We start from the raw sequence: 144,179 nt of genomic DNA, 5'->3' as shown, positions 1-144,179 counted from the left end.
ATAATATGGCCGCAAACACATTATTTTAATCATGATTTTCGACCACGGTTCAAACAGGACACAATATATAATATACAAAGTAAACAAAGCAATTACAGATTGATTAAAAATATTATACTTAAGTAATCTGTAAAAATAATTGCATCATCTGCTAGAAATACAAGTAAAGAAAGGGAACCCTTGAAAGCTTCTCTAATTTTAAAATCTTCGTTTCATGAAGAAATGTAAAGAAAAACCAGTGATTAAGTTTCAACATATTGTACAATTTAATAATAAAATAACTAACAATAAATCGTAGGATGTTTATGCACAACACAAAAAAATACCATACATGATAACGCTTATTAGAAACCGAGCTTACTTCGGTCACCCTATCTTACTCCAAAACATGGGAATATTCACAAATGCGGAAATTCGTTACATCACTTCAAGGAGGTCATGCCAAACGCCGCAAGGAGGCGGCAACTATCAGGAAAGGGAAACTTAGAATTTATCATATTTTAATGACCTAAATTCTCACATGCCACCAAATACAAGGGAAGTTATGGGGCACTTTGTAAACTACACATCTAGCTATAAAGATCAAAGGTCAATATTATTAATTAAAATTACTCTGAATACAAACACAAAAACAACATATTATTTTTTGGTGGAGGAAGATATTAAACTAGGTGGAAACTACTGAAAAAATATTTCAAGAAATGTAAATTTACCGCCAGTCATCTACATTTAACTATATGTTATTCTTCTTTCAATAATGCAGTTGTATTAAGATGCCATTCTTAATCTATACAATCACGAATCTAGATAGATTCAATAATTGGAAGAATTATTGCGTTTTATTAAAGATGCAATCTAAGAATAAAAATTACCTTTGCTATTCGCATTGCGGTGACCCATCTCTCAAGCGTGCGCTGATCATCAGCGCAAAGGAACTTAATGAATTTTACACTCTTTGGTTGCTGCAGCCTCGGATGCTTTATCGCAAAGCAATAGTCAGTTGGTGATTTGTACTTTTTCTTCCAATTCAAACCTATGTACACTTCATTCGTGTCGAACGTCGCCAGGCAGACGAGTTCCTTCAATGTTTTCACCTTGTCTTTGGGTGAGTAGTATAGTCCTATTTAAGTGACAAAGTGATTAAGATTTTAAAGCTGATATAACATTTAAAAACTGATAAAATTCGCCTTAGCTATTTCGCTTAGCTAATATAAAACTAGAATAATGTGGCCACACATCGCGTAGCTAAATTTATGTTACTAACCAGACGGACGCAGAACACAATAAATTTTCTTCCATCCTTTTTTGGCATCATTCTTTAGATATAGTGGTCCTTCCATGGGGGGAACCTGGTGCCCCGACACAGATGGCGCTGCGTTCGTGGAGTCGTTGCTTTGACCGAAAAATTCCTCAATGATCACTTGTCTTGAATGTTCGTCTTGTTCACTGGACCACCCTGTGAATTTGAAATATTTACAAACATCCAATCCACATTATACCAAATTACAAATCGAATCATTAAAATTAAGTAGACAACTTTGATTTACCTCTGTCATCTTCGGTCAGTAGGAATTTTTCCGGTGTTTGGAAGAGAGAGATTTTATCCGGTCTCTCGGCAAATAAGATTTTGTTTTTTGACTCTCGCGTCCATAACATTAAATTATCAACAAGCATTTCGTGATCTTCGTATACCCGCTCTGTAAATTATTAAATCGATAAGACTCGATTGTTTCAGGCATAGGTGAAAGTTATTAAGTTATGTATGATTACGTATAGTTTATAACTTTTAAATAATATTTTAATTGTTGTAATAGGCGTTCGAAGCAATTATACTTAACTTAAACACTTACCCATGTGTAGATCAGGCAAATGTTCAACAATAGCCCATTTTGGTTCCATGGTGACGTGGTTTTTGTCGGCTAGAAGCCTCGTAACGTATCCACACGTCATTTTTTCGTCTACCAACAAGCTTTTGGAAGACCCATCCATAGAAAAGGCTTTAATAAATAATTTTTTGACATTCGCCTCGCGCATTCGTTCTAAGGCTAATTTTATTTTGTCCGCCTTCTGTTGGAAACTCGCATCCTGTAAAGTTGATTAAAATGAATTGATTTACTTATGTAATTAAAATAAACATATAATTAAGAACATGCAACATTGTATCTGAAAATATAATATTACCTTTTGATTTTGATGTAAACTTAGTTTTAAAGCTTTGCATTTTGAACTTGTACTGCTCGATGCGGACGATTCACTTGAAAGCATGGATACCTAAAATAGATAATGAATATTATATAAAATACTTATATAAATCCAAAAGTTACAAATCCTGATAATCATTCTGAACATTATGATGTTTCATCACACCACATCTCTTTAACTACAACTGATATCAATTCCTTAAATGTTAGTTAACAGCAATAGTACATTTTAATAGTTTGTATTGAGCATTTTATTTAGGGTTATATCTGTGTTCATCTTTTCATTTGATCCGATTTTAGTAGAAATATATGATAAGTAAAGTTTATAGTTTTAGAACATTCTTCCCTTGAAAATATATAAATGAACATGTATCCCACCGTGTCGCTAAATGCGGAGTCATTGTCGGGAGAGTCAGTCCGTGTGATGGATGAAACGCCGTCACTGCATTCTTTTTCTTGTCTTGACGGTCGTCCTTCGCCTGGACCCTCTTTTTCCTTAATGTTTGATGTAAAGCCTAGAAATATACAATTTTGGTCAGGCACAGGTTTAAAGATAATATTTTTTATACGAACACAGCAGTAAATCCACAGTCTCTGACGGTAAAACGTAGCATTCAGTATCAATTGACGAGAAATGATTAACTCGCGCCAGTCGATACCAATTCTATACTATGCAAAATGACTTAAAGGGGCTGTATTAGTAAAATTTCGCTTACTTGTTGACACTCTAGATATTTCTTCATCGTATTCGGAGTCCAGGGCGCAAAGTTCTCCCAGAATTGCGTCCAAATCCGCATCCTGAATCTCTTCCAGATTAGCCATCGAGAACCGGTAAGTATCAATACGGGGTGCGACTATTTCTAACGGTTTAAGTGCCGATGATGCATCATTCGACGAGTTAAGGCCCTGCAAGTAAAACAAAATGCTCTTACAGTCATACTCAGTTTTTATTTAAGGTCAGGTACGTGCAACAATAAAGCAATAACATTTCACGACTTGTTTTGTAATAATAAATACCCCGAAACTTCACTAAGCCCAGAAAACTAATCCTCGCCATAATAAATATAACTGTAGGGTGCTATGAATACAAAGCAGTCCCAATGAATTGGAGAATTAGTTAGTCAGACGTAAAGGTACTATCCCAAAACATTGTTGGGAATGTATTGTCTTTAAAACAATGAGCATAAGTATTATTAGTCGACAATTGTTACGTGTTGAACTTATAAAAACATTTATTACTTTAAAATAGTGACCACACGGATGTAGGGATATTTAATTATAGTTCACCTATTTATTATTATGCGCTCGATAGATCGTATCTTATCAACTATTTACTACATATTTGTGTTATCAAAGTTGCCTATATCTAGGAATTCCGAGACACTTTCATTCATGACATTTTGATTTTTAATAAATATTTGTGTGTCTTCTGTATTCTTTTAGCTGGCATGCCATTGACAGTTTCATTGTAAATATAATATATTATTTGTAAATTAAATAAAATGGAATCACATGTTTATATTTAAATACTTCCAGTATAAGTCAGGGAGGTATATACCTAAAAGTTTTTTTGTAAATATAACGTTTCGTAGTTAGTTAGTAGACTTGTATTACTTATTTATCACGTATTTTTTGTATTTACCTAAGTATATTTTTTTTTAAGTTTAACTACTAACTATTTGTAAGCTACAATGCGATAGTATGTTTTGTGTACACAGTAGGTACGTACCGCAAAATCCATTGCTTGTATGTTTTTATTATCTGTGAGGGAACTGTGAACACTCCTAGACTTGCCGCTAGCCAACCGAAAGCTCCTGTTTAGCGTGAAGAGGAAACCTCCGCGCTGCCACTTGCTAGGCTCGTTCACATTCATCATTTCCCTCGCATCGCAACGTGCAGCGTGCTATGACTCATAAACACCACTTCTCACTATTAGCAATTTATGCCAAAAGGCCGGCGTCCCGCGCCTTTTCAACCTCTTGTCATCTTTAAATTGACACAACAAAACAATAAAATGGAAGACGCACGTCAAATGAGTGTTTGTGTTTTCATAAAAGGAAAATATCCAGAATGGAGTTGCACTCTTAATAGGTAAACGAGTTTGTTATTTCCACCGCGTTCGGAGTCTGCGCGGGACTACGCCACGACCGCACCGCAGCACACTTAGATATATTGTGCACAAACCACTGACCTCGCCCATTCACTTGATCTAAAACTTAGTTTTCAATCACAACCTTTGCATTGCACTTATTTATTATATAAAAGAACAAAGAACGCTACTCGTATTCATACGAAGTCACTAGACGCGCACAGCGCGCGATGTCACGACGACAACTAGTTTGAGTAGAGCAGAGTGAAGTGAGTAGTATTACAAAACGAGCCATGAACGCGGAGTCACCCGCTCGGTATTCGCCCGCAGAGGCAGGCAACAGTGCAGGGGGGAGGCGTCACGCGTATGCCACCAAACGGGCGCGTTCGTATTTAGTGGGCTGCGCGGTGCGCACGTGTGCGCGTCCTGCGACGATACGCCGTTTGTAAGGCAGTGGCGTAGCGGTGTGTGCGTGCGAGCCCCCTCGCTCAAAATCCCCTGCACAGTCCGCGGCCCGGCCCGGCCGGCGCTGTTCCCGGCGAGCAGGCCGCGCGCCGTACGCACTGCCGCCCCCGCGCCGCCACCGCGCCGCCCCCGCGCCTGCTGCCTGCCTGCTGTCCCATGCACACGCACACGCACACTTCCATACCACCACGGTGCTTACTCGCGATTCGCATATACCTGACAACTGTCAGGACGTTAACTATATTTGTGACTTCACGCCACTCGAGATAAAATCGCGCAAATAACGCAATCGTGTTAAAAATACTTTCCATGTGTTCAAGTATGATATTTCATATTCAAATACTTTAAGTAATGGTCCTTATGATATTACCAATTATTCATAATTATCGTAATATTAAAATTAATTTAACTTCACGCTTTATAATACAATATTATTGTCTATAGTTATTGTCTATAGATATATGTAGAGCAACATAGAGTCTTTAATAATATAAAGACTATGCTGCTCTACATATATCTATAAAAACGTAATTAAGAATATAAATACAGTCATTTAGCTACATAGATGTACAAAATTATAAAAAACTTTAATTTATTAAAAATAATACACGGTTACATGACGCTTGCACTTTTTCAGGTTGGCTTATGTAATTATTGGAACATTTAAAATAACCAGGGTAACCATTACATGTTCAATCTAATATTCTTTCAATCCGTGATCTTGATACAAATATTGATCGTGTAATGGTGGATAGACGGCGTAATACTGAGGATCAAAAAGCTAAATTCAAAGTTGAGTTTAAGCCTACGCTAGGTTGAACGAATAAGTAATGATCCGCAATAATTCAGTTCATTTGCTTTAGTTTTGTGGTTTTGTTATGTAAAGTTAAGTAGGTAATCCTTACATAAAATCGCGAGCAACACAAAAGTTCAAAATAAAATAAAATCTACACACGTGCACTGGTTTTTAACACTTTATTATAAATATCGATGTTTTATAAAATAATTTTAAAAATACCATTTACAGATAATAAATAAGATGCAGAGTAGAGTAAATATAACAACGCAAGTCGCGCCGCGCCGTGACCTACGTTTTACGTCTGCACTCCGCACACATACACTTCCCGGGCTGTCGCACGAGATTTTTTTTTAAGAAAAATGCGTTTTTGTGAAATACTGTTACAAATCGCCTACGAAATCTAGTTCGTGCACATAATATCACGGAATTGTATAAAATAAGCTTTTAAATGTTGTAACTACCTTTTCAATCTTTATCAGTTATCACGTTTTTAACGTAACATTTTAAATTTTCTATATTTATATTCCTAGTTAAGATGTAATATACTATCAGACATAAAATAAATTAGAAGTCATCAGTCAGGTACCAGGTCACTAATCCGTAGCTATAATAGCAATTCCATATATCTAAAGTTCGGGGAATCCACGCGGTTTGTCACAGATAATTATCGCCCTGAGACAATGGCATTGAAATAACGTAGTATTATTGTTCAATATGGATTATTTTAAGGAAATTAAATATTGAAATATAACAGTTTTTTATTACCGAATAAATACGCCATCGGCAATGTCGTTTCGATAAAACTTTTGTAGGCAAGACTTTGCCATTAAGATTGTGTATGAAACAAGATCTTATAAAAAGTAGGAAACAGGTGGTGGTTGTAAACACCTGCGTGTGCAAACGAGTCCACCCGACGGATGTACGAGAGAAAAAGCTTTTAATCGATCTCCGAACTGGCACAACACGTACCAATAATAATACGTTTTTAAAGATATTGTTTGTATGTCACATTTCTCGATACATTATCCCTTAAGTGTCGAGAGTATTATACGATACTTTTCTATAATGATGCAAAAACTATGTTGGAGAGAAACATGTAGAGTCAGATCGTACATTGACTTGGGACAATCTTTATATTAGCCCACGTGCCACAAATAACAGAAATGACGTTAATTAAGTTCAAGTATGAGTATTATATTTTACAGACTATTTTTAGTGTGAATACATACAGATGTTTTTGGCTCTACTGGTACATGTTAAATACCACGTGGAACTATGTACTTACTTGAAGAGGCTATTTTTTTTTAAATTTTATGTGTGGTATATAACTATTCCATTAATATAATATTGTATTATATGCTCTAAGTACATATGAATCTTGATTCCTGTGTACTGTGAATATTAATTAACCTGTTAAAGCGGAGATATATTATAGTAGGAATACGTAGGGAGTATAGCTTATACGCTTAGCGTTAGAATAAAGATTAAATAATGTTATATCTAATATCTTACAGTTCCATATTTTGACTCTACCATGGTATTTATATAAAATCATGTTATAACTTGTCATTGAATTGAATTAAGGTAAGATAGCTGGCAGATGTTGTGTAATAAAAGTATAATAAAAAAAAAATCACGTGGACCTTTTCAAGAGTTACAAGTTATAATACCATATGTTATAATCTATATACCCATAAGTATAGAATTGGAGTATGGTTTATTTAAATTTAATTACTTCTACAATACGAGATAAATATATACGATACGATAAAACCTTTGAGCCAACTGGAAAATTGTAATAAGGCTGGTTTTACAATATTTTGTTTACTACATTTAAAAAAAATTGATATTGAATGCATGTGTGGTTGCACCTGTCTGCCGCCCGCGTCCGACGAGCCAGCCGGCCTGCCAGCTGCCTGCTACTTACACGTGTCCCATTTATGACCCAGCATCTATCATCTTCGCATTTTAATTTTTTCCTTTATTCCTTTATTTATTTAAAGTGCACATTGCATCATTCTGTGGCCATTTGTAACCTTATAAAAGGTAAGTTAAGTCCACAGTATGTTATTGAGATTGTACCTAATTATAGGAACAGAAACTTCCTTATGCATTATGATTTTGAGAAAAAGGGACGTAGGGTCTTGTGCCTTCGCTTAAAAACCAAAGGAATAAAATATACGTTTATGCTTGAAGAACGCCTAGATATGATTTGCCCCAGCAAGCTTTACCCTCATCTCTTAGATAGAGGTCTTCCTACTTTTAGCATTTACCTATTATCGTATGTTATCTTTATATGGTAAAGTAAATAATTGTAGAACTTAATTATCAGATTTACCGACAAACCGAAACGTTTTTTAAGACTACCTTCCCAAAATATGAACGAAATAATTTGTAACAATATATTCAAATTCCGGAATCAATAAATTATTAATACACTTAAAATTTATAAATTTGAAGAACCCATACGGGCTTCATAAACATGGGCGAAACCGAAGGAAAATAAATGCTTGTATGTGACGAAATACCGTTAGGTAATTAGTTGTACAATATGCACAGGTGCAATGTTAATTTATTCAGCGATTGCTACATAAGATATTCAATTTCAAATGACGCTGTATACATTCATTTAGGAAGAATTTATGCTCAGACCTTACAAGATGTATATTATAATTATTTGAATACACTATACAGGCTAATGGAGAACCATCTCCATTATAGAGAAGTAAATTAAAAACAACTAACTTTAAAAAATAAGATTTACAAATAGAAAAATTTGCGTTTATCATATTGTTCTATAATCTCTTATCTTTAAAAAAGTAGAACTGATTTCAACACCACATACTATTTTTACAAGCTGGTCCACGAAAATGGGCATTAGCTTCAATAATACAGATACTAAGATTAAAACATGAAAAAAAAAAATATACTAAAATGATACACAATCTGTCTTCAGCTCCATCCTTCATAATCATTACATAATTGGTTTGATGGGTAATTTCTAAAAATCATTTAAAAAATATTGGTCCATAGATTGAACTAATGACACATAGAACGCCTAGGACGCACCTAAGAGTCCGTAATTTTCAAAAACACCTTAAGGTCAGTAATATGGGAGACGCCATCGCAACTGCGATCAACGTTGATCAAACGTCGAGCCAGGATAAAAAAGCTAATTGTAATGATACTAACCGCAGTGAGGACCGTGAGCTCTCCGAGCCACTCGTTGAGCAAGGCTTCAGGGTCGTCAGTGGCGGCGCCCGCGCCTATTTCTTCTACCAACGCCATCTGAAAATCATACAAAATAATGTGATTTCGAAAATTTCAAGATAGAAGCCAATAAAGGTTATTTAACAAAATGCATAATATGATTGTTATACTAAAAACTGATAACACGCTGGTAATTATTATGCTAATTCACTATTTCACAAATATGTAAACACGCCTTTAATAAATGATGTATATTGAATAACCGGCCAATTTATTAATTATCTATTGTAACACCAAAGAGGTTATAGAGAATTTCCCGCCCTCACACCCACCATTACAACTCCTGTAAGCCAGGATCAATAGTGTGCTGAAGGGAAGCAGTGAAGCTCGGCTCTAGACCAAAGAGGATCTGCAGTAGATCCCCAAAACGGTCAAACGAAAACGTGTTTTTTTTTGTATCTCATTTTGAGACGACAATATCCCTCGGTCATACTGTTCCAAGTGCATTAAAAGCAATATGTTACGAAGGTGACAGATACGGGCGTGGGTGGAAATTTCGAAACAGCTGCTTGCAGGACCCTTATTATATCCTATTCATCGCTTTATTTTTGTTGGATGGCACGCGTTTACAAAAATCTCTTTGAGTTTGCTATTCTGCTATATTTTGAAGGCTACGTGAACGAAGCAATATCGTAAATGAAATTTTAATAATTTCGACTTTATGATCTAATTGAATACTAAGTAGTATTAGAGAGGTTAAAAATTATTCAATTATATTATTACTATACACAATTACCTATTTTTATATAAACAGACAAGCAAGTTAAATTCTGTATGTGTTGATTGCTAACAAAAAATTATAAATTAACGGTCCATTTGTGAAGAGTATCCCGGAAATGGAGAAGTTCGGGCACATGGCATCTGGTAACAATAACGTCATTTACTATGGACGTGTTATCCAGCGCTTGAAGCAAAAAATACAATACAAAATGTACCCTTTACGAACTATTTAAAGTGTTTTTTGTCTTTTAACCCCGATTCTAGTCGGTCCATTAGCTATTCGCATATTGATCACTATCGCAGCTGTTATTTTGTAAAGTAATGCAGCGTCGTATCTATTTTAAACCTAAGTCCTATAAATTTATGTCATATGGTAATAAAAACAGAATACGACGGACTTAGTTTATACTTTACTTTTAAAATATTTTCATAGTGATATAGTGCTCAGGCGTTTTTAACTTGTTTTTAAGCCATATAGTTTGGAAAACTGCATTCATTCACAGCCGCAGTGCGGCTGCATTGCCGCTGCCCAGGTTTTATAATTTGTATTGATTTATAAACCAGAACGGCAACTGTCACAAAATTTTCTCGAAAATTCCGTCAAAATAACTTGAAGAAGCTTAAAAATTCCTAGATATAAACAATATTATGCCAATGTGGCATAAAGAATATTGCCTACGTATTTTGATTTACGACATAATCTTCTCCAATACAAGTAAACTTTGCCTTCAGTCCGAGAACTGCAAGTTCTTAAGTTAATAGAATAATGCTAGGGATTGACCATGTCATAGGATTCGGCTGTTATTTTAATGTAAAGGTTTCTACAGGTAATATAACTAATACATGACAGTCAAACTTAACACACAAATAACGAATTCATTCGATTTAAAATTTCACTCGGTGTCTATTGGCCCCTGTCTATTGGTTTCCGTTTAAAGAAATGATTCCAAAGGTCTCAAAGGAGCGCGTTAGAGGTATGAAACGTCACGAATTAGCGTACAGAAACGCTTTTACAGTTCCCAATCGCGGGCCGATCGCCCCGGAGTATCGATGCGCAGATGTCCAAACCAGAGGAACAAAGGTATTCATTCAGCTCAGTCGGGTGCTACGCTGATTTATCGGTTTGCAGAACTAAAGCCTGACATTCACAATTCGCATTGTTTAAACGGCCAGGCAATCAGCTTTGACTGTATTTACGACAGCGCATCTCTCATCTTAGCTAGATAGTTGTATAACTTTATTAGAAAACTCTAAATGTCTGCATTCATTCATGATGTTCCCCATCCCACTATCCACCCACTATATATTTAAACATAATATTTAATCCTGGCATGGCAGTAATTGATATCACAAACCCACACTGACCTACAGTTATCCCACAGAATCGTTTTGACAGATGTCAACTGTAAAACTGAACGGTGGACCCTTAGGGTAGATCGGTTTTGCTTAATGCCAGCACGACGTTGAACTTAATAAAAGGAGGTGAAAATGCTGTATTTATATCACCTATGTTAGGGAATATATTTTGGAATCAATTATCGATTTATAAATGTAGATATTAATGCGTATTTATTTCAAAACAATAACACATAAAATAAATGTCTCTATCCTGAACAAGTAGTGTATGCGCAATGTTGCCAAAAGTACTGGCTTCGATACCCGGATCAGATACTAGAGCTATAAACACAAAAGAACGACTAAGTGCAAATATAAATTAGTTTTATATTTAGCCACACGCAACCATGTAGGATGTCGACTCTCTCGAATTAGGGGTGTGAATATGAAGGGCACAAGAAAATCGATGCAAAATTTTACACGAACATTTAATTATATTAATGTTTCATAAATATTAATGACTTAGATGTCAAATAGTGAATACTGGCATGGAGCCCTTTACGAAGCCATATTTATCATTCCATCTCGAACCGATATGAAATTTTGATCAATGTTATTATTTCTACAAGAATAAACTATATAAATAATACATAAAATATATTTTGTAGCTAGACTGCTGTATTGAAGGTCTAGACGTAGTTACCGATTAGATAGAACAACGGCATTATCAAAAGAACGTAATGAAATGTAATAGACAACCTATTACATCACCATTTTGTCGAAATAAGTGAGTTGCTTAACAGCAGTCGAATGTTTTGATACAAGATTATTCATAACATCCTGTATTATTCAATTTGGTGAAGTATGGGAAAGTAAAACTCTATTGATTCCCATTATACATCTTTAGTTGTTAAATTCATTTTACCATGTCAGATAATGTTGTTGCAAATTTTTTATTTGTTTCATTATTGCTTTATAGTTATAAAATTCATAATATCTTTGTGATTTTGTCCTAATATGAACAAATGTAGCCCACCATAGAGGAACAAATATAAAATTCTTATATTCTACGTACAATTCGACGATAATAACAATCAAACAGAATGGAGTCAATGGCAAAAACTTCAAAATCTATCACCAGTGTCGACATCACTGATATCGATATAATTAAAATTACAATCAATGACGATATCGACAACATTAATTTATGAACTAAACACATCTAAACCTTAGATCTAAAACGACATTTATGTAACCAATGTTGCCAACGTTAGCATCAACTATAACATCGGTATAAAAGAAAGATGGTGGTATATTCATATCGAAAAAATCGATACAAATATTGTCATAACTGGTATTCAATATTTAATTATATCGATATAACCAACATCGACATGTTCGATTCTTTGATGGTAATATCCACCCCAGCTTTAATTATTATTCTGAGGTGTCCATGACGATATTTTTGGTATTGATGACGTTAACATGAATGTTGATATCAATGAGAACGGCTTGATTAATTTAATTTCGACATAACACTTTATCGTTATCGATAGTGGATGTTGACATCGCAAAACTAGATGATGCCACGTAAGACAAAGACTAGGAGTAGAGTATGAAAAATGTTCTAATTTTATTATTCAGTTTAAATAAATGGTGGCGTAAGGTTTATGTGACTTTGTGATATTTAATTTTACAATTTGTACTTAACTTTAAAATTACACATTGGGTAGACTAATGTTATTCATTAATAGGGTCCCATGCCTCAAAAGGAACCCTAATAGGATAACTTTGTGTGTCTGTGTGTCAAGACCTTTTTCTCAAGAAAGCGTAAAGATATCAAGTTAGAATATCAAATTCTCGAATCTACGGTCTCTTTTCGCTATAAAAACATTTAATTTTAAATCAATGCAATCAAAAGAGATGACCATTTATTTCGCATATTTAGTGATTTTACAGGGGAATCATTAAATTTGGTAACAAGCAATGTCTTAAAATAGGTGTAAATTACTTAGATTACTTAGATACCTCACCTGCAGGTTCATACTTTACACGGTACTCTCTGTACGCGAGTTGAACTCACACTTGTCCGGATTTTATTATAAGATACAAACACATTAACAAATTAAATTTTACGCATAATTACATACATAATAGAAATTTTGTTACTGTAAATAGCATTCTTATCTGATTTCTCCTACAAATTCATAGTAAAATAGTAAAAATAGACTAATGTCGGGCCTTCATTCATTACGTATTATTTAATTGTTATATCAACTCATTGGATATTAAAGCTTTCACAGAATCATATTGCTCCGTTTAGTTAGGGGAAAGTGAAGTGCAGCAGTAGATATAAATTAACAATATAAATTTAATGTCGGCCATGAGTGAACATGCGGGTCGGGACTCTTGCAGGCTATTGTACGAAACAATAACACTAACAGAATTATATTTACTTACGAAATATAAAAGTATTTATTGTATGTATATATATGTATAAGACGTGAACATAATATTGTATTATATACGTGTATGTTTTTATACGTTAGTTACGTTCATAATGGATGCAGTCGTTGCCCTGACTGACGGAATTGCCTCTAATATTGACAACCAAGTCAAGACACTAGCAATCTTCTTAGATCTAACTAAGGCATTCGACACTGTGTCTGTCCCCATCTTACACAATAAGCTTGAGGAGATTGGCATTAGAGGCATTGCTCTTGATCTCTTTAAAAGTTATCTCTGTGACCGCTCCCAGCAGGTCAAAATCGACAATTTTATCAGCAAAGAGCAAACTGTCTCCTTTGGTGTACCACAAGGTAGTGTCTTAGGACCTACATTATTCCTTATTTATGTTAACGACCTCTGTAATATTTCTATTCCTTACTGTAAAATATTGGCATACGCTGATGATACTGCTCTCTTAATTGAGGGCACTACGTGGAGCGAAGCTAAATATAATGCCGAATGTGCGCTGATCACCATAATGAATTGGTTAAAACTAATTTACTTACCCTTAACCTAGACAAAACTAAATTTATTGCTTTCGGAGCCAGAAAATCCTCCCTTCCTCCTCTTTCGTTTACCATCAAAGCTCATAAATACCAACAAGTCTGCGGTTCTGGCCACTTATGCAGTTGTCCTGATATGACACGAACAGACAATATCAAATATTTAGGAGTGGTTATTGATAGTACCTTTACTTGGAATTACCACATTGACCTCGTTGTATCTCGACTTCGAAAACTGATTTATGTTTTCAAGAAGCTTAGTAAAAGTGCGGACTTCCATACATAAAAACTGTTTATTACGCCTTGGTTCAGTCTATTCTGTGTTATTGTATTACTGTGTGGGGTAGTGCTACTAAAACATCTCTCCTCCGTGCTGAGATAGCCCAAAGAGGTTTATTAAAGATCATGTCTAGCAAACCCATTCGCTTTCCTACATATGACTTGTACTCTTTGTGTGAAGTTCTTACTGTCAGACAGCTCTTTATATATCATGTGGTTCTTCGAAAACATAAAAATCTCTTATTTGATCCTGCCCTTAATAAAATTAAGCGTAGACCCACTTATGTTTGTCCTACAAATCCAAGTAGATTCGTCATTACTTCACGCCAATTCCACTTCATAAGTTCCATGCTATACAATAGGATAAATAAAGAATTAACTATTTACCCTCTTACATTCTACAAATGTAAAGCCCGCATCTTTGAATGGCTTAGAACCCTTACCTATGACGACACCGAAAAATTTATACTCCACAACCAAAATCTTTTTTAAAATAAATAAATTCGTCCCATACAACCCTATAAACACACACATACGTTTAAGATTTCTGAGTTTCCCAAAATTGTAATTCCACTTAATGACTCATTGTTTGTTTTTATCTATTTATGTATTTATATTTATTTATTTAAGTATTTATTCTTATTTCTCTTTTGGCTATTTTGTCAACTGAACTGTGTACAATTAAATTTATTTTTATAACTCAGTCTTGAGGTGGGCCTAATAACTGCGACACAGTTTATACTAATGCAGTTATTATGGTTACTATAGTCCAATATTGTATACTTGTTACTGTTCTAAATAAATTATTTTTATTTATTTTTATTTATAATATTCCATAGTTTATAAAAAGAATAACTTTTGTAGACTTATTTGTTAAATATTAATTGACTATTAATTTAGTTACATACATTAATATCATCACGCCTTTTTATCTTTCCAGGGATAGGCCTCTACCTCGTTAACATTATGCAATTAACACGCCTATTCCACAGCTTTATTATCTCCCATTTAATAGATCGCAAGTTATTTACCGGGCACATTTCCAAACTCCAAACTGATACTTAGCAGAAAATCCCAATAGCACCTTGCCTGACCCAGGATTTGAACCCGTGATCTTAGCGCGATAGTCGTTCTGCATACAACTACTTAACTGATACATTAATTACTAATTTAATTTGTTTGCGGGTATGAAAAATATAGATGTCTTGAAAAATGTCACTATGCATAATATTTATTAGAAAAGTACTAAAAATATAAGACGAAATAAGACCCCGTAGTAAGCTGATATTTATAATATGTTTTATAATATTGATCTTTCAACTGTATTAAAACGCGTTCAAAATATCGCGTCAGTTTATTTAATGGAAAGTGAAAGCGCATGACTTTTATGAACCTGCAATCAACTGGAAACACTGAACCATCTTGCAAATATGTTTAATTAAAAACCAATAACTACCAACTGTAGCAATTTTTTTTTCGCGGAGAAAAAACCTTTCATTAAACTTTGGGAGTTCCTACCCCTGTATATTATGCTCTACACCAGTATACCAATAAAATACTAGAAAATATCGATATTGAGATACTTATGGCAATTCCTGTACCTGACATCATTCATATGTCAAATTACTCCGTCGAATTAATGCGTTTTTCTCGATTAAGTTTACTGCGTCATCATAAGTCAAGGCTGATTTTTTAAACACATCGAAAATATTGTTAGTATATTTAAATATTTTTCCACAATATTCTGCAATCACATACCGAATATACAATTAATTCGTAACAATGCACATTACGTTGTTATAGTCTAATAGGTACCGTCGACTAGACTCACCGAATCGAATCGGATCGCATCGCATCGGATATACAATATAAACGCAATTCGCTTCGACACACCTCCACTCAGCTCTAGTAGACACCAGCTATAAACGCTCCACTCACCACACTTGACACTTCACACGTACACGTTAACAATCCAAGTAGCATGGCGTCAATAGAAATTATATCCCATTACCAGCCTCGCGCCTTAATGAATGAACACGACGAATGACCGCTGTACCGCAAAAAACTATGATTAAACCACTAGTGCTATAAAATGTATAAAAAAACGAATAATGCGTTACGTCATCACTATCGCTAAGTAGTGTACACAGATCGAAATTTCACGGATGCTTCTCATAAGTCGAGGTCACATCCTTACCTGATTTTGTGAATTCCAACAATACTCCAGATAATAATATCTACATCAGCAATCTGATTGATGTAGGTCGTTCAACCCTCTTTCAGCCCCATGCTCCCTCCATAATCTAATCTTGGCTCCTTAGGCATTTGTTTTCCATTCTTCGAAAATCACTTTTCTCGAAACATATCACAATTTTTTTTCACTATTTATATCACAAATTAAAATGTCACACGCGATCAGAATTTGCCAGTTTGTCTACTTATGGTTTATCTAAAAGTAATCGCTTTAACTGGCGGCGTGTGTAATGTGTTTGAGGAACGCGGCCAAATTGATGACTTATGCTTCCTCCAAACGTTGTCTCATTATTTGAATCATTATGCTATCATGACTGTTTGCAGAGCAATATTCAGAGTACTCAATGATAACAAATTTTTCTTATGATAAGTTTACGAAATGAGTGACCGGACAATAAAGTTTCGATATGGTAAGTTAAATTGAACACTAGGTGTTTCCCGTGGCTCCGCCCGCTAGGACATAATCTTTCTAAGTGCCTTTGATCCTACACCTTTCGGCGATTGCTCATCCACAAATTTCGCATTTCTTAGTAATATAAGTTAGTATTTTACTTCCAGTCCCACCAAGTGAACAGAACAAATAAACTGTTTATCTTTGAATGTAGTCGTAGTCCATATTGGTACAAAGGTTACAACAACACGGCGCGGCGGAATATAATGCTATTATAAACATTGTATCAATGATACAATACTTTGATGATGTACTGATTCATAATAATATGTTGGCTTAGCTCGTCTAAAAGCCTCGGGGAAAAATATATCAACCAAGATATACGTATCTTCCTCGTAGTGAGACAATTTTCAGAAACAGAGGCTGGCGCTTTTAAACAAACAAGGAAACAATGAGTTCAAGATTTAATCTTTAGATTAATTCAAACTTCACAAAAATACAAGAAAATGCTAGTATATTGGTTGATTCTGATAAAATTATTGCTTACTAGTACTTATTCCTCGCGGATTCGCCCGACGCCAGCCTGGGACGCCCTCCTCCCTATAAAAGTCCCTAGAATCCAGATCATTGTCAAACCTAGTGCCATATTACATCCAAATCCGTTTTCCTGTTCCTGATTTCACTACTAACAAACATCCAAACATTTTCACAAAGTTTACATTTATAATATTAGTAAAAAGTAAGACTAGCTTTTGTTCGCGGTACCCCAAGTGTGATTAAACTTTTACCGGTGCAAAATTAATACTATGTAATTTCTGCCATAAAAAGCAACCTCTATCCTTTCTTGTAGTTCAAGCTGACTTCGAACTAAATTACATCAAAATCAGTTCAATAGCTTAGCCATAATAACGTAACAGACATTAAAAGTTTCTTTCCATTTACATTATAGGTATGATTTATAAGTTTAATATAAACATTTATAATTCTCAGTATTTTGCGGTTGATTTGTTGAGACCTACGGTGTTCATGTTATTTAATAGCAGTCATAACAAGTAATATAAAAACTGCACACCAAAAAGCCTTGCATGTTTTTTTAACTAAGTGTGAAATTATTTCGTTTCTGGTACAGCATAAATATCTATACATACGTCTCAAATTGATTCGGCAACGTACTATTAGCGGCCGATTGTGTATCAACAAAAAGTTTGTCACACTATTGTTGTCGACAAAATGGTCACAGTTCCTATAATAGTACAACAAAACAATCGGACTTCCGTAGTCACTTTGGTGATTTTTCTTGAAACTTAATATACGCCTCAACCAAGGTGGCCTAGCAACAACCAAAATAGTTTATTTATACAAACTATTTTTTTATCCCCTTCTGGTAGTTATTACAATATATTACACTATTGGTAAATGCAGAGTAATCAAAAAATATTTAACAATGGCATGCAGTTTAGCACTACTTTAATCATATATATCCTTGAATAAAGTTTAGAACATCCACAAGGCTATTAACTAGATAGCAGCGGCCGTGTTTTCATTACTCTGCCCAAATTTAGATCAAATTCCAGTCTAGGCAGACGACCCCTCTTCTCTTTTAACGTATAACCAGATTAATTTAACGCGTCAGTGCTTCACCTAGGGATAAGACAATAGAAACTTTACATATTTTGATAAGATATTAGATGTCATAACAATACCTTGAAACGGTTATTAATTATCTATTATAAAATAACTAGGTATACTTTTATATTGATTGTTAGAAAGGAATTCTAGAAGTGGTATAAGTTCAGTCGAAAATTGTTTTAATATTTATAACATGACGTAGCATGTACCTATGCTATTTTTAAAAATAATTTGGTCGCTATGTATTTCTTCATGTAAGAAAACATCAGGCGAAACACTTCACAAAACTAAAAACAAAAAGTATTTATGAGTCTATTTTAAAGTTGTTTCAATGACAAATGTCAGGAGTACATGACAACTTTCTCTCCTTATATGTTATCAAATAGCTGTGCCCACAACTCCGTCAGCGGAGACTATCTCAGCCTGTTTTAATAATAATAAGATTTTATTCAGTAACCAACATTTATTGTTATTTAATAATATGTGGTTAAAGCCTTTCGTTAGGTATCAGTACTTAAATCAGAAGACTTCACACCTCTAAAGCTATAATATATTTTGTTTATTAATATTTTATAGTTGCTGCAGGCGGCTCCCAACAATAAGAACTTTTGACCAATGATATTTTAGCGAAAAGTTACAGATACGGCACCATTACTGCACTCGGCTTTCAAAAACAGCGCATTAACGCACACATAGATAACTTAATATAACAAACTACAATATGATACGTGAAAGTAGCACGACATATAATTCTCATTATTATCATATATGATCTTATAAGACATATTTTCATCGAATATTGTACATAGACGACGAACATTAATAGATGCTACGTGATATAAATCCGATTATGCCAATTAGCTCAACTTTGGTGTATCCATCTCAGACTTTTTGTAAAGCATCTACACCATCGATACATATGAATGATCTACACCTTTTGGCACTTATTTATTAGAGAAGGAGAAGCCAAAACCACAGATTTTTAGAGTTTTAAATGTCTTTCTGTAAGTTTGTACACGCATCATCTACAAAATACTGCATGGGATGAAAAGTAGGTTTCATCAATGTATTACTAGAAGTCTAAGGTAAAATATAGACTCCATTTTATCACAGAAAAATATTTTATTCACTCGGCTGCAGCCAGGGATGCTCACTCACCGTCTTGGAAGAATCTCCCTATAGTAGTGGCTCCCGTATTTACAAGGTATTCCGATTTACAATGTATAACCTCAGTTAGAGAGGCAATCTAATACAATTCTATTCTAGATAAATAATTTCACACACTACGTTCCATACAACATAACGACAATAAAGATCTTGACTAAAAACAAGACGATGGCAGATAATTGTCTTTATTGTTTTATATAATTAACAATTTTATTGCACATATGATGATCGTGTGTTGTAAGTGTTACATCGATGTTGTATTACATCACTAAAGGTTATAGCACCGGTCTTGTTAAAACGAACAACGTTGTAAATGACAGTTTCACTTCATATAATATAACCCCTGGCTTATGACGTCATGAAGATATCATAACTCCATAGAAACATCGAATATAAGTTCGAAAATGTTGAAGAGGTCTGGAATGGTTATGACATTGTTATCAATAAGCTCCAACGACTTCCGGCATTTTAAATAAATGATCCCAATTTCCTTATTTGATTTATCTCAAAAGTGAAACAATCAGAACATAGATTTTTTGACATGCTTACAAATGAGTTATTTTGATTGGCTCAATTTCGGAATCGAATTGAAGATTGAAAGTGGGTTCGTTTATTGAAAACTGCTGTAAACCTCTTAAATATATGTCGCGATTATTGTTATTATAAACTGCTTTGCAGATTTTTATTAACAGACAATTATCTTCCCACCCCTGCCTTTATATTATGTAGTATATCTATGCCAGCCCTAATACCAGTCAAACGTGCGATGACATAACACACTTTTCAAGCAAGTTGGAGAAAGGATTCGGTAAAGTTCCCACGATCGGCCGCCTGCCTGAACGCAAACACTTCTATACCCAGTCTTACATAAAAAAAAAAAAAAAACGAAACATTTAAAATATTATGCATTAACTGTAAATGAACTTATAATATGTACATTTTCATATATTCTTTTATTTCGATGACAAACGTCAATCAGACATCTATTTACTTTTTAGTGACCATAGAGTGGCCATGAGCACAACATAAAATAATAAAAAATAACTGATCATTTATTAGCATTAACATAATTAAAATTTAGTAGCTATTCCATATAGTCAAACATAGCCGCTCTATTTCGATTTTAAGCATAGGCCGGGCACCGCTAGGGAATGAGTAATGACACACCAAGCGTGACAACGCATACACCGCGCCAACACCTCCGCCCTTAATGCGACCGACGTAAATATAAAGAGCAATACACACGCCTAGCCTACATATCATATTATTAAAAGACTACCCACCATGGCTATGATATAATAATATGACATACCGGTCTTGCGTGAGACCTTGGCAATGTTGATTTCAGATCAATTTATTGGGATTACAAAATTATAAACACTACGTACTGATGTTAATACTTTATATCTCAAAATATAATCAATAATTAGTCTTAAAAGTACTAGGAATGCATAGTACAGTATTTTTTATTATTATTAAAATGAAGCTTTTTTGTACATTCCGATTGCAGGTTGTATTTTCATCAGGCTTAATTGCCATTTTATTTCGTAGTCAACGTTCTATTCTGTCAATAGTATTTTTTGCCGACGCGAACATAATTATTAGGTTAAAGGGATGCCACTTCGACCTATTAATAGAGCATGGCAAGCCTATTCTTTCCTTTAAAATTGAGATAAGGAATTAAATTATAAAAAAATCTAACCTACATTATGTAAGAAACCCCTGTAAACTAATAATTTCCTAAAACCATCGGTATAAGTTTTGCGTTGTAGAACATTCAGTAGATAATTCGTGGCTCACTTATAATAGTCTTATAGTGATATCGAGCGACAGAGACCTATTCAGCCGAATAAAACAAGATTGAAGGCGCTATAAGAAACCGGCAAGTGCATATCGTTATTGCACCACATACAATCTACACGCACTCTGTTTGACACTTATTGCCTAAAAGTAACCGCTCCATTAGTTTTGTCGTCATATTATACGACAAAAAAATGCGAAAAAATAAAATACTGAAATTGTATTTCTTTGTCTCAGTAGATAAAACAACTTCAGTAAAGTTTCTAAACATATTTTAGCAACACCAAGGAAAATTATAATACTAATAAAAGAGAAAGGATATGATACGTGTATGCTATTAATTCTCATTTTAAGAAAATAAATTCTAATATTTAATTACGTTCATACATATAGGTGAAATTGTGTTGTAACATACTTAATTTAAGGCAAGTTTTAGCGTAACGCACATATTGTAAACGTTCGCGACGTGCACAATGGAGTTGATTTTTTGGATACCACCCTTATGCACCCTCCGTGTTCGGTTTACGTCAATATTCGGTGCATGAGTCATAGTTACAATATTCAAAGTAGGCACGATGAACCGGTATTGATGTCACTCTGTAGAGTTTTATTGTATATTTTGGTTACTTAATTGTTGAAAGTTAAGATTGTAGAATTTTTTTTTAAGTACAACAGCTAGAAATGTTTGACGACTTAAAACTCTTGGACTAATTGAGAAACAATTAATATCGCTACAGTTATTACTCACGATAAGGCGAATTGGGGTCTATTTTTTGTGTTTTTACGTCGATAAAAGAGCTTAGTATCCGCAATTCGTAAATACTTAGATGTAATTATTTGGTTATCTAATTGACTTTAGTGAATATCATTGGTTTTGTGTTTCCACAAAATATATATTAATATTGTATTTATCATGTAATTATCGCTTGCTTCATGTTCGTGGAACAGAGCAGATTTCTACATATAGGTATGATATTTTTCCGAACTGAATATCGTAAGCCAGATATATAAAATCTACCAACGTTTATAAGCCGTTTAAAATAAATTATAAAGAATCGAGACGAAATACCGAAAAACAGTGTGCTTAATGCAATTTTGTTCTGCATAGCGACTAAAACAATCTTATTTTACTTCTTACTAAAGTTTGTGAAAACATTAGTATGTTTGTGAGAAGTAAATGCACCAACAGCTGAACGCATTTAAATGAAAATTGATACACAGTTAGAGCATGTTAATTTGAAATATTTGAATTTTAATCCTTTTTTTTATAGATGACGTCGTTCCGGTGGCGCCATTAATCGCTATAGGGTTTTAGGGTCTTTTGTAGCGGGAAAGACTTTTTACGTGGACAAAGCCGGGAACATAACCTCATTATCACTATGGCAATATATTATAAAATAATATAACGCATTTTCCAATAAGCAATGGCGCACCAACCAAGCCAACAGCTCGGTGCGCGCGGGTTAATTGTGCATCGGCTATTATATTCACAACAGACGTACCCACATGGGCATAAGCATTTCCCGCATCACTAGCCTAGGGGTAATTAAATCAAGCCCAGAATACAGACATACCGTCTGCCAAGCTCCTCAGGGTAAACTGAAATCCGTACTCATGCGATATTAACCTGTCTGTTACGCTAAACAACTAAACTACTAAAGCGATTTTAATGAATTATGGCGTGAAATACTTAAACTTGGACAACATTATAGGTACTTTTTTTAAGATTTTACAAATCGAATTCTACACGGATACTTGATTTAAAAAAAACTGGTCTAAAATACATACAAACACGCACGAGTTTTTTTATTCATAGTACGTTGGTACTTGGTCACACGGACCTAGAGATTACCTAGTCAAAGAGAAAATGCTTGGTATTAATTAGTTGTAAAAGCCACGACGCGACGCCGGGTTTAATTAACGGAAGCCTCAGGAGTATCAAAAAATTCTCTACTTTGAAAATAGTCACAATATCAATAAGTAGTGTCACTAATGATTTTATTACGTGAATATTTTTATTTTATGCATAATGTTAATAAGCAGTGTTTACTCAATTAACATATGTTTTTATCTGCGTGTGCTTGGAATAAAAGCTTCATATTTAATTTTGCAGTTTCCATAAACCGATTGCTGTATAGCCTAAAGATTTTGTTTTGCTACATAATATAATTCTGTTGCCTTGGTAGAAGAATTCTGCCAATGTAGAATACTAAATAATATGAAATTTTATAAGTTAGCGCTGTTAGTTTCATTTCAAGCATCGCACACAACGCACCGAAATTTAATAAGCACAACATTGATATCTATGTCACAATAAATTAAAGATTAATTAACTTAGCAGACATGTTGAATTCACTAACATCAGTATTTAATTAACCTTAAAGAAATTAGCTGATTCTTACATAATATAAAATAGTCCTCGACGCGTCTGTCTGTCTACCTAATTGCGATATACTTAAACAGTAATAAACGGATTTCAATTAAATTTGGTACTTTGAAACTTAGGGAAGAATTAACTTTCATCCCAGAAAAATATATAACGAGAGTTTTATTCCGGAAAAACTGTTTCACACGGGCGACGCCGCGAACAAGGCCTAGTTTTATATAAATACTGAGAAGCCTGTATCTGAACAATTACATTTAGCGTAGACAACCGATTGTATGATAGTGTTTGGCGGTATCCCGGACACTCGACACAGGAACAAGTGTGGTGAGATGAGATTTTGATCGTTTTGCTGGATGTTGTAAGGCGGTCGTGGGTTGGCAGTCGTAGTTGCGAGGGTAGGGCGGGGACGGCCGCGGGGAAGGGGAGGAGCGCGGGGTATTGATCGGCGCGGCCTGCACCACCTGCCGTTGCAACTCTGGAAATTCGCTTTTCTTCTAATAGAGCCAGTTGTGGTTAAGCCCTAGACGTATAAAAGAAAGATGAACTTTACCAGTTTCCCGGTACAAACGGTATGAGTTAATTTGATAGTAAGCAGTTCATATAAGGTTCAAATTAATAATGTCTTTTCTAGTTTGAAAGTTTTGAAAATTCTTTCTTGAAATCGTGATGCGAAATGAAGATGAACCTACCTTAATACAAATGGAGTTTAAATTACCGGTAGAAAATTTAAAATATTTTATAAATTTAAATGCGACGAAAGTTGTACTGGATCAGATCTTCCGAATTTATTCAATTATAGTTCGTAGTTACACTACATATTTGGCGCCATTCATATCAAGCGCGATAGTGTACGAGTAACATTGATTCAATAAATGCCACAATATTGACATCAGTCTGTGCCAGGACGTTCAAGGCACTGTATCTGTATTTATCTATATTTTATTTATAAAATTTTGTTGGCATTAATGTCGTAGAAATTTACGATACAAATGTTGTTCACTATTTCCGTAACTTAGAAAAGAGTATACGTATTATGTATTTAGATTTGTATGAACATTTTGATAAAAACATTTGAAAGCAAAATATCGCAGAGGATATAATACCATTAATTTACATACCGAATAGAAAATGGAATTCAATCCAATCATAGTTGATTTTTATATTACTTTTTAATATTGTATTAAATCCATATTAATTTATTATTTGAATAGAAAGAAGCGAGGGAGAGTAACTACAGAAGTACAAGAAAGATAATATGAGATGTCTGAAGGCTAGAATTGGCGACCGATGGCCAAGACCTTCAACTAACGGTGCTATTAACCTGCGTACAATTTATGTAATGTCATCTGTGCATAATCAAGTGTCGCGAGTGTCGTCACGTTTGGCACCGACGTGTTTCTTCATTAACTCGTGAATGTCATCTGTTGCGACAAGTAATTGCATTGCCTCTTTAAAACTTTGACATTTTTAATATTTCACGGTAGTTTTAAAGCTAATAGCTTCACATCTTGTATACTGACATCAGAATTATGGTGAGGCCGTGTCGATGCAGTTAAACGAATGAAGTCTCGGCTAGGGTCCGTTACAGTAATATTTGCAGAAGGGTTCGGTGTAATTTAATAATCAGTTGGGTTCAAAAGGCACACCCTTCGCGTTCAGAACAATTGACATTCAAAGTGATCCGACAGCAGTAATAATGAGTGACACTTCGCTAGTCGTTGACCAGCCACAGTCGCTCCGACTTCCGTGCATTGTTTAAATTGCTCTGTCCTGGGTATCTATTGAGATGAATCTCCACTTCCCACTTAGGACAAATCGAAGGGACTGCACTTTCGTAAAATAATATCTTCGACAGAGAATAAGACCACGATTATCAATCATGTAGAATGTATGCGCGTAATCTCCGTTGAGTACGTAGTTACGTCGGCTCATCGTAATACTGTGAGAATTCAACTGATTACAGCCGAGTGCATGTACTTAATGGGAGTATGCTGGATGTGCATCTTCCAGTACAATGGTGCAAATTAGTAGTATCATTCCTTCCGGCAATGTGCACAAGGTCTGGGTTCGCCGGGTCGACGGCCTGCGCGACGCCCGCAGCGGCACCGCCGGCCCCGCCACCCCCGCCAGCTGTCTCCGCCCGGTTATATTTAGACCGGATGGCGAGCTCTCACTGAAACAGTTTCTCCCCTCTGTTTGCATAACGTACCAAATTGTTTGACTGAGTGAATCCTTCTCTAGCAATAGGTGATGGCGAAGTGGCCACGTTTGGATTGTGAGAACAATTTTCAGGCGCAAGCACACAAGGGGAACAAGTCTTAAATTGTTCATCGGGAATATAATGAGGCGTCACTGAGTTAGGAATTTGCCGTTGTACATCGCGGTGACTACATATGGAGGTGGACATAAACTGTAGGAAATCAAATGATGGTCTATGAAGTCCAAAAAAGGCTACGCACCGTTAGCGCGGGTGCATCAGATGCAAACACGACACGAATAGGCGATGCCTGTACCTGTGCACATTACCGAAAATATCACTTGGAGGACCAAATCAGTAATATTTTAGGTTTTGGTTAACTCCTATGCCTTATTTAGGCGAACATTATTTAAAAATACCAAGATTATTTGTGATATTTTGCTATAAGCACAGGTTCAGGGAGCCAAGTATTATAATTTGTTAATGTACGATTATTACAAACACGCCAACACTCATGTACTTTTTGCATGAGAAAATGAGCTGGGCAATCATTCCCATCTGCCGGAGTACAGAGGGAAAAATGTAAGAGATGTAATGATCGTGTGCCCTACAGACATAAACGACTGCTGGACGCACAATGCTTTGACCATTTCTACAAATTGATCACTTTTATGATGGTATTCCTCAATTTATTCTCGATGACTGGTTATTTATAACACAGATTAATTTGAACTTAGCAAAGCATGTATTAGAAATATACTTAACCAAGGATTACTAAGTACTTGTACGACTCTCAATGATATCACAGTCATTTCTATTTATACTAAAGGCCAGTTGACATCATGGTTTTGCAAATATTACTTATTGTGATTTTATTGTGTCGTAGAGCAAGGTAAGTGATTACGCACGAATCATTTCTTGCTATTTTGATTTCTAAAGCCTTAGTAAGAAGTTCATTATCGAGTAAGATTTTTTAAGTCACAACTTAAAGATACACATTTTTTATTTCATTAGCTTCATTGTTCGCGTCATGGGGGACACAATCTAGATGTTTAAAATGCTGTCCTTTCAGAGTTAAATAGTGTGAATGGGCATACACCTATGGGTGCCTTTCAAAAACCTCTTTTGACGTGGATTTTCCTCAATGCACATCAATAGGTACATTTTTAGTAGTTATCCACGTGTGTCGTGCGGTATCAACATTCCATAAGCATAGCCTACCAATATTTTTATTTATATGTGATTATTTCTTTAACTCTCAAGTTCTTAACTTAGAGAGTATTTTCTTTTATAATTAAAAATAGTTACTTAAAATAATTATGTTTTTAAGCAGCAATATGTCTTATCAAAATTTATCCGTAAATATTAAAGGACAATAATTTAGTGGACAACTCACCCGCTAAACCGCGTTACTGCCGACGCTGCATTTTAATTTCTACCTGAAATTAAACAAAGATTTATTTATAGGTTATTTTAGGAATAAACGACGTAGAAAACGTGCGCAATAGTGTCTTTGAACGCCGCGCCGCGCCGTGGTACGAAATTATATCGGCCTGCACTTCACTTATGGTAAGACGAGAATGCGTTACCATTCATGGAAGTGGTTGAAACATCCAAAGCGTATGACCAGTACTTTGATCTCGTGCAGGAAACGCCAAGATAAAGTTATAACGCGGAGTAAACAATCTCGCAAACAGAACGGATTACAAACAAATTTTATACCACATTTAAAGACACGTAGATACGTTGCTCCTAAAATAGGACGCTATTCTCGTCATTCTAGTTCCGCTATTCATAAAATCATTACGCATTTAATCATAAAAATGAGTAATTAACATCCTTAAAATAAAACAGAGCAGATATTAAAAACTTTATAACTAAATGAACTATTTGAGTATTTTCATAAGGTTTTCGCTGACAATAATTTAAATTATTTGTGGCCTTGAAATGAAATATGTACTTATTATAAATCTGAATAACGTTTATTATTAACCAGTAAGTCGTTTTATCACATTTATACAATAACCATAAAACCTTTATAAAAACATTTCAACATGTTTACAATCACAACCGATATTATTCACGAGGACAGCGTATAAAAATTAAAGGATTTCCGTTCGAGAGATATGAACAACCGTAACGCTGAAAATAAGCATAGATTTATAAGTTTTAATTGATTGAACCGATTCTGCGTTCACTGCTAGCTTGGTAATTATAAGTTTTTTCATAACTGGTGTTTGCTCGTAGATGCTCTCGAAGGTAGCGCAGTTTCAGAAAAAAGTTGTGCGTTCCCGAAATAAAAAGTAATCTAGCTTACATATCAATCCGAAAATGTGTTTATATGTGTATCAAAAATTCACATGCAGTATTTTGTTTCTTACTTAACTTCCAAACAACCTCACAAACTTCCGGTTTTAAAAGTAACCTTAATTCTTATAAAGATTGATATTAAACACCATACTAACGGAATATTCCTTCCAAGATTCACAATACCTATATATAAGTCGGACGAATGAATTAACAAATCAAAACGGAAATGCCATACCTACACGATCTGCGCCCGCGCCGTATATTTATCTGCGTGTACTAGGTAACCATCTGATTACAGCCGCCTCACATTCGGTACATCTACAGCCAAACATTGGAGTGTAGGTTGAAGTCATGTGACACGAATTGTTCGCTAGGAAGTCACATCCAAACAATTGTTCAATTATTTTTGATCATGCATTTTTTGGACAGTATGGGATTAGAGCGGTTGTAATTGTTATGTTTGGAGCATTGGTTGCCGTATTATTCAAATTACTAGGCTATTGGTGGCCTAGTTTCCCACATACATTGCACTTGAAATATCTGTGACGTGTATCCAAAATTAACACATACACAACTGTCCAAATTTTGTTTCGTTAACACTACAGCTCATAGTCTATCCGCACCTTCTGTTGCGTTCGCCCTGTTACATTCCACCACCGCAGAATCTCTTTCGTCTGCTTTAAATGACATCACGAAAGTAGCTTTTGTGAATACGTCCGGCAAAAAACCTCTATCGGATGACGTCATTGGCTCAATCACATACGAAATCCGCTGAACTCCGGGGGCTGTCTGGTCCAAACCATTGATACATTATAATTTTCATCCTAGCTATAAACATTACGTCATCAATGAAAATAAGTGCCTACATAAATTACTAGGAACTGTATTGTATGTGTCTATTTTGTGCTGCATTCGTTGATAATTTAACACAGCACTAAGTGGCACTGCAATCAACTCTAATATATTCCATGTTATGCATCATAATACCCAGTATTTATCCTGGCTTTAATGTCCTTTAAACATGAATACAACATTGTGGCGGTACGTACCAACGGTTATCGTAAACTACCAACTAGGGATTTACGTCAATTCATTTGATTCAGAATCAAAACACTTTATACACATTATACAATAACGATAAACCTTTAAATAAAAATGATTCTGTTTAGTACGACTCAGTATCGCTGTGGCACCAGGACATAGTATCTCTTCAAACGTGTTGATATCACACGATAAATAAAATATTATGTGTCTATACGACACTCCTCACTAACTTAAGTCAACAATATTACAACTTTGTATTATCAACGCAGTAGACAACGTTGATTCACTAGACTACAGTTTTCATAGTAATATCACGTAGGAAGCCATTTCCGTGCCTTTCTTCATAGATATCATAGATAATATACATATATAACATATATTTTATGGGCACGAACCTCGTAAGCCGTAACGAAGTGACGCGTAGGATACCTGTTACCGCCCACCCTCAGTCGCATCGTTTCTACACATTTTATCACGAGTTTTGTAATAGGGTCAATCGTTTTTATTTTCTTTCTTAAATTTTACAGCCAGTGCTAAGCTTATACCTGTTTTGTTTGCAACATGTTTTGACTACTTACGTTGTAAACAGCGGTCATAAACTACAAAAAAATATTAAGTTTAAACTTAACTAGTAGCAACTTGTTAAATTTATAATAAAACGAGTACGTATTGTAATAATTTGCACGAACAGTTCTATAAGTATTTTTTTTAGTTCATACACAAATTATTGAGTGCCATTGTTCACCAAATAAAATAGGTATGTACGTGCAAATTTTAATTTTTACTGTTAGCGGAATTTTAAATAAGTATACAGCGAATGGACAGGAGTTCCGTTGCTATTTGATTGGATTTTATTGAAACATATGTGTTACGTGCTACATTTATTGGTTCAGGCAGACCATATTTGTAATGTGAATTGGAATGTTTGACAAGCTTTTCTATTTGTATATTTTTTTATCGAAACAGCCATCCATTCCATTTCAAACTATACGAGTTGTTTCACTTGTTAGAGATGTTCAAAATCTGTGTGTGTCTGACGCTTGCGAACATAACAACTCTTGTACATAATAGAGTTAACTGCAAAGTGCAGACTAACAGGTACTTCAATGAATTGCTCTGTAAATAATCAAATCATCCGTTCAAAGCTTTGCTGATATCACTGTACCTGTTTATAGTGTGATACAAAATAGTAACTTCATAAGTATCTACGTAATTAACGCGAGAATAAATCACATAAACTATTGTTAATTTGACAATGCAATTAATTTTCGGCTATTATCTGTGTTACGGATTATTTTGATACATACTTGGATACTAAAATTTTTATTGGTGGTAATTTAGTTTATCGTTTACAATTGAATATTTCTTAATCCATTGAAGTATTTTATGCGAGTATTATGCGATTTCGTAACAGCACAATCCAAAATTTGATAGTTAATGTATGTACACCACTAAAGCAAGACAAATTTGAACTGTACTTCTCTCAGCCCCCTGAGACGGTACATGTTAAGCCTCACAATATCCAGTAAATAAAATCTTCAATTTCTTTAAACCAGAACACAATACAATAGTTCCCCCACGCTGGTGTCCGGCGGCACAAATAAACAGACAAATCAGTTCGATATTCTTCGATATTAATCTTTTGTTAGGTGTAACTACATAATTTTGACTACACTAGGTACTATAAGTAATAACTTCTGGCATCATGCCAAAGTCTTCGTCCGCTCTATAGGCAGATTAGTCACTATGGTTTGAAGGTCATCATAACTTAGCTGCTTTACAAAAGGAATGATTCCTAATCAAAATCCGTTGCTTTATTTGGCACGAATAGTTACAACATGCAGTATATTTATTATTTAATGTATATCCAATTGACTTTGTTTTAACAAGAATTCATTCTAAGCACACTATTTTAATCAATTTAAACTGTGAAATATTGAAATGTTGACCCACTGTCTGACCATTAGTGTCGGGTAAGAAATTTGTTTTGCACGGAACCGTACACAGGGAAAGCTACCTTTAATGCATAATTAATCCAATCATATGCAAAGGCACGCGCTGTGCCTACACGCATCCGACCAGATGTATATGTATAGCACTATCTAGCCGCAATCAATTCTCTAGCGAGTATTAAATGGAAGTGCACGGTGCAATTACACAGTGTTCTGACAAGGCGCAGGCGAACATATGTGTCATGTGGCATTACAGATGCAATTTAAATCAATATGGTATTGATATGTATTTATTGGATACATACGACGTAATATTTAGGGTCACGATAAGTGATAAATATTTTGGTAAAATCACGCTGTCAGAGCATACATACGCTTTCTTTTCAAGTATCAAGATCTGGAAAACAGCTTTTAAAAAATGGGGTAAAGTGCTTATCACCGTGCGTGAAAAATTATTCCTACTATTTTTTGACATATCAACTCTTATTAGTCCTTGAAACGTAGAGCATAATATAAGAACAATTGAGAACATGCTGAGATCCAGCCGGTAGAACACTGAGAGAATGTCTGCATTATTCATACGCCGCACCGCGTGAGTAGCACATCCCTGCTATCGGGCACAAGGCATACGCGTTAGCGGAAATGTACTAAAGATACATCTATTCTATTAACGACCGATTTACCTCAATTTAATATAATATTTCAACGAACAAATCAAATTACGGTTCTGGTTGCCATAAGGTGAAGGTCATGCCTAGCGTTTGTGGTATTTACCAAAACAAAAAATAGTAAGAAAAATTCGTAAACAATTATTATTTCTAAGAATACATTTAAAAAAATTATAGTCTTTTTTTTATTATTTATAACTATTTATTCGGGTTATCATTGGCTCAGGCCATTTGATAGGGCATTTAGGCAGAACTCAAAGCTCCGTGGTTTGGCTTTCTCAAAAACACCTAAATGTAATACTTTCAAACGGTAGAGATAAAACACATAGGAGCTAACAACATAACCAACAATTGTGACGACAAAAAGATTATGGTGAGATTTTATTTTTTTGTAAAGTCGCGTGACATCGCGAACATTTTGTTGCACACTCTATTATGTGGAAGCCCTAACAGATGCAACCGAAAGCGGTCAGAGCACTCCACTCTCACTAATATATCACTTCCCCTAGCCGAGACGCGATACTTGGGGTCAATAACAAGATTATTGGCGTCTTGACTTCTTACGCTGTCCTAGTACACAAGTGGTATTGTTATCGCACACGACTGTAAAGTTTCACCGCAAACATAAATGCAACTTCTTCCAGAAACCAATATGGTTACTTCAGGATAATCCAGTCATGTTATACATCGTCAGTTCAAATGAATTTATCCGCTGTATTTATTGAGGTGTCAGTTTATGATACAAGCAAAGCGTAAAACGTATATAACATACATACCTTCTGCACCAAAATACATTAAGTAGTTTCAGATTTATGAAGACTGGCATACCCAATTACCTTGTTAATAAACGTCCTTTGACTTTGGCCACAGATTGTACATATAATCTGTGACGGCTATAGCTACCAGCCAAGTAACGTGCTCAAGTGCAGCAGACATTATATAACTACGAGGCAAACCGCATAATATTAAGCTAACATTGTATATATGTATGCTATACATTAAGTACGAGATGCATAGACACTCAACTATCATTCGTAGAAGTGATAACTATAATTGTACTGTTTCATAAAGTTGGAAAATTGTTGCGTTATAATACCTGAGTAGTGTAGGTACCACTCAGTTGATGCAACTCAGTTGCACTCTAATGTACGATATCAGATGAAACACTGTCAAATGAATTTCGGCATCTTAAGATAGTCCCTATTTAATAACCCACATTAACGTCAGCTCAAATGAATTTTAGTCATAATACGTGAAGGAATTGACAGGTAAGTTTTGTTTATTCAATAGCGCCGACTCAGCTGAGTAAGAGCTTTTAAATGACAACATATGCTTGGTGTATAAAATAGTTTAATAAATTAAACGTCCTTGAGATTTAGCTCAAAGATGAGATTGATTTGTTGATACGGCGCTAGGTTATGTTATGCGACTTTTTTATTAAACCACCAATTTAAATGTAAGTAATTATCCTACAATAAAAGAGCTTTGCCTCCAGCAGTTGATTGGTTGATGTACTATTGTCTATTTCATAGTAATTAAATGAAATCAAAATTTAGTAGCTGGTGCCACTTTGCATCTTATGTCTAAGGAACAATTGAGAGCGTCTATGCCTATACAAGGATTTAAAGGCATAGTTGTGGTGCGGTCTGGATAACCTTGTTCAAGCAGTGGGTTCATTTTAACGATTATCTATTGATCATTATCATTCAAATTAACATATAAATAATATTCAATTGTTATACACCGTTTTGCTATGAATGGTACAAACCGTAAACAGAAACGAGGAATTTGTAAACACCGATGTTTATATTTACAATACATATGAACAATATCTATTTTGAAATAGTATACCTAACATGAAACCAAAAATGTATGTGTATGTTTTCGCTATTTGAATCATGGAATTCGTAAGAACATCACGTATCCTAACCTGCACCTAGACGAAAACCTAGAAGCTATATGATAATCATCATCATAATCATCATCGTCACCCCCAGGATGTCCACTGCTGAACATGGGCCTCTCCCAAAGATTTCCAGATCGACCTATTGGAAGCAGCCCGCATCCAGCGACCTCCTGCGACTTATATGAGGTGATCTGTCCACCTCGTGGGTGGACGTCCGACTCTGCCCTTGCCAGTTCGCCATTAGTATTAAGCCACATCAACAGCTTAATATCTCTAAAACCCTTAGGCCTCAATACTCCATGATCTCTCAGATAATACATGGAGTAATTACGTTAATTAAAAACTGTCAATATCCTGTTTGGTTAACACGGCTACATTCAATCCATTCCAGCTATTGTTTAACACTAACCTTAATAAAGCCAGTGTAACTAGATGTTCAAGGACTTTACAGCATAAGGTAGAGGATACTATCGCTGTCCGATTTCTGTCGATAAGCAGTTCTGTAAACGTATAAGTATTAAAGCAATATGACTGCACAGTGCACTGATAGTGACAGTTTAGAAAAGTGACAATGTTATTTTTTTTTTGTACGAACACAGAAAAATTACTCCACGAAACCTGATGGTAAGTGAAATGGAGTCCAATAGAGTGTCGACGGACGAGAGTTTACCTCTCAGCAGTCGGTACAATAACGGCCTGTTGGAACCGGATATACACAGGTTGATACCGGAACGCGACACACTTACGTAGGCCTCTATGGCGGGTTTTATCACCTAGTGTATAGTAGTCGCGATCCGGGTGGAGATATAATACGTCCTACCACCAGCAGTTTATTATGATAGGAGTTTATTTTTGATGTACATGTCTTTGGAGTAACCTGCTTAAACTAACAAGGACGTGATGGTTTGCTTCTTTTTCATCCAATATTCATTGATGTGTATAATAAATGATTTTATGAGAGATTCTAAAAATGATTTTTCATTGCGGTTGTTAATTATTACCGAATGATTTATCATAAAATATAATTGCATCACATATTTATATTTAAAAATTAAACAAGATACCGCACCTGATAAAACCTATTTGATCAATGATTGAGGTCTATGACACTACGATTATGCTCGCTAATAAAAAATCCGTTGCACATTTATTACAGCTTTGCAAACATGGATTATTAATCTGCGAAAACTTCAGAGGTATGACGAAAATCGAATCAAAGCATTGAACTCTGAGTACGTAGTACGTACACATTACCTGCAGACTTGCAGTAGATATTGGTGGAAAAATTATCACAATAATCATATTTATTTAAACCATTGACTAATCCGTGAAAGGGAATTGTTTAAAAAACGAGTCGGGTTAATTATTGTACATAACATGACATTACTATTTTTATAAAAGTGGAAAAAAAGTCTATGTTATATAATTGTAAACTGTCACGTGATATAGTTAAAATTGTATCCCTTTTCACGCATTATGGCGCAATCTTATTAGTAGTTTAATATAAGTTAAAAATATGTGTATATTATTATGACTATTCACACCCCACCTGTGTTTTCCTCATTCTTGATATTTGAACAAATTCTATCCATAACATGATAATATTACAGTTGCGTTGGCCGTCCACTTCGCCGATTGACTAAAATGAGGCCTACACGAACAAAATTAAATTTTACGAATAAGAGCATTGTAGACTCGAGCACAGAAATTCCATAAACAATTCCCAGTTAGTAAAACGGCGAATTATGTATGTCAAGAGTAGTTACGCTGAGTAGATAGCTTCAATTACATAAGTACTCTTATTCATTAGACAAGGAATTGTACGTGTTCACTGCGCGCTTCATGTAAAACAGTCGCATAAAGCTCAAGTGTTTTTTTTGGGACGGGGGACTGCCGTGTTTATCACCGGGGGTACCCTGCTAATGGTGTACAAGCGATCTCCTGGCTTAGCAACCACGGCAGTCCCATGATGAGTTGGTGGACCCTACCGCAATCACTGGATGCGCCAGTGGAAGGTTCACTGGCAGCATGCAGCTACTCGGTCTTAGGACCTGGGAGGAAGAAGGGAGGGGATAGAGGGACGGAAGAGAAGAGGAAGGAGTAGGAGTTATTAGGATGGTTGGAAGGGAAAGGAGGGAAAATGTTCACGAACCCTTATAGACCTCACTGTGAACTTAGCAACCATGAGATATACACACGAGCTATGTGCCTAGGGTCGCGGCAAATGGGCGTGCATTTGGTGTGAAGACCAAGCGCACAATAATTTCATCGGGGGGAAAGCCCAAGTGTTAGGTTTTCAAAATATTTCGACAATGTTTTTAAACACCGCAAGAAATATTTAATTATAAAGCTTTATCGGTACCCTAATTTAATTAATATTTATTCGAAAACGCGCTTCAAATTGCATGTGGTTCGACACAATCGAACAAAATGATTACCATACCATTTAAATCAGTCCTGAAATCCAGCTATTTTATTAAATCTGCTCATGCCATTAGTACTATTATTGGGGCTCGCTGATAAACCGTAAAATGCGTGATTAACGTACATACGAGTGGATACAATTATTTTGTATATATAACGACCTTGTAACATATAACTCGGTGAATCAATTGAGTTCGGTCGCCAGCAATTATTAACATAAAACAAAAACAGATGGCGTGATGCGAAGTTGGCGTCGGCGTGCCGCATTCTTCGTGGGAAATATCCTGCAAATAATAACATTGATGGCTACCGTCTATAAAGAAGGGACTGGGCAATTCCCCCAGAACATTGTCCTGTCTATGGAAAGAGACAAGGCGACTGTGCGGCCACTAATAACTTCAATCAAATATCAATTGAAATACTACCAAGTGAACCGGTGGCAGTAACTGTATATAAATTTAAGACAATGAAAATCCTATCAAACATATTATATATTAATCATTTGCAACTACAAAATGAGTATGTTTTAAAGGAAAGTCGACAAAGTCAATGTCACGGAATAATTTAAAAATTTTACCCAGTACATACATAGTTGTCGTTTTTGTAGTAAAAGCCGATGGGACGGTGTTATTATGTGGGTTCCCTGTACAAATGTAAGTAATTAACGACTGGTTTGAGTACGAACCGATGTTAAAACTTATGACGTAGTCTAGGCACGTCTTGCACGGTTGTTAGAAGCCGAAACCGCCGGAAGGATGTCCCACGAGTGCGGGGCGTGGGCTGCATGCATGACGTCAGCGGTATAAATATGATTATAGCCGACTTATTATATTTGAACCTGCTAAACCTTGAGTTTATATTCTTTAAATGCAAACTAACAGGATTGTATGACATCAGTATTGTTTAAATGAACACACGTGCGTTTATTGCGTCATTGTCCTCTCCTTATGTAACTGCTCTAGACGCAGACCGCGAACAATTTGTTGCAAGGTCCTCGTTGCGCACGAAACTTGTTGCAATAGATCGCTGTGAAATGTAATTCTACTGTCAGCAGACAAATAAATATTTTAAAAAAAGTAAGAGAACAAATAAAGATCAGTAATAAAGAAATGTAACCGACAGGACGATCTGGACTACGGCTGTCACTAGACATTATTATGTATTATTATTACATTATATATTTAATTATAGTTTTATATATTTAATTTTATACTACCTCCTGTGGGAATGTGACCACATGGCGTATAATGAGACTCGTATTTGTCGGATGCGGAGTACAAGCCATACGTATTCATCTGGATCATAATAACAGCCGTAAAAGGGAATCGAGGTCGGCCAAATTATAAAAATATATGACGCACGTGATTTACCGCTTGTAAACTATGTACCATCGAGAAAGCGACGTGGACTCTAGATAATTTTATTACAAAATGGTGATCAAACTCATAGCGATATCGTCGAACCTACATACTTTTAGCGATAAATGAACATGAGTTTGTGAATACTTCCTACAATATGTTCCACGTAACTCGATTGATGGAATTATTTATAACACGGCTGAATTTGCATGTTATATTGAATATAACAATTCTGAGGCTTCTCAATTAGTTATAGTAGAATGAGAGTGAACGACGTCCGCATCGTGATAAAGCATGGCGAAGCACTCATAAGCGCCGGTCTATAAATTTGACGTATGTACATTGTACACCCAGATAAAGACGAGTTATGTAAGAACGAGCTGAATGCTTTCAGTAATGAGAGCGTACAAATATAGAAAAATCCTAACTGGCTGACTACTGTATAATTAAAGTTATATGATATTTTAATACAACTCAATTGTCTTCCTTATTTTCTTGAGATTTTAATAATTTTAAGTATGACGATAGTAATTTTTTACACTCTTGCGTATTGAGTTATATAAAAAATGCATTTTGTTACGTATTAATATCAACATAGCCTGTTGCCATCTGTATTAAAATCTCAATTATAAACAAACCATATGTCATACTCATGTATGTAAACGTTTCTAAATAGTCAGAACATGTTACGTACAACAAAGTCAACAAAGATCATAGATTGTATGGAAAGTACAAGAATCGGTGGTTCTCGCCTCCCTGGCGCGAGGATCGGGTCCTCCCACGCTGCACCGACGCCTAGCACTCCCTTTCACTTGCTCTTTCAAAGTCACGCGGGTTTTACGAACCTTGTGCATTATGCTCACGTTGCGCTTTAGATATTATGCATTTATTGTTTATATTTTTAGCCAGAGTTTAGACGAGACATTGCAGAATAAAAGATACAACGACTATACAAACAAATAAGGCTACTATTATGCATTAATTACTCCACTAGTGGCTATAATTTGGTTTTATGGTTTAAATGTTACATAAATACATAATATTATTGTTTTATATGGTAAAGATACGTACTACATAAAGATACTCAACGATATAATGCGATTCAATAATCCAAAATTTTTTAAGTAACAATAAATTATAAAAATTGCAAATAAAACGCTGTGATATTAATAATAAGTGTAACAGGTGATTTAACTTACAAATGATGTAATTAATGAATGAACAACAAAATCACACCTTTATCTTCTAAAGTAAACGGTACTAATAATTGTTCGTGTGCGGTACAATTAATTTAAGAGCACAAAAAACTCAATTCTCATTGCTCAATTGGTATAGTTGCGATATTAATTTCCTTATTCGAGATAATATAATTATGTAGCGGTTGTGTTGTGGTTAATGTTTATTTTTAATTATTGATCGCATAAACAGTGGCTGGTTATGTTGTATTACGTCAGCTGAAATTCTTTGTTTAAGTACATTGTGTTCCGACGGACGTACTTACTTGTTACAGATAATTGGGCACTTAATAAAATAATTAACGTACATTAATTCGCTATTCATACAGTATTATGATTAAGCAGTCAACGAATTAAAGAAAGCACTTGAAAACGAAAACAAGCAATACTTATCAACCGTTTAGAATTATAAAAAGTGGAACTTATGTCATTTTTTAAAATATATCAACGATGTAAATAGCATAAATAATAATAAATAAGCCGGTAAAAGAGGCAGGATTCGATTAGTTGCAATACTTGATTGTCCGGTCTGCATTTCCTGATTATCTTGTAGTGCCTTTATGAAAAATACTTCACATTATCATTTAACCACTATTGCACACCTCACGTAATATATTTATGTATTTGTTATAGCAATGGATAAGGGTCCATATGACACGATTCCTACCGGCTTCCCTTTTTGTTAAAACTAATTATCATTAGAACGATTTGCACACCGAGTTTATGCATATTAGTCCCTACATGTTGTGTCGAATTCCATTTCGGAAAATTTCACCTTTCGCTACTGATTAATGGTATTGTAGTAAAAACACAAATCTAAAATACATAGCTTTTATTACAGCTGCGTTTCCTTATACGTTTTACTTACAAGTATAATGTAGGCATCCAGAGTTATGTACGTTTTGGCCCAAATAATTCTATTCCGAAATTCACACGTTCCCATTCACACATAATGTTATTATAAGAATATGTATGCTCTATTTTCTCAGGAGAGCTGAGTCAGGTACAATTAGGACCACTCTACGACTCTACCTTTAGATTTACTTATCACTTCATACGGGAAAATTCTATATTCGACCCCTTTAACGAGTTAAGAAGGCCAAATGACATCAGCCATAACAAAAAATGATGCGAGTTCTTTAAAAAATATGCATTTTGTTCACATATTCAGAAGGTTGACGCAATGGTCGCTACACAGTATGATGAAATAGCGTTTCAAATGACTGTATATTTTTATATTACCTCGTGAGTATAAGGTGAACAATACATAACTTTAATACTCATGTTATGGTAATTCATCAAAGCCCAAGTAGATTGGAAACTAGCAATCAGTTGTGGAACATGATTAGTTTATAAACACAATGCAAATTATATAAACAGATAATTATTTGTGTACATAACGTAACAAACGCGTATAACAAGATTATTGATAGCAGATAACGATACTTCCGCTATCAGCCGACAGGGATTGCTATTGTGTATACTTCGAAAGTAACCGATATTACTGTTGACTATTAAATAACAATACACTGGCCGAAATACAGACTCACTTACAGTTTTCAAATTAGTAATTTATGATTATATAACAAGCCAGCATTTTGTATTATAAAAATTAAGAAAAGAACATTTAGAGGGTTAATTGGTTGGAAAAGTTAAGATCCGATTTAAGATTATACGTGTAGTCGTTGATTATGCACTGTGTGCTGCATACTACACGGCGCAGCATCATGTCAGCTGGGCCCTTATTCTGTATGATAGTGTAAACGCGTAACGCGGCCGTGTCATGTTATCTTCGAGAAATGTGCGTGGAATGGTATTCTGTAATCCAAATTTCTATAGTCCTAAACATGATGCGTTGTGTTACGTGCTTGTTACACACTGTCAAAATAACGTTTGGCTTACAGAATACCATTCCACGCACATTTTTCGAAGATAACATGACACGGCCGCGTTACGCGTTTACACTACCATACAGAATAAGGGCCCTGCGCTATGTTTTAAACAGAGCGTGGATAGTACTCCTTTGCGCTAGCTTTCACTCTCTGAAATTTATTAATTGGCCACGGCCTAGAGATGTGTCTACCCCTAATGACTATCTCTGAAGTGCCACCGTTACAATGTAAATTACAATACTTATCTTGGGTGTTGCTTGTTTTATGGGAAAAGCTAGAGAGACAGAAAAAAGTTACAACATTAATCTTACTAATATTATAAATGAGAAAGTTTTTAAAAATGTCTGTATGTCTGTTAGAAGTAAAAGCAGATAAACTAAACGGATTTAGATGAAGATGAAATTTAGCACACGGCTAGACGTTCCTGGATTAACACATAGGTCATTTTTATACCAGTAATCTACTCCTATCGGGAATAATGTATTCTTTAATTATTTTTAAATGTATGTTTCAGGCGCTGTTGTAGCGCGAAATGCTTTTCACGCGGGTCTCGCCGCGAGCAGCACTTAGTGAAATTATAGATAACCACAAAAAATCGTAGTGCCTTACATGTTTCGTAATAAAATGTGAATTGTATGTAATGGTATATTATTGCCGAAACACATAATCTATGAGGAAATTTCAATAGCGCAGGTGATAGGACGATTAAGAAAGCGAACTGATAACAGGTGGAAGATGTTAACGGAACATTAGCCACGCGTAGGCGCAGCTTCGAAGCTAGCTAGATGGGTTGATGACCTGTTAAAGTATGTAGGTGTGACTAAGATTAGCTTAACACAATAGGGAATAAGCAAACGAGGCCTACAAAGACCCTAAATTAGTCAATAAGAATAGATTATTCGTCCCGTAATGATTTTACAGTAGGTCAAAAATTAACTAAAACTGTTCTAGCTTTTCGTAGTTATACTACGGTTTAAACACTCTCAATAATAGGAAGGTCTTTTCTTACAGTGGAATATAATATAGTCACATGTAATACAAGGCTACTATAACACTGAAGTCTCAATACACTTATAAAAAAGGAATGACGTAAAAAAACATGTCAGAATAGATGCTGACTCGATCAGAGTATCAAAGTTTGGTTTTCTGTATGCGCATCTTCCACAAAAGTTTCTGTTGGACGCAATCGTGGTTAAAGTTTCGTACACGATCACGATGCATTCAAGCATGTTAAGCGATACAATTTTCACTGTCTATACGCACAGAGGGCTTTGCTTTAACTTACCTTTCCAGTTGGTGTTACGGCAGCAAACTTTTAAACATAAAATAGTAAACATTGCACAAAAATAATTTCGTAACTGTCTTAATTGTGGAATAATATAAGGTCAAATTCGTCTATAATAGGGATAAAAGATAATTTATACAAAAATAGCGAAGCAATAACGATGTTTATTAATTTCTTGCGAGGTTGTGTAATGCTAGTTTATCTTCCACCAGTTCACAGGACTCATTTTAACATAAAAAGCAGATGACAGCATATTTTGGTCCAAAATACCACAATATCCTTTAAATGTGCTTATGCGCATAGGTATGAACATAATATTATGTGCGTGTGTATGCATAAGCATAAGTATTACGATTATAATATTTATATATTATTCCCATATTGTCAGCTTCTGATTATAATTATAATTTAAATAAACTTCTATGAAAATAATGAATTATGCAAAATTTATTCACAGTATTCGTATTTGCACCGCCCATACTTTAAATATACTACTTACCATAATAATACCTTACGCCAATCTAAAAATTAGACCAATTTTTAGGGTGTGTTTCATGATATAATATTGGGATGTCGCTTTATGGTTGTATTGCATTTACTAAGATTTCAAGCACATGCTTAACATAAAAGAGAATTATTATTCAAATGGAGGCAATACTATTTACGATTTGAAGTTATAGCAATAAGGAATCCTGGATAATAATAAAAGCAAATGCATAAATATAACTATAATTTTTAAGTCGACCCCGTGGATATGTGAAAAGTTAGACGCGTTTCCAACTACACTTATTTTGTAAGTATTTTGATCGGGTCTCAGGCTAACGCGCGTGTTGCGAGCACGCGTTTTGCTAATGCGCATCTTACGCGTACAAGGTGTTACGCTAAAAATCAAAAACATAAATGTGAAAAAAGAGCCAAGTTTAATATTATGATATATGTCTTGGCTGTTGACTTCACCGACAAAAGAGGTGAGATGTAAATGGGTGCCAAGTTCAATGGTCAGTCCAGGAATTTATTTATCACAAGTTAAAATATCATTTCTTCTACTTAGGATAATAATATATTGAAGCCTAAGGTCAAATATGTCACAGGGAAGCAAAATACGACAACAAACGATTACATTCTCCCAAATTTGACACTACACGTAATGGTTAACAGTCTAGGTAAATATAGGGCAATATACGGTGTTATCTCAAATGTATCTGGCGAGTCGACCCCGTTCATCGGTCGACGCCCTTGTGCGAGACGCTAGCTAGCTTATCGCTTTGCTTTTACTAATTATATATAATTGTTATAGATTCGCTTATACTTTCATAGTTTATCGCTAGTGCTGCTAAATAGGTCGAACGTAAGCTGGCTGCAACGGTTTTACACAAACCATTAAACTTTTTAATATAAGATAAAGCGATTGTTGACGGTGTTTAGTGTTTGTGCTTTAAATTCTTAAACCTTATATTTGTGAACTTTATTCAAATGTAATGGTATTGAAAATGAAGAAGAAAATATTAATTACTACTCACCAACAGAAGACAAAACGATTTTTATTTCGCTATAATTAATGTGTGTATTATCAATAAAGCAAATCACCTTCTTGACCTTGTGCCGACATACATAAATTATGGCCATAAGTTTTTGGATAAGATTTTTAAATGAAATCTATTTTAGATGAAATTTACGCAATTTACATTGTAACATGTCTAAACTAGCTTCATGATTGTTGTTATTCTTTTTCGAAAGCTTATTGCAGCGCATGTATAAAGACTGACGACCAATACGTCTGCAGTGCATCGGGCGCAGTTTATTCGTCGCAGCGGCTGCGCGGCACAACTCGTAAAACTAAACAGTATTGTAACTGTTTAGAAAATATTTTTAGGACTTGAAATTAGTGGTCTAGAGCCACGACACCACGTTATGTCTAATTATGATAGATACGTAGATATTTTTTAAACGAAAACGTAGAGAACAGTAAAAGGAATACCTACTAATTAATTTGACACTTTTTTGTTTTACTATACACTTAGGTACTTATACGGACCGGGCGGTAAATTACGGTACGTTTAAAAATAACAAAAATTGTAGAATCTATGGTATGACTAAGTTTTATCTTCTCTCGTTTGTTGCGGTGCGGCAGCGGTTTTCATGCCAAATTTGAATCCGAACGGCTGAACGCCGCCCCGTTAGTTAATCGGCTAAAGCAACTTACGCGGAAGGTTTTGTAAAAATTATATATGGAATGTTGTACTAAAACAAGGAAATCGATTCATATGGGATTGTGTTCAACTACAATGCTTGTAAGGTATGTTGCGCCAACACATAAGGCTGTGATAAGCTCTGACGATAATGTCAAAACCAAGGTACTGAGGCGGGTAAACTGAAAAATTACTAGATAAACTATTACCCGGAACTACTTAATAATTTTATAAACGCTCTATATTTTCTAATAAAACGAAAGGCGATATAACAAAAATAGTGGTTCTAATGTTCCTTTTGTAGGTACACATGACGCGTATTAGGAGCGGTCGTTGCTATGCCACTCGACTGTAAATAGATCCAATTAAAAATAGAATCAATCTCCTGGGAAACTCTGTATAACACCGAGAGTTTCGATGAGTACTCGTTCAAACATTTCAAGTGATATACAAGTTTGTTTATACGTTACGAAAATGCAATGAATAAATTTATTACCGAAATCACAAAATCACAATTCACAGGTTTCAATAACGTCGAGCGAAGTCATAATAATTGCATTTGCCACAACCGTGAATTAATGACAGTTTCCTCCAATTTCTCGTTGCCATACATGTATCGAGGATATCCGTTTTCGTAGTTCATTTTGAATATTCGCACAATACAGATGTGTATTGCGTTGTTATAAATCGTTGATTGTTGTTTAATATGTTATTGACATATTTTTCGAATGTCTGCATTTTCGTATTTCATCGTTTTGATTCTTATGAAAATAAAAGGTTTTTATATAATAAAAGGTAATCTTATCAACCATTGCTCGCAATTTAATTTGGCTTATTTTTGCATTCCGGTACTTAATTAATTTTTAAAATTTATTAGACTTGATTATATAACTTCAGGATACGACCTATACAGCATTTTAATATATTGCGACCTGTCGGAAATGGCCATTAACTTGTCAGTCAGCAAAGGATGAAGTCGGCGAAATGGTAAGTGAGATGAAACATACGATGGGCGCGCTAAGCGAGGTTCAGATTAGTAAGTAAACTTTCAGAAATCGACTTTCACAAGCAATTTTACAGGGTAAACAATCACGGCAAGCTGACTTTTGCAAATTTTGATTCGTACAGGTCTTGTGACTAGTCGCATGTCCATAGAAATATTAAAATATTGCCGCAATATTTTGCTGCGAGAATTTATTACTCAAACTTAGCTTTACAATAGATCTACGTTAACAAGTATGCTCTATTTATTTAACAATATACTTCTACTGAAACAATATTAAAGAGACTGACATAATTCTGGCGACAGAGTCTATGGTCGACATTACTCGGATAATAATTATCGGGTCTAATTTATTCACTTTTCGATACCAGTATAAAAATCACCGACCAACATCAGCATCTGGACGCGACTATTGAATTGCGTGCAGTAAATATTGTAGGAAGCTTTCTGTTTAACCAGGCCATGTACCATTAATTCCACTTACTACGAAGTAAATCAAAATGAATAAACACCTAGAAATATCGTGTATGTTTCCGTAATAAAGAAGTTATGTAGAATATTCAATAACGGCCTACAACTTAGACCGTCGGCATAGGTTTGGTCGCTCGGCAAAGTTTGGATTAACTCAATTTGTTATGTTACGGTTGATTTGAATCTTAAGTCGAGGCCATTAAGGCACACGTATGGCGTGGTGATGGCACGTACGTGTAAGTGCGAGTACACGTAGTGTTATCGTCCCCCTGAGCCGTGCCGTACATTCGTTGCCGGAAGCCGCTTCCGCCGACGTGCAAACTTAGCCGACCTACGATATGGTACATTACAAACGATCGTGATCTATTATATTTCTGTATAAGGAAACCTTACTATTTTGCTTTACGCAGTACGGAATGCGAAAACATCCTCCCGCTGTATTTTCTTTGTTCATATTGAACATATTGAAGTTTCGAGCTTTACCGACAAACTTTTTTATCTTTCATTTAATTACTGTTACATGTATATGTAACACCCGATTGATTTGCTGCAATGAAATAATGACAAAAGATAGTAATTTATTTAAAACAGTGGTTAACAATGTTTATTAGTAAGAACATGTCTGTGGCTGCCTTACTAAGTTTCCCACAAGCGCACTATTAGTCGCGATCAGTATTATGATCCGAATACATAATGTCCAAGCCAGGCAGTAATGTTTATTAAGTGTCCAGGGTTCGGTCAACGGTTTATTTTGAAATCACAAAAATCAAGCGCTATGGGAGTCCCACATTTTTAAACAACCCACGCACGCCCACAATAGCCACTTACGTCCTTTCTTTTCAATATTACGTACACCGTTATTATTACAAATTCCCATGTGTATTATTGACATTTCGCACCCCTAAGAGAAAAGGCGTAAGTCGTCTAAATCTCTTATTGTGCTAACGCCTTTTTGTCGAGGTGTTAGAACGCAAACACGTCTCGCGTATTTTTATTTTAAAATAATATTAGTCTAGTGCCCGGCACTCACTAGCATAGCGACATTGGTGGTATGCGGAGATAAAATACATTTTCGTAATCAGTGTTCGTAAACACTAATAAAAGTTTCACGTAACTTCGTACTTTTATCTCGGTCGAACTTAAGAAAAGATTTGGTTTAAATATTACACCGAAGAAGCGGCGATAGCCTAGTTGGGTGTGGAACGGACTGCCGAAACGAATTTCCGCAGGTCCAAACCCCAAAGGCACATACCTCTAATTTTTCTAAAATTATGTGTTTATTATTTGTGACTGCTTTAACGGTGAAGGCAAACATAGTGAAGAAACCAGCATACCTGAGAAGTTCTTTATAGGAATTTTGAGCGTGAGTCTGCCAATCCGCTCTAGGCCAACATGGTGGACTGGTGATAGAGGAGGCCCGTGCCCAACAGTGGGGTTGTATTTAATACAGAGCTGATATTATTATTAGACCGAGCCGCTAGTCTAATGTATCTTCTTATAATAACCAAAATAAAAAAATATTTAACCTATTCTTTTTAGAGATGAAAAAAGCCCTTTTCTAACCATCACCCAAACAATGAATTTCCTCTTTACGCACAAGTTACAAGAAAGCTTGCAGCTCTTCTATATCAAGCCAGTGTTTGAAATGGCTGCAACAGCCAGCTACTACTGCGACCGGTAGGTATGTCGTAACGCAGGGTACACGTCGCTTATCTTTACACAAGCCGCTATATTTACACTGGTTATTTATTTATTTGCATCGGCAACAACGGAAATAAACCGTTTCTCGCTGTATCATGCCCAAGTCATTGATCAGAGTGATCCATCAGGCGTAGTGACGTTAAAACTCTCGTTTAATGGAACATTTCCGGCCGAGTGTGCGCAGACGCATTGCGCCCTATTGTCGACACCCAGGTCAAGGGTTGACCTTTTATTGTTCGGTTATCGATAAGCGAGGCGCCGGCACACACGCCACATCACTTATGTATTTATTTAAATGCGAATGTTGGCCACTAGCCATTTTAAAGTAAAAGGAAACGATATCTTAATAATTTTAACTTACTGTCAACTTTCAGTGTAACGGCATTTAAAATATGTTTTAAATCATTAAAAATAACATTTCCTTGTTTATTAATATGATATATATGTTTCTCAAGAAGTATTATTTGAATAATAAATATTTCATAAATAAAACAATTAAATGATTAATATATTCCTTAAGTGTGTCATTTTCATTTAATAATGAAAGGTGTTTCACATTGGTGTTGTTCAAGCTTGGTTATAGTATGTATCTTTACTGTATATTGGGGGCAAATAACTAACACAAACTAACCAGCTCATACGATCTCTTAAAGCTGTTAGTGTCTGTATGCACCTGTTAATATAATTATAAAATCGCAACGGGCCCGTTCATTTCCATACTTATTATTTATAACTGCCCGGTGGCGTATTTGTGTTGCGTTCAAGATCTAACTATCGTACTAAGGTCTCGGATTCGATTCCCGGACCGCGCAGTAATAATGAGATTCTCTTACCAGTTACAGCCCGGTGTCTGGAAATATGCCCGGTAGTACTAGACCCATTAAATGGGATCAAACATAGATGATGAATGGTGAGTGTGTTACACTTCTGCCTACCCTTGAAAGGGGAAAACTTCTATATCCATATGTTATGTTACACTCTTTGTAGTAATTCAAAATTGCGGTGAAAATAGATGACGCAATTAAAAAAGGCGGATCCAATTTAAATAACACATTGCATAGTCAAAGGAGAAAGCTACAATGTTATTATTCTATAAAAGTAAATTAAAATTCGCAGACAAAGATGTGCAAAGAAAATTGCTTTCAGAAAATCGCCTTTAAAAATACTTATACTTTAAGGACGAAAGGCCCGTCGCCTTTTATTATATTATTAAGTTTCCGTCTGATATTAACGGGAACTATAAGGCGTCCGTCGAGCTTTTAAAGCTAAAAGAAATCTATGTTCAGTCAGGATTAGGGTTCAGTAGATTCTTGACTATATTAATAAGAAAGCTTCAAATCTAGTAAAATTATTTTTGCATAACTTGCCCTTTATATTAAAATCAGTTTGATAGAATACGCCTTTATTGCTAGGAAATAAAATACAAATTTGTACCAAGTATTCATGGCTGTAATGTATGTATTTAAAACAAAGTGGTTGTGAGGTGACGCCGTAATACACGTCTGATAGAATAATATTATTTATTGAATTACTTTATTAAAGCCCAGAACGCAATAATACATTAATTTCAGGTTCTTAATTATTTCAATAACATCAATATAACTAACAATACAGTAATTTTAATCACTTAATGTAGAAACACATTTATTTGCATAAATATTAACTTATACAACTAATACTAATATTATATGTGCGAAAGTTTGTGAAAATGTCTGGATGATTGTTAGAAATTAACGCAGAAACCACAAAACAGATTAATATATGATGAATAACATTTGACACACGGTTGGACCATATCTTGGATTATCACATAGGTTACTCTTTACCCCGGTAATTCGCTTCCATGGCAAATAATACAGTTTTATATTATGATCTCTAAAATAGATGAACTGACATCGTACAGGTAGATGTATTACTACAGTGATTTAGAGACTTTTGTTGTGGGAATAACATATACGCCGCATACCAAAAACCCATCGCGTGGTTCGGAGCTGTATAGCTTCACGGCCCCACCCGGTACAAGAAATAGGCCACAGATAGGTAACTCCCCCTGTTTTAACATATTTTATAGCCGTCCCTCCAAGTATTTCTTTTAAAATTGTTTTCGTAAATGCATTGAATGTTAATGCGGCTTAAATATGCCTTAAACGAATATTCCTACAGCAACACTCTACCACTAAGAAAATAATACAAATGAATGGCCAATATAATAAACGTTTTAATTTTGAAAATCAAACAAGTCCTTTTAAGGCGTCCTGTATGATAACTTTATTCTTTTTTTCTATAATTTACGCTATGGCTGTATAATTTTCAATGCAATTTCAAAACTAATATTATTAATTAATGATTAAATCAAATCAAAATTATAACATATTACACAAAGATCCATCATCAGCGTAATAAACTAAAGCCAATTATATCCAAATCATTTGGTTATGGCGATGGTTTGGTTATTTTCACGAACGATACTGATTGCAAAAGAACGTCATAAATGGTTATCGTGTCCAGTTTATTACTAAATATTATCATGACTTATGTTATAGGTGAGTAAATAATATTATTACCAAACTTATATAATATGGAAGTTCAATATAAATAAATGATGTAAATAATTAAGACACTGGTCCAGTGAGCTATATATTATCTCTCATAAATATTATGTTTACTTAGTAGACTAGGAAATATGTAATTTAAGGTTACTCAAAAATAATTACAGTTATTAAAAATTAATTTATAATTATTAGTTAGTCAAGGAAGATTAAAAAATATGTTTTTCCCTTTGACAAAAGGGTCAACTAATAAACCCATACTATGACGCCATTCGTTGAAAATTTTAAAAGCTAACATAAAGTGCAAAAATTTCAAACCAATTGTAACAAAAATTTATCGATATCGTAAACACAAACACTATTGTCCGAGACGTTTCGATTTATTATTCCATTTCACTGATTCATCTGTATATTCGTCGTATGTTTTTTCCCGACGCCCGCCCCACCCGACATATCTTCCCTGAGGTGAATGAACGTCTTAAGCAGCGGATTTCTATTATGTATATTGGGCACGCTCCTATTAAGTAAATGTAAAATAAACTAAACGTCACCGCCATAAGTCTGACGAAGTATACTTGTGTTATAGTATTAGTATAGGTATACATACTTAAAAAAAAGTTACGTCGATATTTTTAGTAAAATTCCAAACTATATTAAATTTAAGATAATTGGAAAAGACATACATATTTTAATACGTATAGATTGCATACGATACTCATTATATAAAATTGCCAATTTCATTTTCAGATCATTCGTTGCGCCACTTTTCAACGATTTGTAATTTTTTTGTGCGATGACATATATTTTAACTTCCAAAAAAATATAATCTATAAGCTACTAAAATGTCTTGTAAGGGGCCAAAAATGACCATATTGCAACAACCGATTTTCGTCTTGTCTACTCTTTGAAAAATGTAACTTAGCAAAGAAGAGCAGTATTCATGGAAAGTTACATTACCATCTTTATAAGATAATATAATCTTCACATATAATGAAATTGTTATTGGCCAATATCTTAACATTATAAATATTAAATAAAATTTAAAAGAGGTATTTTTTAGAGCAACAGTATCCAAAACTAGTATTTAGTCTTTTATTTCTGTCTGTATGTTTCTACACGCATCTGGCAATAACTACTTCATTGAATTGAATAAAATTTTCCCCGATGTATTACTAGAGGTGTAACTTTAAATATAGGCTTATTCTGAGACAAGTTAAAGCGCGACGTTTATCCCGGAAAAACATTAAACTGTTAAATTATTAATTGTGAATTTGTTTATTCGTTTGTATGGGCTAATCTTTGGAACTACTGAACCGATTTTGAAAATTCTTTCACTAATAGCTACATCACTCCTTAAAGTTATAGCGCACTTTTATCCTTTGAATACATTTATTCCGAAGAAATTTTCATGCCATCAGAGCCCCGGGCAAAAGCTATTTATTATAATAAAGTAAAAAAGTCAATCAGGATTCGTTTGACAGGGGATACAAAAATATTTCATTTTTTCACCAACCAATGAGCGGCGATAGCCTAGTTGGGTGTGGAACGGACTGCCAAGACGAATGTCTGCAGGTTCAAATCCCAAGGGCACACACTTCTGACTTTTCTAAAATCATGTGTGTATTCTTTGTGAATTTATCGTTCGCTTTAACGGTAAAGGTAAAGGTAAAAAAACATCGTGAGGAAACCTGCACATCTGAGAAGTTCTCTATAGGAATTTTGAAGGTGTGTGAAGTCTACCAATCCGCACTAGGCCAGCGTGGTGGACTAAGGCCTAATCCCTCTCAGTAGTAGAGGAGGCCCGTGCTCAGCAGTGGGCAAGTATATAATACAGGGGTGATATTATTTTTTATTATTACTATTTCACTAACCGTATTCTCTCTCTCACCCGTCACTCTATAATGACCCACTTTCCTTTCTAAATTCCATAGTTTAATTAATTTGAGGTAAATGTGCTATTTCCCAATTTCACTTTTGTATTGTATGCTTCCCTACCATCATTAATTATATTATTGTTACGATTCCACTGTTTTTAATTGAACTAATTTAATTTACGATTTTTCTCATCCCATTCTACTAGGAAATTATGGAAACATTACCTTCACAAAATATACTTAGTACATGAGTCGGTCGTGTAAACATCTATGGCCCGCCAGTGATATGGACAGAGAAAAATTATAAGACGCAGTCGCGGTCGCGGTCTGCCTCCAAGATCACGTTGCAGATCTGATATCATGCATATCTTCACGATACGATAACCCGATGTCTAAGTATGTATTGAATTCACAATACATAAATCTATGGCCCGGTCTAATCATGTCATATATTCGTATACTTGGTTCAAATAAAACTATTGCATAAAATTATGCTTAATTTCGTGTCATATGAATTGAATTAGGAAGATTTACCTCAAACTAACAAATTTTATTAAAATAATCTGAAATAGCATAGTGTTTAAAGCTTTTTTTAATTAGCATGTTAATTTTGGTTTTTGTATTCAGTTTATATTAAATAATATGGTTAAGTTCGTCCCTTGCAACATTTGAGAAACATTTCTACTGAAAGATACAATCGCCCTTTAAAATATTTTTAGTACTTTAGCTTAAAGAACTCATAATGGACATTCGCCAAATTATCAATATGTTTACAAAACATAATCCTCAAAATCGGACACTAAAATATTGTACATAGAGTCAATTTCACAATAATATGACGAGACGTTAAGGTCGCTCGAAGGCTGAAGGCACCGCGCCAGACTATAAACATCAGTAACGTCACAGAGGTTTGATTACAAGGTACTTCATGGCACACTGCACTGCGCTCGTCATCCTAAGACACTACATACTGGGTGTCATATGGTCTATTAATTATGGCTTCGACGTCCTTCAAACTGATACACAACGCTTGGCGCAAAATGTTCTGATTTACTTTATGATTACTTATGCGCAGCTTGGATATAACTTTTAATAATACAATGTCTAGAGTTTACACTAATAGCATGATACATCTACATAAACTTCCCTCCCGTCTCCTTGTATTAGAACTACCTAAAAGAGTAAGCCAGTTGTAGCTATACTAACTAAATAGTCTAACCATGAAAAACTCGTAATTATTTCGAACATATACAGAAAGTAGCCTTCTAACTAGGTTGAGGCTTCGACTCCCACACCAAGAAAATATTCTACTTATGATTTGTTAATAAGAGTCTGATCTATGTATTGTGGGATTATAACTGCCACGTTGTTTCTAATGCCTGTTAAACGTAAACCTAACGTCATCACTTAGACTCTTCCTCGAGCAAAGGGCTCGAGCATTCGATCCATACATTTAAAGTTCAAAATTACAGGCGGGAATATATCAGTATTAACAAATAATTATTGCTTTACAATTTACGTATTTATGATTTGTAATACAAGATTGTTTCTCAATCGAAGTATAGTAATATTATTACAGTTGAAAAATTCACGCAACCTCCTACAAAACAGTATCAGTGACACAGGAAATTAAAAAGATTTATAAGAACTCACGAAACATACATAATCCATACTGCATATACTGAATTTGCACACAATACGGTATCTATATTCACTTTTATAACTTTAAAAGCCCCTGCTAGTCGGATCACAATATGTTTATGTGCACAATTGGTGCGCGGGTAACATTCACTTAACAGCACTGGTGGCCTGTGAAGCCCGCCTACACCCGATTCATCCAGAAATCTTAATTACTCAGTCAATTCTGATATATCGGAGTGTTAAATTGAGATTGATTATAAATACATAGGCATGTCTATCGCATCACTTAATGGACGCTATGGCTAGCACCAATTAAAGACTAACCGCAAAGCGTATGCCCATTGTATGGTGTGTCGAGATTCTAGTATATATACTTTAATGTATTAGTAGCCTACGCATCTACCGAGAACCGAAATATCTGCTTTTCCTAATGAGTAAAATCAATTAAGAGTTTTGCATGCACGGTAAATTACTGAGTCTCTATATGATTTGCTTGTACACAATGGCATAAAAGATCAAAATATTCGTATATTCAAGTACATTTCAGTTATATATGCTGGTATGTTATTAAATAATTATATGTATGACATTGGCGATCATTTGTGATAAATAAGAGGCGACCTAGACATAATATCTAGTATTCAGTAATGCGATATTGTATCGTACGTATACCGATCTGTAGCTGTGCCAGTAGTTTAACGTGCTACGTTTTCAATATGAGTTTCCTTGATAGAAAATAACACATTAGCTTTTACCGTTCCGCCCGGGTTAAAACTTTTCCGAGATAAAAGGTCCGCTATATATTTTCCTGAGGTCAAAGGCATATGTACTGTTCCAGACTATATTCACCCCGATGCCGAATTTCATCCAAATCCGTACAGCCGTTCTGACGCGATTCTGTGACATCCGTCCAAACTTGGCATTTATAATTTTATTAAGTATAGACAAGAAGCGTTAAAAACTTACCCCCTTATTCATAGACGTTTTTTATCGAACGACCGAGTAAGGCTGTGATAACAAGTCTGTTTCTCAGTGCTGACGGCATGGCAGTCTTCGCAGTGCGTAGACGTAGGGCCGTTGTGATTGGCTAATATTGAAATACAACAATAATAACCAATCACAACGGCCCTATGTCTATTTCTCAGTGCCGTTGGGCACTGAGAAACAGGCTTGTTATCACAGCTTTACTCCGTCCTTAGATAAAAAACGTTTATGAATACGGGGGTTAATATATAATTGCGAATGGCGAAATACTTAAATGTTTTCAAGTAAACCACTAGAGCGAGGAAATTTTGGAGTCAACCTCATCGTGAAATATCGATCGGGTAGTTCGCGCGCCATCTTTTTGGCACGAAGTCTGAATGTACAATTCATATTGTGATAACATGTATATTTCTAACATTTTCGTTCGCCTTCACTCTTACTTAGCTCACGTGAAATATTGACGTCCGTGTTTATATTGGACTACATTTAATCGCGGTTCCGCCTACATGAGTCTTAAATCATATTTAAATACTTGTCAATATACTCGTGTTCATAAATTCACGTTTAGCGCCTAATTTTAAGAGCTTTTCGTAAAATAACATCTTCGCAGTGATAAGTAAAATAAGTTACTCCTTACAACGTCAGCGACCTGTTAAAGTTCCATCAAAATCGGTCTCATTCAAAACATGAAAAATTGTTTTTAGATGTAAATCCGTGCAAATACTCATAATAAAATTCAGCAAAGAGTTTCTATTTAACAGCGGATGTATATGATAAAATTAATAATGAAATACATACATATTTGTGGTTGCGCATAATCACGTAACTTATCTGCAATTTATGACTGAAACATACCTTCTGTTAAATGTACCTATTATTTTTGCTATTTGCGCTAAGTACTAATAAGCTTAGGTACTTATTAAGACTACCACTTTAACATCCCAACGAAATGGAAATCGAACAAAATACAGTAAACATAAATAAGTATAATAAAGATTATTATACTCACGGAGGTATTAACTTCTGTACACACAATCCGAAGCTAAGATCCGAAGTATATTAGTTAGGTGTCAGAGACATTGTATGTAGAATATTTTCTAACACTGAATTTACTTTGCGAACCTGGAGCAAGTTAGTCCAGTACATCCTGAGCTTTCGGCTATATTAGTAGTCTATCCACATGTGGGTTTAAAAAAACTCATTCATACTATTGGGATTAATGGTTGTCTATTTTAAAACGGACCAGGTCGGCGTTTGACGTGGCTTGTCAATTGGTCATGCAGGCGAAGGACTGCGTACCTATGCTGCCCGTTGCCCGCATAAACCATTGCGCCACCGATGTTATACAGCTGTTTTATTCATAAACAGAAGTGTCTGTTACACTACTATTATGTGAATGTACATACATACTGAAATGTTATTGACCCACAAATAAGTTACAAAAATTTAATATTAAAATCATATTTTGCCGTATAAACCTACAATTATAGGTAGACAGAAGTTTTTGGCTTATAATAGCGCATAGGTACTTGAGTAATAAAAAAAATGGTAGTAAATAGGCACCATTCTATGAACCGCACAAATAACATGTTTCGAGGTCAACCTTTAATTTGTTTTTGTGCTGGTATGATTAATTGATTCGGTACACATACATCTGCATGTAAACTTACAACTAGGTCGATAAAAGTTCGTTACACATGAAACTGTTGCAATATTCTGCACTCAAAATTATTAGGTGCGAGTGTGTAATTTTCAGCGTATCTGGCACAAGCGAATTTTATTTGCAGAATAAATTAAAGTTGGTGCCAATATTAAATAAGTTATTTTATTACACAATTAAATGTAATATTCGGTAAGTCATTTTCTTTACTTCCTTATTATTTGCCAACACAGTATATTATAAGTGCTTAATTCTTATAGGAATAAAAGAAAATACGCAAAATTAATAATATACAACTTAAGAACACAATATAACCTATGCGTTAACGTATGACACATATTTATAAATATTAATTTTTAATATGATTTTAAAGTAAAGAACATACAAAAACAAACATTTGAATGATGTTAAAAATCTCCCTCTCTCTAATCTCTATTGAATGACTTACGAAAGACGCCAGTAAAGACAATCGTAAAAATTAAATACGTTGTGTTCATAAAAACAATTAAAGCCACTTACCTAAAACATGCCGGCTCTAAAGCCCAAATTTATAAAACAACTCTACATTGAAACCCAACAAAATAGTCTTTCACTTTTGGAATGTTCACGAATCAGCGGAACTGTCTTTATGCTTCCGAGAGGCAATACACATTCTGTCAATAAATCTACACACCGAGGAGTTGGTCGGACGCGTACGTCTGTACTCCGACTCCGTTGCCGGTATCACAGTGATACCTAACTGGTATAGCGTGTAGGAGGAAACCAAAGCGCTAATACATTTAAACATGCAGTGCATTTTCATATTTGTTTCAGCGCCATCTCTTGGCTTAGATAGAAAATTTATTGTAAGCATATTGGCTTTGGATTCTTTTAAAGCGACATCTCGTAACCATGTACTGAACTAAAACAAATTTCGAAACAGAATTGAACATCAGGCTACTGTTTGCCTATCTAAGATGTTCAGCGCCCTCTATGTTCGCTGGCAGTCTTTCAATAAAATTAACTAGATGACATTAGTAAATTGTTTATTCTAAACTCAAAAAGATGATCCTATTTGATAAGGGATCCTAAAGACAGATTTATTTTTAAGAGGAAAACGTTCTTAGGAGACTGTCCTCTATTTTAATAAATAAAATAGCAATTTAGCATCTTGAATTGCAATTAAGTATATCGTTAATAATGTTTATTTTTCTGAAACTTTTTAATATTCTGCAAATAAATAAAGAAGTATTAATGAGCCACGCATCCAAGGCTATAATAATTTCGTAGATTCATGATTAAGTATATAAAACAATTTTTTCAGAAAATATTTCAATACTCTTTAAACCTTCAAAATTTAAAAATGGGATAAAAAGAACAGAATATTGGGAAGCTTCTAAATAAATTTCTGGTTAGATGCAAAATATTTTGAAGGAGTACTAGAGAACTGTTAGTAAAAAGTCCTCTAGTTTTAATCTAAGATATTTTTGTTGTAGAAGCTCTGTACCTAATTGTCGATGTATGTACGTACATACTTCTTTGATTAAAGTACGCGTCAATTGTTTGTCACTAACAAAACGGCTCTTGATGAATTTAAATAGACTATTTTTTTAGGATAAGAGTTAGACAACGATTAACTGAGACTTATCACTGTATTTCTTTAAGTTTTGGTAATGTTTTATTACCCATAAAAAATCATTCTAACCAAAAACAATGCATGTAAATAAAACACAATAATCTAACAGTACTTGCACTTTTAATTTTATAATATATGCTCGATGGTTCCTATTAAATATGAACATAAATGAAAATGCTTTACTATTGGCACAAAGAAAGCTCTACCTGAGCCTCATAAAACCTGAATAAGATCTCTAAGTACGTTAATCTAGCACTGTTGTCCAGCAACTAGTTAATACTGCCTTTTTGTGCTACATATCATTGCCACTCTCCATAAGCGAAACCTACGTTTCTAATGGCGAGGTGCATTGGATCCCATAGTTCTCATAGAAAACAAGACGTAATCCTGTTTCGCAAGCCTATGCTTCTAGGATCGTCCCACTCCATGAGCGCAAGGAAATAGAATTAGCTAACTGGTTTCTTGAGGTTGTAACTAAAGAGTTCTAAGATTATATAGAGCCGATATTAGGAAGATTTTCATACAAAAAAATTGCGCTTATGTGACGATTACTAAATTTACCGTGAAATAGCAAATCATCAATGTAAAATATTTAATATTTTTCCATATTATGATTTGCACGGTTTTAAAATATTTTGTGTACTTAAATATGTTATTTTTATATTAATATCAAAGGACGCTGTGACATCTTGTCATAAGAACATTAGGTAGTACATCGCACTCTTAATAAAATAATGACCTATTCCAAAATTGTTAATTTATGGGAATCGTCAAAAAACTAATTTCTGTTTGCGACCCTTTTTTCCTCTTCTTTTTCCCTGTTTATTATTCCTCTTTTTTTCATGCTATAGGTTTCATTTTTGGTCTATAAGTTCTTAATAAGTTCAATATAATAGCATTTTAAAAAAAGATATAAAATAGAAATTTGTTTTTTGACGATTCTCATTAATTAACAATTGTGGAATATATCATTATTTAGTAATAACTTCTGCAGCAAAAATATTGACCTGATGCCCGGTCTATAACTAAGTATATAAGTAGTTCAATGTTTGGTTGTAACTCATTACCGCATATGGGTTTCATAGAGCGTTAATAGAACTTACTCCGCACAATGTTTGGTTAGGTATAGATAGTTCGCATATGCTCAAGTCTATATGAGCGTAGATTGTTATCGGTAACGGAATAAAACCATTTTGATACTTTGCCAATTGATAATAATATTCAATGTAAACAGTTTAAACGATAGGTACATAAGAACATGGTAAAATAGCTCCTACTAAGAGCTTTTCAATTGTTTCTGATAAAATTTAAATACAGTTAAGTACACGCGCAGAATTAATTAGCGAAATTTTATGAAGCAAAATTTTGATCTACCAGAATTATCTCTTTCGCGGAACTCCACAAATATACTTAAAGTAGATTCTAAACTGTTATAATATACTTAATAGAATACGGCAAAATTGTAAAGAGAATATATACGAAACGGCTCGGTTTTATGGCTACAAAATATGTGTATACTACCAATTACATTTTTATTCAAGTAATCCGTGTTTATCCGTTAAGGTCCACTGTTTTAAAAAAAACACCGTGTGATAGCAGATCAGAAGTCACCAGTTCTATTGTCTCCTGTGTTCTCATATCAATCTGAACCGTTTCGGCTGATTCTTAATGGAATGTAACAACGATCATTGATGAAACTTTAACTGTTGGCGTTTGTCCAAAATATATTATGCGTCTTTACCCAACGTTCTCAAGCACGCTCTGCTACCATTGTTGGGAGATATCAAGCAAACGCCTTTCTGTGAGATATAACAGAATTTTATATAACATTATGTACAAAAGAGAAGACAAAATTAGAAAAACATTATTTTGGTATCTGTAAAATAATAATTTTGCGGTAAAAAAATATAATTCCAAAATCAACTTATTTACTTAATGTCGTGAACGTTGTCTTAAGACGAAAAATTCAAATGATGAAAAGATAACTTAAAATAATAAATCTACTATCGATATTATTAAAGAATGTCCCGCACAGAGCCCCGTCCAAGTAGTTTTATTATACATACACAGCGCACAATACGCATTGATCTACATAGAATAGCATTAAAATAATACAAAAATAGTTATTTAATGTTTTCTATCTTTAATTTTGCTTAAAACAATATATCACCTCACTCGACTTCAACATAGGTCTGCCAAAAAATGCCCCAACTACCGATCAAAATGAATTGGAAATATATGAGCATATTATCATTGTGATGCTATATGTACCTTAAAGTACTTATATCATTATATAATAACAAACATATATAGTACATCCTGTATTGTTTAAAACACAATAGTACGTAAGTTATTAGTGTAACGGAGTCGACTTATTATTTAAATCAAAAAGACGAAATCAAATCAAACAAAAAAGACGAGTTTATAATGTAAACAATACATATTTTAAAAGTACGATTCACTAAATAAATAAAAAAAATCATTCATTATTTTGTGCATACAATATTAAATACATAATCTTTTCATAACATAATAAATAGTGGAACTGTAAAAATTTCGAACAACCGTCAGGCATCATTATTGCGTTAACCTTACATACCGCAAAGAAAAATTAAGATATGAAGTCTTGGGGCATCACAGCTGTTCGCGTATTACTCACCGCAGTATAGGTAAAATAAACAATGTTATTACAAAATGGACGTACAAAGGAAAGGAATATCCTGCAAATAGATAACAATATAATGCACAGTTGGCTGTGATTTGCGGAAGTGATGAGTGTACGTTCATTAACATGCAAGAACCATTGTGAACAATGACCTTTACACGAGTTTACTATGCCAGTGGCAACATGGATGGCCATGCCGTGATCACTGCAGGCTCACCGTAAAACAAAAAACACATAACAAGTAGGCTAAATAAAAATATGACGTATTTTTGTTTCGTAAATTTGATATACATTGAGCAGGTTTCTTCGTTTTGATAAATGTGTTAAATATTTTTATTTTCATTCATGAATTGTATGAAGAACTTAAACGTAGTTTTTCTGGATTATCATTAGCTTAAACTGATTAGTAATGTTTACAGTTCAATTTTGGGATAAAAAATATCGTAACGGAGGAGAAACTGCCCACAATGCAGTGGGCAGAGAATTATAGTAAAAGTTATAAGGGAGAAAATATCTGTATTTATAAAAGAGAATTTGCTACCATAAATCGATTTCTTTTCCCTATACTAACCATTCGCACAATAATAAAATGCATATTTGGCAAAATTAATGACGGTTTTATTAAAATTAGTATAATCCCCGGAGGTTTTAGTTTTAATAGTGATTGCCAGATAGGTTTTTTCATGGCACCGGTAAACGTGCACATTGTTCACCTGAAGTTAATTAGTGGCCTGAATGGCCCATAACTGAAGATACATAGGTTTCATATTGGTCTTTAAGGAAAGCAATATATATTGGTATGTGAATAAGAAGCTGTAATTTCAATTGTATCCATACAGCTATTCTATGATCCAAAACACAAATTCTATGACCACCATACTTTTAACTTGGGACGGAATTCCTGATATTCCTTACTTTTTTATGTTGTAGGTTATAGGAGGCAAACAGGCATACGGTTCACTTGTTAGTAAGTATACACCGCCGCCCATCAACATCTGCAATGCCAGTACTTAAATATAATACTTACTTAAATCATGATTGAAAACAGTATGCCTAATGGAGCACGTTAATCCTATTAGTCTGTATATTATGTATCAATATGTTTAGTTCAGCCAGAGTGTAACCGATCCGGCAAAAGGCAATACAACCCCTATTAAATCTTGAGACCGGTAACAGCGAAGTTTGGGTACTTTGGTATAACGCCTCTGCCTACCCCTCGAGGACAAAAGACGCGAATGTGGGTGTATGTAAATTTATTTTTTTTATGTCTCAGCTGAACAAGGTAGATATTCCGACTCACCGTGTGTGGGTTGTGAATCCTGTGACTCTGGGTCGACAACCTCTTCTAACAATTGAAAGAGATGTCTCATCATTGAAATTTTATACACCAACGTGTTATAACTTTACGAAGTAAACAACTGGTCTTTTCCGTTATGTATTTAATAAAACTCGTTATTGTAAGTACATCAAGTCTTATAGAAAAGTTTATATACTTACAATAAAGAATATAAACAAACAGGAAGTACAAATGGCGATCTTATCGAGTAATAAAAGGGATTAGAAATTACTACTTAAGTAGTATAATAGAACACATATAACATCAAATACTTAATATATATAACATTAGAAAATAACTACATATTATAATACAACAAATACACCATTCAAAATACGCGTAATATAATATCGAACTTAATGTCTGAACATAAAGAAAAAGGAGATAGAATATTACATTACGTTATAAATGTCTTCAAAATAAATTTACCATTTTAGTAATTTGTTGTCTTCCGCATTTCGAGAGATAGTGGAAAATAATTTCTTTCTCAACTGCTATTTTTTTAAAAAGTCCACGAGCTTTTATACTCGCTTTCATTAAAATACTTGTTGCTAATCGTGGCTTACAGTTGATAGACGGGATAGACTCATGAAGTAATTAACACTATTATCGCACATAGGATCTTCTTTCCCATTAGCCATATCTATTATATTATACAAGACCGGGATATTTGCAAGTACTTATATTTTTAGTAAAATAAAGAGTTTCCACGTTTATTTAACGCGTTGAATGTGTGTTAAGGTTATACAAACCAGTTGATGGGTACGTTACACATTTCATATTGGAATCGCTATATTAATGCCATAACGGGCAACATTTAGAAATTCAAATCCGGTAATCACAATGTCAAATGACATTAAATAAAGGAAGTTTGTAAAAACCTATAACGGCAGTAGCGGATGGTTCCGCTAACATTTTGCAACATCCGCATTTACTTTGTGTTGTCAATTTGCTACGTTTAGAATATTAAGAGTTTCTTGCTGACAATTTGAACTGTTAGGGATTTAACGCTTTTGACTTCAAAATTATGAATTTACTGCTCGCCCTCATTACACCATATGACGGTATATTCCATCACATGGTGTGATGAACAGTGTTTACTAATTGCCTTTCTACCTATCCCATCAGAAATAAAAGACGTAAGCGTGTATGAATTAAGTAATCTACGCTTTTTAATATTGTCCATTAAACTAATGGCAGTGTATAATGTATATCCCGAGCCGAACAGTTTAATGTGAGCATTCTGTTTATACTTGTGACACCATGATTCGCTCACGATTTATTTTGTCGGCTAACTACAGATTTGCCTATTAAGATTTGCGTAAGCATTTCCATTTCCCTACTTTGTTAGCTTTTATATAATTTAATGCGTGCATTATATTACTCCGCCTTAGTGTTTGTTACCTAACTATTACAGTGTTTATATTATAATAAAAATAAATATGTAAAAGAGTTGAATGCCCTTTGACTACCCAAACATCGGCTGGGTCATAGATGTGACATGAACCTACGTGGTATGTTATTAGACGTAAAACCCTAATATTATAAATGTCAAAATCTGTATGTTAGCTGTAGACGCAGAAACCGATGACCTGATGTAAAAACCTTTCCTTTCCAGTACCACGCGTGCTGGCTTTCGGAAACACCGCTTGGTGGTGTTTTCCATCTTGGCGCGAATCAAAAAGTTTGGAAACTCATCCAGGTGCCGCACAAGGAATCAGGCTGTGGAATGGTTTGCCAGCATTCGTGTTCCCTCCTTCCTATAACTTGGGGTCCTTCAAGCGGAGCGTACAGAAGCAATTATGCAGGGCAGCAAGACTGTGCCGACCGTCAGGGGATGTTTGTATCTTTGGCCGGTCGGCACTTTCTACAGGCTTCACTTCGCTTAACGTCAGGTGCAGAGAAGCCACTCTACCGAGCCACAATAAAAAAAATAAATTTGACACACAAACCTTTATCTTATAGGTTGATTTAATAATGTGTATAATAGGACTTATTTATGGGAGAGATCTTATATGGAGCGGAGCCGCGAGCAAAACCTAGTGTATAATAAGAGTATAATAAATCTTGTCATCCAATTAAATTAACCTTTTTGCGCGGCCATTGTAACATGTTTGTCAACAAAATGCAGCAGTTAAAAATAAAAATAATGCAGCATTAATTAGTGATGGAATAAAAATTGTGCATCAATTAGACTACGACAATTCAATATAAGTAAGTATAATATATTCTATACATACATATAGAATATGTTCCATCTAATCAAGTAAAAACAAAAATAATAATTCCAGAAATAAATAACGAATAAGTTGGATATCAATATGACAGATGATCATTTATATTTACTTATAATTTTACTCATGACTTCACCCATATAGAGTATACATGTGATCTTAAAAGTAGATATAATGTTATAATGAAAGATTATCTAATTAACATTTATGATTTTATATTAGATCGACACATGAAAATAGACCATGGAAACCAATGATGCGAACGCTTTGTATTAATAATAATTACTATAAAAAAGGCTCTCCAAACTAACCTAGATTCTGGCCGAGCAGTTCCAGGTTTGCCGCGCACATCGACGAGACACTCTTGCTTCTGCAAACAATCAGCTAGAAATATTTATTATTCTAACTAAATCACATTCAGAGAAGAACAAGTATTTAATTATGATGAATAGATATAAATTGGTATATCAAATTTCATGTTTAAGAATAGACAATTCTACAGAATCAAATGCGAATAAAATATGTTTACATTGGTTTTCTAGTCGCTGTCCAGATAGTTATAATAATATTTTTTTTTATTGCTTTGAATGACGAGACGAGCTTGCCGTACGCCTGATGGTAAGCGTTACAACCGCCCATAAACAGTAGAAACACCATCCAACGCCTTGAATTACAAAGTATTGTTTGGTATTCCACTGCGCTCGCCATCCTGAGCCATAAGATGTTAAGTCTCATTATGTCCAGTACTTACGCTGGCTACGATGTCCTTCAAACCGGAACACAACCGTGACTACACACTGCTGCTTGGTGGCAGAAATAGACATTGCGGTGGTAACTACCCAAGCGAACTGTCACATATGAGAGACCTACCACCAGTTATCAACTGTTGAACTGGACACAAAACACAATATTGCATTTAAAAATATGGAGCAGTATGAATTATTTTTTCGTCGCTGAGCAGCCGTGTATTGAATAGCCTGTCAATACAAATCTCTGCCACCTATAAAAACTTACTTGAAACTTTGACTTATCGGATGCGCAACACCTAAGTCCGCCCCATTAAGAATGCAAAGTCTTCCAAACGTCGATAGAAAATTATAATATATAAAACCGTGACAAAATTCCGAAATCCAGTTTTATTTCGATGTCTAACGTTCGTGTAAACATAAGTTAAGGTAACTGAATATCACCGACTTTGGGTACTACGTGATTAGCCAAAGAACGAAGACTAATTTTAGCTTCGTAGGTTTTACGAAAATGCGAAAAATATGGAAGTTGTATATATAGAGAATTTCCCGTCCTCACTCCCACCACTACAACTGCTGTAAGCCAGGATCAGCATACAGCAGCAGCACGCGTTTTATAACACCGACCCAAACCAATTTGTCAGTATCCCGCAACGATACTAATCAAACAGAAAGATAGGGAGGAATTGTAAGTATTTACTTATTTACGTTTTAAATAGTATACCATAAAGCGTACACTGCTTTGTTTAGTTTATATAGTATTTACATATATTTGAGCCAATACAGGGAACGAACTGACTATGTCTCGTTACAATGTCAGCTACTTACCCGCTCCACTAGAAATAGTCGTTCAACTATTTCTCATATCATTGAATGTTCATATTATGTGAGACCGTTGTGTCAATATTATTTTACATGTAACGCACCAGTCTGTGTGATTGTTTATTAAAATAATGTATTACAGCTTCTTTTACATGGCCATGTTTAAATAACATCACGCTGTGTCCTTGACTGGGGGGACAGAAAGTGAAACAATTATGTATCTATTTATTGAATGCATACACAACCATGTCGAAAGTGTTACAACAGTATTTCAAATTGGTTCATAAATTGAACGATATAAAAAATTAAGAGGCATGCACGTGGACACTTTATTTATTTATATTCGATCATAATCAAAATCCAATGGTTTGAGGTGTTTTATTAGGTATCGTTACAGGTGAGAATATTATGTAAGTTTTTTATAAACAATGAATAAACGATACAGATGTGACAAAATTTCATTTATAAGTAAGCGTTTTCAGTCACAACGCGACGTTTTTCTATTAGTCGTGTCTTTTTTAACATTACTTGTAGGTGAGCGTTTTAAGCGCTCGCGTCCCTTGCAAAATTAATTCCCCATGCTGAGAGCAACCCACTAACGGGTTACGACCCTCGGCTCAGGACAGCCTCTGGGAGAGGATGAGCCATCAAAGATTAGGGAGACAGCGCGTCTTGCGGAAAGGGATTGTGGCACGTCATTAAACCAACGTCACAACATCGCTTATAGTATACTTTAACTTTTCGATAGAGAATTGTTTCGTTCAAATTAAAAACAAACACACCCAAAACACTCAAATCTTTTTGTATTTTGTCCGGTCGACCATTGTACTGTGTATTCTATAATTAATATAATCGTTCGCCACGTGCCTATTTTATCTTGTTACCACAGCACAATCTGTATTCATTTCAGTGGCATCACAATTCTTATTTATGTCACGGCGAAGTAATAAATTTAACAATTGTTCGTCACAAAATCGTTAGTGATACTAGTTGCATACATCTGTTATTAACGAAAATCATTATGCTGGGGCTGGCGCGGAGCAGCAGAACTTTTGCAACCTGATTGTTGGAATAGAGTAGTAGTATCGTATGATTGATTTTATACATATTTAATTATTACATATAAAAATATGTAATAGAAAATAATAAGAAAAATAAATTATGCTGTGAAATAACCATCAAAAGTCATTGTGAAATAAAGAAGTTATTCGTATTTAAAATATTGTTGTAAACATAAGTGGGTGCGCGGTAAGGTTGTCGCGCTATCTCTCTCAAGCACGCAGCATTATTGCACGCACAGTGATGTCAAAGTTTGCTATTACTGTTGACAGCTACCCGTTCCACCAAATTTTAAGCCCTTATAACTCATGTACATTGCCTGGATTTTGAAAATTCTTTTCATTACATTTTGGATGATTTACATTTTTGATAAATGTGTTTGAAAAAGTCATTTACTAGCCTATTGATTACAATTTCGCAAATTACTGTACTTTGTCAGAGTTGCTTACTACGCATGTTGTTATCGAAGACAGGATCGTAATGGTCACGCTTTTTAAAAATTTCTACGCGCCTTTTCAGAATAGTACCATTTAAAAGTTATTTGGATGGAATTATTCCCCAACAACTAAAGTGTTCCTTTGGTTAACTAAAATGGACTGACATGGTTAAACCCAAATGGCGTTTTAATTCTATAAAATTTAAGTACTTTGCCATTATCCTGATTGTTCGTGGCAATTTTTTTACATACATGTTCCCTAATTATTTACATCATTAATTATAAAGTTATAAATCTGTCGAACAAATATTATGTTATATGTGTACTGGCCATTTAGGGCCTTTATGTTTAATGTTTTGGAACAGCGTGCGTAGTTTCTCTTGAGTTATGTCGAATGACTTACTCAGTCGTTATTCAGCGTAGAAACTCGATACACGCTACACCGCGCAGGGTCACGTCTTTTATATCCCAGTTAAATAAAACTCATAGACAAAAAAAGTTTCCAAAATAATTTTCCAAAGTACCCTGCTTGATGCTTCCAGTAAATTAAATTAGAACCGGTAAAAACATTTTCGCAGAACGCCGGCTCGGCTGCAAGGTCGAGTAAAACGATATCTTTATAATACGTACAGACAACAGGTAAAAAATATATATGCGTAAATAAAATATTATAACTTTTTCCTGTTCAACTTGATACACGACTAAAGTTATGAATTAACATATCGTAAACTGATTTCTCATAATTCGGGCGCATAATAACGCTAAAGGAAAACTTTAAGCAGTTATCCACAATCTATGTGTTTTACAATGTTGCAAAATATCAAAAGAATCTATGAGTCACGGCCATTCAAAACTTAATTTAGCGTATTACCGTTCTCATTTTGTAAACTGTTCATTCAAGCATTCAACAGGCCCCAGCGGTCGACGAGCCAGCTGTGTATCGATAGTCGCGGGTTCGTGCTCAGCACCAAGTATGTTTACCTAATCCCCAAAAAAAATCTTGTACCGTTTCTGGTACATTAGGCACAAAAAGTCGTAGTTCTCTGTACCCATGACGCACGCGTTGTATCTCAACTTAAGGTCATCTCTATCTGTGCCTGTTCGGTGCACATCATATTTTATCACTACCTATTATTTATCAAGTTTATATATTGTCCGTCCAATACGCCTATTATTCAGAAACATTATTTATTTGGCATGTACAATAATTACTTTATTTTGTCACTCTTATTTGATAAGTCGCCATTATCGAGAGCAACTCGATGTTTAATCACTATAACGTGTTAATATTTTGTATACTTACTAATTACTCATATTTTGTCACCATTTTTTAACAAGTGTCAGAATTTTGTGTAATTATAGACACAAATATATTATAATAAGCTATTGTTGTTTTATAATATAATAATACTATTACGCTTAATCTGCAGCAGTGGACAGAGGCGCAACCGGCCTTCATCAAGTGTGCTAACAGTATTTTTGTACTATTATGACATATATAATAAACCTCTCGCCACGTCAGTTGTAAAACTGATATAGGATAGATCAAGTGAGTTAAATATAGGGAAATAAATTATATTTACTTCTACACGTAGTCTAACCAAAAGGTCTAAAGCTAAACTTCACAGACTTCGGGTCACATTTTAAATTTATTTAATTAAATTTCATTATAGTTAAGATACATTAGAACATAAGTAAATAACAGGCAAATTATACTTTTAGACTCTTAAATAAACCAAAACCCTATAAAATATAAATGTTGTCTGACTGCTAGTAAATCATTCGAAACACTGCCAAGTCCACGGGGACTTTCTTGCTAAAGTTATTAAATATTTCCGAGTATCATCCAGAGACGCCACAGCGCCTAAATCTAAGGTTAAAATTACTTGTTTTAAGGGACGCGGCATTAAGCCCAGATTTAAAACGTGTTTTAACCATTAGCTGTGACGCATACAGCGATAAGTGTCACGAAAATGTAATATATTTACTGATACGGGTACGACTACATTAAACGGGGTGAATTGAATCAGCAGGTGAAAATAATGAAAACTTTGATTTAGATTATTGCAAAGATAAACCGACTATATATACAAACACATTTTAGGCTGAATCTAAGTTAAGAATGATAAGAATATCCAATTTTAAAGTGATTGCAGTTCAGTAAATTTATATGCTTAATAATCTGAAAATAAATTGCGATCGTTTACGTCCTGTAGTTTCTATCCACCTCGGTATACAGTACAATTTATTGTAGCCATAAAACATATAGTTACCTGTTAGTAATATAGAAGTTTACAAAGATTAAGCTTAACGAATTTACGATAACGTCGCGCCGTGGAAAATGGAGGATGGGCTAATCCGTTTGTACCTGTCGCGGGTCAATGGTATACAGACTCATGGGTCTTCGACGGAGTAAAGAAAAATGTTGTTAAGCCCTCGCGAGAAGGGGAAATATATAAAAGTGAACGTCGGGTGGGCGCGCGACTCAGTCGCACCGCGGTCACAACGTAGTAGCGGCCGACTTGAGCGACTCGAGTAACAACCACGCCGAGCCACTTAGGTTAGATCCCGTGGTAACGTATCGAAGAGTCGTTGATGAGCAATTGGCAGGTTGCTAATAGGCGGTGGTGATCTGTGGTGGGCTGAGTGCCTACTCGCGTATCGCTCGCAACTCGGAGGGTTAGTCGGCCGCCGACGGGCGCGACTCTTTGCCTGCGTGCCGCTCGCGACGCCCGCGCCCGCGCTCTCTTCGTGCTTGCCGCATGACTCCCGCTTAACTTACAACCGCCTTCGACATCACCACTACAAAAACAAACACCACTTTCAATGAGGTTAGTATTATACTATTATTTATTCCTAAATAACTATTTTGTTCTCTTTCAACTACCTTCATTTGCTTTGCGATATATTTTGTGTTCCTACTTGTATTTTTTATTAAACGGTGTCTAGTAATTGAAACTTTATTTAATAGGTAAAAAATTGTTATGAAACAATTTTCCAATTAGGTTCGTAAGAATACTTAATAATTTTGAGTAAATTAGAAATCATCTTGTTGTTTTGTTAATTCCTACTTTTATAATATCTGGTACATATTATGATAATATTAATGGCTGCTCGCTCGTTCTATTTGTATTCCACATAAGTGTTTTGACAGTTATGATAGCAATAAAAAGCCTATTTGTTTAAATATTGAAGCAACCAGCGATCATTTCAAATGTTTTATACCTAGAAAATTTTAATGGTTCATCAAAATATGTTTACTTAGTAAAATAAGACGCTCTTTGCTCTTGTTTAGTAAAAGGCGTGAAAAAGTAATTTGGTATTGTAATTATTAGTGTCGTTCGTATTAAATTTTCAATATGTGGATAGTTTTATTAAGATAACGTATCCGCTGTCAAGGATAACAAAGTTATTAAACAAACAAATAGCCATTTGTACGTCTATATCAGTGACCATCACGAGTGTTTTACGCATTCTTTACCTAATACCTACGTGCGTTTGTAATGATGTATTATTATAATAAAATATGAAATATTATTATAATATAATAATATATGATTCATATTTATAATAAAAAAAATATTTGTATCGCTAAAATAAAAGACATCAGAAGTCGTGTGGATTTGATGATTTACATTATAAACAAAGCAAAATGGAATTAAAGCGATCGCTCGGCGGTCATCGGACACGGCTGCGCTTCACCTACGAAGCCCATTTCGCTAGTTATTAATTTTCATATTCAAGTCATTAGCAGGGGAGTAACGCCTATCGTTCAGTCGTGTTGATTAGGGATTAATCTCCGGTGGTAAAATTAGAAGCGCTCAGAGCCGGGAAGCACCACGTACTAAACACGCATGCCTATTTTGTGTAAGAAATGCAGGTACAACCCGGCGCCTTGATTTCGACTATAATCGATACACGTTATCATAATATAAAATCTTTGCGCACCATTTCCACTCTGATATTGGATATTGAACTAGTGTTTAGAAAATTAGCTTTGCCCGCGGCTTTGCATGCCTGTATCGTATGAGGTTCGATAATTATTATGATTAATCCCCTTTGTACCTTCTGAAGTGGAATTTTATAAAATCTGCCCTTATCTTAAGCTAAATGCCAATTTCTTGGTTTCTGTAATTTCTTGATTTCGAGACGAATGAATCTGTGATTTGTCGTTAATGTATGAATTGATAAAGATCAGAGAAGAAGGTTATCAATATAAGATAATAATAGTTTTAGATACGCGCGACGTGTAGTTAAATAAGTATTTCTAGTAAAACGCCTTAGAAGCGCGTAATAAAATAAAACTCATGTTTATTTTTTTAAACTGATATCACTTATTATGTAAAAAAGTAGCTGCTATTTCTCATATCAATCCTATCATAACACCAAATTCAGTAGAAGTTTTACTTAAAATTGTATAGTAAGCAAATATTTGACTGCAATTTTTCTTTTATTAAATATGACAGGCGTCTGATATTTCGTGTGCGCCAGAACTTAGCACCTCTACCTGTTTATTGGAGTGGTCATTGTTAACGAGTATTCAATCTCATATTCTTTATCAAACCATGGTATTCTTGAGAACAAAGCGATTAGCAAAATGTGACGGCGCATGGTCCCGGAAGTCCTGTGGTGAGGTTCGAGGTAACTAAATTTCGTAAGACAGTTTTAAAATCTTCGCCTTTCCGGCCACAACACCGTGATAAGTACAAAATATGCAGTATTTTAATATATAGGTACTATAGATACTTAACAAAATATTTTTGCTTACTTTTATGACCATTCCATATTTCCATCCTCAAATTCGTAAATTTAAAAAATAAACCTGTAAATTTTATAAGCACTAATCCGTTAAATACCACGCAAAACCACGTGTAAAATTCCATGACGATACACAATTAATATTGAATTATGGTTATTCAGCAAAAAATGAGTTTCTTAGAAATCGATCAAATCGAATTCTAACCGCATTGACGCATAGAACTGATGTCTCTTAGGGAAAGATGAAGACCAAAATAACAATCTAATTACGAAATTAGCTTTATAAGAGTCTCGTCACGAACTCATTTATTTGTTTGTGTTTCTGAACCAAATCTTACCAATAAATATTACGTAGCGATTTAACTATTCATTATAAATTTTTCACTTTCCTAAGGTCAAATGTTTGGGATTCAACGCAATAAATAATAATGCAATCATCCCTATTCCGTCTACGAGGCCGAATCCGTCTTTTTGCAATCACGGGAATTCTAATCGAAAGAAAGCTTTGATAGCCGTATAGAAAATTGGGGATTTTCTATTATTTTACCTATATGACAATCAAAGCTGCCTTTCAATTAGATCGCCGGTAATTGCAGAAAGGCGGCTATGCCCCATGTAAAGAGAATAGGTCCCCCTGACTTATATTATATCAAAATAATCCTCGTCTTAATGAAACCATACCGTGTAGCCTTACTCCAATTAGAAAGCCCATGCCCTGCAACGGAACAACACTACAAAACACAATACGACTTGAGTAACACAATAATAGTGTTGTACATTGTGTAGATAATGTAACTGAAACTAATATTAAGTATTTGCGGTTCAAAATACAGCCAGGAAGGAATGCAATTGCACGTAGGTCATATTACCTGCTCAATACCTCAAATTGAGTAGACGATCACAATACTAAGTTTTAATTTAGTATTGTGATCGTCGATCGAATTAAATTCCAATATATAAAAAATTTACTTTCCCAATCATTTTCGGGTTCTTTAAAGTTTACGCTTCGAACCACGCGTAACTACACTTAATCAATGGTCATATTATATATAGTTACGACGCGGTGTCACACCATGGAATACAACCTACGTAATTGCACCATCTATATTTTGACTTTGCGTTAGTAAATGAAACCACATACCCGTTTTTACCTCCGCTAAGATGCGCTAAAAATTATCCAGGGAATAACTAATATTTTCCACAAATATCCGAGTTTCAGTTTTTCCATAATTTTCTAGTCAGGCCGAATATGATGTGTGCGCGATTGTATTTCTAATTAAAAGTGTGATGTCTCTGTCTCGAAACTCTTAGAGTAGTAGTATTTTCTGATATTTATTTAGATTTTTGTTTATTTTAAATGTACATTTTGATAAACTTATTGTAAACTGTTACTGCCATGAAAATATGTATGTAAATTGGTTTAGTAAAGTAATTTCAAAATGACCCTGTATAAGTACAACACGAGACATCATTCCTAAGAGGTGTTTACATTTCTGGAAGTACGAATACATTAGATTTAAATGTTCTTTAGCATGAAGTTCATTTGAAACGTGGAGATTATATGCATGGCCAGGGGAACCATTCCACTGCTGGGATATACAAATAAGTTTTCACAAATATAAAATTCATAATAATTGCCATAGAATAAACGTCGAAATTTAGTGGAAAGTGACATGTGGGCTGTTTGGTAGTGTCAATATAGAAACTGACCATTACCTAGTACCAACTATCAACAAGTGTGGCGTCATGTTACCGGAACACGCGAATTAAATTTATCACCTATCGCAAATTTAAGCTTTGCGAAGTCGCCGATATGTGCGTGCGACGTCAAGGTATGTGTCGTTCATTATTGTAACCTGCGAATAAGATTGTATAAGAAATAAAAATACGGTACAAAATATATCATTGCACCTATGTAATTGAAATAAACTAGCCCGATTACTAGGAAGAAAACATGGTAATAAAACTAATTGTAACTTATATAAGTGATCACACACAATATATTACGTTTTACATGTGCCCCGATGTTAACTTCGCATAGAATAGTGATGATGGATCCATCTCAAACCTTTCAACGTACTCTTCAAACAGATATTCCAGATTAACTTAAATCGAAGATTATTTGAAATAACCTTTTCTTCACATATAAATAATTTCTAATAAAAAAAAACTTATATCCTATTGCAGTTAGTAATAGACTATTTGGAAATACAGTTTTACTTTTAGTCCACTACTACCATCTCCTTATAAACAAGGTGGACAATCCGACCACGTTAGAACAAGTGGGTCTAGCTTGCATTCCGGCTCGATTTCTGGTCGGGGCGGAGAGCGCAGATGGTCCACGTCGGCGCAGAAGGATGTTCGCGGCGCCACGAGGGGTGCGCACGCACCGCGGTGTTGCGGCGCCTACCGCCCGCGCCGTCGCACTACTCAACGCTATGCACGCTCAACACGCAGATCTAGACCTTTTTCATGACAAACCCCGCCATATATATAATGTAATTAAGCTGTTCCTAGATAGTTTATAATAAGTGCACATAGTATATGTATAGGTATTAAGTTTTTAATAATTTAATTTTAGTTAAGAAATAATGATATCCTTTGTTTTATAGAGTTTATATTTGTTAAATTTTATGTTTAAAATTTTTGTTAATGAAAATGTAAGTGTTTTGGTGTCAGTACTGTAAACTTACATTAATTTGTGATAAATAAATAAATAAATAAATAAATAAAAAACTTAACAAAACTTTAAAAATAAATTATTGTTTTCTTTGAATGTATTTCGATTGACATGTAGTATTCACCTACCTCACCAATCGTTAAAAACCATTGGAAATATATATTTTTTTTAAGGTACTAAGTACGGATAGTATGCCTTCAGATCTTGGAAATTTGAAAGGGGATACATGTGCTGTTGTTCGTATTAATTAGACAATTCTTCAATGGAATATTTATGTTAGTTATATGAATACTTGTTGATTAACCGTGCAGTTACGTGCGGGGCATGTGGGCGGCTGGCTTAAACAGTATTTTTTGTTTATAGTTTGTTTTGTTAGAAGAAAATAAAATGTGTAGCAAAATTTGTAAGATTCTTTTTTTGAAATTCAACAATATATATTTTAAAAGACTTTTCGTACAAATAATAAACCACTGCGCACTTTTTTTGGTAAAAAAACCTTGCCTATAGCACTTTTAATGCACGAAAAGACATGGTTGGAGTCTAGACTAGTAATATAAATAGTCCATTCAATTATTATATTACATTAAAATAATTGTTAATAGTCGGTTCCGGTGTCACGCGAAGGTTTCCTGCCCCTTTCTCACTGCTTTAACTGAAAATATTCGTTTGCATGCAGCATGCAACATAGCAAATGTACTAATCAAAGGGCAAAACAATTTTATATAAAGAGCTGTCATTTTTGTATTACATATATTCACTCACGGCTTTTATGTCCCAGAGGTAGGCTGACGTAAAGTTAGTTCACTCATATTTCGATATTTTTATTTTGTTGATTGGAGGCGACCCTATCGACATAGATCACACAAAATTCTTAATTCAGGGCTGATACTAAGCAGAAAAATATTGTTCGGGTAATATGACCGAACACCTTAGTTAGCATAAATGGACGCGGCGCATTTACGTAAAAATTGTATTTGGCAATAGCGCTGTAGTTGTAAAACAACCGATTACCGGGGCGGTCGAGTTCAGTCCTCGGTATCTTAACATTAATCTAACATTATCTTAACATTGAACATTAACTTAACATTAAACCTTAACTTTAAGAGTGACGAACATTTGCAAACATTAATTGGTGAGAGACATTAAATAAGTTATCAAAACTCAATGCTCTCTTATTAATTACACATTGCACCTTCGCTATTTACTCGTACAAACATAAAAATGGATAAAATAATGGTTGTCTGCTCCCTGGATCAGGAGGTGGGGATCGAACCACAGACTTTAACACGATAATTGTAATCCAACTGCGTCACCGAAACAGTTTATATTATTTCCAATTACTAATAGATCATAGTCAATATGATATATCATTGTATTCCAAAGTTTTAACAGAGTGAGACGATAACGCTGTTTATAGACGAAAACTAAGCTTAGCTTAGCTTGCCTAGCTAAGAACACAAATACACAGCCTACTTTACATAATTTGCAGTGTACACGAAAAAATCAGCTATGTAAGCTAAGCTTCACACATAGCTATTCACATAGCTTAGCTTTGGGCCTTCAAACCGCATAAAACGCAGATGAATTTTTTAGAAGTCTCGACTACTACATGTTTTATTTCTATTACTCCTAAGTATGAATTTGTTAACAGGGGTGATATGTAATAATTATACAGTTATTTTACGTTGAAACAGAATGCTTAATGTTTCACTTGAAAATTAATTTATTTCTATGTGAATATTACCAGATACGCGGTGACTTTTCTCTAGTACTCGTATTGGAGATTGAATTGAGTGAATATTAGACAAAAAATAATTTAAACAGAGTTTCTTCCTTTGACGCCAGAAGGGATTCTCCAATTATTACAATACATGTAAGACAATTGTAAAAGAAATACCTCAAACCTATTTATTCTTCATATTACATGACCATTAACCGCTAGATGTTCAATATATCGCAAGGTCTTAGAAGATATTTTGTATTAATAGTGAATTTTTATCATTGCATCAATTCACACAATCACGACTAACCAAGATCACGGACTGAAGTTGTATCGAGTACCTTACAAATTACAATAAAGCAGACCACTGCCTCTTCTCCTTATATTGGCAATAACAATATAATAATGATCCCTAAGGACTAGCGATAGCGAAGCGGTAAATACAACTTCCGAACAAAGAACGCAAGTTCAATCCGCAGGGCACTCACCTCTGAATCTACGTATTCATTATATATCACTCGCCTTCAACAATGTAAGGAAATCTGCATACTTTAAAGTTCTCCATAAAAGATTTAAAGGCATGCGACATCGACTAATAAGAATTCGGGAAGGTGGACAAAGCTGTCATTAGTAGAATGGGCCCGTGGGTACCTAATATTGTTAGTAGTATTATTCCGTATTTCATGTAATCTCACAGAAAAATGGTACAATCTCTGATAACTCCACTAACAATGAGTAATTATTTCATTAAGATATTTTATCTAGAAATATGATATGAGCTATTATTATTCCTCCAATACATTTGTATACATACATAATTACTCTTAATAACAAAAATAATTGAATTCTAGCTGTTGTTTATTTCATTTGTAAATGGATATTTAAAAATGAAATAAACAACATGCTAAAGGTGTTTATATAGGTACGCCTTTGCTTGATTATCGGACGTAGTCACAAACTTCCGAAATTTTATTGACATTATTTCAAAATTTACCAGAAAATTTATTGATATCTATTACAATTGGTGTCCTTGTGAATATAATACATCGAAAACAGCTCCTGGATGGACTGCGTCATCACTAATACCTCTATCTTTACGATCATAAAAATGTCTATATTTTCTGAGCGTAATCCATCCCATCATCGTAAAATTGACGCTCGGTAATAAAAGCATCCGTGTTCTATAAAGCATCAACTTCGCAATGCATTACACTCAATGCTGTGTCTATACATTTATAACAATCACAGTCGCAGTGTTCTATCACATAATGTAAGCTTAATTTAAAAATAACATGTTCATAATAATATCGCTATTACATAAGACTATATTACTTTACCCAGGCAATGAAAATATAAAGAATCAGACAGAATACATGGACACCAGCCTTTTAATCTTTATTGTATTCGGTTATGGTACTTAATCGATTCAAACAAGATTTATTGAATACCTACATAATTCATTGTGTACATTTTATATTTTCTTCTAATAATCATGAATACTTTATTTTACACATGCTTTTAATAAACATGTTTACTACCTTCCTACATCAAGAAACAAACGATGCAAATTGTATCTATTTTATAACATTACTTATAAATGCCACATGTCCGTACTGCGTTGATCTAATAAGTTCTAAAATGCGTAAGTCAAACCGGCGGACACGTCATTTGCGCAGAAACTGATTGCATTAAGAGTTGACTACATGAAAATTATACGGCTACTAACTGCAACCATCAAGCATTAGACTTATAACAACGTAGGTGCCTGATTGGGCGAAGTGAAACTAATCGTGATATAACAATAAATATGAACGAAAACATATTTCATAACACAACTTGAGATACTATTCTTATCAGACATAACAACGTAACTAGAAATGCGGCTGTCTGTTTCAATTGAACAATATTTCACGTCTATTGATTCGACTGCAGATTCATCAACTCCAACGTATAAATTTAGTTAACGTTTTCTAATTTAAAATATTCAGTTATAATTTTAAATCGTCAATAACTTGCCGTAGATTCTTATTAAAAAGGCCAACATATGTATAATTGAGTTCAAATTTAAGTAGAATCGTGACGCAGTCAATGTAGAACGCATTTGTTTTAATGCAATAAACGGTGCCAACAATCAGTATTATTAATATTGTAGATACGATGCATTCAAATGATGGATCTCGGCCATTAGGCAATATAATTTGTTACTACATCGTTTCTTGTCTATGTTTCTGATCGTTCTGAATAGGAATCATCTAAAATAGGTACTATTGAATCAATATAGCCATCTGTAGTTTTCCGGCGCAGCGGCCTGTTTTATATGCTTTAACATTATAGTACACTTACAATTTTGTTAAATATACATGTACATTACATTACGTTCTTATTTATTCATATTTTAAATCTACATTAATGCAGAAAAATATTTATTATCATAATTATATTATACTTAATCTTTTTTATCTGAACACAAATATCTTACTAGTTTAAAAAGTTACTAGGCAAAACAAATTGCGTTAAATATAATTTAATAGCGAACTGCGCAATGTTATCTTTTGATAACCAACTAATATTTGAAGTGCTTTTTATTTTCCATAAAATAAATTGAATAGATAAGAAAGTTTAAAAGGAGCATGTTCTACTGATATAGATGAAGAAAAATGTAACTAAACGTGACATTGAAATTATTCAATTTTATGTCTGAAATGTTTACAATATGGTGGCGGTAATGACAGTTTTGTTCTCTCGTGGGTGCTCGCATGCCCCGGTAACCTACTACGTGTTCAGTTCCGTGAAATGTACGCAAGATAACCCTGTGAATTTATAATAAATGCACAAGGTTCTCCTTCAGTTATTCCAACACGAAATCATAATTTAATCAAAGTTTGTGTATACCACTGAATCTATAAACGCGAGCCTATTACATGAAATAAACACGTTCCTTAGTTTTTATCAGCTTAGGGCCGTCTTATTAAAAATTAATCTCATCTTTGAGTAGGATCTCAAGTAGACATTTTATGTTTTGAATTATTTAATAAAGAAAAACTAAGTTGACATTTAAGAATTTGTTCTCAGTTGAGTAGTAGATATTTAATCGACCAAACTTAGTTGTCAAAATCTGTCATATGCCACAGCATATTCAAATATCATTATTAATATGTTTATATCGGTTTATTAAAGAACGACGATCTTAAGATGCTGACTTTAATTTGACAGTGTCTCAGCTAATATCGCACTTCAGAACGAAATTGAGCTGCATTTATTAATTCGGCCCTAATTGTCGCTTGTTGCCCTGGTTTGAGTTAACCGTTGCTCTGGTGGATATTGGTAGCGCCCATCATGTTTGGATCACAGGGATTGCCTATATTTTATGATGCGGTGTTTTTCAGTAATCTTGAACAATATTTTGTTATACGCCAGCAATTGCCACTCAATAAAAAAATATGATCAGTCAATAAAATAATTCCCGCCACATTTGGATACATCATACTGTTGATTGCCGATGGATATATTTCAAAAGAAAAAGAAAATGTTTAATAAAATATAGACTACATGCTATCTAAGATATTATTTCGCCATAAAATCAAAGCTATTTAAGAATGATAAATGGTATAATTTCCCAGATAAACTGCTGTGTGATTGTATCGTAAGTAAATTATTAAGTAGGTAATTATGGCCCGCGGCTACTCAAGCATAAAATCGCACGATGTAGGTGATTCTAATTATATCCCGTCAGCAATTCGTCTCTGCACTCTCGTAGACCCCTATGTGGTGCGTGTCCAAAATCGGCAAACAATTTACACTAAATCTAGGCACCAATTTTTAAAATCTAAGCTAAATTAAATCAGTATATTCGGGCCTAAATATGCTCACACACCCCTACGCACTATTATCTCAATATACTAATATAATTTATCTATAAATCGAAACCCATAAGACTGGCAGCCAGACTTCAAAACACTGTGAGCTCACTTTTTATTTTTTCTAAATATTGTATAAGTTTATTATGTATTATATATATATATATATATATATATATATATATATATATATATATATATATATATATATATATATATATATTTTACTGATTTTTCGGAAGACTCACACCTCAGTCCGCCCGGTGATCACGAAGACTGCAGTCTTCGAAACGTCGGAAGGAAATAAGAAAATATAAAAAACTGCGATAAAATCCTAAAACTAGTTTTATTTCAATGTCTAACATTCGCGTAAACATAAATCATTAGACTACTACATATATCTACATAATATTCGTGCTAGATGTGAAGTTTTGATTTGATGAGATTAATTGTAGATTCACTCGCTTGGTACAAAATGTGTCACGGTTTACTCCACTAACAAAGTTATTCCCAAATTGAGCACATCCTCTTGAGAAATTAATCCGATGACGCCTCAGTTCAAACTAGGCATCTGTTTTGTACGCTTATCTGGCTGTACGTAAACAATAACTATACCTACCGTTTTCGTGTATTATAATTATAAATATTTACTAGTTCTTTATCAATTGACATATAGATATTGTTATGTCCCTACTTTATTATATCACGAGTAGTTAACTCAAGTCTTAAGCTTAGAGTGTCAGCGATCAACCAAAACAAATTGAACCCCGCAGTACAATAATCGAACCAGTGCCCAATGTTGCCATGCTTGAATAATTATGAAATTTACGATTACGTAATAGGTAATCCAAAATTTTGTAATTATTAAAGGATATTATTTCCATTACCAAACAACTGTAGTCCAAGATAAGACAAATGCATTAAAGATTTTATTTCATATCTATCGCAATTCAGTCAAAATACAATATAAATCTGACTCAGGAAATTGTATTCAACATACTTCTGGAGTTTGCAGTGACTAATCGACTCTAAACTCGATTAGTACTCGACGCCGCGCTATGTAGGACCTTCACAGTAATTGTCGTCAGAACTCTGTTAAATTCTTAAGACTTTCTCAAAGTGCCCCTTAAAAGACGACTGTTTCTTTAGTTCGTACATAAGACTACCGTATATATGTATAATATGAATCGTGCGACTCTGGCATTTTGCGACATCCCATAGATGAATAATTATAAGTGATATTCGAAAACTACGCTAGATATTAGCACAACTACCTGTTCATTAAGTGGCATTCTAAAGCGCTTACTAAAGTGTACATCGCCTGTTCAAGATCCGCGAGCGGTGCATTTTGCCATATATAATGCCAGATTATAGCCGCGCCGACACGTCGGACACATCCGATCTGCAAGCACAATGATTATCACGTAACAGGGAAACAAAACCGCATGAAACCTCCATAATCATGGGGACTTAGGGCTAAAGGAAAAAGAATATGAGCCGTACGTCATACTTCGCATATTCCGTAATAATTTATAATATTAAATATACAATAGGTATATCCATATGAAACTTCTTACTAGTTCAAAACATAAACCGGGTAATTTCCTCCAATCAATTTTAAACATTGATAAAACCTTTTAACTGGCTAGAACTAGTTTTAGAAAGTAGACTTTCAAGGAGAAATGCACCTACATAAAACTCGTATCGTGTAATACTGAGTAGCCGATATCAAGCGCAGGGTAATAAGGGCAATCCATTACGGATATCAAAACTGCATAGATGCTAGTGCAGGAATGAGCAAAATGAACCGCGACAACTTTCCAATGCGTTTTTACGTAAAGTGACAGAGCAATCTAGAATATATTTGCATAACTCTCCACAAGCGGCTGACCGGAGCCGACGCAGGGTCTAGCGGTGGTTATGCACCACACCCGTAACCAACTTTACTACTGAACGACCGAGTAGCATTTACTATCACAAACAGTACGATACATAGGTCGTTGCCGACTTCCTTCAGTGCACTCATTGCGCTATGCAGTTTCATTAAACCGACGGCTAATTCGAATATGGTGCTCGTCTATTCGCCCGACAGCAGCAAGAGTTTGTTATTCCGTCGATTGAATAATTTTGTCACATATTTACAGGATAAATGTGTTCCACCATCTGTTGCAAAACAACATTAATAGATTAGTTGTACGAGCGACAGTAGGCCGGCGTTCGGCGCGCGTGTTTAATGAGTCAACCGGTAATGGACAGTATCACTAGGTCCGTCAAATAATTTGAAACTTTATTACTGTAGCCTATAGAAATACACCCGTTTTCGTTTTTATTAAATGAAATAGTTTGAAGTTACAATTATAATTTTAGTTCGTGAAAATGATCTTTCGGTGTTATCCTATAATTTAAAAAGTCGTTTGGTCGCACTTGCAACAAAAAAAAAATTTTAAAGAGGGCGTGCCACATAATTTTTCATATGGCACCAAGTTACCCCAGTTTCTGGTAACTGTGTAATGTAGCAATAAACTCAAATTATGAACCTAATTTAAACACCACGTGCCAAAAAATATTATTTTTAAAAGTAGATGAATATTAAGTTGCATGCGATTATACCAATTAAACATTGTGTTATACCTATTAATTAGTAAGTAAATAATATTGCCTCTTAATTATGTAGTTTAGGGAAAGGTGATTTTAATTATTTTTTTGCCACAAACTTCATAAACAGTTTGGGAATGGAACGCGGACTGAGCGTCTGTAGGAAGATAATAGTCCGGTCAATTTAGACATTGACCCTCGCAAAAATTCCCAGTGAGCTGAAAATTTGCATAGATGTTAGTGACACTATTGTTATGAAATTGTGAAAAGTCCCCATCGATCCCATGTCTGCAAAATTTTTTATTCAAGGTCAAAGGTTGCAAAAATTGGGTTTTTTTTATTTTTCAGCGAAACGGTTAGTTTTATGATAAAATATGTCAAACAAAAATTGTAGATCATACAATTATCTACAAAATTGTCCTTACACATTTTTCCATAACACTAACCATTTTTGAGAAACAACAATTACAAAATTTTCTTATGCTGTATTTGTAACCTTTGACCTTGAATAAAAAATTTTGCAGACATGGGATCGATGGGGACTTTTCACAATTTCATAATAACGGTGTCCCTAACATCTATGTAAATTTTCAGCTTTCTGGGAATTAATGCAAGGTTAACCCTATTTTTGGGCTAAATTGACCGGACTATAATGTCACAGCGCCAGTACCGCGTCGCACTCGTTCTTAAAAAATATCTTTAAAATTATACATGTATACCTTTTTTGTTTTTAAAAGAACGTAATGGCTTAAATAAAAAATTCTTGATTTTCTTCATTGTTTATCCCTAATAATATAATTGGTAGATATAGCATTGTACTTACAAACTACAATGACCGACATACACGTTTCTTTCAAGGATAAACCGTTCGTACTTTCTACTTTAATGGTATTCTGTTTAGACTACACGTTTTGCATTAAACACATTGTTTTCCATATAATTTTGTTACTCGCAAAATATTTAGTAACAAATTATTTACCAGCGCTGAATAACACAAGACAGCTTTAATTTTCACGAAGTAGTGCCAGTAATACAAGTGCATTAAGCAATCCGTTTGGTTTCAGTGGGGACGCCGAGTACATCGCAACTAATTACAACATGAGGAGCAACGTGAAGTAAGTGCATTTTTTCCACTTTATACACCGCATTTTAGACATGATTTCATTATTACAACAATTTTTATTGTTTTGTGAACGCTCGTTAGTAAAAATATTGTGGATAAAGCAAATTATACTTGTATCAAGATACAAGCTCAATAGTAAGCATTTTGGCAGGAGCGGAAGTACCAATAATATTGAAATATGTTAAAATACTAACCGCCTTATTCGTAGAAGTTATTTATCTAAGGACGGAGTATTGCCGCGATACAAGTCTATTTCCCAGTTTTGTTCATCTGACAGCCAACTAGATTAAAGTTGTATCTCAATATTAGCCAATCACAACGGCCCTATATCTACGCACTGCGAAGGCTGCCATGCCGTCAGCACTAAGAAACGAACTTGTTATCACAGCGATACTCCGTCCTTAGATAAAGAACGCCTATAAATAAGGGGGTAAATATTTATTTTGAAAAATCTTTGTAACAATTCATTGTTGCATTTTTAAAAATCTGGAAACGGTTTAATGATTTGTTCAAAATATTGTATTTATACTGCACCTATTATGATATTGTGTTAAATATATGATCAATGTTCCATCAAATCTAATGTATGTCAGCTTGCTTCGAAGTGGTTATTGTTATAAAAGATATAAGTACTAATATAATGATTTTAGTTTAACACGCTATACTGAAATTAGTTTTTGGTGTATAGGGGCTTTTGAATCCGGTTATATTTAAAGTTTTTATTTTTTCTTAGCTATAAAACATTTAATTGGTATCAATACGGAGAGAATTATTGTCATTCTATTTGATTTTTAAGAGTTTCCTTGTACATATTCTAAGTTCAAGGTCAAACAACGATAATATTATTAATAAGTAGAATTTTAAGGCAATACCGAACCCAACATGAAAATAATCATCTAAATCCTATTTAATTTTGAGGAGTTCCTCTCTACATCTTCGTTATCCAAGGTCCAATACCAATGAAATTAAAACGGGACCCTACGCCAAAAAAATAATTATACTATCGCTTAAAAACTATTTTTAAAATGACGACGAATAAAGTAGCGTTATCCTATAAAGTCGGTTCAAAATCCGACCCACGTTACTAATTACGACCTCTACATAACATTAAAATTATAAAAGATCACGAGGACGCGTGTTTATAACAAAATATCGTCCTTATATTGTGTGCTTGTTTTTAAACCAGTATAAAGAATTCTTAGCTATTAATAGGTACAAGTTGTTACCTTTAGATTTTTATTTTCGTTAAAACCAAACTTGAAAACTAAACTTTTCCTTCTTTAATATACTAAAAATGCCCAAAAAACGATATTTATTTATTTATTCTCTAAAACGCTTAATTGATTTTATTGCGAATACGACACTTATCAAATTATCTACGGTAATAACAAATATTATATGAATTTTAACACGTGTGTTGTGGATAGGTATCCTATACAGTTAATTATTGACATAAGCTATGCACAAAAAATCTACACGTAAACAATACAATTAATACTAACGCAACTTCATTAAATTTATTTCAATTATATACAATGCATTGAGAGCGACTTGCACACTAGAAGACTGGCGAAAATCCAACAAAAGCTAAATTGTAATGGCTTAGAAGTTAAAGGTTAGGACACGAGCTAAATAGTTTATTCAAATAATTCTAATAAGAAATTTCACACTATCGATGCCTTATATTTTGTCTATTGGTAAACCTTTAGGATTACCGAGGCTATTTACAACAATTATTTTAAATTGTGTGTATAAATAATTCGATTGCAATTCTTTTTTATAATTATAGACAACCATTTTATAAACTATAATGTTAGAAATAATGGAATAAGCAAAATCATTATATCAATTATACAATAACAAAGTTATAATTACTTCAAAATATGAATTGTAAACGTAATAAGTGATAAATAATAATTAAAAGAGATCTAATACATTATACTTACCATTCATAAATAAAATTGCTGCCAGATAACAGTGTCAAATATGTGGGGTTAAATATTAAAAGTAATTAATGATTACAAGATATATTTGAAGTCAAGGGACAAATCTGCCTCCTAGTGTTTTTTTTTGTGTCCCTCTACTTAATTGCATTGCTTCATGCTTGTGTCTACTTGTATCTTATTTTAATAATTTTATTGCCTTCTACAGTTTGAATAATGCCGGGATTTACTGATGCTAGTATATGTTAATTCAGCATTACCTATTTTGTTTAGTTCAGAATATTGTTTAACAATTCGGTACTTACCTTTTGTTCCATAGTTCTATTTAAATAATCATAGAATAAAACGTTGTAAAATTGAAATTAAACTAATTTTCGGATTCTATCGCGGTTTTAGTATTTTTTTATTTTTTATTTTCTCCAGACGTTTCGAAGACTTTGCAGCCTTCATGGTCACGGGGGGGACTGAGGTGTTGTTCATCCGTAAAGTCAAAGTTACAATATCTACCTACATTTTACAATTATACAACTTTTTTAAAATTTAGCTGTTGGTGGTCCGATCTACGCAGAATGAGCTCACAGTGCCTTGAAGTCTGGCAGCCGGTCTTTTGGGTTCCGATTTAATTAAATGTAGAACTGGATCCCAGGCTTGTGTAAGCTTCCAACCATCTTCCCTATTGAAATAAGGAAGTTTTTTAATTACAATAGCCTCGCGAATCATCCTACGCAGGAATCCAATTCTTTGGCGAGGATTTGTGGCTAGTCTAGTCGCAAATAATAATTGACGTCGGGAGAAAATAAAAAAAATAAAAAAAAATACTATAACCTAACTAAAACCTAAAATAGAATCCGAAAATTAGTTTAATTTCAATGTCTAACATTCGCGTAAACATAAGAAATCGTTGTAAAATTGTTTAATACTACAATAATTTCGTATATAGGTACACCCTTAAACATCTTATTTACTTACAGATCAATCTTCCATTAGCAAAAGAGATTCCACTATCTTCATGTATTTACAAGGTTTTAAGAAATCAAGAAAGACTTTGATATTAATAATCATGTTCACGTTTTTATTCCTTTTTTTGGTATTATATAATGAATCTACGAAAGTATAAATATACTAAGAACTTTACTTTTAAAAAAGGGACAAATACGCATACAATGTTTAGTATTATAGGATCAATACACGATCAATCCGTGTATTTAATTAATGCTTTCTTTGAAATCGTTATGATTGTAGATAAACAGGAGTTACATTCTAGATGTGTATTGAATTCTCTCAATGGTAAAATCAAGTAACCCTTGCAAATAGCACTTCCTTCTACAATAAATCGTCAAGCAGCTTAAATGCAAATTAATTTTAAAAACCTAAAACGATAGCGCGTTCTGTAAAACCATGTCTCCGTTTCTGTACAGATTGTATTAATTGACTGATCTTTGTTACTAATTGACTAAACGATTTTAAATTGCAAAGATATTTTTCCACTTGATTCATTAATTTGTTATTAATTGATTTTATTTTTTTGTGTATCCCGATCAAATACATAAATTAAAGTTTATTACAGATGAGAAATCCTCCAGGTTTATAAACCCGATGCTCGGAAAAACTTGATAAACATGTTAATATATCCTTATTTGATGTTGACATGTATTTGTTAGGTTTCCACCTATGCTCCAGGTTTAAACCCGGTGAATTGCCATCTATATAGGTATACCTTTAAACATCTAATCTTAATATAATATATTTGGAGTATTCAGAAACAGTCAGCGCCTATCCAATTGTGAGACTTTATGATTCTGCAGATGTGTATTGTCTTTGTTGTTTATACTACTACTATAAATAAATATGCTCTATAGGTACATGCGATATTTATTAACGTAGGGTCAATATACGATCAATATGCGCATGTACGATCAATAATATATTATATCTGCATCTTAAATTAAAATTACTGTTGGACAGATTTTTTTTTTTAAATATCTAGTTAGATATTTTAAGAAAATAAAATATCTGTATAACCCCTAGAACCATCTAAATACATGGGGATGACATAGTAACCGATCGTAGTTCCGACGCAATAATACTGAAATCACTTGTCAAAAATGAGATCGACATCGATTTAGTATCTAAGGACTTTACGATGGGTAATTTAGATTGAGTAACGCCCCAGGTCGCCATGAAATTAAGTTAATATCGCAGTTCGCCACCTGTATCACGCACAGAGGCGCAGTATCAACAAGATCTTGAGTTACACAAGCGTCTTTATTGGATATATTAGCGTTTATTGGAAAACCAAACACTATGTTACGTCACGCACCACGTCGAACGTATAGTTTGCTTCGCTTTGTTCATTACGTGTTAACAACTTTAAAAACAACCATCGCATCGTACATTGGTGTCGTCCTTTTATTAAAAATATTCCTAACTCGCAATATATTATGTATTTTGGTACAATAATATTAAACATTTTAAAAATTGAATAAATGCTTCGTTTCTTCTTTAAATAACCTTCAAACGGTGACATGAGTTGTTATATTAAAATTTTAGAATAAACTGGTTATACCTTACTAACAACATCATAAGATAAAGACATACATTTTTAAGTATTTTTTAAATTGAGTACATTAAACAGGTCAATAACTAATATGAAGACTAGGCTAAAATGGTTTTGTAACTGCCAGTGACACAAATGGGGAAGTTCGAGAAGTATTTTCCGGAAAGCACTTCTTTCGAATTTTCCAAAATTGTTTGTACAATCATTATTTTATTAAGAGTAATTATTTTAAAAGTAGTTTGAGATTGTTTTCAAGGATTGTATGTTGTTTCTTATAGTCTGTTGGAGAAGCTATAGAAGTAACCTTCCTACAAAATTTATTAAAAGACAAATAAAAGAATAAACCTTGCTGGTAATTATAAATATATATTTTTCCCACATGTAATACAGCAATAAAATACGTAGCATGCAAGTATTATTTATATTTTTAAGTAAACTGAAATAAATAAACATATACAACTAAAGTAAAGGAAAACAAACAATTACAACTGTCCAAAAATATTTTTATTAGATAAATAATAACGACCATAACAAGATCAAAATATACGGACGCACAAAGCCCCTGGGAATCCGGACTTGCTCATAGATTAGGTAATATTAATGTTCATAAAGTAGGAAGGTCGCTGAGCCGTAAAATTAAGAAAATTACCCTCATCGCGCGAGATACACTGTCTGTTTTCTCGTCGTGTTTGTACGACAAGCGGAGAATATACTTACTGCGCCACCTGTAATGTTTGGTAGAATATTTTTTTATGTGGGCTTGCACGGGGTGCACAAAATTAATGTCTACCGCACAATAGAACAATGGAAAATTAGGATTTTACTGTCTGTTACTATTTTTTACCGCGAGGTAAGTAATTAAAATATTATTGCTACATAATATGTATACAGAGATCTGCTTATATTTTTTTTTTCATATTATGTAGATATATTAGATCTGACACCTACACTAATCGCACAAATAGAAATAACGGAACTAATATATAGCTATGACTGAAATAAATTGAAATCTTAATAATACACGAAATTCTATGCGATCTAAAAATAAAATATTATGTTCCCTCAAAATTCCTACTTGATACTCCGAACAGATTCTGTTGAATCTCCCTTGAAATATAATCAGCTGTTTGAATTGTATGATTCCTTTATTTATTTATTTTTGACGTGCCTTTGAACGCCCATACAATATTGTACTTCCGAGAAAAAAAGGGCGGTGTTATAAATTGATATATTTTGATATCCGTCTGTTGTATCGTAGATGACAAACGAATACACCGATTTTAACGCGTTTATTTATGTGTGAAAACTTATGTCATCGATGTATAATTTTGGAAGATCTACTGAGATATTTGAAGACCATCAGTCCTTTTCCTATTTTCAAAGGTTTGATGGATTTGATAGTGGACATACTATTACTTCAGTTTTTTCATGACATGGCAATCTTGAACTGAATTTTAGTAAAAGGCAAATGATTTTGTTCCATAGTGAACAAAAATGTAATTTAAAAAGATTGAAATAAATTTTTTAATAACCCACGACGCAAAAATCCTCTAAAAAAGAAATAAATAAAATAGTAAGTAACTAGTAATATTTTGACCCTACTGTCGTCGCGTCGGGGGATTATTAGGGAAGTATTTTCATCCCCTCGGCCCGGGTTCGATGCCCCTACAACGTACTAATAATATACTAAAGGCATAAACACATTTTTTTAATGTTTTTAAAATCTTTAATGAAAAAATATAAAGATAAACCATTGGTTAACTTGCAGCATCACTACATAGTTTAAAACGTAACAATAAAAGAACCGCCAAAAAAATTAAGTATGTTTTGTGCTACAACACATAAAATATACCAAAAACGGACTTTATTAATAACCGAGGTTTCTTTGGTCATACTGCCTTACTGTTTAATTTTAGCCTACTAACTATAAAACTAAAAAAAATGTACTCATTTTAGCAAGAATGGATAATATACTGGCAAATTGTAGAGAGACGCTTCTAGGGATTTTAATAACGGAATAAGTCAGGTCTGTTTGATTCGGTTTTGATGTTTTGTTTCTGGTTGCATTTTTTGCTCTGCCGGTGTATTTTATATTAACAAGACGATTTGAATATGATTTTATAGGAGTAAAGTAAAGTAAGTAGGTACAGCGTTTGCTCTACGTAAGTAAGTAACTAATAAATATGGTAATACAAACGTTTCCTTACATCATGGCTCATAATATTCCGATGTCTTCCCTGCTCACAACTCCCTCATTGATGTCCCGAAATGTAATCTTTTGGGACTATTTTTATTAAAAACGGTATTCCCAACCTATTAGATACATTAGGTAATCAAAATCATTAATTAAAAATATTGGATTGAAGTTGAACAGATACGTTGATATGAATTTCGATTTTTTTTCTTAACTAGTACTTAATTCTCTCTGTATCAAGACACAAAAATGACATAAGGCCATAATATGATTTTAATCTTATGTGGCATTGAAGCCCATCATGCGTACCTGGGTGGCTGTACGTACTTATTGTACATTTTATTGGCTAGAAATAATATATTATACATATATAAATGGTATAAATTATTTATTATTTTCATATTAGGTAATAAGATTATTAAAACATAGAATCTACAATATATTCAAATAAAACTCTGTATCTGTAATAAATCAACTTCTTTTGCTTTGGTTCATGTTCATTCTTACGTTATCAGTGTGATAGTCTTCCAAGTTCTTATTTTACCGAGTTACGACCGCGCACCGACAAAATTCTGTAATCATTAAAATGACGCATTAAAAGTCAGGAAAAATCTAAAGCTATTAAAGACGAAGCCTAAAGACGCCTAAGACTTAGAAAATCCGCTGCTTTAGAAACTTCAATATCAGTTTTATAGTAGTATAGTTACTCAGCAACAAGTAGACAGTGACAGCGAGATCGTTTATTAGTGAATTCAATGACGTTTTACAAATAGACGCGTCATACACTAACAAAATTGCACATAAAAACGGCGTACTATTCACTATAGTCACATACCTATACATATAAATTACAAATTGGCTTGAAGAAGGAATACAAAGATTAGGCATACGTTTGATAGAAAAGGATATATATACATCGACAGTTACAGCTCGCATTGAAACGTCCCGAGCGTGGACCGCCGTCGCCACGACAGTCGAATAAAATGCATTTATTAGTTAAAAAATAAGTTAATAGTGTATACTTATTACTAACGTATGAAATAAAACGTTTTTTTCATTCACAGTTAGAGTATAATTTGTACATCGTCTAAAAACACAGGAAGGCATTTTATTTATAAAAATACTAAAAGTTAGTAAGCCGACTAGCCGCGACAGTGGTTGGAGGTTGACTAAGTAAATGTCGGGTAATTACCTTACTTTCTTCTTGCCAAAATTGAGCTCAGACAACGTATCTATGTAATAAAAACATCTAAGAGTGAATTAAGTTATTTAATTGGCGCCACGTACATACTCGTATAACTATTCGTGCATCATCAGCGAACGAAGACTTTCAATTAACTCACCTCATCAGAGTTCTTGTCTAATAATATATATTTTCCTGACATTGACCATGTATCACATAAAATCAAAAAATATTTTTTTTTGACACTGACCATATATCATATAAACTCAGAAAATAATTTTACATGAATTTGTAATCAAAGTTGATTGTATGACTTTAGTAACCTTTATAATTATGAATCGTGCTTGGAGCAGGTATTCTTAATAATTATGCATGTTAACAAAAACATTCATAATACGTAACATGTTTTTTGTATATCGTATAGTAATTTAAGTAAAAAACTAGTAAACGAAATGCGTGTTTTCCGTTGACTTTGATAATGTATTCATTATTATTTTTAATTTATTCTATTATATGGCAAAAATGGTTTAAATTTTTGAAACGTAATAAAGGCGAAAAAGTTATTTCATAAAATAAAGGTGTATCTACAAAAACAGGTCTCGTTCTATTTTAGTCTCGGAATATTAATACTTTTTAAGTAATGGTATAAATATTATGGATATTTAAGAAACTTTTAACGTCCGTAAATAGCTTTTGCCTTAACGTTTGGAACTCAACATAAAAACAACATTTTATTATTCTGACCCATTTAATGCTGATGAATATACAAACAACGTATCACTGAAAATTATCCTAAAATCTTTAAATAATTATTATATTATATTACATAAAAGATTTTTTATTCTACACAATAAGATTTATATCCTATTAATATTATTATGTGAATATTTGTGCAAATTTTCCAATGTTTCAATGTTTTAAGTAAATGCTGAAATGGCTGAGCAGATTTGAATGAAATTTGACACACGGATAGATCACATCCTATAATAACATGTAGTGACGTAAAGATAGTCTTTACTGGGTAAGCACAGAAGGTTTCGTTTCTCTATGGAACTTTTGGCTTCTTTTTATCTTAGTAATTTTCTCCTGTGGGAACTACTTGAATTTTTTATCAGATATTTAAATATATGGCACAAGTTTGGAACAGATAGCGCTGTTACAGTAATTTTGAAAACTTATAGAGAAAAGGCTTTTAACGCGGTCAAATTTACGAGCAACCCCTAGATTATTTTTAACTCAAATGTTAAAAATAAAAGGAAATCTCATAGAAATATATCTAGAATTACCCACATGCTTTGAAAACCTTTTTATGTTAATGCTACATTATACACGTTAACCCTATAAAGAACTTATAGTGGAATATTTAAAGCAGTTTTTATACCTACCAGTGTAAGGTTAGGGTTTACGGTTAAGGTTACCCAGTTAACTTCGACTTGTATACAACCCAAGCCAAGTATATATATGATACATAAAACTCTACTGAAACTGGAAATTTAGTCCTAAAAAATCAAAGGAATGCCCAAATTTGTCAAACTCCGAACTCTCCGATCCAATATTAGTTATAATATTATGATCATTGATCATCGATTCATACATAATATAATTATCATATTTGAACTACGATACAATATAAAATTATTCGGCACGTACTTCCATAGGTGATCATTCTCCTATATAAAGCTTTATGTCGTTCCTCTCTAGATTTAAAATTATTTAACGTTACTAAAAGGTGATAAAGTGACTAATAAAACATTGAAATTTATTCAAACGATCTCACACATACCGGTGACACAAAACTTATAACCAGTTTTCGAACAGAGACAACAACAATGCGAATACATTAGCATAATCATCTCATCAATATTTTATTGTTGGCAATGAAAATTAATCTCGTAGTTCATTCAACTTCTGATCTTATAATGCAATCGCAAGTAACGGTGCGAGCGGGCCTAGCACCACTCCTGCCTGTACCGTTACTCACACCTACCTTTATGGTTATTGGTTTTTGGATTCTTACATCCTTTATGTTGTTGTGGGTCATTGTGTATCGTTTGGAACGTTCCCAACCGTAGTGACTGATTGAGAAAGCGCCGACGGTTTTGAATGTTTAATGTTTCGTACTCAAAATGAACGCAGAAGGCTTGTGTCATGTGTTTCATTGTTCATGTTTAAAACTGATACAGCTCAGTTTAGTAGCAACCGAAAGTAAAAGTGTATCCCTTGAAACCTTGAATCCCAGTTTCATTGCCATTAAGACGGTCGAAAAGGTTTATTGACCTTAATGAAGACAACGAACTTATGTCGAACCGGTTCATGATGGCAGAATAAAAATGTTTACATTATCGGATATGTTGAGATCAGTTGCATAACTAAAGAGTATGGGAACGGAAAACAGGTTGTTAGCTTGGAAACGCGAACCCTGATTACATCCTATAACGTGCCTATCCTTAATTGTATGCCAGTTAGTAGCATTAACCACAACTCGAGCGTTATATTAATCGCTACGTATCAACAAGTACCTTTGTTATATTTAAAACTATATGTATACATAACTTATCTTAAAAAAATATCCTGTAATATTTACTTCTTCAAGTACTCACGTTCTTAAAAGATTTTCCTTTCAAACAATAGGCATTTATGCTGCAATTTAAACGAAACACAATGAATCCGTTGTGACCTTCCCACAATCTGTTTTTTTTTAATCCAACCCGCAAGTAGGAGGTTATAAGCGAGAACGTAATTTTTACCGCCAAGGTGCATAACGAAAGTAATAGAAAAGAAGCTGGCTGTAAAAATACGTCATAACATACTGGTTGTGTAGTTAAGTAATAGAAAATAATAACTGAAATAGGTAACTAACATTCTCTTTATAGTTTGATAGGCACACTACACTTGTTAATGACTTGCGGAGCAAACATGTAATTTAATTTACGTAGCTTGATCAGTGTTGTAATACAATAGGATACGTCTCTATTATCATTGGTGTTTATTATAGCTTAATGGCTGCATATCAACGTCTCCATTTCCTTTGTATCAAAGCCTGTTTCCGATGAAAATAGTGTTAATTATAACACATATACACATTACTTTATCTGGTTTACTAGCATCGTCTTTAAAATCTATTAATGTCGATTATTTGTCGCGCGCTCTAAACGGAAAAATCGCAACCGATCACGGTAACTGGTTAGGAGAGTCGGGACATTGACTCTTGCATCCTTTTGGAAAAGTTCATATACGACTACGACTGGAAACATTGTGTGCGTGTGCTTTGTCCCTCGTAATGTCCGTCAGTCTGATAATCAATGCTGAGGATGTAATTGTGTTGGTAAAATGGTGGGTCGCTGTTGTGCCATATCATATGGAATGATGCAGCGGTGAACCGATTATTAATTTAAATTTATTTTAATTAGATAAACTAAATACTGTCAATATGAGTCCTGTGTTACTCGAATAAATAAATACATAACTGTATTGTACAAGCCAAGACGAACATTTTGTTCTATTCATGTAAGTTTGATTGGTCTTAATAGCCTCTTCCCGGTCCTCATCTATACCAATCCTTGACATTGCGTCGCCTTCGTTCCATCTTGAAGTAAAGTTCAGCACGCAACGTCTAGCGCCGCAGGCCGCGAACACGTCACGACTAAGTAGTATTATCATGCTTTAGTAAAAATAACACCAACCCATTCGCCACAGAACTTTCTGGACGGAATTCATAACAATACCTAACCTCCATCAATACGTAGTTGTATTAACAATTTTCTTACGTATTATCAAACATCCATAGAGAAATTGGTTCACCATCAATGCCGTCAACCAGAACGTTGTATTCTACCAACCTAAGTGGATAAATAAACACATAAAACAATGTTGTATGCTACCAATTAATCGAAGAAACTGGAAGTTTCATAGTAATCGTATGGGAAGGAAATATATACTGCTGAATGCTGTCATTACTTATCATGGTTACACAAGCCTAAAAGCAATCTCACCAGCGCGGTAAAACTTCCTTTTGGAATTTCTATAAATATTTTTTCATAAATCTTTAAAAAGTTAAAATTGAGCTCATCTTAATGTATTTAGGGCATGTTTTTCAATGAAAATAATGACAAACTGCACCATCGTCTGTCGTAAACGCTAATTGGCTTAAAAGACAAACCTTTCACAGCCGCGCTTATGTCGGGGATTAACTGTTTCTAGCGAAAATTTCCAGTTTTATCGAGATTAGATAAAGCTAAAGAAAACCGCTATAAATATAAAAACCACTTCTGTGGCCTTTGACAACACGCCGATACAAATATAGAGTGATAATAAATATAAATTAATCGTTAATAGCCAACTTTCATTTGTAAACCGGTCACCGAGGATCCACACAAGTAAATAATATACGCCCGTGTAACAGTTTGAATATTATTAACCGTTACTTAAATGTATGTAAATCTAATGCAAATAGGTTGGTGCTCTGTTTACAAACACAATCTCACAAACACTAATGTGTAACGGTGAATTGAATGACACTGTATAGTGTCATTTCACTAACGACTAATTTATTCCAATTAGTCCATTGAAAAGTTACATTTGGGGTTGCGTTTTTTAGAGGAGGCAATTTTATTTTTTTTAAGTGTAGGGGGGGTCAGTCTAAAGCTAAAACCAAGTTTGTGGGGTCGCCGCCCTTGTCCCACGGCCGCCATCTTGAAAATAGGAGTTGTAATGGTTTTAACGATGTATCTCTTAAACTATTTATCTGACAAAAAAAATGTATAAACATTTTTTGTTGCAAATTAAATTCTCTACAACTTTGGTCCGGTAACTTTTTGTCGTAGAACTATAAATTAAAAAGTTATAAGCGAAAATGTTAAGAAATTCAATGTTAAGCAATGTCCATTGCAACGTCATCAGAACGTGTGTTTATAAGGTTCATAATACTTTTTTTGTACTCTCATTAATACCCAAATACCCAAGGGACCATTAGGGAAAAAAAGAACATATGCCTGCTATTATTATTATTATTATTCCTAACCTCTCTTATTGTAAGAATAGCTGATAATATTGTGTTGAAGTTGTCGTTCAACTTATATCTTTTAGTTGAATAATACTTTTTAGAAAGAAATCACTAGTGTTAGTCACAGTCACTGATTTTATAATATTACTAACTTTTGCTCGCAGCTTCTCTCGTGTGATAGATTTATCCAGGATAAAAAACCCGAAATATATTTTCCCGGAATAGAAATTAGTAATTAACTAATTATTATATACCTCATATATGTATGTAGGTAGGTACATAATATTCAAAGAATTTGTTCAACAGAATTTTATCTTTACTATTTTTATTCAATTACTGGAGCTATCAACACAAATGTATATATTCGATTTCTTGGTAAGAGCATCAACTACGACATCGCTACTTGTGTTTTATACAGTTAATAAAATTCATGATAATATGATATTATTATTAATATCACGTATATAGTTTATTAATATACTTTAAAAATTCATGAATTTTTAAATGTAATCGTAATTTTTTCTTTTTATTGGTCCATTTAACTGTTGTTACTTGGAATTGTTTCAATAGGTAAATTTTTCTCAACCTCATTGGAAACAAATATTACACAAACTATGACAGAATATTTGGATATTTACTTAAGGGTAGAGCTCAAAATTAAGTATATATCAATGTAATAAAACAACTTATATATACCATTTATAATAAATAAATAAATAAAATAAAATACTTTTTAACGTAGGCACAAAGGTGCACTTATGATACGTCAAAACAATTTATAAGAATAATAATTATTATTTCTAAGTAACACTTAAGATCACTTAGATAACCACGGACATGTTAAATTTGTTTTTTAAATCTAATTTAGTCTAATTTATCTAAAGAATTGATTTAAATATGCAATAAATGATTCATTTCCGTAACATTCAGTAAGGTTTCTTTAAAATTACCTGCTAATCTGTAGCACTTATTTCATATGCAATTCATGAAAATGAGTAGTAATAGATGGAAATTTAGCTCATTTGCATATTAAAACACGACTTTGCTACCGCCGCAAACCTCAGTCGTATTACAAACGTAATTTTCGTGCATATTATGTTCCGTTCCTCGATCATAATTACATTAAAGATGCAGCAACGAAATAGTACAATTACTTTACCTTATTTTGCAGAAATACAAAAATATTATATATCTTAAAAGAAGAAGACCTGATTGGCATTTTGAGGAAGGTAGTAATAATACAAAACATTGTTAATTTCTTTTTTTTCTAGTTATAATGGAATATATTCTAAGGTAGAAGTAATATACCTATTCAAAGGTCTTAAACGATTTACAGATTATTAAAAAAAAAACGGACCTTTTTTGCAAATAACGTTTTTAAGGTATCTAAATAGTTGAAAATTAAAAACGACAGGTCATTTAATCGGGTCCTAACCTGTGCGGATGTTTACCAAAATATATAAAAAAAAAATTGCCCTTCAACTTAGTTTGCTGTATTGCTTCTCTAAATATGATTCTTATTGTCCACACTATCGAATAATGTAATAAAACAGAATATTCCATTTTTCAAAATCAAATCATGCAATTTATTAAAAAATCAATATCCTTATTTTTCTGTCCTTTTTGTCGGGCTAAAGTTTTTTCCTGTTTTTTTCCGTTTGCGTATACGTTATCAATAGCGGCCAATCAATCAGTCTATTGCTCTACTACTGAATATAGGCATTCCCCATGAGCCCCCACCATATTGGTCTTGAGCAGCCCGCATCCATCCGCTAACAGCCCCCATTCCAAGTAATAACTCCTACTAAGAAAAAAATGTTATTGCAATTATTTCCAATTTTTAGCTTTCTCTTCGACTTATAAGGGAGTAATAAACTTAAATTGACGAAAAAGCGAGCTCAAAGTCAAACTTTTAAAATAAAAAAATGGTAGGTACATACTTTACTATGATTCACTCCGCAAAACTACCAAAATATTATTTGTCATTTGTCATTGGTGGTATGTCATTGCCAATGAACGCAAATTAAAATAAATGTTTTGACACCGTGTCCTTAATTACCCTTATGATGTCTTCGTGGGATTTGTCCTTTTTCGGCACATTTTCACACAGTTTGTTTAAATTGGGCTTATTAGTCAATTAACTATACTTAATTCCCGCATTTTTTAAACCTTGAACTACTTACAGTGAAACATATAGATAGGTACTTTAAGGCACTGGGCAGACGTTGGCGACTTCAAGTACGTTAATTGTCAGTGTCATAAAAATGTAGTGTAGCATTTTGATAGCCCGAACAGGACGCGACCCGAAGTTAATACCACAATAACATCCTCCAACTAAATAAATTATTTTTACAAAAACATACTTGAAACTGACTTCAAAAAAGGATTTTCTCCATTCGACCCGTATGTGAGTAAGTTTGTATATTTCCCATTTTCTCAAAAACTACTGATCTGATATAGTTAGGGTTTTTGTTGGTTAAATGTATATTTTTCAGGGATGATTTTATACAAATTGTGAGTAAACAAAATAAAGAAGAAAATAATTGAAACGTTCGTCTGTTTATTCCACCACAACGCATAGTTATGACAGAGTGTATAAATATTTATCAGGAGGACACCTTGCTCCTCAGTCTTCGAGCGTTTCGAGTAAAACGTTGCTCCATAAAACGGTGTTTATGTATAAACTCATTGTTTTTCCAACGGTGCGCTTCAAAAGGAAATGCACTTAAGTGGATCCATTAGTGTTAGAAACTTTTTCCGCAATGGTTTCATTTTTGTTTGCTGTCTCTTTGGCTCTTATTATTCAATTTAACTCCTTTTATACTTTTACCGATCTCGTATATTAATTAAATAATCACCGGTTAAATATTGGTGCCTTTTTTATATTTCTGGATTTTAATCGAGGTTTAATTCATATTTAATTTACTTTGTTATTAAGATAACATTGTGGCACAAAACAATTTGTTATAAACAGACTGATTGTGTTTCAATCAACTATTAGCGTCAAACCGAATATAAAAACGTCATTGAAAACGTGTAACTATAATATTGCTTGTCATTGTTCTGAGTATAATATAAAGACTAACCCCCTTATTCATAGACGTTTTTTATCTAATGACCGAGTAAGGCTGTGATAACAAGTCTGTTTCTCAGTGCTGACAGCATGGCAGTCTTCGCAGTGCGTAGACGTAGGGCCGTTGTGATTGGCTAATATTGAAATACAACAATAATAACCAATCACAACGGCCCTATGTCTATTTCTCAGTGCCGTTGGGCACTGAGAAACAGGCTTGTTATCACAGCTTTACTCCGTCCTTAGATAAAAAACGTTTATGAATAAGGGGGTAAATCTATCACAGATAAATATATGCCGTCATTGGCATAAGAAACCTTTATTCTACACGATATCCTTTTTAGACAATTCGTTTAAATTTTCCTGATTTTCTGTTAGAGATAATAGTATTTAATTTTATCCATAATGTTACTGCTTCGGTTGACTTTACTACTTATTGAATCTGCATTACTTGGGCATCTTAATTTTTTCTCAGTTCGACAAAGAACATAAGATCCAGCAAGGATCCCTCATTACTGCTTTTCGTTTGCACCAAGGAAAAATGGCGGGTACATGAAAATTGGGTTACCAAAACAAATTGAAATTTTCGAGGCAATTTTCTCCTTCAAAGGGTAACCACTTTCATTTTTTTTTACTTTCACGATTTGAAGTACCATCAGCTGCGCGTAAATAATAGCCTCGAAATAAATTAGCGAAATGGATTATCAACTCCTCATAAAAACTTTATAGGTACATTAATTTTGAAAGAAATATTATGATACAATTTTAGATGAAATCAAAGAGTTCTAAGGTTATATAGAGCCAAAAATATTTTGCTATTTCACGATAAATTGCATGTACTCAACATTTTTGTATGAAGAGTTCTCAGGGTATATATACTATTTAATGTATTTGGATGAAGGAGTAAGAATGGTATAGCTTAATAGTGTGGCTTTTGTTAAATATTTTGAAATCAGTTGGTAAATAATATACAAGTAAAGGAAAAAGACAAATTCACTTTTAAGCTAGATATATTGCAAGTATTAGCATTCAAGTCCGCAATCGCGGAACTTTTGCATCAATTTTGACATGCGAATCCGCATTTAGCTTATCGAAATCAGTTAGGCAGTGTAAAGTTAGCTACAACGTCGTTTATTGAATACAATATCATAATACACTATGTTTAAAATATTACTGAAAAGAAGTTTATAAGAAAATGGGTTATATAAATTGCAAACTGCCGCACTAGTGGGTTTTTTCGAATTTCAATTCGAATATTTTATAGAAGGGCAATTATTGCTTCCGGCGTTTTTTTTCTACGAGAGAATAGAGAAACCTTATAAGGGAAAGTCACAGAGAGAGTCATCAAATCAGCTAAACATTATCCTGGGAAATATGCTTCTTACTTTGTCGTCACTTTTACCCCGACGCGTCAGCCGCAGCTCGTAATTAGTAACTTCTATTTTGATTTCATTGGTTTTATAGATCGTGAACTTCGAGGATATAGTAGTGGACTCTATATAAACAAATGGTATATTAATTATCATTTATATGTATTATTATACCTTCTCACGGATTGCCAAGGCACGAGCAACCTTTGCACAACTGCGGCCCGTATGGAACTCACGTAAGCTGACGCGAAGAGTTAAGCTCAAAATATTTGGGACTAACGTAAAGTCAGTGCTTTTATACGGATGCGAAACCTGGAAGGTAACCTAAGCTTTATCGTACCAGCTCCAGTTATTTGTAAACTAATGCCTTCGCCAAATCTTAAGCATTCACTGGCCTCAGAAAATTTCGAACGAACAACTGCGAGAATTATGCCATGAAACTCCGATCAACCACCAGATCAGGCGCCGCAAATGGAAATGGATTGGCCACACACTCCGAAGAGGAGCAGATCATATCCCTAAACAAGCTATGAAGTGGATCCCCGAAAGAAAGCGTAAGCGTGGCCGACCTAGACAAACCTGGCGACTCACTGTGATCGACGAAGTGAAAAGTGTTGGAAAGTCTTGGAGCGAAATCAAGCAGGCAGCTCAAGATCGTGCGGGATGGAGATTCACTGTGGATGCCCTCTTCCCCATCTAGGGGACATAGGACTTAAATGATATGTATGGCAGAAGAGCTTCAATGTGCTTCCATGTTAAAAACATTGTTATTTAACCTTGAACTTCAAAAATACAGCATGAAACTTATCAAACTTTAACAGAGTTATAATGATCCCTTTTGTGCTGTCAGTTGAGTCTATCTTAGCTAAACCGTACATTAGCTTTATCCAAAACTGTGACCTAACATTTAACACCACATTCAACAACTGTTTAACTGTATGTAAGTAATTGGCAGTTGCATTGTCACGTGTGTTTTAGATGTCACTAACTCCTGTTTGTTTTCAGGCCGTCGTTCTGGGGCCAGCGCACCAAGCTGGAGAAACGCCTGATATTGGCCGCTGGGGTCGCCACGGCACTCGCCATCGCTTTCTTAGTCGCTTTCATCGTCAGCCTGCTAATGAGATCTGCGACGGACATTAGCGGTGAGTCTCGATATTTACGTGCCCTATAAAATATTTATTAAATCAATTGCACACGCAAGTTTATCGAAATCTGTCGCGCCAGCACATTTATAGGCATATCGTTGATCCGCAAAGATTTATAATAATATTAGATCGATCTCGTGTAAGTCTTAAGAATGATAGAAGCTGATAGTCTAACCATTCTGGCACAGACTGCACGCCAAACAAACCTAAATTTCCGTCATGCATCATGATAATGTTTAATTACAAAACTATAGACAATTTTGTTTACGTTCGGATTACCGAACAGCTATTAAGCTACGTATATCATACGTTTGTCGTTTCATCTATGGTCATTAATATTATAAAGTGGAAAAATTGGTTTGTTTGAAGGGTTGTAGGGCCTAATCTCTGATACTACTAAATCATTTTGAAAACTCGCTTACTAATGGGAAGCTACGTTACTTCTAAATGCTGTAGGTTTTAATTTATCCCGGCAAAATTTTTAACCCGGAAAAACTTGTCATGCGGACGGAGCCGCGGGCAAAACTGTATATATAATAAAATAAATTATAAGGAATACGTATAGTGCAATAGCAATTTAAACGCGAATGGAATTAATAATGAGAGAAATTTTGCCGTACGATTCTGTCGCGTCGGCATTGTGTCATTTGGTAGTTCCAAACAGAGCAGTCCCTAATTTATGTTTTTATATCCTGCAGCCCCATAAAATATTTGTACGCAAAAAATCATATCGATTTGTTGATTTGTTTCTTAATTAATATCTACGTGAAATAAATGATACGCTTGATACGCTTAAGGACAGTGACATCACTTTCCATAGAAATTGAAATAACACAGAACTAGTGTCAGTACTGGAGTATACTATTAGAGTTTTATGTATATACTTACTAGTAGTTGCTCATGGCTCCGCCCGGGTGAGGAAAGTTTACCGATATAAACGTCCCATTACGCTTTTCTGGCATAAAAAAACTATCAACACATAACATTGTTGAGTCACGAGTATAAATTAGGCTTCTAGTTTATCTATAAACAATATTAACCACAATTCCAAGTAATCTGCGTGGTCCTGAGTTCCTTGTAATACTGGGCCAGGCCAGGCGATGATAGCTAACATCGATGACCCACTGACAACCATTTCAATCACACCCACAACATAATGCGACCGACGATTGGGTTAGCCCGCTTTGCTTGCGCGTCACGACAGATTCGTTTTGCGGAATCTGAAACCATCTTGTCGTCGTGAATTTTGATTACAAAAAGTGTAGCATTATCGCAAGATAACTGAAATGTGCAAACAATGTTACGATCTAGCGATTACAAAACGTTAGATCACGTCGTGTGTTGAAACCACATCGGTCGGCGACGCTGCCGCAGGAGCGCCGCCACGGTACGCTGGACATACGTTTCTATAAGTTGACGTTTAAATCTGTCATACCCTCAAAGGTCAGTTTTCACACAAATTGTGTAAGGTACGTTGAGAAAGAACGCCAATAAATATTTATTAGCATTACCCCATTTATATAAAAAGAAACAATTTGTTAAGGCGATACCTCAAGGTCCATTTTCATACATTTTGTTTCGGCTTTAATCTGGGTAACTAAACAAGTATTGGCAAGTAAAGAATTTAAATTCACGTCTAGTTAGTGATTAGTTCTCGCAGTTGAAGAAAAACGTAAAAATAATTAATAATCATGGATATTTCGGCCTTTAAAATTTAATATGACGAAATTTTAAAGGCAGAAATATCCATGATTATTAATTATTTTACATTTTTCAACTCACTTTACCCAGATTAAAGCCGAAACAAAATGTAAGAGCGTAGTAAATCTTTTCATTGTAACCACAATGGTTGGCGATAATAACCACGAATAAAAATTGCGCTCGTGGAAAATAAATTCAATGTTACAAAAATCTCGAGATTGTTTTTGGGAGGTTCATTCCCACCGAGAACGAACTATTTTAATTAGTTAATTTAATTCATTTTTATCTAATACGTCCATATTAATAAAAAGGCTACTGTGATAACATTGATATATTCAGGTTATATTTGTTTTATTTACATCTAATACAAGATAGAAAGAGTAAATTTAAAAGAAAAACGTAATTTTTGTAAGCAATATAATATTACCAACAATAAGGCTGAGAGTGTGTAGGCGAAGCTCGAGGCTATGATGTACAAATTGAAAAAGACAAGTGTCGACGAAGGCGGAGATGAGGCCAAGTTCAATATATAAAACGCGGTCAATACCAACAACATGCAACCAGTCATAAAAATTACATCACGACCCAAAATTAAACACTGTAATGCAAAAGATTTAAAAATTCGGTCATTATAATGCAATATTTTCGCATAAAATGTGTTGGAGATTGTAACCTTCGTCGTGACTTATTATTTTTTATATGTTCTATTTTTAGAACTAATTGTATTTTGTTTGCCATAGTTACTTCTCTTTAGTCCGAAATAAACACTCGTGTCAATAACATCTTTTTACTAACTTTATTTAATTACTAAGAACATATACCATATTTACAACACGTTATCAGCACGAACGCTTAGTTCTTAGTTTTTCACGTTATTTGGTAAAATAAAGTTGTATATATTTTTTGTGTGACTAGGAAATAGTAATAGTCTGAAAATGTCACATGAATCTGGAGATGTTTCGAGTATGAAAAATTCCCCTGCGTCGATCACATCTTTTCCATTTCCTTGTTTGAGGATAAAAGATGGATATCCTACATGGAAATTTAAGATGCGCAATTACCTTATGCATGAGGATCTGTGGGAAACAATCGGTGGATACCCAAATGGAGACACAACCCCTGCCTCTACAAAGGTACGCAAAGACGCAAAGGCATTAGCAAAGATATGCTTATCAGTAGAAGGTGCAGCGATAACCCATATAAGATGTGCGAAAACTGCATCTGAGGCATGGACTTGTTTGCAAAAAGCCTTTGAAGATAAGGGAATAGGACGAAGATTATTTTTGGAGCGTAGACTGTACAGGTTGAGTCTATCAGAGTTCAAAAATATTGAACTATATATTAACGCAGTTATGTCAACCGCACAGGATCTTGCGGATATTGATGTAGTCATAGAGGACAAGTCTATTGCTGCAATACTTTTGGGAGGTCTAACTCCAAGGTATGAACCTCTCATTATGGCTTTAGAAAATTGCAATGTAGACGTGACTACAGAGTTGGTGAAAACAAAACTGCTTAATGAAATGTCCAAAGATGTGGCTACATCATTAGACTCTGTCTTTCATGCGAAGAAGAAGCCTAAGTCAATGAAGAAGAATATAGTTTGTTATGAGTGCAAGACACCTGGACATAAGAGACCAGACTGTCCACTGAGAAACAAGAAGGAGAAAGGCAATGCGGTAAATACCAATGATACGATATTTACAACTCTTAATACTTCTTGGATTCCCATGATACTGGACCTTTAAAGGGTTTTTGTGACGCAGACTGGGCAAACTGTCCAATCGACAGAAGGTCATACACCGGTTATGTTTACAAGTTAAGTGGAGGTCCAGTATCATGGGAATCCAAGAAGCAACCTACTGTTGCGTTAAGTTTGGCCGAGTCAGAATATATGGCATTAGTGTCTGCCACGAAGGAAGCGTGTTACTTACGTCGGTTTATATACGAGATAACAGGTATACTTTGTTCAATTAACTTAGCTTCTGACAGCCAAAGTGCCATTAATCTTGTTCGAAATCCTGTACACCACAGCAGGACGAAGCATATAGATACTAGGTTTCACTTTATTAGGGAAAAGGTATCTAATAATATTGTTAAGTTAGAATATATAAAAAGTAACGATATGCCTGCTGATGTACTAACGAAGGCCCTCGGACCTCTAGCACACAAACGATGTGTAGTTAACTTAGGTTTAGAAACTTAATTATTTTATTTGTTTTGTTTCTGTCACAACTGCGATTAAGGGCGGCTGTTGGAGATTGTAACCTTCGTCGTGACTTATTATTTTTTATATGTTCTATTTTTAGAACTAATTGTATTTTGTTTGCCATAGTTACTTCTCTTTAGTCCGAAATAAACACTCGTGTCAATAACATCTTTTTACTAACTTTATTTAATTACTAAGAACATATACCATATTTACAACAAAATGTATAACTTAGCAACGTATAAAATCCTTTCAAAGCACACTACCGCCGAGAATTCAGTTAAATTACATTGACACCATAACGTGAAAAATATATTCAAACAGAGGCGTGCAAAACAGCTTGTTTCTTGATAGGTACACCACGGGCTTGAATATCCTTGCAGTTTACACGTTCAACGTTCTCCATTCACTAAATTATATACCTAAATTTACACGCTACTTTTGATCTCACCGAAGTTAAATTTTAGAAGCGTTTTACGGTGTAGGTTGCAAACCTCAGTATTAACAACTACGGCGAACGCAGACGATCTTATTGTATACAGTCCTTGTAGGACCACAATAGAACTCACCTGTAACTCAATATATTATTACATGTCACAATCGCCACAATACTTTAACGCCAGGTTCTAATTGGCTGACGTCTATGACACAGCTGTGTGCATCCGACCGATCTCTCAAATTATAGGTACATTTGTTGTTATCCAAACACACATACACACACACTAACGCCTTTACCTATATCCTCGAAATGACAAACAGTGGCGCAATTGGTGCACAAACTTTTCGTCGTGCATATTCCATCCCATGAAGTAATAATGGGCGAGCCTAACGCCATATCGAGCACAAATCCCAGACTTCCATTTGATACTGAGTAGTCATATTCAATATTCACTGACTGACCCGGATATCGAACCCGAGACCTCACTGTAGTTATACAGTAATACAATACGCCATCGAAGCAGAAATTTGAAATTAGCTGTAAAGAATTTGCCACATTTATTTTTTTCATGGTAACTGATTTCGTTGTCCAACAAATTGTTCATTAGTTCTTGATAGGTACCTACTTACACTAAGGTTCTTGATATTCCTTAATTTTTTATTACATTAAGGCGATACCTCAAGGTCCATTTTCATACATTTTGTTTCGCCTTTAATCTGGGTAACTAAACAAGTATTGGCAAGTAAAGAATTTAAATTCACGTCTAGTTAGTGATTAGTTCTCGCAGTTGAAAAAATGTATGAAAATGGACCTTGAGGTATCGCCTTAAAACTGTTTAGCAAGTAAAAGTCAACCTATGATGATTGTAATTTTTTATTCTCCAATACAACCTATCCGAGCAAATGGCCTTGAGCATGCGTTCCCTACTTATCGGCACATAAGTTACAACCAGGAATATCCAAATATTTACGAATAATTATTGATTTAAAAAACAATGTTAGGTCTATGTGAAAAATTCAATCTACCACATAATAATATATTGCAGAAATATGGTGTTTGACTTTTTTTCTAAATGTGTCACAAATTTTCATTAGTTAGCTTCTACAAACTACATAAAATACGGTTAATGAGCCATATTTTTCGGGAGAGGCTTAATGCGACAGAAAATCCTAGTACAATTACAATATTTTAAAATGATATTTTGTTACTGTAAGTATAATAATACATTGTGTAAAGTGTCGTATTTTTATGATGGATTTGTATTACGTGTGGCCAAATTTCTATTTGGTTACTTACACGTGACTTGTAATATCTCAGTTTCTTATCTGAGATTTAATCACAGTTAATAGTAAACAAGTGATAAGGGAATGACATTTTAAATTGAATTAATTAACAATTATAATCGTTTTTGTCACAGCCATGTCCGAAATCTTTACGCTGCGGCAACTACAATTACCCGTATTGGGAACCAACTAGGTTCCACCAAAGTAAAACAGTTTTACCGGGATAAATATTTTCCTGAGATAAAAAATAATCTATAGCAAGCATTAGTGATGTAAGCTACAATAGCAAAAAAAATTACCTATAAATAAAAAGATATCAAAATCGGTTAATGGTTCCTGAGATTAGTGCATTCCAACAAACAAACAATATACCTGTATACTTGTATAACCTGGTCGGTTACAGAAACTAGCGATTGCGATCCAAAGTAGCGATGTTTATTTACAAATCAGTTCCAAATTTTGCGTACAGTCCGTGTTGTCTGCAGCAAAGTTCGAAAAACCAAATATCAAAACATGTATAGGAAATATGGTTTATACGTGTTTGTGTATTGGTATAGTTGAGGTTTGCATAGACAAATACAAAGCCTTTTTAATAATGTAATGTAAACTGGCCGTGTAACAGTATGTATCTTTTTGAATTATTGTATTTGGAATAAAATAACAATGTACTGTTACTAAGCAATGTGTGCTAGTCTAATACGATTGTCTAACGTGTTAACTCTATTAAAATATAAGTTCCTATTCTACTGAAAACCTGGTTTATTTTCCACACTTACTCTGCAAGGGCGACTCGAAGCCCAAGATAGTAGTGGTTATGCGATAGGGTTTTTGGTATTTTATTTATTTATCATTGGTACACATGGTATACAGACGGATTTAATGCCAAGGAATACACTCCCAGTCAACCTTAAGGTGGTACAGAGATAGATTCGTCGGCCGGAAGGTCGCCCACACACCTCTGATTTTTTAAAGCTACATGTATATTGTAATTCAATTATAGCTCGTTTTAACAGCGGAGAAAAACAATTTAAAGAAATTATACCTCAGAATTTTTCATAATAACGTTGAAGTCCGCTAACCCGCACTAGACCAGCGTGGTGGACAAAACCTAAACGCTCTCAGAAGTACTCGAAGCTCGTGCTCGGTGGTGAGCAGTATATATCGCTAGTATTATTATTATGTATACAATAATGGGAAAAATCCAATGTTTTGCTTAAAAAATAGCTGAACGCATTGAGCAACGACCCGGAACTTTTGTTTATCTACCTGTACTCGTATACACGACGCGTGGCCTCTGATAACCCCGCGCTAACAAAAGTTTTAAACGTTATATACGCCGCATGTTGCTCAATTTATAAGTTCATATTGGCATGTGTTGGATTAAATTATCGCTTACTGAATACATAATATCTTTATCAAGTAAACTCGCCGCCAATCCAATCATTGAACAAAGTGTGGACACACTACCTACTTGTAATAGAGTAACGTATCTTAGTTATCGATATCGAAATATTCGAAAAGCATCGGCCCTTAATACCAACAGTATAAAATCTAAATGCATCATATAGATACATACCTTGACGTGGCTTTCGCCTTAATCTATCAACATTGCGTGTCCACGGTTGACGATGTCTAGTGAGATGTAGGTACCTATGGTAAACACAAACGATGGCTTGCGTGTTCAATGATATAATAGCTAAAACCTGCATTACAGCCAGTAAATTTTTTCATGGCTTATGCAACTCTCCGTATAATTATTCAGATTGAGAAATACATTAGTACATAAACATTTAATTATAATTTGCTATTTACTACGTAACTAAGGATATACAACTAGTGTGCTATAAAATTAAAACAATATAAATTATAACTATTTATTAAGAAATATAAGCTTATAATCATTTAGTTTATAATATTATTGTTGAGTTTTTTAGTTTTAATGTATGGGTGTATTAATTTAAAATGTGTATTAACAGCAACAACAGTAGAGTCCGGATAGATTATGTATCTGTGGCTATAGTCACAAATAAAATCTAAAGTGTATATTGGGAATGACCGTCAGTCGATTGTAAAATTAGTTGATGTGTGGTAATATTATTCACACTATAACCACAGGGCGCCGCGCGACTGTGGGTTTTCCAAACTGACTGAAAACCACGGAACTATCGTATACGTACTTACCATTATAGAATCACGTCACTATACGCGTCGCCTTTTGACTAAACGGCGCGGCGCCCTGAGTTATTAATTGCTATATATCCACGTATTAAATACCTATATTTTTATGTTTTCGAAAACTAATCTTGAGTTTGTACTTATTTTTTGGACTGCAAATTACGCAAAGCATGCTCATCAGTCATCTTGATGCCTTTGAAATAAGTGTTTGTAATTATATTTATAAAAAAAAATATGCAAACCAAAATAAAATTAATTGTTTGTCTTAATTTCGTTAAAAAGTATAACAAAAGTAAAAAATTGCCTTAAGTATTTTGAATGTAAAATATTCTGTAATTATTCAATTTAATGAATGCTAAGCACTATTTTAGAAACACACAATTATAATATTTGCATTGCATTTTCGAGAGATGTTACTAAGTGCTTTAACAGCTTTACTCGTTTTGTCGCCGTCAATGTTATCCATTTGTATCGTACGTCATGTTCATCATCATTCATTTGTCATGTGTCTGCATCTTTTAGACATGCCACAGACTAGTGAACTGAGACTTTCTTCATCCATGCCACCAACAGTCATCTCGAAAGGAGGCAACAACGTCGACCTGTGCAGTAGCCCCGGATGCATCCACACAGGTAAGATACCAGCTGTTTATAATGTTTTGTAAGAATATAAACTTTATGAACATATTTCCTCTTTAATTAGAAAGTATACTGGTCTATGGACTTGCTTGTGTTTTAGTAGTATTAGAAAGTACTAGTTAGTCAGGTTTCAATGTGTATTCAACTTTAAGAAATTCGATGCACTAAGTAACACGAGATGTTCATATAAAATACCAAACAACAAACACGAGGAATATTAAAAAAATAATTAAAAATTAAAATTGAATTGCGTAGTTGATACGATGATTTACATCACTTCATCCTTATTCATTTTATTCTACTATTTTTCTCCGTCAATCAGTGACGTATAAAGGTGTGGAAACATACCTATAAAAACAACTAAGTGCATTAGTATTTCTATATTTCGATGTTACATTGTTTTATAATACCAAAAAAGAAAAAAATATGTAACAAAAAACAACGTCAGGGTGGATTTAAACCTCTAATTACAGATGTAAACAAAAAAAGTGATTAAGCCGTTCCTCAATAACAATTGCAATATTAAATTACCACAAACATTGCAATGTTAAAAACAACACCTGTAATAATATATGGGTTGTTTTCGTACGGTGTAAATAATAACAAGTGCGATTCAGTAAATACGATACAAAAATAGCAATGTCTGCGGCGTACTAAACACCGCACATATGAAACTAAAAAACGGTTAATTTTATTTCTAGCATCGAAGCTGTTATTAAGCATGGACGAAAAAGTAGATCCATGCGACGATTTCTACGACTTCGCTTGCGGCTCATTCTTGAAGAACACTAGAATCCCTGACGACAAGACTTCCGTGAACACTTTCTCCATCATCACCGATCAATTGCAGGAACAAATCCGGGCTCTTTTAGATGAACCTATCGTTGACAACGAGCCAAGACCCTTCGTACTGGCCAAGACCCTGTATCAAGCTTGTATGAACAGAAGTTAGTATCTTATTTGCTACACGTTTTAGATTTACTATTCGTTGTAAAGTATAATTTACTATGGTGGTATAATAGTACCTTTATTCTAGTTGCATAAACAATTCTATTTTTCGAAATATAAAGTGTCAGTTCATGGAAGACATCAGTATTGAAGCTGTCCATAACAAATTGAACTGGAATCCGTGCAATTGTTATCCGTATCATCTTACTTATCCCTATCCGCATCAACTGACACCAACCAAGGCCAAACCAAACCAGAGGCCAGCAACGCATCGATGATTCCTTTGCTATTATGAATGCTTATGGGCAGCTGCTGCCGCTTACCATTACGCGGCCTGCTTCATCATTTGTCCTCTTTTCTACTTATTTACTTAAATTAACGCATCAATCATGTACTTAATTATCCTTATGGCAAGCTGATGTATTCTTTATGAATTATAATCGTATAAACGTAACAAATTAATGGCTTTATTATAATTAATATAAATGTTATAAGCTACAACTTTTAAGAAGTTAAGTTTATTTGTTACATTTCCTGAATGGTCTAGTAAAACCGGTTCTAAGTGTAAGTGTCAGAGAAAGTGAATTAAATGATCTTTCCGCTACTTGCACGACTAACGTCACGGCACTAAGAAACAAACAGTTGCGTAAACGTTATGGGTTACCTTGTTTATACTCATGAAGACTCAAAAAATATATTATAATTTTACTTATGCACAATCTATGCTTATAGCAATTTCGACTTTGTTTTGAATAAGGACGGCTGCTATATTTTTAAAACGTTTTTTTTTAACAGCTGCTATAGAAGCTCGCGGAGTTCAACCTCTTTTGGACATGTTGCGAAGACTCGGTGGCTGGCCGGTGCTGGATGGTACGTCCTGGGACGAGAGATCATTCTCCTGGGAACAATCCGTGTACAAATTCCGCGCTGCGGGTTACTCCGTTGATTATTTTCTAGATTTTTCGATAAGTGTTGATGTCAAGAACTCAACGAAGAGAGTTATCGATGTAAGATTTATTTCTTTACGTACTCCTTATAATATTTCGTTAAGGGGTGATTTTTCACTACTTACGCACAAGTTATTCGTAAAATAAAATACAATGAGAAGTCATTAAAATTGATGAATAATATATTTAAATATTGGAAATCCAGCCCTCAACTAGTCCATAGAATTTATATTTTGCAATGACTATCTATATATAACTGAAGTCATATTCTGTTTACTCGTTTATCATAGATAATTGAATTACGTTCTATTCTACGATGGTCGGCCGACCTAATAGGGAAATGTATTTTCCGGTTACAAGTCTTCACACGTACATAATGATATAGCAATTACCTCAGTCTATCGCAACTGACTTGGTGCCACTGCAATTGCCTGCTGTTTCCGAAGGACAAAATTACTGATAAAATTTATGATTTTAACAGTAATATACTACATACAGCATAGAATTAACTTCTAGTTTTTCGACCTCTAATGCTACATCGGCAATATGTTTTGAATCAAATTAGTTTCGATAGACCAACTCAGATTCTCTTCTACGCTTATTAGTTAAAAAGCAACACATAAAAATGCGAATGTATTTGAGCACAGCGAATGTACTTTGCGAATGATTTTAATGTTTTACTGACTAAATCAAGTCACTGACCTTGTTTATTTAACAGTTGGATCAAGCTTCACTAGGTCTTAGCAGGGAGTACCTGAACCGTGGATTCAGTGACAAATTAGTCCAAGCGTATTATGAGTACATGGTAGATATCGCCACACTTCTGGGAGCTGACCGACCAAGAGCGGAGGTCGAACTCAAGGATTCATTACAGTTTGAAATGAAACTCGCGAATGTAAGTACTTATTTGCAATTATATGTTGATACCTACGGCACAATACAACGACACACTAAACATGTAAGATTTCATGTTATTCATTCAATTAATTATGCATCGCTATAGCAATATCACAAAAACGTTCATTCCAATAAAAATACACATAACCGCAACTATTATTGTGACTTAAACAATCATCTGAGTAAACACTCGATAGAAACACAATAAAAAACATAAAACATATAACTACTGAAATAAAGGAGACATGAGAAAGAGAATATAAGAATATGAGTAGTAGTATAGGTTCACGTAGAAACGCCGTAAGAGGTTCTAGAACAAACCGCCAATATAATAATAATAATAATAATTTCATTGAGAATTGAACATCATCATTAATAACCGCATTTTATTATTTAAAAATTTTATATTGAAATAAAACACAATATATAATAAATAATAATAATATCAGCCCTGTATTATATACTGGCTCGGGCTTCCTCTACTACTGAGTGGGGTTAGGCCTTAGTCCACCACGCTGGCCTAGTGCGGATTAGTAGACACCCTCAAAATTCCTATAGAGAACTTCTCAGGTATGCAAGTTTCCTCACGATGTTTTCCTTCACCATTAAAGCAAGCGATTATTTACAAAGAATACACTCATAATTTAAAAAAGTCAGAGGTGTGTGCCCTTGGGATTTGATCCTGCTTACATTCGTCTCAGCAGTCCGTTCCACAACCAATTAGGCTATCGCCGCTTAAACACAATACTACATACAAATTATTTTATCATGAAATGAATATACACCTATCTAGTATTCCAAATTGGTTTTAACCCTACAGAAAAATGAAAGTTAAATTTAAAACCTACAGTTGCACCATTATCAAACAGGTATTTGGCAAAGGGTTTACGAGCCAACAGTAGTGTCCTTTTTACGATTTCTGGTCACTGATGAAAAAAATGAATCATCGTTGTGAAGGCTACAAACTGCTTTATGATGTCGTGTGATTGACCATAACTGGTTATCGGTCAAGGTTTTGGGATGTATTTTGTCATATATGAACGTGACCCAATTGTTCTGGCTCCTTAATTTAAGATGTCAATCGAAAGACCGTCTGTGTTGGCCGATTTCAGAAGCGCACGATTTTAATTTATTTCAATTATTTGACGATTGTAGAAATTGTTATAAGATTTTACATTTACGATTTTCAGATATCATTGCCGCTGGAGAAACGACGTAATGCAACTAGCCTTTACAATCCAATGACTATTGTCGAATTGCAACAGAAATTCCCAAAGTGAGTATATTTTAAATATGCTACCTATATATAATATCATTTTATCAACATTTAACAGCTTATTTTAAATAATTCATTTTCTAGGATTCCGTGGCTGGAATACATCAACCGTCTCCTAGCCCCACACGTCGTTGTTGAATTAGATGAAATGACCATCGTCAGTGTCCCAAAATACATTTCAGACCTTGAGGTAACATTAACACTATAACATAATCTATTATTTCAATAACACAAGATATTAAATATACCCTAATTTTCTAACTGTTAAGATTCTTCTTGAAAAAACACCAAAACGAGTGCAGGCAAATTATGTAATGTGGAGAGTCGCGGCTGCTTCAGTGTCTTACCTAACCGATAACTTGAGGAGGAGGCAACTGTCCTACGTCACAGCACTCTCAGGCAAAACTGAACGCGAAAGCAGATGGAAGGAATGTACTGACACAACTAGTGTGAGGTAAGTAAAATATGTAGTTACTAACGTGTTACCAAGAAACAATGACGAAGTGGAGTCGCAATATTATCTTAATTTGTCATGTAGTAAGTATACCATAAATGGCTTAAGCTCTAATCTTATTATTATATTGCCATCTACGGACGAAAAATTCCCCGTGCGTGATAAAAATTATTTTCAGATAGATCAGCTAATTAACTTTAGGTTCTCATTATGTCATTGTATACTGTCTGTAACTATGAAATTCATTATTATTATTATATGTCATCACATACGGTTTGTCTAACATTGTCTTTTAAATCGGGACGAACATGGAAATTAATATACCGAGTAATGCTTAACCTAATGACAAGTCTCATTTATTGAATGTATACTATAACATTTTTCAGAAATAAGTTATTTAAAACAATTATTTTAGTTATGTAAACCGATTTCAAAATATAGTTAACCCAGAGATAGCCTCTAAAATCGTCAACAGATTACTATTATATTTATAACAATTTACCTAAATCACAAGTAAAGTCCAAATTTTATTATGTTTACGAAGCTGCGAATGAAACTTACGATCCCAAAACACAAATGTTACACGGTTGCAAGCGTTTACCACGTGATGTAACTCAAACGTGCCTAATCTACGTAGTAAGCAATTTCCATTATAACTTGGTAATTATATTCAAATCCTAAGCAAAGAGCAAACAGGCCGGGCCACCGTGATACAGATCACGTTGATTATGTTTCAGCATGTCTATAGCAGTGGGCGCACTCTACATCAGGAAATATTTTAACGAAAATTCTAAAGCCAATGCTCTGGAAATGGTCAACGATATAAGGTACAGATGAGATTTTCTAATTCTATTTACTTCATTAAATGTAAATTTTATAAAACTGGCAAACAATCGTGGAAGATAAGTGTATTTATTTATTTGCGAAAACTATTTACCACGTTTTTATATTTATTTAAGGAGATCGGCCGTAAAGTTTTTATTTAGGAGACAAATTTTTCCATGATACAATTTCAAATATATGTTATGTTTCAGACAACAATTCCGTAAAACGCTCGCCGAGGTGGTATGGATGGACGAGATGACACGACAGGCCGCTCTGGAAAAGGCTGATGCTATGGCTTCTCATATCGCTTACCCTAGCGAAATGCTTGACGATAATAAACTAACAGACTTCTATGCCAGAGTGCGTTTACCTAATAATACACTTTTTTATTATTTTTATTTTACATTAATGATGTACCTAACTGATTAATAACTTTTCCTTGCAGTTAGAAATGTCGCCCGACAAACTGATGGAGTCCGTCCTGAACCTGACCCTCTTCGGCACCGAGTACTTATTCGGCAAACTGAGAGAGCCTGTCAACAAAACCGACTGGGTCACGCACGGCCGTCCTGCAATCGTTAACGCGTTCTACTCGTCCATAGAAAACAGCATACGTAAGTGAAATGCGTACTTGTTACATGGCCCGTGCTACTTGTAAACAGGAAAGTTGATCGATTCGGTCGTTTATGTAACTTTGCCACAAACCAATGCGTTATATCCAGCTTCCGTGTAGTTTGTGTAACGTGGATCAATTATATTCATTACACGATATACGCTGTAGCGTAACAGAATGAAGTAGTTGAAGTAATGTTACAACATTCGCTACGTAAAAAAATTAAGCAATTTTTCGTCTATTGAAATATTATAATTAACGAAATAAATAAATATAGTATCGCAAAAGTAAAGTTAAACAAACACGTGAATGTTAATGACAAAAAAATACTGGTAAAACTATTTTGATAACATGTGACTAGTAAGTACAAACATCGACATTATACAGTGTCTTTACAAAATAATTATATTCTTACCTACGTACTTCATTACTGTAATAGGATTATAATACAATTTAATGTTATAATATTGTACAGTATAAAAGTTTGAGTAGGTAATTACCTATTTAAAAAAAAATACTCTAGGTAGCGCGCGAGTGATCCGTAAGGGCGCATGGTTCAACTGCTGCACTGAATCAAATGCTTTCTGCCTTTGTTTATAGCATAGAATATTTTTGTACAGAATTCCCCGCGGGTATCCTGCAAGGCGCATTTTTCTCAGCCAAACGTCCGGCATACATGAACTATGGAGCTATAGGATTCGTTATAGGACATGAAATCACACACGGATTTGATGATCAGGTTGGTTATGAATTTTCGGAGATTTTATTTTGCATATTACAATTCTAACGTAATTTTGTTAATAATGATATATTTTATATCCGCCCGGATACGCGTTCTGGGATCAGCCTGTGTATATCCGGTTCCAAGCGGCCGGCATAATTGTGTCGACTGCCGAGGGGTTTTCATCTCTCGTCAGTCGACGTTCTCTTGGACCCCACTCCACTTACAATCAGATGCAGTGGGGTCGTTCTGACGTGCACGTATAAAAATTGTGAGCATTGTATATGAAATAGGTTGACCTCATGTAACTTTGAAAGTATTTTTTAACAGGGCCGTCAATTCGACAGAAATGGAAACTTAGTAGATTGGTGGCAGGAAACTACAAAGCAGAAGTACTTAGAAAAGGCGAAATGTATAATTGATCAATATTCCAACTACACGGTCAAGGAAGTTGGACTGAAGGTAACGTGTCTAATCGTCATTATTGTTAATTGCATTATCCTCATTATCTCTTGTCTCAGGTTGAGTACACTACACTCTCACGCAGTGTTTAAATTATTTGGTACTGCTTAGGCCCGTCGCTTACCACCAAAATTATTAGCGGGTCATTCAGTTAAATAAAAGAATATTTAAATACTCTTGTAGCTCAACGGCGTTAACACACAAGGTGAAAATATTGCCGACAATGGTGGTATTAAGGAAGCCTACTACGCATACCAGGCGTGGACACACAGGCACGGCGAGGAAGCTCGGCTGCCTGGCCTCGAGAAATACAGCCCAAGACAAGTAAGATTTGTATAATTAGTAAATGTTACCTTAGGCTTAAATCAGAGTTGAACAATGAACTGTGCTATGAAATTGTTACTGGCTATCCTATCTACTTATTATTCATACGTACCATTTACTACGTATAAAGCTCCTACCGAAATAGGTACCTACTTACCTATAAGCTAAAGATTTTAAATAAAACGGGTCTCGGTTTCGTCAGGCTTTACATTTTTGCTTCAATTTTAACCAAGGATTGTACATAGAGGTACCTATAACAGATAATTATGGAATTTCAGTTGTTCTGGCTGAGCGCCGCCAATACATGGTGTGCAGTGTACCGCAACGAAGCGATTAAACTGCGTATTACGACTGGCTTCCACGCGCCCGGCCGGTTCCGCGTCATTGGCCCTATGTCCAACATGGAAGAGTTCGCGTCAGACTTCAAATGCCCAATGGGCACGGCTATGAACCCCATCAACAAGTGCAAAGTGTGGTAGTGCCTGTCATTCACCCCAACCTTTAAGGTCCACCGGCTATATGCAGATTTACGTAAACGATCCTAATCGCTACCGCCGAATTGACAGTGAAAATGGACCAGTTAAAAAATGGTTTGATATTCTTATAAATGACTTATTTTGATTGGTTTATTCTTATTATATATATCCGCAGTTAGTCATTGGAATCGTTCATTTAAATCGGCCGTGTGTCAAAATGACGTGTAAAGCAAGTTAATTCGTCATTTTTAAGAGTATTCCGAAGCCGGTCTCTAGCAATTAAATAGTGATATTTAAGGCATTTTTGGTCGAAAAACGGTTAATTAAGCTCTTATTTCTTAAAATGAATGTGCGGAACACAAAACCGGAAGCAGATGAAACCAATAAATGCCTTCGGTTAAGGCTTGATCTTTATAAATAATTTGTGCAGCATCCAGTGCAGATTGACGGTCACAAGAGATTTACACCAATTAATAATCTGGTTTTACTAAATAATTAATAACAGCACCGTTCTATCCTGCATTGTTACTACACAAAGTTAAATAAGCCGTTAGTGCAAGATATTGTGGGTGTGTATTTGAATGTCTAGTTGTCGTCATATATTTCGATGTTGTTACAACTTGTAAATAGAGTAAACTGAATTATGTTTAATAAACATTATGTAATTAAAGTGATTGTACAATAGCATCGAAAACTTAAAAAATAATTTCTTTTTATATGAAGTTAGACTGAGCATAAATCACTTTTCCACGGGTGTGTAACATGTACCTAGCTACCTATGGATATTTACATACTTGTACATCAGAAGTACAAAATGTTTTGTTGGCTCGGAGTTTATATTTTATTCGCACGACGGAACACATTTGATTATTTCTCGTGAGGAGTGGGACGTTAATTTTATTGTTAAGTATTTATTGTGGATTGTAGCGGGCAATGCATAGCCGATAAATACTCAACTCTATTTATATATTCCATTACAAATCTGCGCTGCATTGTCTCTGTCTTTTCTTTTATTGATACGCGCAATGTATTGAATCTCATCCTTCGTAATTTGGAAAGGAACAGAGAAACCAAGATAAGTTATACTTAAGTAGTTATTAACATTCTTTTTGAAACGAGTGTATCGTAACTTATTGGAACACCAATATAAAATAGTTTTTACGACATTTTTTTTTATTTTCCCCGAATTGCATCTCATGAATGTTATAAAGTATAACATGATCGACTGTCTTGAAGTAGCTAGCTAGAGGACCGAATGGCCGATGGTCGATGTTAGCCAAAATTATTTATTTAAATTTGGGTTTTTTTTTTATAAAAGCAACCTAATTACTATAATTCATAATTAAATCAAAACTATAAGTAGTAGTAAAAATATATAGTAAAAATATAGACCTATTTTTACTCAAGTAAGAATAAATGATAGTTTTTTTATTGACCACAATACCTTGTAAAATACATTTGAAACGGGTTGTCGAAAAAAATATCAGATATTTTTTACCTGACGCCATTTACAATTCGAAGAATCTTATGCAGTTAACAAAAATCCGTAAAGGTTATTCATTATCTTTAAATTTACGAAAAACTTATTCAAACTATGACGGTCAATACTACGGCCAAGTCTTATTTGAATAAAAAAAAACTATTATAGACCAAATAGTTTAGCCGTACAATAGCGGTAAGGTCGACTTTGATAAATAATTTTCACAAATCTAAATAACTTTTAAGCCCTCGTGGCGGAAGCGGTATACTTACCTACATGCGCTCATAAATGCGCTCGGGCCGATTTATGGATATAAATCATGAAAATTTCTACAAATTGTTTCTTTTTTAAAGGTTTCTAGAAATATTACTAATTTTAGGTTTTTGGCTTGCTATTAGATGCAAATTATTAATCTAATGTTAGAATATTACAAGACCAGTTGCCGTCAAAAATGAAATCTGGACGTGCCTTTGGCCGTAAAGGACAAATCCAATGTTAGAATTGTAAAAAGTGACCGCCATTTTTAATTTCTTTGTTTTAAGGCCAACTACATTCAAAATCGATATCTGGACGTATCTTTGGTTGCCGACAACCCCAATATCAGAATTAAGAAATATGCCCGCCATTTTGAAATTCTATGTTTTAAATACATTCCATATAAATCGATATCCAGCCATGCCCTAGCTCCGCCGTAATTATTAACCTCGGAATCTAAAGTAAACTATAGAAGAATCCTTTCTTCCGGTATATATTAATATGCAAGAAATACCAAATAAATAGGGTTAAAAAGTTTTTATTACTTCCGAGTTTATTTCATCAGTTTTGTTAAATCATAATATAGAATAAACATGCTACAATTTTTGTAACTACACAATGCATACAAGTATAAATAGTATAACCAAATAACACAAGTATTCGAGGTCAAAGTACGGCCGTAAATATAATAAAGTGGTAAAGCATTTGTTTGGCATGAATAGTTTCTAGATTTATGAACTTTAGAGAAAAACTATCTTCATAATACAAAGTGAATATTTAAATTCTCAATATCTATGATGCCTATGACGGGAATGAATTATCTTAATGGGAGTACAATAAATTCATGAATTACTCGTTTTAATAGACACTATAATGGATGAATTTTACGCAGTAAACTGTCCGACATACAGCAACCAAATTAGCACACATCGTCAATAACCAATTATCAAGCAAATTACCACAAAACAATCTTAAAATACTTACTGTATCAAACAAAATTTTATATCGATGTTCTTATATACTTTTTAATAATTGTAATCATATCAAGACAACGAGGCAGAAAGAAATCCTTGTGTGCCACAAATATAAATACTCCTCAGGATTACTAAGTTAATACAACTCTAAATAACCTAATAATCACATAAATATAATCTTAAATGTAAGCGTACATAATTCAAGACTAGAATACCAAACTATCGATGTTTTGGTGAAAACATTGTTTTAAAATACTCATGAACATATATTAGCTCATATTATACTCTACAGAAGTTTGTATCCGATATTGAATCTAAAATTGCCAAGTATAAATAACAAATAATCCTGACGCCCGTATCCACAAGTTTTATAATAATGGCTAAAACCGCAGATGACGTAAGGAGCTGTTAAATTCGATTTATTTCGATAAATCATCCAAATATTAATCTTCGATCCAATCCCGTAAAAATAACCGTTGCAGACTCTAATTTAATCTATTTTTTTTTAATAATATTTGATAATAGAATTTTAACAATAACCGACTATATTCAATACCATATAAAGAGGTAAATATGCGGATTTAGATTTACGAAGTAATTTCCAGAACAAGATATATATTATTTAAATTCTTTCAATTATCTCGGAGTGTTACTTTGTGTCAAAAACAAACTTGAAAGTTCGCAAAACCGCGACCAAAATCTAGTTAAATAATAATTAATAAATTAGGTATGTATCCAACATACATCACTGATAAGTATTGTTAGCGAATACGGACGTAAGATTATGGCTCACAAAGAACATGCACTTAAAACATTATAACTATTTCTATACATATTTTCCTTGCATATATCTTCAACAGCTATTTTAAAACATCTTTACTATAAATCCGATTTCTAAGTGCAATTTCAACTTATTTAAGATAAATGGATACATACGATGTAATAAATAGTCATGTTTCCATGCAGATCTCAAACTAAAGACAGAATTAAATCGGTGAAAGCATATCGCACCGTGTGCACAAGACCTTATCTAAATAAAATTATACATCAGGCGACAATACTAAAATAGCAGTGTGGACGAAAATCTCAATAAAAAAAAACCTAATCACTTGAACTAATTTACTAGTCAAGAACATAATTTCTTATCGTTAAATCAGCCAATTCTACCAAGGCAGCTGCACTACGAAGGATATAATATGAAATTTAAGTTTCAATAATATTCCAAAAAGTATAGATCTGCCATATCAATGTAAAACGTGAAAGACATGTCAAATTTAAACCAGTACGAACGAAAATACAAACATGAGTTTATCGTTTACGCGTAGGGAATGTAATTGTTCCAAGTATGATAATTTAGAGTTCAAATTCCTAATGGCACATCTATGTGTTTTGAATAACATTGAAATATGGTACGGAATTGCACAAATTATTTTATAAGACATATTCGATGAATGGATAGACAATTTTTTAGAATACGGCTTGTCAATAAAAGTGTTAACTATGCTAAAATATAATGGAATATTCCAGTATAAATAAGCTTTATAAACTCAAGGGTCAGCCTACTCTACATAGTGCCTTTGATGGGACATACCTTGCTCAAGGTATTGGCCAAGTTTATCTGCAAACTTATTGTGTGCTGACATTGTGATCTATTCTAAACTTTCTATTCGTCTTACGCCCTGTACATCTGTACGTTATATTGGCCATGATTAAGATTTAATAAACCAAAAAAAAATGTGTAATATTACACATGAAAATATTAAAGTACCAGTAATATCGAAATTGCAACAACAATAATTAATTATTTGCACATAACCTTGTTATAGTTAAAATAAATTTGTAAAATATGGGTTTGTTCTGTCTATTCTCAAAAACGACTGGTCAAATTTCCATGCTTTCACTGACTGTATAATAACATAGGTTCCAATTCATACTGGAAATGTTTAGGGTCCTAGTTTCTACACATCAAAAATATTTTCAAATTAGGAATACAATTCGATTTCGATAGTCACATAAGTTATATTTTGTCCCAGAAAAAACCTCGACTCGGCCGGACTTCTATCCCGGGAAAAGACAACTGTCTTTTAGCTTACGCTCTAATAGCTTAATAGCTTACGCTTGCGGCTCCGCCCGAGTAGTTACTCGAGCAATTATCACATTATCACATATAAATAAAGTCTGACAGATTTAAGAGACAATGCACTGCCACAACGGTGAGTATCGACGGCTGTGTCAAATAGTATTTCGCTACAAATCACTACGTGTCAAATGTATCTATAATTCATAAAAATTACTTGCATATTTATAAAAATGTCTGATGTAGGTGCACTATGAAATAGAAGCTAGAAATTACTTAAATATTACTTGGAAGCTTATTTCTTGGATAACAAGCATTAAAATTACGTAGTATTTCGAGAAATGTACACAAATATCTACCCAATTTTCAAATATTTTCTAAAATCTACATGTCTACAAAATAACTCACCGATTCAAACATCAAATATACATATTACATATGCAAAACATAGACATTTGTTTACATTTCTAAAATATAAACTGAATGAATACACACTATATTATTTGAATCTTTAAATAGTGCAATAATAGCAGCACAATGTCTCCACTAACAAACAATTTTGTAAATTTGAACCTGAACACAAATACGAGTAGAAGCGAACGAAACAATCACAACGTACTAACGCCGACGGCGACCAGTCACCTCGACCGTCATAATTACAATATATCTTTAATACTTTATGACAACCTTTTTGTGCCCCTTATACAATAATAAAACTCTATCAACTATACTCATTGTCCGACTTGTAAGACACGTACGCTTAATCTTCTAGACTTGGCGGATTCTCTTCTAAGTAGGAATGTGGTTTCAAGTATATGAGAAATGCTAAAAGACGATCGTTTTCTGCGGCAGAACCTCTGAAATGATTTTTGGAATTTAAGTAATGATGAATGAACAACAGAATGTTCTGAAAAATATCTCAGAATAATAACTAGCCTTAGAAACCATGCACGGAAGCATTAAACATGTACCGTCCGTAATATGTCAGACACATTACCAATCTAAAATAAATTATGATGTGTGGCATTTCAAGAAATGGCATATAAAGATCGCGTAAATTTCTGATGTATGATTCTTTCGAAATAAAAATAAACCATTTCAATTACTCTCGTATTACGTATATAAAGCTGTATAATCCTCAGAATAAAGAATAAGTTTGATGTTTTGCAACCTTTTTTTTAGTCTGGTATCTATATATAGTTATCAATCTGAGACAAATATTGTTATACCAGAGTTACTTACTCTACATCGATTTCAATAGCCAATACTGTGTGATGTGGCTTGCTTTCTTCGTCGAACCATCTGTAAGTACCAACAAATTTATTATTATACAAAAATATAATAAAATATTTCATTAATGCCTAGTTGGGACTATGCTAGTATTTTACTCGAATAGAAAGTGAATTAGTAACTAAAAATGTTTGACTACTACTGAACCAAATTTATGGTTTTCACACTAAAATACTAGTTTTTAAATGTTTTCAAAACTAAATTTAACACTGACATGACCATTATTAATATTAAAAGGAAAATGTGTATACTTGTGTGATATTATTATTGCCAGTACGTTGATAGTTACATGTCAGAGAAGGATGGCGATGTGCAAGGCGCGGGCGCGAGCGTACGCGGGCGGCGCGGCGCGGCGGGCTCTTCGGCAGGGCGCGCGGCCAGCGTCGCGTGCGCCGCCTGCGCGAACCCCAGCGTGCAGCGCGACACGTGCCAAAATGCACGCTGCGCCGCGCCCACGCCGTCTATACGCTCGATGCGAACCCAACCTGATACAAAATAATTCATTTTCATTTCAATTTTCAATTCATCTCATATTTATACTTTGCGTCTTTAAAATTTGCCTAGTTATATTCTAAGCAAGAAAGGCAAAGGTACCTCAACTCATACACCATGAAAGTTTTATGACAGATTTATGTAAATGAAATAACTTTAAAATTGTTAACAAGACAAACAAAAAACAAATTCCGTTTCTTTATTACGAGATTTCTAAGCAAACATTATTTTAAAATAAAATACACATTACAAGCACAAGTTCAAAATTACCTGCTAATGGTGACTGACATTCAGGCTGGCAATTATTACAATAGCACCGAACTTGACCCCAAGATACTGCTTTTCGAAGCTCCGGATAAGGACAAACTAAGAAATTCCAATATTTTAAAACCAAATGCAAATGTTCACATCCTTCGCCAGAAGCCTCCCACTCAGACTCTAAGCTCTGTCCGTCCACACCTTCCTGATCAAAACATAGAATACGATTCAGGTAATTTAGGTTTTCGGTTGATAGCGGCTCGGACCATATTTCATCGCGACGCGTTGACTCGTCCAAAGACGAAGATTGCTCTTCAGTTAAATCCGGCAGATTACCAGTCTCCAACGTCAAAGCATCCATAATTTCATTGTCCAAGTTATCCACGTCGTTCGCTTCAGGATAACGATCATTATGTCGGATATTTGTATCGCAAAACTGATCCGCGTCCATAGAATCAGAGTCATCAGCAATCCGCGAATTGGCACTGTATGTATGGCGTATTGTACCTTTATTATCACAATCTTCGTTAACATGACCAAAGCTATGTGAGGAGTGGCTCTTTTGTATGCAACGGTTACAATTATCGGTACTGCTAGTGGCGCGGTTGCTGTCCTGTACTATTAGGCTCTGGTGCAGGGAAAGCTGGTTTGATCGCAATGATACGTGATTGATTTCGTCTTTGTTTGTTTCGTTAAACTCATCAGGAAGACTGGATTGTGGAAGAGGTAGTGGCAGTTGTTCCCGGTACGTACTAGGACCGGGCTGGGCGACAATTGGATCCAAATCGTCATCGATAAGATTGTCATGGCTAAAGGTCTTCAGTTTACGTTTGGGCCGTACATCACTGCCGATAGTGACGTCATCCGATATAGCTCGGATGCTATCCGTTTCGAAGACATCGATCTCAGCAAGCGACTCTTCCCTTTGATTCTCGTCTATTATGGGCAAGTCTATTGAAGTGCCGCTGACTACTACATGTGGATGAAGAAGAACTGAAACCTGTCGAAAGACACAATAAACTATATGAAATGTATCTAACAATTTATATGCAATTAGCACTATCTTATATCCAACTCTTTACCTGACAAATTTTCCCGTATAGATCTATCACTGGGAAGATGTGGCAGGCGTTGCGCGATGCATTCCCGATAACCCCGAGCGACTCGTTGTCGATATCGATCACAATATCACTGTTCAGTCGAAAATGAATCGTCAGCACCGACTGCTCGCAGAGATTCTCAAGGGCAGCACCTTTTTTGCTTTTTGTCTGAAATATCAAAGTTTCTGTTGAGTAATAAAGGTATATTGTAACTATTCCGTAACACAGTTCCTACGGTCTTAGAATCTAATTTTCTTAGTAATCTATCTAATACTAAAAATATAACTAATATAATGAGAAAATTTGTAAAAATGTATGAATGTTTAGCAGTCGTGAAGGACCCTTCACCACTGCTAAACATTCAAAAATATGACCACATTTTCCGAAGGGGAACCCGACACAACATATACTACTACTACTAGCATGCATAAATGCGGTTTGCCAATTATTCAAACGGTAATTATATTCATTTAACTAATATGGTGATTGGCAAAACTGAATTGATAAATAATACCATAACAACAACCCTCCTGCACAATACTCAGATAATATTTTACTTAACAATGTAGGTGATGAGGAAATAAATAATATAAACTGAAAATATTTTTTTATTTGTTTAATTTAATCCTACATGCCCTAAGAGTCTACGAAAAGTGTGTAAAATCTGCCATGCTTCTGATGTAGCGTGAATGCTCAACAATGCGCCTCTGTCTGTCTCTTCGGGGAATATGTACGTATAGTATATAGAAAATACATAAAATCTGAAGGGTACTCTTAGAGGATGTAAATACTATAACTACATAATTAGGTACCTTTTTACTTATACAAAAATTATATAAACCAAGTCTTAAAATAGCCTGATTTAAGTAAAAAATAATCAGATACCTACATAGTGATGAATCTTTAGTGCTTTGATATATATTAGATAGGTACTTATATCAATAAAAAGCATATTTAAAGCGTAAATGATAGGACTATAAATCTACCTTGAACATTGAAAAGTTTTCAATGTTTAATATCAATTATAACCTCAAAATCTGATCTTTTTTTTGGATTAATGCGAGATCCCAGCTTGTCCGTTTTATAAATAATATATCATGAGAATTTATTAATGATTCTAAATATTACAAAGATTTTTCCATTGCTGTTGGTTCCAGGGCGAATTATGTATGGGTACAGAACAATGTCTTTTGGCACACAGGTACCTCATTTCCTGAATTAATACAAATACATAAATAGTAATATATCAGCCCTCTATTATATATTGTCTCACTGGGGAACTAGTCCCCTCTACCACTGAGAGGGATTAGGCCTTAGTCCGTTCCACAGGACTAGTGCGGATTGGTAGACTTCACATACCCTCAAAAATCTTATAGAGAACTTCTAAGATATGCAAGTTTCCTCACGATGTTTCCCTTCAGCGTTAAAACAAGGGATAATTCACAAAGAATACATATATGATTTAAAAAATCAGACGTGCCCATGGGTTTTGTAACTGCGGACATTCGTCTTGGCAGTCCGTCTCACAACCAAATAGGCTATCGCCGCTTTATTAACACATAGCCTCCTATTTATTTCGGTAATTTGCTCCCATGGGAAAATATGAGATTATTAATCAGATTCTTTAAATAAATGGCGCTGGCATCGTACAGGTGACACTATAAATCGATACTGTGTTTTAGAGACCTTTATAAAAGAAAGGATATTCAAGCGGGCAAAGCCGCGAGAAACACATAGTACATAAATAAATTTATCAATGAATGTAACTTAAAAGTCAAAAAGAACTTATTGTGAAGACCACCGCACGAATTTTTTTTTAATACCCTACATCAGTTTTCTTTTGATCAGCCATAAAGCGAAATGTATTCAACTCACATATTCCCCGTTGTCGTATATAATGTCACTGGTGATGACCCAGGCGGGCGGCTCGAGGTTCATGGCGGTGGAGGGCAGCGCTTCGTTGACTAGATGCCCCACCGCGCCGATGCCCACGCTGCCCAGCCACTCACTCATTATCTTGTCCACGCGAAACTGCAACAATAGAGATCATATTGGTTTATAAAATAGTATTGCTTTCAGCGAAACCTCAATAATATAAATGCGTTAAGTACAGCATGGCTTCTGTCATGATTGACTTGAAGATAGGCACGACACCCACCCACTACGTCATCTAGTCCCATATTCCCCAAAAACGTAGATTGGTCGCTACTCGTAACTAACTTTAGGCCGGTCATGACTGAGCTACCCTCCTGTAACCAATACATAATATTTTTTTGTATATTTAAGAATGATATGAAAGTTATATAAATCGAAAGGTACTTGTGCTGCAGATTAGGAGTGCTTCTGCACTTATTATATTCCTATAATATCATGTTTGTTTGTTGTTTTTATACTGACTGACTGATTGACCGCCTCGATGGAGCAATTGTATTATTTTAATATCAGCCCAGAATCCGGAATTTTTATTCCGATATGACAATAGGTTCACCCTATATTATATCATAGGAGGAAACACACAACGTGAATAGTGGTTGCCCTGGTTGCATGTTTGCCCAGCCCTTCGGGGATACAGACATATGTGCTTTGTTTATTTGTATAACATTATATTCTTTAGATCAAAGTGTTCTACACAAAAGCTTTATTTATTTTTAGGACAATAATTATCAATATTAGACATTTTTTAAACTGCGTTCTTCCTTCCTAGAATTCTAGAAAGTAAGATCGCAGAGTAAGATGCAAAGCGAGGCTTATAACATAACAAGTAATTACCTGTTATGTTATAAGCCTCGCTTTGCATTTAACTCGCGAGTCTACTAATATTCGCTGAGCAAATGGGGTACGCTGTTAGCAAAACATTGCAGATATAATTAATTATTCTAAATAAACAATAGGTGTTTAAAAAATTAATCATTCACTATAGTTAATTGTATTTAATAGGGTACCGGACTCATTTTTGTTCTTTACTATTATCAAATATTTACATACTATAAATTATAACACAGAAGGAACTATCAAAATCCGGTAAAAAATCAACAAGTTATAAGTCTTTGAATTTCGGCGGAAAGGGTAATTAACAAGAAACAGAAAAGAGACGAAATACCCACATGTGACGTCATCGGGAACTACGACACATGCGAAAGAAAAAGTTGAAGCGATATCCCCACATCGCACCCACTTCTGCACATTACAATATTTTAAATATGAATTACTCGCTCATTTTTTAACCAATTTTTATGCAGTTTTCGCAGGAGTGCTTCTTTTTCGTATTATTAACCATTACATATAGAATAATTTACAAAATCAAGCATAGGCCGGTCCCCTATTATCTTCCTCTACATATGGCTTCTGTATTAAAAAGAAAAATTGCGCTTTTGGAGTATCAATCTAGCTGACAGGTTTACAGTTTCGAAATTGTTGCGTAGTAGTCCCAGATATTTAGAGTAAAGTGATAATTTACACAACTAACTTTTTAAAAATTGCGAGGCGTGACCACTGTAAAAGCGTTATCACAAAATCTGGAACTACCTCTCGGCAATATCATCCACGTACTGTCGTAGTATCCTTACTTCTCGATACATATTAATGCCTTCTAGCCGAATTTCGGTCACGGCTAACAATCTCCACGGAGATCAGGCAGGTACGCAACAGATATTATAGTGCACAAGGGCGTGACCAATACGCAACTGCATTCTCTATTCTTTCACTCTCATAGACGGTGAGATGGCAATCCGACATGGCCGGAGACAGATCAGGCGCAGAACCAACTACTTAACGTTCTATCCGAGGCACGGGGGTATCACAATGCCAACTTTCCAACTGTGACTACAAAATTTTTAAAATGGAACAACCCAGTAATAAATATTTTTTGCCAAACCCAGGATTTGAACCGAGGATCATAGCGCGGTAGTCCTACTCGTATCGCGTAAGTATCAAATCTATGCCACCAAGACAGTCAGCCGTATACTAGTCATACATAATATAATGCGTATGACTAGTATACGGTTCATATGTATGAATAATGTTATTAATCATCTATTATAGTTTTACCAAAAAAAAACAAATTACAACGCACATTTAGGACATTTTATTATTCACATGTTAGTTTCGGACTTTATTATTGTCCTAACAACAGCCCAAATCAACAATATAGTTCTTATACAACGAATGACAACATTGTTCCGTGCGAAATTGACGTTATATATTGCGAAGTAAAGAATACCATCGCTTGACATACAAAATATATCGAATATTTATTTATGTACACAACTGCATATACGCATTGCTCATGTTTGAACAGCAGTTTTAGCGTCGTTTTAAGTAATTCGCAAGAGCTTGCAGATAATAACTGTATTTCGCTACGCATTATCACGGCACGTATTCGCTTAGAAAAGACAGATGCAAATGCTGTATCATTTCATAATTATAATAAGAAATGCCATAGTTCCACTTACCCTAAAACTGTGTCCCCTTCTCAGCGGTTGACTTATTATTGCCACTCCATCTTTATACCCTGTTGTACGCATCGCTACAGTTTCTGGAATGTGAAGGTATGAATTATAATTATGTATAATGTATTTTGTAATTTATTTTCTACGTAAACCTTTAACTATTTTGATGAAATATAAAATCAATTATAATATGTAGTTTGTATCTAAAGTCAAAAATGTCTTACCCGAACTACAGAGCTTGATATTCTTTCCGTGTACGTAATGGAATGTGTAGGGCAGCGGCGGTCTGCGCCGGCGCGTCGCCGTCACTACCGAAGTCGTCGAGCCGCTCATAAGCTCAGTAGTATTGACTGTATCAGAACTAGTCACGAGGACCTTCTCATCTTCCTTACAGTCCGGTGTAGAAGCATCAGGGGGCGAAGCGAGAGGAGCGGAGGGCTCATCATACTGTCTCGCTTGTGACATACCAGTCACACCACTCGTAGTCGGCTCACACGGTATCCCGATATTGCCGCCATTGGTCGCGATCTGTGTCGGTCGCTTCGGCTGAGTTTCACCGTTACTGCTGGGCGTCGGTGCGTTGTTGCTCGCGTTGGTAGGATTCGGATTGTTTGTATTGTACACGTTGTTCGTGCTGTAGTAGTAGTCCACGATGTTGTTCGGTATTGTGCCTAGGGTAATGTTATGCGTTATAGCGCAGCGAGCTTAGATGTAAATCGATTTAAATTATTATATAGAACTTATAAATAACTTAATAAATTATGCCTAATTATAAACTGCATAAAAAATAACGTCTAATTTCAATAAACGATCCAAAAATCTATCTTCAGTAAATATACCTAATTGCTGATTACTGAATGTTGCTAACCTCCATGATTGGTGTTTATCGGGCCCGTGCCGAGCGGCATGGCGAAGATCTTCGTAATACTGCCAAATATTTCCATAACAGCAAATACTTTCTGAAATTACAACAAAACCTTATTTACCTTAAATATAAAAAAATAAGTAATTCTACATATGGAAGCCACTAATTGATTATTTTTCTTTCTATCATCCTAAATGCTTGATCATCATCATGCTTGATCTCTTCATACTTACATCAGGCACTCTTTCGAAAGCAATGTCGAGCTGTTCGTTGTTGTAATAGACGAGGACTCGTGCGTCGCTGGTTTTTTTCAAGCCAATACGATCGCCGGGCCGAAGCCACTCGAAAGAAGGGATAAACGACTGCACCTCTTGCTCCTTAGGCAGGCCCGGCTTCGAATACTTCATGTACCGGCCTAAGAACATGATGACAAGATATTACGAACAAAACAATAAAAGAAACATCACCCAATAAATTCATGAAAAAAATCAACAAATATATCAACTAAAAGTACATTAAAATAAATATCGAAATCGACTGCAATATGAACATGAAGTGCTTAAGGTAAATATTTGCCACGACATTATGCAGACACTTTTGATCATTTAGATCTCTATATTGTAATCCTACTACAAATAACTTACCATCAATATAAGCGGTGAAATGCGGCAAATGGTATATGGCGGGCGGTAGGCAGCGGTTGACGTGCGCGTTCAGTATGTTCACGTCAGTCACGCCCATGCGGAAGCTGCCCGCGTACCCGTGCCTACATTCGATTATCTTGATCTGTGGATTAAATTTATAATATAATAACAAGACTTTACAATGCATGATAGAAATAAAACCCTTTCAGTAATAGAAAAGGCCCAATATCGGCAGTGGGCAATATATTGCGCTTGTATTATTATTTTCAATTTTAAATACTTTCTACCGTTTGATGGCGAAATTACGGTATTATTACTAACAAATTTTAATACTAATAGGGTCACTCTGTAGGTAATATAGATTACTATAAATCAGAGTGGAAGAAAGATAAGGCCATTGAGATCGAACGATATTAGTCACTTTGTATCTCAATATTACAGAGTATATACACTCAATAATTTTTATAGTTTTATTATATTAAGGGATTAATTTAGTATGTGGGCGGCTCAGATTAGCAAGAAAACTGGCAGAAGTCGACGTCTTTCATACTGTTCAGTTCTGCTCTGTTCAGTAGTTTCAGTAATTTTTACATTGCTCAAAACCACGTCAAGCTGGTTTCTGCAAATTTTAAAGCTTTAAAGTTTGTATGTATAATATAGCTAGTGTAAACTAAGCATTAAAGAAAAGTCACCTCAAACATCTCTCCGACGGCGAGGTGCGCGGAGCTGAACACGAGCGCCGCAGTGGGGTCGGACGTGATTCGGCGCGCTATCACGTAGTCGTGCATCAGGACTATGTTGTCGCCGCAGTACTCAGAGAAACTCCTACAAATTCAACCAACTCATATATCTATACAAATACGATGATGAAATGTAGCGTGCTGATACGTACCTTAATTTAGATAATTCAATAAATTTTAAAATGAAACACCATTCATATTATAAGAAAAAATTTCTAGTGTTTATCATACAAGCTTCAAATTCTGGTAGATACCTTACAATACTTTAAATTATAGCAAAGTCCTTAACACATGCGTGTTTTTGTAGAGCTATCTACCGCGCATGTACGTTGCTTACAGCAAATGACTGCCATCCATAGACATTTTCAGTACCAATTTTATTTTAAAGCCTTTAAGATGTTATATTGTTTTCTTGAATGTGGTTAAATCGTAAGTGTGTGAAAACACGGCCAGATTAAGGCGGTTTGGGCGCTTCCAGCGATATTTTATAAGTTACACTTACCAGTAAGGCATGGGAGGTGATGAGACTCTTGAATTGGACAACAACGCACTCTCTGCGTTCGGACATCCGTTGTAATTAAACGCTCTTTCTTCGTTTTGGAGTATGGTAACCTGGAACAATCCTCTAAATTACTACACTGCATGTGCTAAATAACTTTAAAAATCTTCAATATGTTCTTTTACATTCTTAAATTCAGTATAAATTGATATTACAAACATAAAATTACATAATATGAAGAAACATTATCCACGTGTGATGGAAGTTGCAACATAAACAGGTGACAGAAGAGACGCGAACAGAAGCTTGTTCGAATAAAATACCACTGATTAGTTAATTGTCTCTAGCCAGTGTAGTGTTGTTTGAATGTTTTTATTTTCAAACCTGCGTGCATTGTCCGTAGAGGTCAACAACGGCGTATATGTTGAGATGCGGCACGTACCACGCCTTGCCCATGTCCATGCCGTCCAAGTAGTAGTGGAGGCTGCGGTCCGCGTGCCACATCATACCTGCGTGGGATAATACATTCATGAGATTATTGAGTACGTAGACTTGTAAAATATTGGTAGAAAGAAGTTACCCACCCACCCTCTAGTGGTAGTAGCGATAAAAAATATTTTTCCCCGGAAGAACAAAAAAACATAAATGGTATGAATTTGTTATCCACTTACCAACTCGGCTTCCCACAGTGAGCGTGTCCAGATCAAGTGGATATCCGCTGCGCACGCACTCCCCGTCCTTCATCATGGCGGCGCCGCTCAGTATGTACGTGTCCCAGTTGAGGTCGGTCGCCGTGCCCGCCACCGCCGCCACGCCGCCGCTCGCTTCCAAATCATCAGGTCTTATTGCTGTCACACCTGTCCGAAATTATTTATGTAAATAAATCATTGTTACATTATGATTGCGTAACGTGAACTTCATTTAAATTTTTAGACTTTATACTTCCGCTCTCCACCATTTTAAAGTATTTTTATCCTAGATTGTGACTATCTGACTTTAGGCCAAGATTAACAATATATTTAAGTCTTTTTTAGACCTCCATGTTGTTACATACTGTATCCATAATATTCCTATATGAAACACCCTTCATCATAAAACAATACCAATTTCCAGGCTTCCGATCCAGCAGTCGACCATCTTGTCGATCCTGAGCTCGAACATGTCGCACTCGCGCAGCGGCCGCGAACTGAACAGCACCGCGTCGTTGAACTCCGAGTAGACGGTGGCGCGCGAGGCCGTCAGCCGCGTGCGATTGAGACGCGCATTACGTCCGTGCACACGGTGGAAGCACATCTCACTGAACACAAACATGTAAAATACAGCATACGCAAATAGATTTTATAATAAGTATGTGTGCAGATCTGTCCATAAATATTACTGAGACTAGCTAACTCCTTTACGATCATATATACATTATGAATCATATCGTATATTCAATCTTGATTGATGTACTATTGGATGAGTGCAGAACAGTTGCAAATAGATTTTTTCTTTTGCATTTCAACATTATATGGTAACATTAAGGGCATTTATATCATTAAAACATCAGATTTAAACTTTTCTTTTGACTACAATGAAGAAACCAATATACGATATACTACGTATACATCACTAGGGTATGCATTGTGTGTATAAAATTAAAACAAATTAACCTAATGAATTCCCAAACATAACTTACGGGTACACAGTGGTGTTAGACTCTATAGACACCGGTGAGTCTGGCGAATACATTGGTGGTGGCAAATAGTTGTCCACGATAGTCGCTTGCGCCACTCGGCCGTACAAATCTACAACATTACATAAGTACAAAACTCGCTGCAGAGACCAGGACACTCAAATAATGTTGTCGATAGTTCACCAAGATTATTTTGCCTCAAATTGATTTTATTTTTTTTCGAGCTGTTTGGAACCTATACTTATAAACTTGGACAATGTATTCAAAAGATATCCCACCTATTATCCCAAACACGTGTTCAGGAATGTTAAATGCCGCCGGGCCCTGATCAACTCCGTTCACATAAAAATGCAATATTCCCAAATCTTTGCGAATGACACCCACAGTATCTCCTTCCTGCAACGAGAACCGAATATTACCTCCACTTTCTCACACTACACACAGCCACGTGGGACGCAACAGCTGTGATTTGAGTCTAGACGATAGTGGGAATAATTGAGGACGGTGTAAATAACATCGAGGGGGTACATTTTTTTATTGCCTTAGTAGATAAGCAGCGTTCGTTCCTCCTGATGGTAAGCAGCATCCGCCGCCCATAGACTAATGCAACGCCAGAGGCACAGCCAAGCCGTTGCCTACCTAATCATTTCAAAATAAAGCAATAAATATATGTGATAAATTATCCCTACACCACTTACCACTAATCTATTGAGGTTTCGTACGTATTGTGGAATGATGATAGTTCCATCACGTATAACGTCTTCTCCAGTGACCGCCCAAGTTCCGGATCTGTAACAAATATGTGAACTTTTCATTTTGCTACATGGCGGCATCGTCGTAACGACTAGCGAGGATAATGATTCTTTGTTAGTCGCCATTGTACCGTGGACCCCAAACCGCTTACCATAAGGTGCAGGGGGGACATTTTGCGTGCCAGGATATTAAAAAAAATCTTATCACGACTACTAACCCGTGCCCGAGGAAAATTACAGCCAAGACCTATCGAGATTAATATCACAATTCTAACATGAATTTTAAAATTTCAGACTACGACTATCAGATAAAGACAGAATATGCATAAAATAATTTAGGTCCTATATAGGTATATAATATTGCTCGCGAATTCGCCCTCGTGAATGAAATAATTGGCTTGTACTCGACTATGTACTTAACAGATGATTTTTTGCACAATCTAAGCAAAGACGAGTATGTAGTTCCATTTATTAACGCAATATCAAAATGACCCTGTGTAAGTAAGGCGAAAATATAAAAAAACAACTAACTTTGCGTTGCTCATTCTGTATGGTAATTGTATTTCGTTTGCTGATTGCTGCGTGACCCCAATTTCAATGCTTCCGGCCCACTTAGGTATAACGAGGTCCAACCTCACTTGGAACAATTCATTGGTCCTTAGAGTGCGGTTAGTCATCACTACACCATTGTTGAAGTATTCGAAAGCACTAAAATAAAACAAACTATATAATTTACAAGTTAAGATTCATTGTTAAAAGAAGGCAATATTATTTTTTAAATATCAAATATTCTACAGGTAGTTGCTTTTTTGATGGGAAATTGAATTCCCTCCATTCTAGACTGTTTCGGTTTAATAATAGATTTATAATCTGGATGTATTGAATTTAAAATGCTAATTAAAATCTAGATGCAAAAGAAATTATGACCAAAGCTACTAAGGAAATGATAAAATAATACTCACTTAGGCCTATGAGCAGTCTTACCATCATTAATAATAATAACATTCGAATCACGCAGCGTATGAAATAAAAGGCTATCTTCGTCTATTCTTGGTCTAAATCTGCCTGCAAACACAAAATAAATAATACCTGATAACTTGAAGCTGCCACTCTATGAAAGGAAATGTAACATCTGAAAATTGTATTACATAGCATAGAAACTATTTCAACTAAAAATGATTTAGTATAAATCATTAGTAGATCTAAGCTAAGGACTCATTTATATCCTAGAGTATTGATGAAACACAATCACTACATCTAAAAATAATATTCCAATAGTGCTCTATTTTAAAAAACACTGTGCTGTATCAGCCACTTACTTGGGGCGGGCAGACTCTCAACCGTTGCCAATGGTGGTGGTATATTTTGGATATTACTGTCGATATCCTCCGAAGTGTCTACAATGGACACCTAGAAACCAATGTGTATATAAATTTAAACACGTAAATAATATCAACCCTTTATTACAATTGTCCAGCTCCTTAGCATTGGTCTCTACCATTGACAGATTATAGGTGTTAGCCTATCTAAGGCTGTGGCCCTAGTATGGGTGAAAAGTTATGTTAAACTATTGTCTTTAAATAACTTGTGGAACTTACCTTTACAGTCATACCGTATAGATCTACCACACCCCAAACTTGTTGGTCAACTTTGTCAGTTGCAACACCTTGATCAATTCCATTGATGAAGTAATGCAATTTCCCATTGCTTTTTCTCATCAATCCAACGGTGTCGCCTTCCTACAAGTGACAGTTGAATTTATATTCTGCTATAAAATACGCCCCCGCAATAAGTGTATCTGTGAGAATATTTCCATATAACACAATTTATGCAGACTCTAGGAATTTGATGTGACTGCTAACGCCTAGATTTTGTATTTTTCTCAGATTTGTTTATCTGACAGCTTGTTGTTTATTCAGCTCTGTTTATCTGACAACCAATTAGATTAAAGTTGTATCTCAATATTAGCCAATCACAACAGGCTAATGTCTACACACTGTGAAGGCTGCCATGCCATCAGCACTGAGAAACAGACTTGTTATCATAGCAATGCTCCGTCCTTAGATAAAAAAAGTCTATGATTAAGAGGGTATATAAAAAAATACAATATGTTATTAGACTCATTCTCATGAGAAGAAACCAAGCCTTACACCGGCACACTAAAAACAAGTGTTGAATCGTTCATTGAATAGTAATTGCACAAGTTCACTTTTTTTGTTAATCTCTCATAAAAATTCTAATATTCATGTAATTATAAAAAATGAACATACCCTAAGTTCATCAAGATTAAAGTTCCCATACTCCATGCATGTCCCGTGGCCGTTTAGAAGCACCTTGCATCCTGACATCATTATGGTGCCAGAGTCCATGTTGGTCATTGTCGAGGGATACCGAATTGTAGCTGGATTGTGGCTTGTCACGCCCATCTATACATCAAAATTTTGACAATGTTCAAATTGTAGGCAACAGGCAATGTGTATATGCATTTACTAACAAATATTCTTGTAAACTTTAAATGAATATAGTGAAAAAAAGCATATTTCAATCATCAACTAAACAGCTTATGATTTTAAGTATGTATGCACCTCAATGCTGCCACTCCATTTATCGACGAGCCTGTCGATGCGTATTTCAAACAGTTCGTTGTCGTAGAGGGGCCGGTGGGTCATGACAACGCCATTGTTGTAATCATCTAAAGGCCGCGCCCTTTCTGCCGTCCTGATTGTAATGATTACAATTGCATCAAATAAAGATTATGAATGAGTCTTTACCATTACTACAATTTTAGTATTATAAACATAATTAAACAGAATATTGCGTTACATTACAATATTTAATTGGTAATGTTTATACTCACTTGTTGTTGGCAGAAAGCTTGACGAGGATCCCGCATCTCGGATGGAATCTTAAACGATCCTGCGCAACTATAAAAAAGAGGATTAGGCATGACAATAAATGTGAATGATATAACTAAATAAATAGCTCACCTAACGCGCAAGCACCTTCTGACGTCATAGGCAAATAAGCATTGTGAGGCATATCTTTTGGATAATTGTCTGCTGAAAAGCCTGCACCTTCCATCTCGCTTGATGTAAGTGTGTCATCGTTATTGGGGTCCTCCTCGATCTGTAAACAAATATATACTTAAATCAACTACCACAAAATCATAGTCTTTACACAATTCACTACTACACAAATGTTTCACATCTACATATTTTAAACAGGTACATTGTACAATATGGCGTGAATCACGCCATGTTTTCCATTATAATCTATACTATTGTATAAACCTGAAGTGTGTTTGTATATTTGAATGTGAAAATCTCAAGAGCTTCCGTTTCAAATTGAAAAAATATTTCATTGATGAATAGCCCATTTTTTAAGAATGGCTATAGGTTATATAACATCACGCTATCACTAATAGGAGTGGAGAATTACATAAGAATATTCCAAAAACAGGATAAATTTATTCCTTTTGAGAATTTCCGTTGCGTGCACTGCGTAAACTGTTAAATTTAGACAACAATCAAGTATGACGGAATTATTCCTCTTAAAAAGTTCGCCGCATCTGCCTACCTGTCTGAACGCGATAAAATCAAAAACTAACTCAATGATCTCGATGAAATTTTGTATGGAGATAGTTTGAAACCCTGGGAGGGACACAAGCTACTTTCAATATGGGGAAAATATGTATCGCAACTTTTATCTCAGAAAAACATTCTCACGTTATCAGACTCTTAATTCGTATTATAATGCAAGCGAATGCAGAAACCCCTAAATGAAATTTGGCAATTAGATAAACTATGTGTTGGACTAACATATAGGTTACCTTTCATCCCCGTAATTTGTTTTGTAGGAAATGTTTGAAATATCTAAGCTGATTTTATAAACGAATGGCACAATAGAACCCTACAATGATTTAGAGATTTTTATAGTAGAAAAGAAATTACATGCAGCCGAAGCCAAAAGTAACACCTATTATTTTATAAAATAGTCATCATCACACCTGGTCTAAGCTGCCATCCATTGCAGATCGGTTTCCATTTGTATTGACAACTGAAACTTGCACACATTGTCCATATAAGTCTATAACTGCAAATACTTTTGAAGGCAAGTCTGTAGCCGCTATACCGAGACATCTGCCATTGATGTAAAACATCAATTCTCCCTGTGAAAAATGCGTCATAGAGAAGATCATGATTCTATCATCATTGTTATATGAAATGTAATTATGATTACAATTACCTTGCTTGTTTTCATAACACCAACATAATCCCGCTCTCTGAGAGTCTCAAGTTCTGGTCCATAAGAATTAAGCAGAGTAACACCATCTTTCACAATTGAACTGCCTGACATTATCTGGCATACAAATAATTTATGGTTACAAAAAATATGCATATTGAATATGCAATTTATTAGCCAGCGGCACAAAATTTTGGAGGAAATATAATATAATCATATTAATATATAGACAAGTAAGCAAACAAAAATTAACTAAACTCAAACAATAAATACATGTTATAATAAATTTAGTTCATAGCTGACCAGATCTTGAGTATATTAACCAAGATGCGGTACGGTAAGCTAATAATTAAATTATTTTATTTTTCACATAGGCGAAGAAAGTTGCACTTATGATACATCAAAACAATGTATAAGAAAAATTATTTTTATTTCAAAATAACAATTCAATTTACTTATATAACCATGGACATATTAAATTAGAGATAAAATTTATAATGAATACAAGATACAGTGGAATTGTTACATAATTAGCCACAATACAGAGGGGACAACTGCCCTACCCTGATCCTCCATTGTACCCTACGTACGGCAATCCTCTTAGTTATTTAAATCAGAAAGAAGTCATCCTGAATTTAGGTACACGTAATATTATTAACAATTGACAATTACGAATGTTTCATATTTTTTACATTTTAAAATCAAAACCTAAGATGCCAGTTTTTTTTAGTTCAAATATAACACATTTCACTAAAAAAATATTTTTCATCCCACTTATGCTTAATGCTCACCTGTATATAATTATTTTTTTTATATGTAAACTAAAACATACAAATAATAAATACATATGAACTACTATGTACCTTAATAATAATTGTTACTAAGTAAAGAGGAATAACTAATAATTTAGCAACAATAAATTTGGAGATTTGAAGTATACCCATGCTGTGTTGCGTAGCTTAGTGGCTGTTGCAGGAAGCTCCATGTACTCTGGATCCAGAGTAGTAGCACCAATCTCCAAGCTGCCATTCCACACATTTACCTTTAAATAAATAAAATATGATAAAAGTGAGTTAAGTTAACCATTAAGTTTATGTTGTATTATATAGTTCCTTTGTATCTTAATTTGTTTTAACATTCTCATAACCAACTATTGATTTGTAGACCCAAATCTAAACACTTAAATATTAGGGTAGATAAAAGGTATATTATAATCTTTATATACAGGTTTATAATAGATGTTTATAGACAGCCACCATAAACCTGTATGTTTTAATAAATAATAATATGAAATACTGTAATAAATTATGAATTAAAAACATCTAAGGCTTGAATGTCCACATCGTGAAATTGTTTGCTCATGTCACTATTAAAAATTGATTTACTTGCATTTTATGCAATTTTAGGCATTTATTAAAAGAATGATGTCTTAATATAAGTAATGTAGTCTTACAAAAAATAAAATAAACACAAGAGAATTTTCTTTTCATTGGTACAATTATTTTAAAGTTATAGCTGTAACCACATAATATTTAATAATGATATTTAACAATGCAAACTGCAAACAGATAATTGTAATACAAGTAGTCTTAAAATAATATTATGACAGAACTACAGGTTATAAAGTAGTTTCAGGGTTAGGACATTAATAAAATATTTTAATGTAAAGTAATTGGGTAGGCACCTAATGAAATAATAAAAATAGATGGCTTACCTTCCTATCAATGCAAATTTCAAATAAAACATCATCCTTGAGAGGCTCAGCACTTAAAATCAAGCCATGGTTGAACTCCACAAAATTCCTTACTGCTGTTAAGTTATCATTAAGTAATGTGACTCTATCGCCACACCTTCTGTGGAACCTCATTGTAAAATCTCAAAAAAGTCGCGCTCAGCATTAAAAAATATTTAGCATCCACTCATTCATATCATTAATAGGTATCCGTCATGCGGACTCCTCTTTCACATCATAAATAAATACTACGGCAATTTTATTTGAAAAAAAGAATACATGTTACATGATGTGCTCATTGTTTTTAAATGCAATTCACAATTACAGCGCAGACATATTTGGATTGGTTACTACCAAGCCAATATTTCATTTTTACAATAGCTGGATTTCAATGAAATTTAACACTTGCAATAATAAAAAGAAAAAGAACTTCTGGGTGCAACGTAACACAGATGAGCAGTGCATTGGCTTTTTTATTTATATTTTATTATCAAAATATTACTACTTTGTCATTGCGGCAATTTCTTTTTTTTTTTTAGTTCCCAAATTTTCGGCAATCAATTACTATTGAAAGGAAATATAGTCCATACAGCCTATGAAATGTCATGCAAATGTATATGTTAGCATAAATTGCTATATTATTTATTATTATTTTATAAAATATATAAACATTTTATAAAAATGTTTTACACAACGTTTTATGCTTTTATAAGCAGCTTGTGGGACAGACTTGTACATCCGGAATGATATTCAGATTTCAGACGGAATTCAGAACGCTCCAATACAATTTAATGTAAATATATTGTTTCAATTTTTGATATTATTTTTAATTATTTTTTCAATGTGGTCTTTTTTTTCCTTTTATACATGCACTGCAAAGTAGTGTTGGAATAATTAGCAATAATTGTTAGTATACTAAACCACATTTAGCATTTCACAAACTAAATACAGTTGCAAAATTTCGGTAAGTGCTAAATAATTAACTCGTGTAATAGCGCGGTTTGGAATAGCAGCGCAAGAATGCGCGCTCTCCTTAGTGCTCACAGGAATAATGATAAATTTCCTGATAAATGCTAATGCTATTGCTAATGTGGCCTGATTGGAATGGAGGAGCGAGCGAGAAAAAACGCGCGAGAGATGCGTCGCGCGGAGTGGCTCATTTCATTGTTTATATTTTAGAAAAATTACCGATGTTAGGCTGGATTACATTGCAGATAATAATATTTTCTGAATATACCTGAATAGAGAATTAAAAAGTAATTTTATGAAAACTTCGAATGCACATTCTATTAGGTATAACACTCATTCTATATTCTATAATATATAAATTAATATCATATAATTTTAATAAAACCTATAGAAGGTAAATTGGCGTTAAATAAAAATAATTGAGCCTTAAACTTAGTCCGTTACTTGCGCGAGAATTGCTTATTCTTCATTATGCTTTTTAATTCATGTGTCAATTAGCATTAGCATAATTGATTAGCATGGCAAGACATGAAAATCTGCATGCTAACGAAATTAATTTAAATTAGTAAGTATTAATTGCCATCACTACTGCAAAGTGACCCCATACGCACCTGGCGGTAAGTGAAGTGGGGTCCAATAAAATGTCAACTGACGACAGATGATTAAGTACTTATCCCTCGGCAGTTCAAACAATTATGCCGGCCTATTGGATTTAAACATGTTGTGTACTGTGGTCGCTATCCGAGCGGATATGAAGTATATCCAACCACCACCACATCTAACGTTCTTTCAGCAGTCAACTTTGAAGGTGGCAACTTATCTGAATTTAAGAAGAATCCGAAGGATGAACTATTTTTCAAAAATTAATGCACAATTCCAGACGTATAAGCCCGGTTTAAATGTAGCCAACCTTTTATAAATTTAAGTGAAGAGGATATTAAAACCAGCAGTATGTGTTGACTGGTCGGCACTCAGAAGTATACAAAAGTAAATCATCCGCGTATTGAAGTCCAGAAACCGTCGAAGAAACATAATCATTAAGTAATA

The 144,179-nt window shown here is 34.4% G+C and overlaps 3 protein-coding genes and 1 long non-coding RNA gene across 9 annotated transcripts in view; 1 reads left to right on the top strand and 3 right to left on the bottom strand.

The window, feature by feature from the left end:
• LOC115455777 overlaps window positions 1-4,770 on the bottom strand; it is an 8,579-nt gene extending 3,809 nt beyond the window's left edge. The window contains 8 exon segments of the mRNA XM_030184477.2: window positions 873-1,120; window positions 1,265-1,456; window positions 1,548-1,697; window positions 1,851-2,085; window positions 2,182-2,271; window positions 2,580-2,716; window positions 2,918-3,107; window positions 3,931-4,770. Coding sequence (XP_030040337.2) covers window positions 873-1,120; window positions 1,265-1,456; window positions 1,548-1,697; window positions 1,851-2,085; window positions 2,182-2,271; window positions 2,580-2,716; window positions 2,918-3,107; window positions 3,931-4,077 — 1,389 coding nt within the window. The 5' untranslated portion in view covers window positions 4,078-4,770.
• A 55,447-nt stretch (window positions 4,771-60,217) lies between these two features.
• Window positions 60,218-103,482, bottom strand: LOC119190835. The gene is made up of 3 exons (XR_005113196.1): window positions 103,140-103,482; window positions 64,300-64,358; window positions 60,218-63,665 (listed from the first exon to the last, which is right to left on the bottom strand). It is a non-coding gene; the product is annotated as an uncharacterized LOC119190835 (long non-coding RNA).
• LOC115455761 (neprilysin-2) lies at window positions 69,525-119,804 on the top strand. Of its 4 annotated transcripts, none has more exons than XM_037443890.1 (17): window positions 69,525-69,882; window positions 83,726-83,776; window positions 102,112-102,248; window positions 110,632-110,691; window positions 111,399-111,644; window positions 112,441-112,652; window positions 113,311-113,487; window positions 114,680-114,765; window positions 114,850-114,955; window positions 115,035-115,219; window positions 115,957-116,046; window positions 116,254-116,404; window positions 116,490-116,658; window positions 117,278-117,396; window positions 117,709-117,840; window positions 118,024-118,164; window positions 118,443-119,804. In XM_037443890.1, exons 1-17 carry the CDS (start codon window positions 69,878-69,880, stop codon window positions 118,641-118,643), a joined length of 2,268 nt encoding a protein of 755 aa, XP_037299787.1. In that variant the 5' UTR covers window positions 69,525-69,877; the 3' UTR covers window positions 118,644-119,804. The 4 variants fall into 4 exon arrangements, with proteins under 4 accessions (XP_037299787.1, XP_030040306.1, XP_037299789.1 ...); XM_030184446.2 differs by having other exon boundaries at window positions 110,581-110,691; XM_037443892.1 differs by lacking the exons at window positions 69,525-69,882; window positions 83,726-83,776; window positions 102,112-102,248 and adding an exon at window positions 103,677-103,694 and having other exon boundaries at window positions 110,581-110,691.
• A 1,093-nt stretch (window positions 119,805-120,897) lies between these two features.
• LOC115455760 (neuralized-like protein 4) lies at window positions 120,898-142,714 on the bottom strand. Of its 3 annotated transcripts, none has more exons than XM_030184444.2 (31): window positions 142,146-142,714; window positions 141,372-141,473; window positions 140,435-140,548; window positions 140,196-140,357; window positions 139,192-139,315; window positions 139,047-139,113; window positions 138,775-138,907; window positions 138,460-138,615; window positions 137,788-137,928; window positions 137,509-137,599; window positions 137,152-137,254; window positions 136,721-136,897; window positions 136,136-136,226; window positions 135,716-135,833; window positions 135,441-135,549; window positions 134,866-135,059; window positions 134,434-134,619; window positions 134,147-134,271; window positions 133,766-133,875; window positions 133,216-133,348; window positions 132,524-132,665; window positions 132,113-132,294; window positions 131,883-131,973; window positions 131,239-131,685; window positions 131,018-131,100; window positions 128,442-128,597; window positions 126,549-126,734; window positions 125,479-126,466; window positions 125,006-125,201; window positions 124,669-124,728; window positions 120,898-124,283 (listed from the first exon to the last, which is right to left on the bottom strand). In XM_030184444.2, exons 1-31 carry the CDS (start codon window positions 142,296-142,298, stop codon window positions 124,187-124,189), a joined length of 5,217 nt encoding a protein of 1,738 aa, XP_030040304.2. In that variant the 5' UTR covers window positions 142,299-142,714; the 3' UTR covers window positions 120,898-124,186. The 3 variants fall into 3 exon arrangements, with proteins under 3 accessions (XP_030040304.2, XP_030040305.2, XP_030040303.2); XM_030184445.2 differs by having other exon boundaries at window positions 139,264-139,315; XM_030184443.2 differs by having other exon boundaries at window positions 139,177-139,315; window positions 142,146-142,713.
• Between the last annotated feature and the right edge of the window lie 1,465 nt (window positions 142,715-144,179).

This window comes from Manduca sexta, chromosome 27, assembly GCF_014839805.1.
Source record: "Manduca sexta isolate Smith_Timp_Sample1 chromosome 27, JHU_Msex_v1.0, whole genome shotgun sequence".
In the NCBI taxonomy this organism is placed as follows: domain Eukaryota; kingdom Metazoa; phylum Arthropoda; class Insecta; order Lepidoptera; family Sphingidae; genus Manduca; species Manduca sexta.
The sequence above is the reverse complement of the archived record's forward strand: the minus strand, read 5'-3'. Positions and strand labels throughout refer to the sequence as shown.

What these genes read in the sequence shown, in the direction of transcription:
- LOC115455761 (XM_030184446.2), top strand. An exon ending in ATCTGCGACGGACATTAGCG is followed by an intron (nt 102,249 to 110,580) that starts GTGAGTCTCGAT and finishes TGCATCTTTTAG; the next exon opens with ACATGCCACAGACTAGTGAA. An exon ending in GTCCATAGAAAACAGCATAC is followed by an intron (nt 116,659 to 117,277) that starts GTAAGTGAAATG and finishes ATTTTTGTACAG; the next exon opens with AATTCCCCGCGGGTATCCTG.
- LOC115455760 (XM_030184443.2), bottom strand. Translation starts at nt 142,298, where the DNA reads ATGAGGTTCCACAGAAGGTGTGGCGATAGAGTCACATTACTTAATGAT. An exon ending in TATACGGTATGACTGTAAAG is followed by an intron (nt 137,600 to 137,787) that starts GTAAGTTCCACA and finishes ATTGGTTTCTAG; the next exon opens with GTGTCCATTGTAGACACTTC. An exon ending in TCTACGGACAATGCACGCAG is followed by an intron (nt 133,876 to 134,146) that starts GTTTGAAAATAA and finishes GGATTGTTCCAG; the next exon opens with GTTACCATACTCCAAAACGA.